This window comes from Calypte anna, chromosome 1, assembly GCF_003957555.1.
Source record: "Calypte anna isolate BGI_N300 chromosome 1, bCalAnn1_v1.p, whole genome shotgun sequence".
Classification (NCBI taxonomy): domain Eukaryota; kingdom Metazoa; phylum Chordata; class Aves; order Apodiformes; family Trochilidae; genus Calypte; species Calypte anna.
The window spans coordinates 182,238,737-182,361,915 of NC_044244.1; the positions used below are offsets into that span (position 1 = coordinate 182,238,737).

The window sequence follows — 123,179 nt, forward strand, 5'->3', positions numbered from 1 at the left end:
TTATGTCCGGGCAAATTGGAAATGACAAAACAGGCAAAAGTAAGGAACATTATTTCCCATTATTTGTCACAGTAACACAGAGGTTTTCAAGGACACAAAAGTGCCTCCCTTAGAAATAAATTGCTCAGGGAACTGTTTATTTCTAGATAAAATTTCTATTCAGTATCTTCATTTAAAAACCTTCCTGATGCAACCAGTCAGCTGACATCCCACTAAGCAGGCTTTAATGGTACCTACTCGCATGAAGCAAGTTTAGCAGAAATCAGTACTTGTGTTTATCAGTGGCTAAAAGCAGGCAGGGAAAACTGCCTTAACCAGGGAGCTACAGATCAGACATGGCTGTGGGAGTTTTGCCTTAGTAAGGCTAATCAGAGCTTGCAGAGTTACAAACAGTTATTTGAGAAAGTGCCTTGCTTGGACTATACTTCAACTACAATAACCCAAACTTTGTGTATATGGTATTTAAAAATTGTTGCCATTAAGTATTAAAGATGATAATCTGTTCCTACCACCCTGACCTGCCTGTTACTAGGTGGAACGCATGAGGACAAAACTCCTCCTCTGAAATGGCTTTCATTCTCTAAACTCTCACAATCTTTGTGGATTGTGGCATAACATCAGTTAAAAAAACCTCAAGCAAATGTTGAATAATAAAGGTGTAGGATGTGGACAAGCAGTACAGTTCAACAGAAATAGAAACTACACTGAACATGATCACACCAGAAAGCAGCACAGCTGCTAAGCAACCACACCAAGAGGATCAGCATGGGCACAGCATCTATCTTCTACTGAACACTCTTTCAAGGCATAGAAATTGCACACACACAGCACCCCAAGACAGTCCCTGGTAATCAAACATGCAAATGAAGAGCAGTAACAGGAATCCCTGCTTCACAGCCCTGGCACTGAATAATCAGCATCTGGCTGGTATAGTTTGGTTTCCCATATAAGAGATCATTGAAACAAAAATCTCAGCTACTTTCTATAGTGCTACTTAAGCATTGTGATGATGATCCCTGTTCATCAGCATTCATTAATAAAAATCATACATGGGGAACAGAATATATAAAGACACAACTGGATTTGTGGGGGATGCTTGTAGGAAGAAAGTGAATGCCAATAGATAAAAGAATTCCCAGATAAATGATATTTGAGAGCTGACACTCAGGCTCCAAGTCTGAGTTTACACACACCCCCACCCCAACCCTGCAAGTTCTTTTTGTCACAGAATTACTGTGGGTAACTCAGCCACAAAGTACTGAGGAGGTCTGAAGCTTCACAGGATTCAGATGTAGACCTGCTAGATGGGTGTCTAACACAACTGGCAAGAAAATAATGTCTTCTGAAGCAACTGATTATTAGGTAACTGGCTGTGAGGCATTTCTGCCCCCCTGCAATAATGATGGAATAAATCCCATTTTCACGAATCATTCACCACACAGAATTTTTGCCCCTTGAATGTACTTGTTCTCTCAACTTTCAGGACATCAAATGGGACAGATTAGACCCAACACTAGTCAGGGCAGCCAGGGTATATCACTATACTTCAGGGGGCTCTTCAGCTGTGCTAAAAAGCCCTGGGCTTGGGCTACTTTTGATTATCAAGTCAGTGACAGCTGTTCTGACCGTAGTGGCACTGTTTAGACATTTTTCCTACAAGTGACCCAAAATTTGTTAGTTAAACCTGGTATTAAATAGATCTAAAATACAGTGTCTTAGCTATATCAAGTGAGGTCGACTTAATTTTTTATATATAGACATGCTGATATGTATCCAGTGTTGCACCATCAGCTGTGTTTGACTTAACTTTAGAGAAAGGAATATGGATCTCTTGTTGTTACAACTAAGACTTTTGGTTTATAATATGCCAATTTGCAGCATGGTTTGATCTTTATTTACATATAGGGTCTCATAAAAAAAAGAGAAAAGAAAAAAAAATACCTTAGTTCCTTCTTAGTGACTTCCCTTCATTATGAAAAGACAAAAAGAAAGGTAAATAAAAATACAAAATCTCTTGAATTTAGAAATAAAGTAAAAACAGTTAACACTATGTTTTACTAATTCTAAGATTCAGTATTCAAGTCTGTATCTTGGATTTGATCAGTTTTCAGGATCAGCATTTGAAAACAGACAGGACATAGCAATACTCAAGCATATGCCCAACAAAAAGAAAAAACTTGCCCCCTCCCCAAAATACCAGAGAGCACAGTGCTCTCTCAAGTTATTATTCCTGGTCTCAAGTATTACCTGTATTTAGGCTGAAGAGAATCACAGAGAACTTGTTGAGCCACCTCAGTGTCCCATTCAGCAAAATACCTGCAGATATATTTAGGTTTAGGGTGAATTCTTAACAAAACACACCAACAACAACAAAAAAAAGCATCTTAAATCACACCACGCTGTCCATACACACCCTCTAAAGGTCATTATGTATGTGTCACATAACGTCAACCTACAGAAAATTAGTTGCTTATTGCTAGAGCATGTTGGCTGCTGTGCTCAAGGAAATTAGTTCAGTCTTCTTGATCTGGCAGACTCATTAAGCAGGACAAGAGTCATCAGGGGAGACTAAAAATGAAATACATGGTAGGGATTCATCTCCAATGGAAATTCAAAGCCAGAGTCAAGAGTCCAGATGCTCAACTGAGCTTTGCTAGAGAATGAGAGGCAGTGGATAATTGATGTGCTCCAATCTTTAAAAGCAGAAAATGTCTTTTTCCTCTCACAGGGAGAGGATGCTTTTACCAAATGTTGCAGAGTTATGTAACTACTTACAGTAGACAAAAGTTTTAGAGGAAATAACAAGCATTTATCAGTTCCCAAATTACCAGCCTTTGACATGACACCAACACCTGGTATGTGTGTGAGGTGAAGGAAATAGGGATGTAAACACCCTGTTTAACTTTGTGTATTGACAGAAATTGAATAAGTAGCCCAACCACCGAGGTCTGCCATAAATGGCTGCATTTCAAGTGTTTTGCCTAGGAATTCACCATGAAATTCCTAAACAAGGAAGCTCAGCAGTAACATAACCCTCCCACCTACCCACTCCTCAGGCATTTTGCTTAAGGAGATAGAGATATTGGTGAAAATACACTTTATAGTTCCTTTCTTGTGGGAAGAGAGTGATAACATACTATATCACAGTGAAACAAACAAAAAAATGGGCTTAGCAAGCAGTATTAGGGAGATGATTTAGAAATATTGAAAAGAAGGAAAAAGCTCCAAGATAAACCCTCCAAAAACTGGGCTAGCAAACAAAATTATTTCTATTTTTTATATGGAGTCTCTAATATTTTTAGAAGTTATTCCTAGACACTTGATAAAAATCCGCAAGTAACACTGCTTTTCATGACTTAAGACACAGATAAGCCCCATCGACAGTGGAATGTACTTACACCAAGTTATATAAGCCCAGGAGACCCATCCCTCTAAAGTCAGTTTTAGGATCGTCACCTTGGAAACCAATTTCACACCACTGCTTCGAAATCCGAGCTTTCAGTGGAGAACTGGGCTTCAAGCATTTCCACAGCTAGGAAGATTGCAGGTAAAAACATAATTAAACTTCCACACATTAGTAAGGCTTTTTCTTCTTTTTAAACCAAGATAATTTCTGATGCAGGATCACAGCATTGCTGTCCTAGCAGCCCAATCATAAAACCAAGTTGAATTTCTGGGGGTGAGAAGGGGCAGTGGGGGAAAATCCCCAACCAATCTTAAGTATTGCAGATGCTTCAGTCCTGTAAATCCCTTCTAACCTTATTGGCAGCTGCTGTAAAGTCTCACCAAGGACTTGTTTTGTTCATCCTTTGTGCATCAAACTTGTGTCTGCCTCCATAAGCACAGGGACAGAAATGGGCTGGAATTTGGTTATAAATCACTGAGAGGGCAGCAGGCAATCAGCCCTCAGATCCCAGAGGCTCTGCAGCAATCTTCTCTCTGGCCTCTTTTGCAAGTCTCTGGAAGGATTATAAATCAGGAGTGCTAACTTGTCTACCACAGTGCTCAAAAGCCTATTGGAGAACATTAAAAAAAAATTAAAAGAAAAAAAATCTACACAAGAATAGCATGTGCCACCTTCACATTTAACTAAAGGGAGAATCATTCATTGATCTCACATAAAAAAGAGGACAAAATGATTAAACAAGCCAGGTCCTCAGCTGGAATAAATCCACTTAACTGCGCTGGTCCAGCAACTTCAGTGCCTAAATAGCATGCTGCTAGGCACCTAAGAGCAGAGTAAAGTGACGTGTCTGACAAATACATACCTTTCCACACACTTTGTGCCATATCACATATTCACTCTTTCCAAACTGTATTAACAAATCAGGTGTTCTCCAAAACACACAAGTTGGTGAGAAGGGTCTGAAGAACTGCACTTAGACAAATCCTTCCCAAGGGAAAGAGATTCATGCAAATTTCTCATATAAAAACCCCAGAAACTGTATTCATTTCAGTAATAATGACTGCATTTAAAAGGAAGCAAGCACCTTGGGAAGGCTAAAACTTTAATGAATTCACTTCATAATGTCTGCACAAAGCATCTTTGCTATATTTCTTGTCCATCCACTGAAAGTAAATACAGTATTATTCGTTAGTTCAATCACATTAAGTTAATCTTTATCTCATTCATAAAGTGCCCTCCTGGTAAACATGAATAGATGATAGATATTAGAAACTTGAATTACCCACTGCAGAGGTCACTGAACCAACCAGCCTATTCTGCCCCAGCGTGGGTTGGAATACAAATTAAACCCTTGGACATATTTCCATTTGACAGGAGAATTTGCAAAAGCAAAATGCCAGCTGTAAACAAGTGGTAGTGCACAGGTTACACTGGAGACAGGTGGTGAAATTGGCACTTTCTTCAACATTATGTAGTTTATAGAATAAGTTGCACTGTTTAATTTCCCCTCAGACAAACACTTCCATTTCCATTCTGCTTCTGTTCTCCTGCAGTTATGTTTTTAAAGCATTTCTGTGATTCTACATTGCTACTGACAGGGTTCTCAGGAGCATCTAAGAACCAGGACCTGGCCCCAAAGGCTGAAGGGCCACAACCAGCTCCTTGGTGCTTCTCACTCATGGTCAAACCCAACTTCTTGATCTCTGGGTAGAGTAGATGTCCAGTGTATTTAGGAATGCATTTCTGAAAGCCAGAGGCCCTTATTAAACCTGCAGCCAGATACCTAGTTAGTATTTCTGGGGACCAAATTGTAGGCTGGCACCTGGATCTCCCACCTTCAAGACACAGGCTTCTTCACAGGGTAAATCTCTGCATACTTTTGGTTAAAAAATACTCTACTCCCAGAAATTTGCACTTTTGGCTGCACAGGGGTGAGAGTTGAACAAGAGGAACCCATCTGCCCCATCCTACTTGGTGGCTAGAGAACTCCTTCTGGTGTAGCTCTGGATTTTGACTTCTTCTTGGCTGCCTAGACCCCCATGTCCCAGCAAGGAGCCAATATTTAAACACAGCTCTCCTGACATCCATAAGAGTCCTTTGATCATTTGAGGATTATTTTCAAAAAAATAATTTGCATTTGTAAGTGGTTATTTAAAATGCCCTGTAGGATTTTTGGAAGTGCCTGGAATCCTAGAATGCTTGTTTGGAAGGGACCTTAAAGATCATCTCCTTCCAACCCCCCTGCATGGGCAGGGACACCTCCCACCAGACCAGGTTGCTTAAAGCCCCATCCAACCTGGCCTTGAACACCTCCAGGGAAGGAGCAGCCACCACTTCCCTGGGCAGCCTGTGCCAATGTCTCACTTGAAAGCCCAGATAATTAAGGTACCATTTCCAGAAGCTTCCACTGTAATTTGTTTAAGGCACTAACTACCCTCCAACAGCTCCATCATCATGTGCTGTGAAAATCCCAAGAAATACAGCTGAATGTGGACAGAAGCAAAGGAAGTATTCAACTTTTCAATGTTTTTGTTGAGAAGACCTCTGAAAATTATGTAAGAAGGCATTTTTCCTGTAGATGAGCTAATATGTCATGTTTCCATGTTTCTTGTCATTTCTCTGAAGCATACTGCACTAGCTATGTTCAGAAATGAGAGCAGAAGAAATATTGGACTTGCTATTAGACTGTTTTCCACCCCCTTATTTTTCTCAATTCCTTTCTAATATAAGAGCTCTCTAACTCTCCCTCTGCTTGGAGTTTCAAGGCCTTCTTCCTCAAAAATACTTTTATCTACTCCAGCACAAGGCTTTCCTGAAAGCATGAAGTATATAAAACCTAATTGGTATGGTTTCCATCACTGTGCACGTATTATCTAAAGAGTGGTTCTATTTGACTTTCATTTGAAAATGGAACCATGTATGTTACCATCTCCCAGCCCTCCATCCCTCCTGATAACAGCTGGAGGTTTGCCATTGGATTACATCACTTCAGAAATCCAAGAAATTTAGGAAAAAATCATTATTATGGTTAAGAGGGAAAAGTACCCTTCTCATCTTGAAAAAATGTGCAGTGAAGCAGGACAAATCTGTATTTCCAGTGCTCCCAGCACAGAGTTGCTATTGCAGTAAGAGCTGGGTACCCAGTGCCTTAGTCAACTTAGTCCAGCCAAGGGACATGAATTCATCAAACATGGGAATGAGCTGCTTGCTTGGAAGGAGTTACACCCAGACTACATTAACTGGTACATGATAGGGGAAGGTGACCATACCTCTTGATTTTTTTAAGTGGTTTATGAGTGAAATCACTTTGAGCAGGCATGAAAAAAGGATGCCTTACAAGTACCTCCTAAGCACCTACCTTGAGAAGCATTTCTTCATGCTGTGGATTCTCTGAATCATAGGGCTCTCTGCGCAGCTTCTCAACCTCTGCAACCAGGTTTCTGTACCCCACAATCTGCAGCAGGCATGCCTGAAGAGATACTCCCAACCTAAGGGGGGAAGGAGCAACATAATCCAACTTAATCACACATTAACTGTGAAACAGCACTGCCTACACTCATTTAATTCACCTGAGTAGTGTTCTGTCAATGAAGTGATGCTCTAACACTTAGTTATAACGGGAGAATTTACAAGAGATTCGTATTTTATTAAACAAGGCCTTGTGAAATGCAAAGTCCTATTTAGGGCCTTCCCTAGATAATAAAATCTGGGATTTAAAAAATCTTTGAACTGTGAATTTTCACACATTGAAATCTCATCATAACCATACACAGTTGCACTGAAAGCCTGCTACAAGCACATCACTGAATCTTTCCTCTCAGCCCTCAAACAATGCCTTGAGACCAGAGATGTGAACTTACAAAACAATGGGTGAGGGGAAAGGACTCAGCAAAAAAGCTAAAAATATTCATTTTGATTCCATGCCACAAAAGCTCACAGAAAAAAAGCTAAAAACTTGATGTAATATAAAGGTCTACCCGTAGGCAGCTTTTTTTTTTCCTAGTCTCATGATAAGAATTATCATAATGGCTCTTTTCATTATAATGCAGATTTCAACTTTCCTTTTAAATTTCCTGATGTATTGTTAAGAGAAACAAACAAAAAACCTAAACCAAAAACCTGCTCCAGATACGTGATTTCCAAGATTTTAATTTAAAAAGACTTGTTTAGTTTTAGGTTAAGACTTTGTAATATTAAATACAAATCATGTACAACACAACTGCCACACTCATAAGAATATTTAATTATATATGGGAATAAACCCTTAAATTTGTAATAATGTCTGAAATTATCTGAGTGCCTGGTATGAATTTGAAGATCCATTCACATATCCTCATGTTCCTCTGTGGAACAAAGGCTGCACTGATATTAAGCTGCAGAGTTTTCTCATTTATCTTGTTTGATAGATGGAAACATTTTGCTTATTTCATAATACTGCTTTATTTTCTGAGCAGAAGGATTTTCAGTGCTTAACTTTTGAGATTAATCTACAGACTCAGAGATATTACCATAAGGCTGTTTCTATTGCTGCAGTTTCATGCTATTTGTGGTTATAAGCCTTTGGAATAACCTATGCAGTGTTTTTCTTCCCTTGTTGTTTGGGTTTTTTAATATATGCCTCACTTGCTGTACCCTGCAGTTTTACAGCAAGGCTGCATTTTCAAAGCAAGCTGAAAAGCCTGGCAACACTGCCTGTGAATTGCTGTAGTGCATCACTAAACCACTGCCATGACATTTTCAACTGGGTAACTTCAGAACAGTTAAGAGCAGAACACCACAGGCAGTGGCAAAGCAAAGCAATTTTATACTATAAAAAGGAAAAAAAAAAAAGATAAATTTAAGTCCCAAGTTGCATAACACACACAAATCAAGCAGTGCTTGCACTTTATCTAAAACTAGCCAAATGCTCCATGCAATGCTATTCATGGAGGGAGGAGGGGCAGGAATTCTCTCCCCCACTCTGTTTCACTGAGCTTTTGCTCTCCTCCTTGTCCCTGCAGGACACGGGTTTGCTGCTGATGCCTCAACACCTCCTCCCTGCCACTTCGGTGCTGTCAGTCACAAGTGTCAGAGCACAGGAGAAATCTGCCTGGGCTTGCACTCCCACCTCACTCAGAGCCAAGTGCTCCATGACATGGAGACAAGTCCAAAATTCAGAGTTTTCCATGGACTGCTACTATAGTTAGTGAAGGCTGCACTGGTCACCATCTGGTTACTCAGCCTGCCTGCTCCCACCACTGAGCATACACATTGTTATCTCAGAGACATTGATAGGGGACTCCCTCTCTTCAGGTCCGTAGCATTCAGAAACAGCTCAGTGCAAACACTCCTGGGGTGCTAGTTCAGCTTTGCAAAGATGCTGCAGTAACAAAAATCACTGCACACAGATTTGCAGCAACACATACAGTTTGACACATGGTCCCTTAACCCAGATTTCACATCTCTAATCTGCACGAGAGGTCAGAGCTTCAGAACAAGACCGTTTAGATGCAGGTTTTCTTATGTTCAAGAGCAGACAAGACAATGGGTTTTCCTTAATCCCGTTTTAATAAATAGCTGACCTTGTTTTGCTGAAGTTTCCTGAGAAAAACTTAGTATAGATCAAATGGATCCCATATTCTAGTGGAAGGCATCCCTGCTCGTGTAGGCTGTTGGAGCTGTATTATCCTTAGGGTCCTTTTGAACCCAAACCATTCTGTGATTCTATAAAACTTCAGTGTAGATGCTCAAAGTTTTGTTTCAGGATGGATTTAATGTAAGGAGAAACCTAGTAGCAGTGTGTGTTTCTATGTATGTGGCAGCACCTTGAATATCCCAAGCTCTTATTTCTCACTGTTTTAAAGAGGTATTTCAGGGAATTGGAGGGGTAGGGTGTGAAATACTCTCTAAAAGTTTGAGCATGTGGGTTCTAATCCAAAACAAATAGTTTTGTGCTAAGCATATGACCATACCTGCATAAAGAAAAAAAATGTTGATTTTTATTTTGTGTGTGTATGTATATATATATATATATAATATTAGTGTCAGATCACTCAGAATGTAACCTAAGGTTCAGGGGCCTGATTCAAGCAAGCAGCAGCCATTTGTACCTCTGTACTACTTCTGGAAGACAACATTTCTTCAGAGGTCAAAGGCAATACTATGAGGAGAATTGGATGATGATCTACAGTGTCGTACAAAACACTATTTTAATTAATTCTTTGTTTTTTCTTGGAATTATTCTACCCAGTTACCCAAGACTCCAACACAATCACTGTGACTGCTGACACTGCAGTTACTGAAGTCCACAGGCTGGGCTCTGAGCTGTGCTGTTTTCTTTCATATGTCACCTTCACTAATTTTTGCCCCTGCTGATTTTTTTTTCTGATTTTCAGCTATCACTGTTCTGTGTAATACAAGAGCACCAGATCTGTGACAGCCACCTCAGATGGGCAGCATCTCAACATGCCTTACACCACCTGAACGTGTGCTCTTTCACAACCTCCTCTTTGAGGGTCATGTGGGCAGGGTCCAGTCAAATGACACCCCTGGAAAAGGTCTAGGCTTTTCAACTCCCAGAAAAATTCCACAGGGCTTCTCATCCATGAGAGTAAGGGCCTTTCTTTGCTTTGTTTCTCTTGTTTTTTCCTCCTTTAATGGTTGATTTGCCATTTTTTCAATCCCGGTGGACAGTGGACATATCCATAACAGTTGTTTCTCAAGTCAGTGAGACAACCAGTGTGCTCTGGTTGGTTGGTTTATGATCAGTGAAGCCTCATTTTAAGACTATTATTGCTACTAAAATTTACGTTTTTCCAACTAAGCTTTTGAGGTTTGTCGGTGCAGCAAAACCTTAGGATCATCTTACTTACTGATGTTGATGACTTAAAAAAAGGTAGCAATCAATTAATATATGCCCATTCTAGATTATGTACATTAATTTCAAATTTTGGTAGAGGAGTGAACCTCAGACTTATCACCTGAACGATACAACCCCCTTAACATTTCTGTAACCAGTTCCTGAGCTTGTGCCTTAAGGCAGAGGCTGAGTTTAGGTAACTACAAAAGTGTTCTCACTCTTGAAATACATGTTTGCAAATTTAATGTTTAGTTGTCCATCTCTTATCACTAACATTTTGCCACATTAAAAGAATATCAGCTATGTTGTATCATTAAAACTTTCATTTGGATGATTAAAGGCAATTTTTAAATGAAAGCAATTAAATCATTTACATCAGTTACAACAGGATAATTTCTTCCCTACTCAAAGGACTGCACACAGCCATCACTGTCACTGCCAGGACCACCTGCCTTGGTGGTATTTCATCCCCAGGGAATTGGCCTCCAAAAATCAATGTACTAAGCCTGATTCTGGAAGCAGATAGATAGTCTCAAGACTTGCCTATTACAGTTAACATGCAAGATCATTCATTTTTCCATCAGCTTTTAGACAGCATAGCTTAAGCTGGAGTTTTACACTGAGAGACAGAATTCATCTTCAAATTGTGCGTGCCACAACAGCTATAGAGAACCAGTTCTCCATGGACCCACTCACTAAAGAATCAATACTCATTTATTTTGTAAGGAAACTGAACTTACTGTGGATTTATATCTGGATTAATCCTTTTCAGCTCCATGATGTCATCTATAGTTTTCTCAATAGCATCAGGGTGGACACTTACTGAAGTCTGCAGCCGCTAAAAAGAGATTTTAAACACATATTAATTCTTATGGAAGCCATAATACAATAGAAGTTAACAGCAAATGTCACATCTGAAAGCTTCCAGATTAAAAGTCCAGAAGACCTAGCCCAATGGGTCTTCTTTCCACACCTTTCCAATCTATTCAACCCCACTGACTGGTTTCAGAGCAGTTGTCCTGTAAGAACCTGAGTCACTTTGCCAAGCCCTTGTAGTACATTCTCTGTCCACGTATCTGTAATGACTGCCAACAAAGATGATCTGTACTGAAGCCTTTGGCCAAGAAGCAGCCTCAGACCATCTACCTAATTACATTGGCCTTCATTTGACACTCCCCCTCATCCAACACACTGCAGTAACGATTTTACAGTATTTTTTTCCTCCCTTTTGCATATCATTGCACTTTGGAGAAATGCTTCTGGAAGTTCAGTTTTCAAAAATCAACATCCAAAATATTAAGAGGTTTAACTTTCCAATGCTTTTTCTCAAAGCTACACAATTGCTTAAGTGCAGGCAGCTTTTAAGTAAGATTCTGCCTGTTTGTGTTAGAAGTACATTTGGAAGCACCATGCAGAACCAGGAGCTATGTCACATTGTTTTTGCTAATGCTGAGATAAGCTTTTCAACATTAGTGATTCTCATGCCAAAGGGAACTGAGTGGCTGAATGATGCTATTAAACATATACACAAATGCTTTATGAGAATAATTTAGGTTAGCACAACCAGTGCCTCAGGGAAAGGATTAAGTAACAAAGGCTCTTCTCCATGAATGTTTTTAAAAGTAAAGCAGAGATTAAGTTGTTGGTTACCTAGGCCTTCAGCCTCTTTAATACCTATTTTCCAGTGTGTAAGTAACTGCCTCCAGGTTACAGAAACTCTAAAACAGGATGAGGAATCAAGCCAAGAAACCCCAAACTACAACACATCACCTTTGTCTCCACAATAGTCACTGATTCCATCAGTGCCACAGTGTATCTGCTCCTGGGGCATGGGACACTCTCCTTGACTTTTCAAGATCACCTGCTATTGCAAACCCAAGACCTTCAGCAAAAGATGCTTTTAATGTAAAATCATATAAAAAAGTAAAGCGATTTTTTTTGGTGTGAGCACATAGTAGACCGAATAAACCAGCTGCACAGGACACAGTAGGAAAAGTGAATGGTAGGACTTTCACTCACCTTACTTTTTGAACCTTTCAATGATGCCTCTGAAAGAGAACAATATTTGAAAGTATCGTGTCAGACAAGGTAAGTTCATATTGGATAAATTTAACCATTTATTCATAAAAATGAAAGCATACTATTTCTAGCACATGCAGAAAGGTACAAAGGCATGCAGAACTAGTATTTTGCAGTTACCTATTTTCATAGTTCTGGCAGCTCCAGGTTTGGTATTGTAACAGATCCTTTGCAATTCACACCGACCTGTTAGCTTCCTGACCACAAATTTCAGGCAGCGCCACAAACACTTGCAGTAGAAGTACAGGCATACCTGGACAAACATCCTGGCAAAAGAAGAAGCCTGAGAGTAAGAGTCTTAAGCACAGTTGTTTCAGCAAGATCACCACTCAAACAGAAGGTACTTCCTCACCTAAAATTCTCATTGCCTCAAAAGCAGGAGCAGCATTCACGCTACAAACATTTGTACCAGTAAGTGATAAATCACACTTAGTCAACAACAAAAAGAAAAACACTCACAAAACACCAGAACTGGAAGCACAGAATAAGTCAGCTCCAGAGTTCTCAAAACTATTTTTAGAAAACTCTTTGTCCCTTTAAAATAATTGCCTGTAGAGGCCCTACCAATGCTTTGAGGAAAACAGATTTCATGAGAAGGGAGAGCAGCTCACTCTGTCACCATGGCTGCTGGGGACCCACAGAGCCACTGCCCCCTGGCTGAGCTGTGCCTCTGCATCCAGCTGTTCCCAGCAGCAGCTCACATCCCATATGTGAGCCACCAGGTCCCAAGGAGTGAAGAGTGACAATTAAGGAAACCAAAACTTCCCCCTTTCAGGAAACAAGGTGTTTAAGAACCAGTCCTGAGGACTGCCTGTTCTTCCCAAGCTGAGCTTTCACTAATGCTGAGCAATTCTCAACGTACAGAGCTGGCAGTATTCCAGAAAAGGCCCTATTTGGATGCTGCATCCAGTTTTGAGCCCCAGCAATACAGGAAAGACTTCAACAAACCAGATGGACTTCAGCAGAAGAATCTGAAATGGTAGGGCTGGAGCACACACCCTGTGAGGAGAGGTTGGAAGAGCTGGGCTTGTTCAGTTTGGGGTAGAAATGGTTTCAGGGAGAGCCTACAGCAGCCCCCAGTGCCTGTGTAAGATCATGGAGGAGACAGAGTTGGGCTCTTCATAGTGGTGCAGGATAAGGCAAGGGACAGCAGTCAAAATCTGAAACAAAAGGCTCAGTCTAGATATAAGGAGAAGCTTTTTCACCATGAGGACAGTCAGGTAGGGGCACAGATTGCTCAGAGGCTGTCCAGTCTCCTTCCTCAGAGGTTTTTAAGTCCTGACTGGAAGAAGCCCTGAGCAGCCTGGTCTGACTTCAGGGCTGTGAGCAGGAGGTTGGGCCAGAGACCTCTTGATGTTGCCCCCAGATGGAGCCATCCTGTGATCCTATGAAAGGCAGAAAAAGGCTGTATACATGAGAAATACTCTATTTTTAAAAGTTTGCTAGCATTGCAGCAGCTACCAAAGCCCACATACTTCTACTACAATTACATAACACACCCCAAAACCAGATTTCATAAGCTACAACTTATTTGGATACAATTTAGTTTTCTTGTTTCTATGGGTATGAAGGCACAGATCCTTCCATGTTTTCTAACTATCAGCCCACATATGGTGCATTAGGACTTTAGTCAGAGTAGAATCCACCCAGGGTCCTGGGTTCAGAAGCCCATCTCAGGAAAGATAAATTGAAAAGACTTGAGAACAAGAACATGGCATCTTGACATGGTCCTGGACAACTGGCTTTAGGCTGCCTTGCTAGAGAAGAGGGAGGTGGACTCGAGGTCCCTTCTAATCTCAACCTCTCTGTGATTCTTTGCTTATATTATGGGTAAACACCACTAAAGCTTTGATATGTTAGATCAACATTAAACAGTTAAAAATAATCTGGCTCATTATGTTCTAAGCCTGTGTCCAATTGTATTCACCATTAGCCCATTATCTCCTCCGTATGCTGTTGATGCTTTCAAAGGACAGTTATTTATTAGGAGACTGTATTATCCTTTTCATTGGAGTGCACTGGTTATTCTGAAATACCAAATTTCAGATACTTAAATCAGTTATAACTTTATAAAAACTTGAAGAGCTCCCTCACTTCCTATAACACCCTGAAGGGCACGGTGTAGAAGGACACTCAGGGAAGGAAGACAAATTAACTCACGTCAATGTCCACATGGGAATGTAATCTGCTTTATGTTCACTTCAGTTTAATCCCCTCTGAAGAGCAGTTAAGCTAAGGGAACTAAACCCATTTTATGTCTAAATGGAGAGCATTTGCACAAGCATTTAACATGCTTTAAAAACATCCACTTTATCATCACACTTTTAGTTAATTCACTTAAACACTCCCGAATGCCTGCACAGCCAACCCCTTTGTCTTTATGCAACAAGAAGCCGCTATTTTAGATACACAGTGAAACTTAAAGAATGAGGTATTGCTTCCATGCTGGAATCAAGTTTTACACAGGCAAAAAAGTTTCATCTGCTCACACTGAAATATTTGGGTGTTGTTCCCCACAAAGGTATGCCAGGACATGCTACTGTGAGGAATTTGTACAGTTTCACAGCAGGGAATCATCTTCAGTATTAACAAGTTAAGAGGATGCCAGTTCATAATCTGCAAGCCGCCTTTAACCTCTCCATAGTCAGAAGTGTAATTCAGTTGAAGAGTTAATTTCACATAAAATCACTAACACTTTCAACTGCAAGCTTTTATTTTGGCTTGAAAAATCCACAGGCTAACACTGGGTGTTTTTGGTTTTCAGTTGACATTTTATAATCAGCCTTCACAGATTTGACTATTCCACCATCCCTGAAGTATTCAAACACAGTCTATAGCCATCCCTCAGCCTCCTCAGCACAGCCCAGCTCTGTACTCAGGCTGAAGGTCCAGAGAAATAAGTACAAGACATTAATGCCAAACTGGAAGGTGGAGTATAGTAAAAAAGAGTTCTGGGCTTTCACCAGACAATTATAGAAGTTAAACTTGCTTTCTTTTGCCCTGCTGTGTTTCCAAATGTTAGGTCTCTATTAGAGCAACTCACTACCCAGAGAGATCATTTATATGGAAAGAAGATGTTAACAGCTCATGTGAAAAGATTTCTTCGTAATGAGCAAGATAGCTCCCACAAAAATTGTATCTCCTTTCAGAAAGTTCATGCCTACACTTAATAGCCTCCAAGACTGAAACCTCAACTCATTTCTTTACTCGAAACCTTCTTACTATATTGTGTGATGTAGATCCAGGTGGAAAAAAAAAAAGTCTCTTATGGGCATTTGAATTATATGTTGCTGCCCTCAGGCTGAATGATAGATTTGCAAATCAAAGGAAAAAACTCTAAAAGGATAGAGTTGTAATATTCCACATTTACAGCCACCTTCCCAGCTGAAGTTTTGCTCTGGTTGTGGTTCCCACAAGCACTAACTGATAAAAACACATCTATTAAAATATTATCACTACAGCATGCAAAGACTACATCTGTGATTCACTAAAATATGCTTAGGAGCTACTACTAATAAAGCAGACAATCACTACTTTTGAATAGGTAGCTTATAGAAGAAAGCCTTGGTGGATACCTTCAATTTTCTACTACTCAGCCATCTCAAGTTTACAAGAGTTGAAATCTTCCATTTGCAACAAGGACGACACAAAAAGTAACACAATTTGGATTCAAGGGGTTGTTCTTTATGAAAGGGAATTCTTGCTTGCAGAAGTCCTGTAATGAGAGCACACTCGTGATTACATAAGATGAGTTTTATTTTAGCTGCTACACACTTCAGTCCATGTAAGCAAAGTGGAGACACTGGCAGCTATAAAACTATCAGCAACAGGAACCCATGTGGAAGTGTAGCATGAGCCATGTGTCTGACTACAGCACAGTGACATTACCTTCAGGTTTGTTTTAAAGTCTGATTCCAAACCTCCCCTCTATGCAATCTCTGCTGGGTTTTTTTTTTTTATTTTTCCTGCTTTGCTGGAAAGCAGCAGCTTTTTTGCTGCCTTTGTAGATTTTCTCAGCACAGAAACTAGTGTGCTTTACTAGCAGTTTGTGTAGTTGTGTACAGTGATACTTCTAATATAGAGGTAAGCTTTGAGAACAGAAGTATTGCAGAAATTAAGATGTTCCTTGGAGAGTTGCACTCTACTCTTCCTCATCCCCAGACGAGCTCCTTCTCTTCCTGTATTACATGCAGCTGTACAGACCTACAGATTTGCATTTATACATGTGAAGTGCATTACAAGAGTTCATACAAACATTATTTCTGGCAAAACAAGGACAAATCTCCATAAAAAGCTGCTGATGTGCACAGGCTCAGTCAACATTCAGCTCCTCTGCCATGGATGCAATATGAGTGGAAACACATGCAAATATCATCCCCCAAGAAGTCAGGATTACATATTCCCAGTCATTTATGACAATCTTTTGGACATCGGAAGCTGTTAGCTCCTGAGCAACACCAATACAACTCAGAATAATTCTGCCAGAAAGGGTCACAGAAAAGGTCACTAAACTAAAGTCAATACTACAAAAAATGCAATTGTTAGTTAGGTTCCAAGAAAAAACAATACAAAGTCAAAACAACAAAGCATTCTGAAATTAAGTATACCCTTGCATGTCCAGAACACGTTTATGGAATACTATTCAGGACCTAAAAGTGTCACAGAAATGTAAAGGTTTATTCTGTATAATTAGCAAACATCAGTTATGGGTTGGTACATACATTGACTTCACCTGTCCTCTTTGTTCTACTTTTAAGTCTCATATCTTCCCTGCTGTATGTCACTCTTTCAGCTCTAATTTTCTGCTAAGAACAGTGAAGAAAAGAAAAAAAAAAAAGAAAAAAAAAGGCAGTCAGTACCTCACAAGGACAAGTGAAAGCACAAGGTAGCAAGAAGCAGAGAAAACTCAGCACATTGTTTCACATTCTGATGTTGAGAAGGGAAGAAAAGTGTTTCTCAACAAAAGGTCTCACGATTTGCCTTTGAGTAGCTCAAGTGATGTGGGTCAGTGTGATGGGTACACATCATGGTCATCATGGTTATCAGAATTTACCTGTCTCTCCAATGACAGTACAACATCACATTTTCAATAAAATCTGTCTTTTTATTCAAAGATTACTGGCTCTGGCCAACATTCTCCATGACAAATGAGCAGGAACAAATTCAAGCAAATGTTTCCAAACTTATCTAACACTTCTGTGAAGCTCCTTCCTGTGTGAGATATGTTTGCTTAAACAGCAAGATGCACGTGCAATCATGTAATGCAATGTGGTATTTCCCAACAAGAAGGGAGGTAGAGATTAATTACTATACAACTTTTCTAAAGCTATTAAAGTAGAAGATGCATATTCCCTCCTCCTGGTAATTTCAGATCCTTGGTATTTTCAGAGCTAGTAATGAACTGGAAGAAATACAAGTGAAAACTTCAGCTAAATACCAATGCTAGTGGTGGGATTTTAAATTTGGAGGGGGGAAGCAAGAGAAAGCAAAACCACAACACACCCCTCCCCAAACCTTATTAGTTTAAAAGAGTGAAATAAGAGTCACTGAATCTACTTGCACATGATTTTCTTTCCTGTGTGTCCTCTTTTAAGTCCTATGGATAGAAAATACTCTTATACAACTATTTTTCCTGAGGGATGCACTCAGCTCAGAGAAGGAAGTGTTAACATGTCATTTCCTTCCTGAGAATTCTGATTCTGGCATTAGAGGTCAAGGACACACAAGTTAGCTATGGATGAGAAGCTGTCCAATTAGCTGAGTGATACTACCTGGTTAGGAGCTAATTAACTTGACTATATTTAGTTTATTTGTATAACCACAGTTTATATACAAGGCCAGATAAGTAGTAATGTACCAACAGTTTCTGCCAGAGGCAAACCTGCTATTAGCTCCTTTAAAACAAGATTTCTATTCTGTGCCTTTGCAGACTTGACAACTGAAATCCACCTTATCTCTTTTTTTGACATGAAATCAAGTCACTGTGGCAACTAAGGAAGATGTAAGAGTCACTTTTAACAGCAGCTTTCTACACTTCCCGTGCTCTACCTTTTTGCTGCCTTGATTTTCATTTTATCTAATATGACTCCAGTAAGACAGAATTTATGCTTAAAATCTCTGAGAGATTACAGATTGTTTTGCAGTAGATCAAGAGAAGGTGTCAGGTTTCTAGGATTTACTGGGAAAAAACTTAAATGTCTGCTACAGTTGGTTTTCCAAGTTGTTATTATTTCAGATATCTAAGACAAGTTATTCGAAGTGGAAGCATCACTTCCTCAAAACCCCTTGGCAAAATAAAAAAAAAGAGCACTGACAGATTAAGTACATCACTGACAAACAGTTTTACTCTTTCATAAGTAATTATTTCAGACTTTAGGAATAATTCATATCAGATCAAGCTGAGAAAGAAAAGAAGCCTAGAAGAGGTACTTTCATTTAGACATCACTTTGGATTAGAGATACAAGGATAAGGGTCGAGAACAGCACTCCCCTAAATTTAGGGGTTTAGAATTATTTCAAGTAATGTACTGTCCACTTAAAAAAAGCTTCTCCTTTCATTGGAAGCAGATGTTGAAAGCAGGTAGATGAAAAGCCAGAGATTAATCTGTTACATTAACTATCCCTCAGCCTAAATAAAATATATATTCTTGTAAATGATCTATAAGTCAAAGTACTCACTGTTTGTGTGAGCACAGACCCTTTTTTGTCTATTCAGATATGCAACAGAGTCCTGGAAAAGGCACGAATAAAGGAAGTAATCAGAAATGAGACTGCATAAGCAATCAATTCATTTTAGGATGTATTTTGAAGATTTTTAATTTTTGAAATGCTGTAGGACTTTAGTTTATTAAAAGCAGGCTTACTACACAACTTGAATCTTTTCATATCTTTCTAATTATCATCTCATTCAATGCCTAAAATTTGTGTTAGAAATATATGATGTGAATCAATTTTTAAGTTACTTTTACAATGACCATTTCACTCTCCAACTAGAGATGATTACTGCTAAAAAAGATAGGGGACTTCACAGTTATTTTACAACAGGTAAAGACTTCCTTTGAAAGTATGTCTTAAAAAGAAAAACTTCACACAAACCAAAGAAACAAACAAAAACCAAAACCACCAACCCAACAACTCATGTAGACACATGTCAAAAGGACTAAAACTAAAACATTATGCCTAAGGTCTTGAAGGGATATTACACACTTGTCTGTTCTAAATGTCAGAAGGAACAAATTCAGCACCTTCATGTAGTTTAGCCAGTGCTATCAATGCCATGAAGCAAATATTTTTTTTAATTCCTTGAATATAAGGACGTACAAGTGTTACTTTCACAAAACTGTGCAATTGCTTTGAGAGTGGAAGACCAGTCAGGCTTCCAACTTTTACCTGTTCCGTTTCCTTTTTTTGTGAGGCCCCTGAATTTCCATATATTTGTGGAACATACTGATTGTACTCTATCCTCAGCCCCTAGCCCGCTGAGCTGCTGTGTGCAGGGCTGGGCTCCCCAGTACTAGAGAGAAATGGACACTGGAGAGAGTGCCACAAAAGAGCAAGAAGGTGATTAAGCAACTGGAGCACCTGTCATTGAAGAACAGTCCAAGAGGTAGAATTCCTCTGAGCCCCTATCTATGTGATTAAATTATAGAATTATAGACTAATTTGGTTTAGTAAGGACCTTTAAAGGTCATCTAGTCCAACTCCTCTGCAATTATATCAGCTACATCAGGCTGCTCAGGGCCCCATCCAACCTGACCTTAAATGTTTCCAGGGATGGTACATCTACCACCTCTCTGGGCAACCTATTCCAGTGTTTTACACTCCTGAGTGTAAAAAATGTCTTCTTTATACCTAGACTAAGTCTACTTTCTTGTAGTTTGAAACTGTTACCACTTATTCTAGTGCAACAGTCTCCACTAAACAGTCTGTCACCATCTATTTTACAAGCTCCTTTTGCATACCAAGAGGCTGCAGTATGGTCTCCCCAGAGCTCTCTCTTCTCCAGGCTGAGCAACTCCAACTCTCTCAGCCTGTCTGGTGATCTTCAAGGCCCTCCTCTGGACCCTCTCTAACAAGTTCATGCTGCAGAGTCTCCATCTTTGGAGATGCTCAAAATGTAACTGGACACAACTGTAGCTTATCCTCCTTTGAGCAAGGGTCAGCTTGTTGGGTTTGCTGATTTCCAGAATGGTCTTTCAACCTCACTAACTTGTGCTGAAGAGTTAAATACAGTTGGCAGCTTGCTAACAGAGATGTTCCCCAGGGCTCAGTTTTGGGGCCAGTCTTGTTTAATGTCTTTATCAGTGATCTAGATGAAGGGACTGAGTGCTTCCTCAATGAATTTGCAGACAACACCAAGCTGGGTGGGAGTGTTGAAGGGTAGGAAGGGTCCCTTGTAGGAAGGCTCTGCAGAAGGGCCTGGACAAGCTATATTGATGGGCTGAGGCCAATAATATGAGGTTTAACAATGCCAAGTGCCAGGTCCTGCATTTCAGTCACAACAACCCCTGGCAATGCTACAGGCTTGGGGAAGAATAGCTTGAAAAGCTGCCCAGTGGGAAAGGACCTGAGGATGCTGGTTGACACCCTGCATCAGAAACAGTGTGGCCAGCAGGAGAAGGGAAGTGATCATGCCCTTGTTCTTGGCATTGGTGGGGCTGCACCTCAATACTGTGTTCAGTTCTGGGCCCCTCACTATAAGAAAAGCACTCAGCTGCTGGAGCATGTCCAGAGAAGAGCAACCAAGCTGGTGAAGGATCTGGAGAACAAGTCCTTTGAGGAGAGACTGAGGGAACTGGGATTGTTTAGGTTGGGGAAGAGAAGGCTGAGAGGAGACCTTAATGCTCTCTACAGCTACCTGAAAGGAGGTTGTAGGGAGTTGGGTGCTGGCTTCTCCCAAGTGAATAACGATAAGACTAGAGAAAATGGCCTGAAGTTTTCACCAGGGCAGTTTTACACTAGATATAGGAAGAATTTCTTCACTGAAAGAGAAGTCAGGCACTGGAACAGGCTGCCCAAGGAGGTAGTGGAGTCACAATCCATGGAGGTATTAAAAAAAAATAATGTGTGGATGTGGCATTTCAGGACATGCTCTAGTGGGTAAGGCATTTTTTTCTGGTTGGACAGTTGTACTCCACAAAGGTCTTTTCCAACCATGACAATTATGTGATTCTGTAACTCCAGAATCACAGAATGGTTGAAGACTAAACAGGGCATCTTAAGTGAAAAGGTGTGAGAGGAAAAAAGACAATTCAGTCTACTTTGCACTTAATACCAGCATGTCAAGAGAGACACAGCAGATGTCAAACTGATTATAAAAAGCCATGTCATTGGTCCAACAGATAGATAGTATGCACAGAAAAAAGCAGCATTCGAGTTCCTCATTACCTATACTCATACCTTTGGTATTCTGTTAGGAAGATAAACTCCAGCAACAGTCTGAAAGCCCTGATGCAGCACATGCAGACTTGCCCTTCGATAGCAGCAGCAGAGACTCCATCGTGCCTCTAGTATACAAATCTAACTCAGAGCAGAGTGGTGTCTGCCTTCAGATGAGTCTGCTCTTACAATAAGCTGGATTTGAAAGCCTCAGTTCAAAGTACTCCTTGGGTGTCCAGGTGAGCATCTGCTGTAGTTGCTGCCAGTAAATTACTATCACTACTCAGAGAGAAGAGGTTATCTTAACTTTACAGGTAAAAGTCCTGCTGCTCTCTCCATCTGTTTCATTGCAATTTCTATGTTGCAGCCAACAAGATGACTTTCAGATTGTGCAGACTTAAGTACACTCATTGCTTTTAAACACAGAGATAATCTATGCCATCAGCATCAGCTAGCCTGGTCTCTGCCCCACATCATACAACAAGGAAAACACTGTGCCCCTGAGCACTCCTTGCCTTGTACACCACATTCAACTCTGAATTTCATCTTCATAAATAGTTAAGGATGCTCCTGCTCCTGGGTGGCTGCTGCTGCTGGTAACAGGCAAACACCAGGGGACAAAATATATGGTATCTTGTTTACTTTCCACCTGATTTCCAAGCGAGAAGGCTTAATATCCTTGCCTTGTGTATCTATTTCCCTGCAGCTCTAAACTTTACTGCCTAAATCCTGAACACACAAACTGCAACCACAACACATACAACAGAGCTCACTATCCCCAGTGAGTGTTTTTCTTGGAGGATGGCCCCAGTTTACTTCTTATCTTCCCATATTTATTCTATAGTTATCAAATATTAGCAGTATAATACTCCCATTGCTTCATATCTAAAGATTAAATGTAAAATAAGAAACTCCAGATGCTTGGAAACAAACAGAATAGCTTCCCTATTTCAACAGTGTTTTCCTATTTGAGATGCTCTGCGCTTCCCCCACCCCTTAATCCAACTTTCTGTTCAGCTTTTGGAATACTGGATTTAGCATAACAAAGTCCTAGACTGTGCTGTTTAGATAAGCAGATGATCTACCTTGGCTACTTAAGAGAAGCTAACACCATCAAGATTTCCCAAATCTTTTAGGATTCACTGACTCTAGAAATACCATTTAAAGAAGCAGGAGGTAGTTTCTTCAAGACACCATTAGGAATGTAAATATTAAAACCTGCATGCTTTCTGCAACATGGAAGAAAACACCAAGGGGGGCAGGACAGACAAAGGAGAGCAGAACAAGCATTTTAAAGGGAGAGACAAACCATTTACTTCAGTCATGGAAGATAGCAGCTCAGAAGTTGTCAGCAGCTCATCTTCTCCATCAGGAAAGAACAAAATTACACAAAGCTCAAAAGATACCAGCGTCCAAACTGCAACATCCTCTGTGAGCGGGAGCCTCCCACCCCACCCACAAGATGGTTGAGTCCCATTTATGCAGGATTCATGGCCCAGATCCCACATGACACCAGCCTGTGATCATGGGCCAGGCTGCTGATCCAGTCTGTACAGAGGAAGAAGGGTAAAAATTCCAGAGGCAGGACTGTTGGGATGGAAATCATTACCAGGATCCAAGAAGGATGCTCCAGCACAGGACAGTGTAAAATTGCAAAGGAAAAAGCATCACAGGGACATTAACCAGGCTAATTGTCAACTATCCAATCACTGAACCAGTATCAGTGGAGTTTGTGGAAGACTTGAGATCATCCAGGATCCTTGTCACAGAGCTGCAGGTTTCAATCCTTTCTCTCCTGACTGGTGCCTATGAGGGTGGTGAGCACAGCAATGCTTTCCTAATGGCTCATTACATCTTCACTGTCTTTTGTGGGTCTTAGCAAAGAAATAACTGCTTTATACTTTTAACTTGTGTATGTCCTGCTTACAGAGTCCTTTTGCAGCTGGCTGAAGATACCCAAGGAAAGTGACCCAAACATTCCACAGAAATGCTGAAGCCAAGGCTAGCTTGGCAGCCAGATCACTACAGATGATCAGCCTAGAGGTAACGATGCTGATATGCACAGAGTATAAGATTCTTTGCTATAAAACAGCCTAAAAAGAGAAAAATGTAGTGACAGATGCTATATACAGAAGCATATGTTTCAGCCCTCTTGAAAAGATTTTTCCCATTCAGACAGAATATGATTTCTTTGGTTTATACACAAATTAAGTTCTTGATCTGTGCTGTTTTCTAGGAGTGCTCAATTCCTCACTGACTACAGAACAAAGACAAAAGGGGCTTTTTGCACCCACCGTTGGTGCCTCCAAGTCTCCCATACTACCCCTGGTTTATAGACAAACAACTCCCAGTTATACACAGCAGGAAGTAGTAGACATTTCAAACTGAGCACAGCTGGCTTCAAAAACTTCTGCACACCTTCACCAAGTGTCTCACCTTCTCTGCTCTTACAAGTAACACTCCAAAATCCAGACAGCAGACAAGAAAGGGAATGAAAAAAAGAAACATTTTTCAAGCGCTGTTCTACATTACTGTTCCTCTTATTTTCCTCTAACATATCAGGAGCTATTGATCTGACACATCACTACTCCAGTCCCATAAGATAGTTACCACATTCGTTGCTTCTATAAAGAACTGGAAAGGAAATTTTAAATTAAACCACTTTAATTAAATAGCAAAATTTAGGTGAACAGAAAGCTATTGAGTATAAACTAGTTTATACCTTCCATACTACTGGTATCAGCTAAAACTCTTAACTCACTGCAGCACAAAAGTAATTCTAATAATTTAACACTTTTGAAAAAAACGTAGAACAGTTACCTCAGGAAGTGCTTCATGGTGACAGTTTGGTTTGTGTTGCTGGAGCAGTAATTTATTGATCACTGGTGACCTCTTCTTTGCAGGAAATATTAGTGCTGTAGAAATAAAATAGAGATCTATTTGCCAACAAAGAAAAAGGAGTGGTACTTCAGTTTTCTAAATTACTCTTGAAACAAACATCTACAGAAATACATGGGAAGATGTTAAGAAATCTCATGTCCATAAAACCAAAATGACAAATCCAAGTTTGTTCACATACGTGATTGAGCATATACTTTGACCAGACTAAACCATCCATGCCTCTTTTCAGAAAAGCAAAAAAGTAAAAAATCTGAGTAAGACTACAGAATTAAGTGAAAAAGCTCAAAGAAAAACCTAGACAATTTCAAACACATCCTGCATTCTTTAAATCCCTGCCTAGCTTCCAGCAGCTTCCAAGTGGCAGCTTCAAGAGACAGTTGGCCTGCCCTGGAGTTAAAATTCTTCTGTTCCCCAGAATTTCCACCAGCACTTGGACACTTTGTGTACACGTAACACGTAAGCAAAGAGCTACTACTTGGTTCTGATTTAATTCACTATAGATATGCAATCAACTTTCCTGGTGACCAACTTTATTAAATGATACATCTAAGGTCTTAAATTATAGGGTCTTAAAACAGATACAGTTGAACAAGTTGTTTTACCATTAATTTTCATTATGATTAACATTTAGTTCCAGTAGAGGAGAGAAACAGCACGAATTTGTGAAGAAACATGACAAATATTACCCTGTCCACATACTGCAGGCTCTCCTCAGTCACAACTTCCTTTATTCAGATTTCTAAAACTAAGTATTCAAGTACTAGTGATAGTTGATTAACAGATGCAGACTATTCGTATTTCTGTACTTCATGTCTTATAAAAGGCAATAAACCAGCTTTCCTCGCTGACAGAAAACAGCACTGTTACATGTCTGTAGTGGGGACAGATTCAAGACTTAAAAGGAACAAGACCACAATTTCATTGTGGAGAAGAGAAGATCCTAGAGAGACCTTATAGCAAACTTCCAGTACCTAAAAGGGCCTTGAAGGAAAGATGGAGAGGTTTTACAAGGGCATGTAGCAACAGAACAAAGGGTAACAGCTTTATATCAGAAAAGGGCAGACTTAAGTTAGACAAGGCCAGGTTGGATGAAGCTTTGAGCAACCTGGTCTCGTGGGAGGTACCCCTGCCCATGCAGGGGGTTGGAACTAGGTGGCCTTCAAGGTGCCTTGCAACCCAAACCATTCTATTCTGACTTTCAAGTTCTGTACCAATAAAGACCATACACAAAGGCCTGAATGAAAGCTGCACTGTTAAGAAATCACTTAGGAGCCTGTTTTCCAATAGCAGTCCATGCAGCACGCTGAGAAGTACCTTAAGGTCTTCGAAATCTCACTTCTTTTGTCACAAAATTATAAATCTAGAGACCCTCAAATCTATTTTCTTTTGAAAGAAGATGAAACTGTATGTTTCAGTACTGATGAAATAAAAATCTTCCTACTCTATCTTGTCCTCATATTCTTTCCTTTTGTAACTTGTAAGTTTTACATTATGCTGTGGTCTACTGACAAGAACAGAACAAGCATTCAAGTTAGAAAAATACATCTATGTTGGATTACATCACATACAGCTTGCTAAAATACACCATCTCTGGACTGTGAAAGGTTTGTTCATTTATATGGTTTCTGACTGAATCATGTTGCTGTCCCCTGAATACTGCTGTAATTGGTGCTGGCTGCAGTGACACCTGCTTGCAAGGGCAGAGAGATGCTAACATCCAACTCTGGTTCATTAATGAACATAATAGGCAAGGTTCTAACATTTCCAGCTACAGCTTTTGATAGTTCTTTGATGACAGCAAGCACAGGGAACACAGGAGACAGGCAAAACCTGGAGGGAATGTAACCTGCTCCCCTTCTCCAGTTTAATAACTTGCTGTTTAAAAGATACAGTTTGTGAAAGATTCTCACAGCCGAGTCTGAGCTTTTTAGCATCAACTTGAAGAAAAGAAGCTTCACCACAATATTTGACCCATAAGGGCAGCAGTGTAAGAAACATGCCAGAAGTGCCACGAGCTGTTAAAATCACCCCCCTCTAAAAGTGTTTGTTTGCATCAGCCTCTGAGGTCAGCTGCTTCCTGATTCTGCTCAAGGTCCTTGCTGAAAATGGTGCTGCTTCTTTACTACTCCTTTACAGGGAAGAGATGTCCCCTGGCCTGGACTCCAGAACTGGCTCATCTAAGTGGGGTTTTGTAGGAGCTTTATGATACTCTGCCCTCAAGAACAATTAACAGCTACAGCCTATTGTGAATTCATTTTAAATGCTCCTTAAACATTAGAATGTTTCAAAACCTGTATTTTAAAAAGTCAAAGTTGTTGTTCATATCCTTGCCTTCAATTGAGAAAGCTAAACTCAAAGGCAGTTAGCTGGCTGCAAAGAAAAAGCATAATAAAGTGACTGAACAAACATGACAAGAGGTTAGAAGTGACAATTTTGGATCTCTATAAAAGCCCACTCTTGGAATGACAAGAGTTCTTGCTCTCTCCCTTTTCATTTTAAAAGGGGCTGGGCAGGGAAGTAGCCAGAAAGAACTTCACAGCTGAAGTTCTTATGCCTCAGAAGTCAACATCAAAGTCCTCTAGCCTGGAGAGAAACACTTCACCCTGCAGGCTTCAACAGCTACTTCCCTACAGCACAGGCTCAGCCCAGAAACAGGTTAAAAGAAAGAGTATGGCCTTGAAAACAGATTCCTTCACTGCAGCACAAAGCAATTAAGTTCTACCTGGTTCTACCAAAAAGGTTTTCAAGACCTAGAGTCAAGGCTTCCAGGCACAATCAAAAGTACAGAGTCTATGCTGCTGTTGGGCCCACAGGCTTTGTAAATGCTGACATTTGCTAAGTACAGGGACAGAAATTAACACCATGCTCTGTGATTCTCACAACAGTTCACAAATGTGGGCACACACATACACACAGCACTGAGCTGTTGACATCCAGGAGAAACTGGGAAGCCAAATTGGAAGATGAGACTTCACAGTCATCTTCAAACAAGTAGGACTGGAAGGCAGTATTCCCCTTTTCCATATCCACCTCCAGAAGTGATACCCTTAGGGATTTCACATAGGAGAAAAAAATGTCTAGATAACCAGGGTAATGCATGTTTGTAGGCTTGTTGAAAAAAAGAGCACAATTATACAATTTAATTGAAAAGTTGACAGCAGGAATGGATTCTGGGAGACTGAAGTTTCTGAAGACTCAACTTTTGAAATATCACTTTTGTCAGAAAGTGCCAGACTTGCTGCAGGACACTGAGAGCCAGCAAGGCAGCCAGTGGGGAGCAGCCTCTTGGCTGCGGAATCCACTCACCACTGAGAGCCTCAGTTTGTGCTTCTAGATGGTTACACTCACGTGAGCTTGAAGCTGTGTTTTTCTGCACAGAAAATGTTCCAAGTTGAAGTTATACACACATTTTATCACTGAAGAACCTGCAAGATACTTTCCCTCTTCTCCTTTTGTAGGCAACTTTTCATCCTTTTCTAATCTTTAGTCATGTAGCTGGAGTAAGCCTAAAGACAAGTAGGTTTAACTTTGTCAGTTATCTTCCATTAATTCCCTAGTAGTAGCTTACACCAACAACCCAGATCCACTACTGAAACCTTCTGGCCCAATGTTTAAAATTTTATCTTTGGCATGAAGAGAGACTCATCTTCCAAGGCTTTAGATAGAGGACGACAGAGCGAAGATGCAGTCTGAATATTCCAGACATGGAATATTTCTCAGCATGCAGAATTTTATCCCACACCACTTCCACAAATCAACCTCCTCCTCCCTCCCACAACACACCCATGTACCCATTCACTGCCAATTGTTTCACCCAATTCAGTTTAAACCAGACAGCAGTTTCCCCTCCTAAAGTTAGCTGCAGCTGTTCTTGGAAGAGAATCAGTATTACTACAACCATATAGAACAACAAAACTACTACAAGATCCTTCTGTAAATAGACATTAACTATTGGAATAATTTCAACTATGAGCTTTCAAGTAGCATAGCAAAACATGCACCAATAGGAAGGGTTAAAAGTTGATGGAGGATGATAGGAGTTGAGAGCAAGCCTTAAAAGTCACCTCTTCATCTGAAGCTAATGGTTTGCTTTGTCTTCAAGAAAGCTACAGATACAGCTGAGGGAAAAAGTTGTGTTATTTAATATAAATTACATATTTGCAAAGAAAAATATAAAACCAAGGTGATTTTTTCCACAATATTTGTCTTGCAAGCTATTGACTCACCTGGCATATTGCAAACATTTTTAGAAAGTTTCTATTCTAATTATAAAGAAAGAATATCTGTGCTGAAGAGACAAATCAGAACCATTAAGATGAGCAGGCTAAATATAGAACTTTGTTTATATAGAACATTACATTACAGTTCATACAAACTTTACTCCTAACGACAATAAAAGAACATCTGTTTTATTTCAAACATTAATTGCCTCAATTATCTGGAGCCCCACATTTATTTTTAATTTCATTCTTACAGTTTCAAAGTGGGTTCTTCTGAGTTGAGTGCTTCTACCACCATGATCTTGATTCTGGGCTACAGCTTCTCTTTCTAGTAGCATCCTAGGTTTCTACCTATCCCTCATTCACCTCAAAAACCTATGGATACTTATTTGTGAGGATGTCAAAGTTTTGCTACCGTATCCTTTTTTTTTTTTTTTTTCTCTAATGAGAACATTAATGCTTCTAAGTCCTGAACACCAACCTGCAATGACTAAAAGTAGAAATGGGAAGAATAGCTGATATATGTTAAAAAATGTCCCTTGAGGTTCTGCTGGATAACAAGCTGGCCACAAGCCAGCAGTATGCAAAGACAGGCAACAGCACCTGGGCTGCATGAACACAAGCAGAGCCAGAAGCAGACTGAAGGATGGGATTACCTTCCTCTACTCAGCACACTTTGGACCACATTTAGACACTGACTCATTGTGGGGCCCAGCAGTACACAAAAGATACCAATAAACGGAAGAAAGTTAAGCAGAAGATACTAAGATTATGGAGAAGAGGCTGGGGAAGATGTGCTTGTTGACAGTCCAGTACAGAGACAACTTAGGGAAACCTAACAGCACCTCCAGTGCCTATGAGGAGGTCACTGGGAAGTCCTAGATGGACTCTGCAATGCAGAGCAGGCAGGAAGGTGAAAAACAGACACCTAAACAGGAGAGCTTCAGCTTGGTAATGAGAAAAATTTTGGTAGAGATTGTCCAGAGAGATTGTGCAGTCTCCATCCTTTAAGGTTTCAAGCCCCATCTGAATTAAGCTCTGAGAAACTTGACATGAGAGCTGACACTTCTGTGACCAGGAAGTTGGGCTGCACACCCTCTGTGGTTCCTTCCAGCTTTTAACTCTCTGCTTTGCTCACAGTCACTCTTATGGGTACCCTTTATCTCAGGTAACCTGAGTTACATACATCTGACAGAGTTCCCAAGTCCTTCTTATTTTATTAGTGCCACCAACTTCACTAAAATCCACTACAATTCACAATATTTCCCATGCAACACGGTCTGTTTGAAGGTGGAACAAGTTTACTCCCTCTGCCTCATCCCTCCCCACTGCTCCCACCCAAAAGCCTGCAATACTCTATTTGACCTTAACCAAGTAGTTGTAAGGTACCTACAATTCATAAGTAAGAGTTTACAGGATGCCCTGCTGTATCAATATAACACACACACACAAAAAAACTCCAAATACAAATAAACCCCCAATGACTCTAGGCCTCCAGTTTGGTCAAGTTATAGTAATGCTCAGGAAGTACTGTTCATGACTTCTCTCACACATTATTACATGTCCCATGTAATAAAATTTTTTCCTCTCCCAATCTCCATCACATGCTGACATTTTAGGTTTCGGTATTTCACTAGAAGAGCAAGGGAAAGTCTCAACATGAAGTCATGAGAGCCCTAGGTAAAAGCTTAAGATGACAGCAGGATTGGGAGTAAAGGATCAGCAAAAAAAAAAACAACCAAAAACAAAAAACCCAAACAAAACACCACCTTCCCCCAAACCACACAGAACAGGGCTATGAAAGTCTTTAATTCTGTAGTCTTAACTCAGTGCTTCACTTCAGCCCATTACTCCCTCTATAGAATGGTAAAATAATCTCACAAATCTAAGCAGAAACAAGGAAGCATCAAAAGGGACTTGCAGTGCTCATCAGGCTTTCATGTAGGACTGCATTTGGATTCAAGAAAATTTACTTGCCAAACCTCATATGACAAGTTACCTCTAACAGTATCCAATTAACTTTACACTCTGCACTTCCTCAGAAGATTTTTGCCCAGAGGTATCACAATTTGCTGAAGATAATATTAACCCAAAACTGTGTTGCAGAAGCATCCCCATGGTTCATTGCTGGTCTCTGCTCTTCAAAATAAAAGGGCTATTTTTCTATACCTGGTTGTTTAAAGCAAACTGAATCCCTAAAAATCAAAGGATATATACATGCATAACTGTGGAAATAAATTATGTTCACCAATTTTTATTAGCTCTGTCCTAGTTCAGTGTTGAAAGATATTCAGGAAAAGACTCTATGAAGTCACTTCTGGTCACCAGTGAAGACTTTGCTGGGTACATTATATTTCTAATATGAAACATGAAGCTAGAAGGCAAAGGAAGCTTTCAACATCCCAGAGTACTGTAGGTCAGAGAGATCTTTACAGGCTTGAGAAGTGGGTCTGTGCAAACTGCATCAAGTTCAACCAGGCCAAATACAAGATCTTGCACATGGGCTGGGGCAATCCCAAACACAAATACATGCTGGACAGAAAATAGATTGAGAAAAGCCATGAAAAAAAAAGGACTTGAGGGTGTTGGTTAATGAGAAGCTTACCATGTGCACTTGCAGCCCAGAAAGCCATCTGTAGCTTGTCCCCATCAAAAGAAGCGTGGCCAGCAGGTTGAGGGAGGGGATTGTCCCCTTCTACTCTGTTCTTGTGAGACCTCACCTGGAGCACTGTGTCCACTTCTGGAGCCCTCAACACATGAAGGACATGGAGCTCTTGAAGTGAGACCAGAGGAGGGTCACAAAGGTGATAAAAGGGGTTAGAGGACCTCTCCTCTGAAGACAGGCTGAGAGAGTTGGGGTTGTTCAGCTGGAGAAGGCTCCAGAGAGACCTTAGAGCAGCCTTTCAGTACATGAAGGCTCTACAGGAAAGCTGGGGAGGGACTTTCTACACAGGTGCATAGCAATAGGATAAGGGGTAATAGTGCTACACTGCAAGAAGGTAGACTTGATAGATTTAGGTTAGTCATTAGGAAGAAATTCTTTAGTGTGAGGGTGGTGAGACACTGGCACAAGTTGCCCAGGGAAGTTGTGGATGCCCCCTCCCTGGAAGTGTTCAAGGCCAGGTTGGGTGAGGCCTTGAGCAACCTGGTCAAGTGGGAGGGGGGCTGTCCAGGGCAGGGGGGCTGGAACTTCATGATTCATGGAACTTCCAGTCCAAACAATCCAAGATTCTAAGTGGAATCAGGTGTGTAACTTCAGCAAGAATCAAAATATGCAAGCATCTGTCTATAATGCTTCCATCCTTAATAAGGTTACTTATTGAGGAAAGTGTACTTTTATCCAGAAGAGGCCTGAGAAGATGATCAGCTAAAAATGAAGTTTCATACTTTCAAGTAGCTTTTGATCCACAGTAACTTGCCATCACCCCTTCATGCATTATAGAAAAGCATAATTTCTAGCCTCATTTTAGTTCTCATGAACTTTCACTTGACCCCAAGGAGTACTCCCAGGAGAACAGCATCAACTCAGTGGGTCATGTGCCTAGGTGGTTTGCAGTGCAATGTTTTAGCAATGTTTTCAGACGCACCCTACAACAACTTGTGCTGTGGGAAGCCTGTTCTAAATAAAACATCATACTTTGTAACAATGTTCCACCAGGTTTAGAATAAATCTACCAGACTGTACCCATAAAATCCAAACACGCTGCCTCTCGGACTAATTGCTGCAGAAGCTTTATGGAAAAAAACCAAAACCCCAAATCACTATGCTCTTTTGCCTTTTCATTTTGTTTTCCACCTCATTGCCTATATGAGAGGAAGGTACAAGGTAAAGGCAAAGATGAAGTATTCACTTGCTAAAAAAACTAACTGAAGTTTTGATTTTACTTAGAGCCTGACCAATTCCCAACACACAGCAGTATATGGAGAAGAAACATTATCCTATCTATCAATCAATTAATCACAAGAAGATCTGCAGTGTCAACAGAATTATACCAGAGATACTTGCTATATTCTTTCTCCTACCTTTCCAATATTTGTTTTATTTGCTTGGAACTGGTAGAGTTAATTCAGTCATCAGATCAATACCATATCACACCAAGTATCAGTCTGAAAGCATGTAGAATTAAGGTCTTTCATATTTATTTTGTAACAAGAAAAAAAAATAGGACAAGGACACCAGATGTGTCAGGACAAGGGCTAGACAATGCTTTCAGGCTAGAGGAGCATTAAGCAACTGATTTGCTCAGGAACCTGGTGAAGGTCAGATACAATTCCTACTGATAGAACAGAATACTGTTTCATGTGGTGCTCCATTTTCCCATCACTGCATCACTTTTTCCCAACACTACAACTTTTCCACAGAGCTCTCAGACAGACATGCAAGAACAGACATGCAGGAGTAGGGTATATAAGAGTTTCTGCATATCCCTCTGTAATTTGGCAGGTGAGCTGTTCCCTAAGACAGGGTTTAAAACTAATGATGTCATCAAGCACAACCTTTGTGATACTGAGCATCCCATAGGAAGTGCCATGCACTAGCTGTTAGCTGCCTGAGGTCCTGCAGTCTGCAGAGGGACCACAATAAATGAGCAACACACTTAATCTGCAGTCAAGAGAATGAAAAATCCCACTGCAGTTTTTTGCAGGCTTCATGGCCTAGAATTTCTTCTCCTATTTGCTCCTCAGTAAGACATTCTGTGTCCCAAAAGGCAGGAAACCAGAACAGCTCCAAGTACATGACCTTGCTGGAAGTTCTCACTATGCACTTGCTGTCCAGAAATACCCATGCAGGGTAAATTGCTCTTGTTCTACCAATGTCTGGGGCAAAAAGTGGAAGAAAGAACCTATTTGCCCATAGAAATCTGAATGTTTCCCTACGCTTCTGCATTAAGTATTGCACACTCCATGCTTTGTTTTGTTTTTTGTTGAAACAGGATTAGGGCCTTCAGGAAGAAAATACATAAATAAATAAAAATCAACACTCTAAGGCCTTCTTCCCAAATTTGTTCAGATAGGACTTTGCAGTAGCAGCCACCAGTTGCCAGTTCACTCTTCATCTTGAAGATTTCCAAGATTCCTACCAAATTTTAGTTTTCATTAACAAGAAGTAGTGGAAAAAGCAAGCTAGGAGGAGTTTGGTGTCCAGGACATCCCCACCAAGGAGGAATTCTGTAACACAAACACCCCTCTAAGATGCAAAAGGAAAAGTTGATGAAGGTCTGCAAAAGGTAAAGATGGAAATAATGGTTTGAAGGTCAAGAAAATTCTTCTAGCTGGTAAGCAATATTGTTGAAGCAAACTTTCAAGCTCAGCCCAGCAACCATCTTGTGCTAAACGCTCAAGATGCTCTTTCTCAGCCAGGTGAGAAAAAAGCCAGTGGCAATGAAAAGGGTAAGGTGCCATGGATCTCTCCTTCCCTCTGCAACTTCCTGCCTGGTCCTACCAGGTGTTTGCTTTCTTTTAGGTGCCCAATATTAAGTAGAAAATGATGCTGGCAGAGATTTGACAGCAGAAGATTGGAAAGGAGATAACAATGTGGAAAGAGAAAAGAGACAAAGACCACTGGAAAATATTCCTGCAACACTGTAACTGAGAGGGTTGAAGAACAAAAAGATCCAAGAAGAATACAAACTAGGACAGGATGACTGGCACCACTGCCATAATGCACTTATTCTTAATGCAACACAAAGACTTCTTCCTTCAGCATCTGTTTCTACTTAGAACAGTGAAGCATATTCACTTGAAGTTTCATAGTTCTAGCCTTTACTTCATTAATGTAAAGTGATACTTAGGACAAACTGATAGTAACACAAGTTTCCAGAGCACTTGCAGCAGACACACCTTGAGATGGTAACCTGTATGATAAAGCAGAATGTGCAGATGCAAGTTTTCTCCAGATTTAGTGGGTTGGTTGTTTTCAGTAATTTTTGTTGTTGGTAGTGGCTGCTTGCTGCCTTTTTGAACTGAATGGTGACTGCAAACTCACCTTTCATGTTTAGATCAGTCCTGAATTGCCTGGTTTGTGTATGATGTTCACTAGATGTTCAAGATGTGCAAGAGCACATCCTTGCTCCTGCTCTCCCACTCTGCTCCCTCTCTTGAAGAAATAATCACTACCTTACAGTAAATAAGGGTGGGTTGGAAAGAACAGTCAATACAGCTAAAATAATCTGTAGTATAAAAAGATAATGCTGAAACATTTGTGTTTCCAAAGGGAAACCTCAGTCCTGAAGCTCTTGAGCACCTCATTTGCATTTAGTTAGGTAAAGACTCTAGAGATATTGTATAAAAAAAAGCCCCAACCCAAAACACTCATGCTGTAGGTGATGAGGGCAAACAAGGTTCAAAGAAGATCATGAGTGTCTCAGATCCTTGGAGATATTGTTGTGGTCTCCCACCAAATAGTTGGGGCAGATTGCATGGCCTTTTTAAACTGGTGTTCTTCCTCTGGGAGAATCATGTCTCCTCTCCCTTGATCAAATGGTTGAGCAAGAACTCCTCTTTTGCTCCTTCAGTTTATCTGTTCTCCTTGGGCTGCTTTAACAGTGACAGCATGAAGGCCTAGCAAGCCCAAATTTAACAAATCCTACATTGATCTTATGCTTCAAGAGGCACAACCCGTTTGATGGCACACATCCAAAGCAGTGCTGATATGGATGTGGCTTTGTGAAAGCACGGTGGGAAAAGGAGTAAGATTTTCTCTTAAAAATGCCTGTCAGAACTACAGTTCCCATGACCACAGGAAACTGTTTTGTACCAAGATACCAAATTCCTTTCTCCTGCATGTTTACCCAAATATGCAAATATTATCAGTACAGTAACAAATTGTTACTACACTATCTCAACACCTGAAGCATTCTGGAAGACAATGAAAGCTATGGATTTATTTTTGGGTTTAAATATATAAATAAGACTAGTAAAAAGAAAACCAAAACAACAATCCAACCAACCAAAACCAATGGCAAAACTCCTGTTTGTTATCAGTGCAATCTGGATCAGGCCACAGGAGCCCTTGCTCAATATGCTGATCCCAGCAGAATCAGTATTTTAGGGCCCTATGAAACTTAATGGTCGACAGAAGCAGGCACACAACACGGGCTTGTGTGGCAGATGGCACATATGCTATGGAATAACTTCTATGTTTATGAAATTGCTAGCCAGTTGAACAGTCCTAAAAAGAATTCTTTACAAAAACAGCCTTTCTGCCTCACATGCCTTCAGAAGTAAACCAAGAGAATAAGCAGTGAGGAAGACACACCTGTGGAGAGAGGCCAGCTCTTGTTTTCGCAGTTTTTTGTCCCTTAATCTCTCTGTCTGAGCAGGTCTCCCTGAAGAAGCAAAATAAATACCTATTGCAGGAGCTATAGCTGCACCACTGCATAGCACAGACCAACAGAAGTGGCTGTGCTGAGGGAAAAAATGGTTCAATTTCAAGCATTTGAAATTGAAACTACCTGGATAGAGGGAGAAAGTATTTCTAAACATAACAGCTTACCGTCACTGGAGTAGCTACAGCCTGGTCCTCAGGACTGAATGCCAGGTTGTGATTGGTGTGCTCTCAAAACAGACCCTCCATTTATTCTCAGGTGCTCCAACACTTGTCCACAAAGTGAGGTGAAGAACAAAAAGCAGGGACCACTGAGAAATTTGTTTCAAAACCACAACCTCCATCTCACCAAAAACATTAGTGAAGATATGTCTATTAAGACTAAAACCACCTGTGAAGTAATTCTGGGTACAATACCATTAGGGAGGGGAGCACTCACAGGTATGCAGTTTCCCATAGACAACAGCCATGAGGATGACAGCATCCTGTACCTACCAAGTCTGCTCTAGTAAGTTGCAATTTCACCTGCTCAACCTACACATTGTTTACAATTCCAGTCTCTGCATCTCCTTTATTTCTCTTCTTCAGGCTCCTCTGTACATCTGTGACAGTAGCTGGCTGAACCAGAAAGAAGTGCTCGGTCTGAGATCTGGAGACAGATTATGATATGTTAAAAACACCACGGCCAACCACCAAGTTCCACTCAGGTACTATATCTACTATAAATGCTGGAAACTATCTTGAAGCACCTTTCAGCTATAACAAGGCTGAGAAGTGTTTGCTCACATTTTGCAAGAGAGGGGAACACAGCACTCAAGAGCAAACAGCCAGAAGGCTTTGAAGCCAACAGACCTGGTATGGGGCTCTTCATTGGTTTTATGCCAAAGTAGATAAGTACTGTTCACTTGTTCTTCAAAAATGCATAGCAAAATGTTGGGAACAGTGAAACCAGTGTCTTTCACACAAGAGTCAGTAGTTGGTGGAGAGTGCCCCCAGAGCAGGACTACTGCTTTATTTTCACTGGGAGAGTTCAGGTGTTTCAAGAGAGTCTGCTTCAAGACCTGAGTCACCACAAGGCATCTGGAGAAGTCTCCAGAGGATGTCAGATACTTAAACTGGATGCAGGCCAAATTGTTAGTGTAAACATATCCATAATTTGCTTCAAGGCAAAGTCAAACAAGTCAGTTTACCACAAAAACACTTAACTTTTCCTTGAAAAGGAGGAGTGTTCATGTGGTCAGTTCCACATCCCACTGAGTGACACAGGAAGCTGCTCCCACAGCCTCTGCTGTCAGATTCCTCTTTGCCACCACCTGGCAGGAACAAGCAGCGTTTCCATCTTGGGCTTGGAAAATCCTGGGGTGCAGCACAGCTCAGCACTCAAGCTCAGTTGAGCTCATACCAAGTTACATGGATACTGAGGATTCTAGGCCCAAACCATAGGCACAGTCCTTCACTGTCATTCTCCACATCTCTTTACAACAGTCTCATTTTAATTTCTTTTTTCCTTATTTCATCTGGATTTCTTCACAGTATTCCAGCAAACCCTAACCTGAAGTTTATTCTTCTTGACTCCTTCACAATGCTTGAATTCTAGGAGGGTAACCTATTTCATGCAGTCCTTTGGCCTACATCACTGAGCAAAATATTTCAAAGAAGAGAGCAGATTTAGGTTAGCTATAAAAGGAAATTCTTCACTGTAAGGGTGAAAGTCTCCACTGTACGACACTGCCACAGGTTGTCTAGGGAAGCTGTGGATGCCCCCTCCCTTGAAGTGTTAAAAGCCAGATTAGATGGAGTTTGGAGAAACCTAGTCTAGTGGGAGGTATCCCTGGCCATGGAAGGGGAGCTGGAACTAGACATCATTTAAAGTCCCTTCCAAGACACCAAGACAAACCATTCTATGATTGTCATACAAAACAAGCTTTCCAATAAAAAAGGTTGAGCAGAGTTCATAAAAATAAAAAATAAGTCTCATGAGCCAGAGAGCATTAAATCCAACAAGATTTGATCTCCAGGCAGCCCAAACTTGCTCTTCTTGCAATTTTCTACTAACACTTCAAATGACCTCTTGGGAAAAATAAACCTTGCCTGACTCTGTATAGGACTTATGCCCTGTCTGCACAACTAAATGGAATTTTTACTAACATTGGTTACAGCTGATCACAGCTTAACTGTAAGTAGAGGTTCTCTGGACACCTTTAAAATCCAAGATTATTTAAATACTAGCAGCAGGCTGAAGCCCTACATGCATTACTAGCATTTGTGCTACAGCATTTTCCCTGCTTCCACTGCAAGCAGCAGCAAGATTCTGTTTGCACAGAAAAGATGACAAATAAAAAAACAGCCACCTAATGCAACATAACCCTGAAGTTTTCCTGCCGAAGTATAGCTCCGGCTCAAGGGACAGTAATTCCCTGGCAAGAGCAACAGAAAGATGTTTGGTCAGAGGAAATTCCTGGATTCACAAGAGTCAGCCCAGCTGATGTGGTGCTGTCCTACTCAAGCCCTTCCTAAGGAACTGAGCAAGCAAAGGATTCAGACACTTTGGCTGTGAGCTTATCCCTAGCAGATTTTTACACTATCAGAATATGTTTTGCCATACATCAATGAGTCAGCAGAAAAGGTAACAAAATATATTCTGTTACATGATTTCCCACCATTTAATGCTTTCTTGGCACTCTTTTCTGCTGGTTTTCTGTCTAGGGTGGCACATACAGCCACTTAGCTGTCACTTGATTTCACCCCTGAAAATCATAGGCTTCCTGTCACTGAGCATCTACTAGACTTGATAAGTCATTTGCTACAGCATTGTGGTTTTGCATTTGTTTAAGCTCAAATACTGCTTAAAATTATGTGCAAATTATGAAAACTGAACAAGACAAAAGATATTTCTAGTTACAGGTGTAACTTCACCTGTTTGGTTTGGAAGTGCAGTGGCCCACATTTTTAAAAAGAAAGTCAGAGAAACCCAGCCTTACCTATGAATCAGTATGTCTCTTTTGTACTTGCACTTTGCTAAAAATGCTAAACAGACCTAAGTATGCAACACCTATTGAGTTACTGCACATAGCAAACCTTTTGCTGTTCTTAGAGATGTTCTTATCAAAAGCTCACTCAAGTGATTCAGCTTCTCAAGGATCTACCAGTTCAAAATAACGTTCTTCAAAAATGCATAGCAAAATGTTGGAAACAGAGGGTGAACAGTAAGCTTGCTGTAGTGTGTAGGGATGTTACAGGACTTAAGAGATGCCATTGCCTCTACTTCATCTAAAGATAAATTAAGATAGCAAGAGGGGAGGAGGGAGAGAAGAGTGAAAACCTGGATTTAATTAAAACAGGCAAGACACAAATTTATCTCAGTTTCTAAAATGGCTCCTTTTATCCAAATGCCTTTGTCATAAAAAACATCTTGTGATCTGACTGTTGAGTTGATTGAATTGGGACAAAGGTGTTGTTCTCCACCCCCAACCACCCCCATTCTGACATACACTTTATCCACTCTCTTTTAGCCATTTTCACGGAAATGGTAAGAAAAGCAGAAACGGGGAGGACAAAGAGAAACATAAAAGACTACAGACTTCAGTCCTCGAGTTAACTCAGGAGCAAGTGTTACTTCAGTACACAATGACCACGCGCGTTGGATGGAGGGGATGCAGGGAAGAGCAGAGTTCCGTGATAAAAATAACAAAACACATATATAGATATATATATCCTCATTATCACGTCCACATGTCGTTGTCACCGAGACCCGCAGACCCGGGGGCAGCTGCTCGCCGCGGCAGCGGGGCAAGCCAGGCCGGCAGCCCCTGCCCAGGGCGCGGAGCTGCTGCGGAGCCGCAGAGACCTGCGCCTGGCTGCTGCCCAGCGCCGGCCTCCTCCAGCCGTCCCTTCGCGAATTATCAAGGATGAGGGCGTTAAACAAGCAAAAAACAAAACAAAACACCCACAAAATACATATATAAATAAGCCAAAATCCTAACAAGCAGAAACGTAAACCATTCAACGTCCCCCCCCCACCCCACATCACGTTTCCTTACGCCGCAAGATCTTCCCAGGCAGAGTCCCGCATCCCGAAGGGGCAAAACTTCGCTCCCACCACCGGGCAGAGCCGGAGGAGGGGGGGAGCAGAGCCACGGACAGCGAGGCGGTGCCCGCAGACGCCTCCCGTCGCTAAGAGACCCGCGGAGCCGCCGCCAGCCCCCCCACCCCAGCCCCGCCGCGCACTCACCGGGGCACGGAGCTGCACACCCGCCGGACCAGACCGGCCCCACTCGCCGGGCGGGTCCGGCGCCGCCGCCGCGATCTGGGTCACCCAGCGCAGCGCCCGGCGAAGGTGAGGAGGATGAGGATGATGATGATGATGAGGAGGAAGGCGGGTGGCGGTGCCGCCTACCGGCGAGCGCGGGTGGAGGCTGCGGCGGGGCCCGAGCCCTCCCCGTGAGGAGCGGTGGCTCCCTGTGCGCCGGCTGCCACTGCCTCCCCACGCAGGATGCTCTCCTCCTCTCCTCCCTTGGTGACCTTCCTCTGTCCCCAGATGGAGCTGGACTTCCGAGACCTTCCCCCCGTCCCCCCCACGATAGCCAAGGAAGGCAATGCCTGGAGGGGAGTCCCGCCACAGGGGAAGGGTTAAGGTCCTACAGAAGAGAGAGGAGCATCTCCAAGGCATGAAGGTCCTGGCTAACTAGGGTAGTATCCAGCGACTCAGCATCCTGCCTCCATATCCCATCCCACCCACTTGTCAGGGAGATCTGCGTCCTTTCTTCCCCAGCAGTATATGCTGAAGGCTTTTGATCTTCAAAGTTTAAAGTCTGCTAATCAGGATCACAGGCATGCCCATCTATTTATACAGCTCTTCCCTCCAAATGAATAATGACTGTTGTCTGAGGCATCTACAAAATCATTTAAAGTTGCCCAGTGCTTTAGCTAATGCAGATAGTCAAACAGTCCTTGTTTCTGTTCATTCTTACTGCTTTAGGGATCTATCCAGATGTGCCTTTGAAGCTGTAAGCAGGCTGTCAGGCCACATGGTCATCCTTACATTGTCCAATAGTCTTGAGTTTCAGATGTCCTTTGAAACTACTAATTAACCTCTTTTTCAAAGTGTTTTCTATGCCTTACCTGAAAATAGCTTTCTGCATGCCCATTAAAGGGACATGGTTTAATTTCTTTCAAATCGCCTTTTTCAGTCAGTTTGATCCCTTAATCAGCTGTCACATTCAAGAAGTATGATGAAAACACTCTGGTCACAAAGTTAAACATTTAATGTCTAGGAAATGTGGTTTGTATCTTATACTCCAGTAGCAGAGCAGGCTGCTACTTCATCCTTCCCCAGCTAGAGCTATGTACTCCCTCTTCCACATCTTGCCATCAGCATGCTTATGGACCTGGCTGGCAGATGCTGCAATCTGCAGAGCTGACTGAATGGTAGGAATGGCTCTCAGCAGCCTCTGCCACGGCCAAGGTCCAATACCCAAAGGACCCACTCAATGATGGGCATCAGACCGCAGCTTTGCTACCTCATCTCTTATTTGCCTCATGTTTCATACCATGAGGTAAGCTTTCAAGCTTAATTCCATGCACCACTGCAACTAGAAAACTAGTTCGTTCTCCTGCCCCGTTCTATGATGGCATTTCTAGTTTCTATGTCCCAGTGAATTTCCCTCTCCTTCCCTGCAAGCATCCTTGCTCTCAGTTCCTGAGCATGTCAGGGACTGTTCTACCACTAGGTTGCAGATCACAATGGATTAAAAGCAATATTGGGAAACTTCTAAGTGTCTTCAGGAGCAGAGTCCAGTTATGCTTCCCAAAATAAGCTTAGGAACAGAGTTTGTAAGACAATTTATTCATAATTATGCAAGATCAATCATGACCATGAAAAGCCAGATCCAAGCTAGAAATGAAGCTTCTTGTCCACAAATGTGGTGGAATATAAAACATAAGCTAGAAAAGCTCAGTGACTATAATCTGTTACTCATACAGCAAATTTAGAGGATCAGATAAATGAGTGTGGAGTTTCTAGATGGCCTCCAGCCCATCCCCTGGAGTCAAGTTAGTAGCACATAGTTAAACCATAGTCATGCAATGTCATTTCAAGCTTGACTGGATTTTTACGAGTCCCTTGTTACCAAAAATTGCAGTTTGATCTACTATGCACACAGTGTATTGGAACAGAAGATGCCCAGATTCACTGTGCCTCCTACATTCAGCATCATTGTTCTCATGGAAAGTCATGGCATGCAATTTAAGGCTACCAGGGGCCTGGATTAAAAAGCCCCTAGCTCTTCTAATTGTGAGCAGTTAGAGAACATTTTACTGTACTTTCCTTCTAACAGCATAATTATTTTTAAGTTACAGCAAATGAAAGAACCTGTGCATTGCAGCAGAAATAGAGCCTGTATTTAGGAGTGGCACTTAACAACACGTTAGAAAAATAGACACAAAACCCCACTAGTTGAGCAATGTCACACTTCTCCAGCAATAACTCATACAGCCTGCTGAGAGTAATAAAAGCCAACAAGGTCACCCACATGATTAATTTAGCATAGGAAAGAAGGTGACAGAAGCAAAAAAACCCAAACCAAAACAACAACAAAAAAACAACCCAAAAACCAACCAACCAAACCAGATAATGACATAGCTCAGATATTGGTGAAAAATCAACAGCTCAGGTCCTCATTATTTTTGGATGGAAGCACTTGTTATTGCACAATTTACTGATAAAGACAAGACTGATAAAGAGTACACCTGCTATGCCCTTGTGAATAACCTAATGTGTTTTGATATCATCCAGCACTTTTCTCAGAAGATCTGCCACCCAGGCATTATTAAATGTACCATAAGGAATTACAGTTTAGTTACTGCTTTCACAGCAGCATTTTGTTTTTCTTTTACATTTTTTTTTTATTTTGTGAAAACACAGCAGCAGAAATACTGCATAGCTACACTTGTATTATTCTACTTAAAATATTATATTCTACCTAAACTATATATTTTACCTAACAAACCTAGTACTAAAAAAAATATCTTAAAAACTGTAGTAAGGAAAGAATAATCCACCCCACTTAACCCAATTTACATAAAGAACATTCTTACCTCACTTTTCAAAACCTATCATCCAGTTTTCAAGCTGCTTAAATTTTAGTCAGCCTAAAACAGGCTACTTTCACCATAAACTAAATCCTTCTCAAGCTGTTTTCAATTCTCCTCACTTATCTTGGGCATCAGGGGACCACTTTGTCAGCTGGGCACTATCAGGGTGTGATAAACCACACCTTTATCTGGATGCTGCTCGTCCTGGGGATCAGCCAGAAAATTATTTTTTGTATTTGTTAGTGTTTCATCTTCTAGTTTCATTAACCCAAGCATGAATTAAGTGACCATAATACCTTAGACAATGCTGTTAATTAGACAACACTGTAATGAAAGCATGCTGCTAAGTATAATGACACTTGTGATATCAAAGGAACAATGATGGATTAAGTACTGCAAGACCAGCTGCCGTGTTTCGTTATTACTTTGACTGAGCTGATCAAACTTTTTTGCTTGTGGGGAAAAAGCTTTGCATTAAAAAGGCTATGCCTTTTTCCTAGTACTTTTGCCTCCTGGAACACCTGAAGTCTGATCTTAGCTATTTGCCTTCACTCACTGGGAAAGTGCATCACCTGTTCTAGCTTGAAAACCCATACATCTACATGAAACTGTAGAGGATCTTGGTGTTAGATCTCTGTATGAAATGACTAAATATTGGCATGTGATGAAATGGAGGCTTTCCAAAGGCAGTAGCAAGGAGATGACAAAAGAACACTGTAATTAGTGAGTCTGATGCTAACTACAGCTTTTGTTGAGATGCTCAGAGAAGAATGAAGCTCAGATTACTTTAGGTGTAGGGTGTCATCGGGGAAACATATGGCTGTATCTTCTGAAAGGTGTTACATCGTCTAGGTGAAAAGGACATATAATAATTCAGACAAGAGGACAACACTTGTCTGAGCACAGCTTGTCACCATTTTGCACACATGCATTTGGGGTGTAAGTTACTTGCTGAAAAAGACCATTGCAGAGAAAGAATCTGGAGCCTTGGAGGCTGCCAGTGGGAGCAGGAATCGTGTGACAGGTATGTTAGGTATTGTGAGCTCTTCAGTGAAAGGAGTCTGTAGTAAATAGATATCCAGCTAGTAGACTGTCCTATGTGTGCAGCTGGGCAGGTGCTCCCAACACAGTTTACAGTCAGCATAGCCAGAAACTTCTATATATTTTCCTGGAGCTTTATATTTTCCTTCTAATAAATAAGTAAATGAGATATGAAACATACGGAAACAGGCCCTCTTGGGAACCCATGAGAATGTAGAAACAGAGCACTAAACATCTGTAGTTTTGCTTATTAGAATTATTGCACTTTTCATCTGAGCTTTTCATCTGAGGATAGTTATATGCTAGCATGAGTCAGCATCTCTGTTTTATGTTTGATTCTGCATAACATATGTATGAGCTTCTAATGTTTACTCTCTGTAATTATGTATACCTGCACTGGGATTTACTGGGGAGGACCTGGGGTTTGTTGTTTATTCCTCCCTATTCCAAGCAGTGCTCAGGGAGTAAACATCATCCTGATTTTCTGTGATGCAGTCAGGAATTCCCCTGTTTGGCCTCCATATACATTCAATTAGGCACTGATTCCATTCCTAGGACACTGTCCTGTGTAGCTGGCAGGTGTACGGGGACTTCCTTGTACATATCCTCAGCCTGCAAATGCATGAGCTGAAGCATTGAGCTACAGAACTGTACAGAATTGTATTAAAAAGAACCATCCTGGTGGGGTAAAGAAGGATGGGGGTGACAAAATATATTTCCAATCTCTAACTTTTATGTGCTTTGATTATATTTGCTCAAGAAACCTAGTTCCCCAAAATAAAACCTGTTTTTTTGCTATGTCTGAGTATCTACTTTGCAGTCATTGTGATGCTTCAGATCTGTGTCAACATTCTACTTTGAAATATTGAACAGATGGCAATTCTTTGTGCCTGGCTCAGGACAAGTGTCAAATACTGATTAGTCCTAAGGTGATGTATTGCAGGGCTCTCATGCTCTGGTATTATAGCATGTAGAGCACTCTGTATACAACCTTTATGATATTTTCTTAAACTTCTCTCCTAGTTATTTTGTTCATTTACAGTGCAACAACTTATTTCACTTTTATTCCTTTGACTGAATAATAAAAGCCTGTACATGATGGTAACATAAGAGATGAAGTGTGTCAGGCTTACTCATATAGTCTTTAAAGAGATGACAGCTAAGTGAAGCAGCCAGTACGCTCACTTAGTAACCCATCTCCTGAAGCAATGTCCAGAAAGGACTTAATCTGTTTATTAGTTAAGAGCATTTAATATTGTAATGTTTTGATTTAAATAATTCTGTTTGATATTTCTATATAGAAAGAATAAAATAAAGTGATGTAGACATTATTTTCAAGTTCAAATGATAATGCAAACTTTTTTATCATAATAAAAGTGAGCAAATTTTAATATGAGGGTTAATACCAGATTGTGTCCTAATCTTCTTCACTAAGATGTGTACCAAACATATTATGTCCGTGTGAAAAAGATTTGAATTTCTAATAGAGAATATCTTTAAAACCAGTTTTGAACAAGGAGAAAAAAAGAAGTGATGTGGTAATGTTTAATTTATTCTTTTAATTTATCCTCTGCCATTAATAAGATCCATACCCTGGATGCATATGCTAAGTTTCATTCAAGGATTACAAAGTATTACACAAACAATGATTCATTAAGATTCACAACCCTTGGTGAGTTGGGTAAATATTTATATAAATGTCATACAGATTGGCAAAATGAGTCACAGATAAGTGATGTTTGTAAAAAAATTTCCACTAAGTTTGGTTCCATCTTTTTTTTTGGCCTACTCAGTTGAAAATGTCTGTTTTTCAGATGTGTTGTATATGTGAGCAGATCCAGAAAAGTCAATGAAAAATGGTGACCCAAGAAACTGGCCATATTTTCATGTAGAAAATTTTAACTTTCAGCTGCACAGCTATTCTTCCAAAGAAAGGGAATCTGTTGAATGAAAAACAAATAATGAGGCCTCCTGAGGTTGATGCCTAAAATGGTCTAAAAGGATAGAGTCCCAGTCTAAGGCATACATTACACTGTTCTCTCCAGTGACACCAGTGGCACCAAGGGTGTGATTTACAATGGAAATGTGCTATTTAGTTCTCTGTCTGGAAACAACACCGTGCCTTCAAAAACTAACTTTGCACTGCAAGCACTGCATCTTTAAAATTATGTTGATGGATGAGGTAGACAAATTCATTGCTCAATATCCCATGATTGCCCTCTTGATACTTTTCTGTCCTGATTAATAACTGTAAGAAATTATGGTTCCTGAGGATATGCAGGAAAGCAGACTGCCTTACTAATCTAGAAATCAGGGTGAATCCCTGTGTAGGGTGTCATTGCTTTCTGAATACCTACAAATCCTAATTGCTTGTGACAGGACTGGGCTTTGCCAGGTTAGTGTAAGATTTTGACTGTAGGGCTAGAAGAGAATAATGTAATTCAATCAGTAATTCTAAAAGCCAGTATTTCCTGTCTTGACATGGAAAACAGGCATAAAGAGCAAGAGGAGAATGTAAAGAAGAGATTATAGTTCTCAGCCTTTGTGTCAGAGACAATAGAACTATTTTGTTTCAATCTTTCTAACAATGGTACTTGCAAGGCTAAACTAAACCAAGTGGTGATAGCGTCAGTGATCTGGAGGGAGATCAGTATTATGTATGGTTCTTTCAGTACTTCATATTACTTTTCTGACACCCTGGCAAGCTTACTAGACTGGTACAAGAATATCACAGAATCACAGAATCATCCAGCTTGGAAAAGACCTCTGAGATCATCAAGTCCAACCCTTAATCCACTACCACCGTGGTTACCAGACCATGGCACTGAGTTCCACGTTCAGTCTCTTCTTAAAAACCTTCAGGGACAGAGAATTCACCATCTCAGCACATCTCCCCATGACTGCCTGAAATGCAGAGAAAGAGTCACCTAGGCAGTGAATGCAGCAGCTCCTGCTCAGCAGAGACCCAACAGAGGCTTCAGGAACTTCTTTTAAGAAATGTTTCCAGCAGTGATTTATGGATTTAATCATCTCCAAGCACAGGTTAGACAGTCCATGGACCTCTCATATTGTGTTGCAGCTTTACACCATTTTCAAACAAACCAGGCAAAGTGGACTATTGCTCCAAGCTATGCAAGTCCCCCTGTTCTAGAGAGTGAAAATGTCATCAGTATTCTTAGAGCAAAGAAATCATGGCTTTGGAAAGATTTAAAGCCCTTAATCTCCAGGATTGCTTAAGGTCAGTGAAAATTTAGAAATGAATGCTGAGAGCAAATTAATTGCCTGCAATTTATGATTTGCTTAGTGTTGGTGCATGTGGGACTTTGAAGTCTGGGGACCATTTACTCAGAGGTTCTACATGTGCAGAAAAATATGTCAGGAGACAGCATATCTGGAGCTGGGTTGAGAGCTCTTAGTGGATCTTCATGACTATTATGGTCTCTAGTAATTGGGCCTAGGGAATTTAGATCTCCTGGATTCTTCCTTAATCAAATAAATGAATTATCTCTTTGTTGATATTTGTGGGCACATGTTGCAGAATTGTCTCAAGAGCTGTAGCTTTGGATTGGCAGTACTGGTAATGAAAGGTCTTCAAACCTGCAGCATGCACATCATAATTAAAGTAATTTCTATCTTCTGTCTGGAAGTTCACAGGAAATATGTGAGAACTATCCAGGAAGAAATCAAAGATTTTCTGATTATTGAAGCCTACAGAATCTTGCTCCTAGTTTTAGCATATTAATTGTGACCCAGCAACACAGGCATCCCTGTGCAGTGTGTCTGACAAGAAAAGCTAAAGCTGTTCCTCATTGCTTACAATTCATTAATGTAATCTCATGGCACAGCAGAAGTGCTCAATATAGCTAAGCCCTGCCCAACCTTAGACCTTCACTGCCCTCTTTGGTTCCCTGGATGACAAGGTCTGCAGCTGTCCCAGCACAGAACTGAAATCTGCCTGCTCAGAAGAAGTTGAGTTATTGTGCCAAAGAAACTTGCTTCCCAGGAAATGGCACCTGATAATGATGGAAGTGAACCTGCCAATAATTATACTTGTGTGACACAAAAGGAATGTTGCCAAATCTTTTAATTTTATAATGAGATTTATCCTGCCTAATGTATTTCTTAAAGTTCCAGTACCCTAAGGTGTGAGATTTCAGGAAAATTTCAGCTTTTATTAAGGTAAAGAAAAAAAAATACTCCAAAATCTTGTGCTGGTGGAAAATAGCTTGGGGATATGAAGGAAGTGTAGCATAAAGCTTAGAAATCAGAAAACATACTGATATAACTTGACATTTTAAGTCTCTTGAGAAGTAAAGACTTTTTTTTTTGTTATTTATAAATGGAATTATTTGTTTATACTTGCTAGTATTTAAAAATTAGGATAAAACCTGCCTTCATTTTACTAACTTTCACGACTGCCATTGATTTTATCAGAGCTTAGATTTCTGATATCTCTTTCTGGTCTTATACAATTGCTAAAAAAATCTTAAAGATGTTTCTGGCTGTTTTTCTATTTTAGAAAAAAACTATGAAATCTAGCATTGAACAGCACAAATGCAGAATCAAAATGACATGCAGCAGAGTCAGCCTTGCTGTCTTCCTAAAAAATACAAGCCTTTGGCATTGCAGGGGTTTGATATGGAGAATTTCACTGTTGTAAGCAGCAGCAGTGACACATTTTGAATTTAGGTCAACAGATATTTGTCAAAGTCCTTAACAATTACATGAATGCTATCCTAAAACAATTCATCTTGTGTCTCATCATTTACTCCTCTGCAGCACTAGTGATCAGGGATTTTGAGCTGGATTTTATGCTAAGACGTTTTCTCTTGTTTTTGCAACAAACTGCTAATCTGAAACATATCTTATTTGTCATGATTCTTAAACTGCAGCTTCTTAAATCAAGAGATTTGACCCAGCAAATCTTACTACCTTCCTGCATTTTCTTTTAACTGGGTTTGGAAGTGATGGAAATCCAATGTAAACACATTAGGCTAAAGCATGGCTTGGTTTGCATTGGTATAAAAGGCAGTAAGGTTCTCTTTCTATGTACAGACCAGTAACTTCTGGTTTGTTGAAGGAAACAGAAGTGTTTACTTATTACATGAAGTGGGTGGGGAATTAGAAGAAACAGACAAATGCCTTGACTCTCCTGGGGAATGTGGAAAAGATACAATATCTAACACTATAGTGAGCATTGTAATTTGCTCCTGGGAAAAGTCAGCAGTATTTTGTTTCTCACCCATGAGTAAATGACAGCATGACATTCTGCTTTAGAGAACAAGTTTTCTGGACATCAATTTAAAAAAAAATAGAGCCAAAGCCAAGATTTTCTGATACAATTTTTTAAAATTCCTTAACGAAAGTATGAAAACTTACTTTCAAAATGAAATTTTAAACAAGCAAAAAAAAATCATAAACCATAAATACTATATATAAATATTAAGAAACAGTGGTATTTCTCCCAAAGCACTGTTATTCAGAGGTTATAGTGACACCAGATGTAAATGTATTTCTATCTCCACTTCTGTGAACTATTTTGGGAGTTAGTCAGTGACAAAGTTAGCCATATGGAGATGTATTTTTACTTGTGGTTAATACGCACTGCGATATCTGTAGGAGGAGTCTGTACCCGTGTTATCTGGCATGAGAAGGGACTGCACGGTGCTTCAGGGCTTAAATTATAAAGAGAATAACATCTCTGGTTTGACCAAAATAACCTTACGCTAATAACTCCACAAACAACCTTTAACTGTCTTCATTTTAACTAGTGGATTTTTCTATGTTAGAATGTGTTTTACAGAGGTGAAGTGTGAAGAATTTACAAAGGAAATGTTATTGCAATGTGCATCACAAATTATTGACAGAGAAATCTAAAGAAAAAAAATTCACAGTGAGTGTCTTCTTCCTCAGAAAGCAATTTTCATGATAATAAAGCAGAATAAATCTAAACTATGGCTGGTGAACATAGGGTCAGGCAGCGGCCAGAACCTTGTGGTTTGTACTCTGAGATGTATCATTTCACTAAGGCTATGTTCTACTTCTTTCCTACCAACAACACATGTGAGTGGGATAAGCCACACCTGGACAGCCATGTGGAAGAATGGAAAGCCTATACAATCAGAGCTTTGATATGAAACATGGCCACTTCACAGAACAAACCTTTGGGCAGGTATTTTCCACTTGTCAGAACAAAGTAGTAATGAATTACAAACTGATTTCAATAGCATCATCATTCCAGTAGCTTTCAGGTTTGGAGGTTTCCAGGGCTGAAGGCCTCAGAGATTTTAACAGAGACAGCAGCTATTGACATTGCCTGATTGTTCTTTCTTCCCATTCATTCAGGCTTACAAAAAGACCAGATGGTGCTAATGCTTAGTATTTGTAAAAGTTAACAAGCTCTTTGCTATACTTTTACTAGGTAGGCAGTTAATAGTCACACTTTGCATATGAGAAAAGTCAAGCAAACCATTTGTGCTATCATAATAACATCCTATCCACTGCATAGGTCAAATATGGAGAGTGATGTACTGCCACAGGCTGTGGTGGATGGACAGAAGTGGGATTATCTTTCTGAACAAATGCTACCTTCACAGGCTGGTGGATGAGCTCCATCAGCTCCACATCATTAGTGTTCTTGTACCTTCTGCACATGGAATAGCTGTATTCCTGGCACAGGGCATGCTCCATCGGAAAGAGTTTTTTCTGAGAAAGCATACCCTTACCTAATAGCATAGGTAGAGTTCTCCAGAGAGTGGATCTGGAATGAAGTTGAGGAGCTGGCCTCAGACTACAGGTTTACAGGCTCATCGGTCACCTTACATATCACCCACCTGGGAATCCCATACCTAACTGACCTTGAGAAATGTTAAATACCTATAGGAGGTTGAGGGAAGGAAAAAAAGAAAAAAAGGTCTTGGTATTTAAACAGAGAAAGAAAAAAAACCCAACCCAAATAAGTTTTTTGATCCTAAACTAGAGTAAGAAGAATATTTGTTAGATAAAGAAAAAAAAAGTAGGTAAAGCTGAACTTCAGTATTTTGGATAAAACACATGGAAACAGCTGTGCTGGTCTTGGGGCATATTATGAAGCTCAGTTGGTCTGCAATAACAAAAAAAATGAAGGGAAATGAAGATTTAAACATTTTATCTCTGCTTTAAGGAATTTCTTTCTCACACAGGGAGCAAGCAAGCTCTAGAGGCTTCCTTTCAGTGAGGTGCAGGTTGCTCAGTAGCACTGGTTTGCTAAGCAGCCTCAGTGGGGTTGCTAATGAGCTGAGGGGAAATGTGTACACACAACCATGGGGTTGGTCTTCATGCGGCCTTGGCAGCACTGGCTTGGTTTTGTCCTGCTCTGTCCCTAGGGTGGGACATGACAAATGTATGGTGATCAGCAACAGAGGCTTATCTAGCTGATGGGCTCCAGGTGAGTCCTTCAGCCTGGGGGAATATGTCTTTATTCATCTTTGTGGATGTGTCTGGTTTGGAATCCCGTGTGGCAGAGGCTCCTCCCTGAATTGCCCTCTGCTCAGCAGCAGCGCAAGGCACGGGGCTGAGGTGCAGGTTCAAACGCAGCCTTTCTGCTGCTGCAGAGTTGGAGGAAAACTTTATTTCTAGGAAGAAGGATGGCAAGGAGCTGTGTCTACGTGGAGAAGAGGCGGCAAGGGGTGGGCCCGCAGGCAAGTGATGCGGGGGATCATTTGCCTGAATAGAAACGAGGGTATGGAACAGTCACAGTATGCCCAAGTATACCCAAGGCGGGTGACTGAAGCTCACCCGCTCTCTCCCTGCCCCTCCTTACACTGCCAAGGTTCTGTCGGCCCGGTGAGCACCAGGACACTGATTTTCCCTCTATGAGGAACTGCCTGACCACATCCCTGGGACAGCCCTGCTCTATCCCAGAGCCAAGTCCATCCCTTCCCGCCCGCCCGCCCGGCAACATGGACCCACCCGCCCTGGGGTGGGCGGAGCAGGGGCGGGTCGCCGCCATGACGGCGCGGCGGAGACGCTCCCGAGCCGCCCGCCTGCTCCAACATGGCCGCCTCCATGCAGGTAACTGTGCCGCGTTACAGGCAGCCGTGTCAGCAGTGCCCGTCCCGCCCGACTCCTGGTTGGGCGAGGGAGAACAGGCGGGGCACGGCACGGCACAGATGTGGGGAGATGTCGCCATGCCCCACCGCTGTTTTCCCTCCCCGCCTTATGCTGAGGAACCGAGACAGCGGCGGCGCGGGCGCGGCCCTGGCCCTGTCAGGGTGAGGTGTCGTGAGGGGTTTAGGAGACCCAGTTAAACCCCTGCGTCTGCCTTGCAGCCTTTATACCCCACCGACTCCGTCTTCATTCAGGGGAGAACAACTTGAGCAAGTTCCTGGTGTTAGGATTATTGACGAATGGCCAAAGCCCATGCTATTGAGGGCTGTCGGTGGGAGGTTTCAGTGCTGACTGTCAGCCGGGATGGATGCAGGGAGGTACCGGCACCTTCAGGCTTATTTGCCCAGTGCTGGAACTGTTAAATCACTACACTAGGACCCTTGAGTTTAATTTTTTCTACGAGTTTTGGTGTCTCTGTGTATGCAGTTTCTGCATATATTTATGTTTACGTGTCTAGTGCACAAAGCGAAGCCAAAACCAAAATACATAGCGCGGAACTTCATAACTGAGGGTGGTGCTCCCTCTGCCGACAGCTGCGGTTCAGCTCCGCGCCAGGACTTTGCCTTTTCGGAAGTGGCTTCTGCAGCAAATACAGTTCCTACAATGTGTTAAAGCTTCCTTAAAATAACCTTTGTAGTGATTTCAGGCCAGTTGGGTGACCTGTTGTATAACCTGAGCTCGCACTGTTACAGTGTGTTTCCAGGAGTTAGTTTTTTTAAATATTCGTGAAAGGAGGTGATAACAGTAGTTAATCCACTGATGGATGCTTTTTCTTGTATGCTCATATTGGCCTTTATAAAGGGGGTGTCAGATGCTGCTAAATAGTTTTCCACTTCTGTACAGTTCAGTGTGATTCTTTAACTCAGAAATCAAGGCAGATTGTTTCTCTCTGTGCCTACAGAATTAAACATCATCTAAGGATGTATCAGACCAGGCAGAGAGTTTGTGCTTGGTTCAGACAAAGACCAAAGGAAGGTTGTGCTGTCTCAGCAATGCAACTAGTGCTGTTTGAGATGCCTTCAGGGGCTGCAGACATCTGAAAGATTTTGGCAAGCATGACACAGCACATAGGGAAGGTCTGCCATGTAGCATGCAGTAGGGCATCTCTGCCACTTTGAAATGCAGTTGTTTTGGCAGCAACACCTTGTCTGTTCCTTGATCTGTTGTTTACTTCAGAGATTACAAAAGGGTGGGAAGTAGTCTTTCAGCTTGTTTCTGTACCACTTTGCCAAATACTGGGCCATGAATTCTTAGCTTTTGTCTGGAGAATGTGGGAGTACCTGAGGACCGGACAAAACTCAGAGCTGCTTCCTCCTGAGAGGAGGTGGAGTCTTTCAGTGTGTTGAGGTATAGGTGTAATGGGAGAGGATGGAGCCTTTCAGTTTGATATCCTTCCCTTCTGTCTGGGTCTGTTCTACAGAGGCAGCCTGAAAGTGATCTGACTGGTATGGGTGATATACATAGCTTCAGTTTTAATTCTGAAACAGATTTTCCTAAGAGTAAACTCATCCTATATTTGTACTTGCTGTAACCCTACCTCACCAAATCAAAGATGACTCTCCTATACTTCCCTGTCAAGAAGTTTGAGACTGCCCCCCCTCCCCCAGAAGACAAGAACGTGCACAAAACACACCAGAAGTCTCTAATGAGTGCTCTTGCTTTGAAGGGAAATGGGAGACAGTTGCTAAGAAGTCTGTAGTAAAAAATATTTTTTCAGAAAGGAAGATTGGCTCCATAATACATGGATCTTTTCAGCATCTACGCTTTGTTTCTGAAGTCACATGAAATAATTATTTCATTAGTCTCCTCCTTTTTCTGAAGCTGTGCCCTGCTAGAGTTTTGCCACTAGTGAGATACCTTTCTCAGCCATTTTCTCTCTGTTGCAGGTTAGCATGGCTGTGCTTGAATTAGCTCTGAGTGAGAGACCCTGGAACTGGCAACAGTCTAGTGGTGGTAGGATGGATCTTGGTGCTGAATAATTTATTAAGTTTTGTTTATTTGTTTTGTCAGGCTTAGATGTAAATGTTATCTTCCTGTGGTCAGGATATGTATAAAAACTGAATAATGCAGTTGGGCTGGGAGGTTGGGTTTCAGACTATTATGGCCTTGCATGCACCATCTCAAACTTGATAGCAGGCACCTGAAACCATTTCAGGATAGAATTGTTGGAGCCTACCATGCCAATAGCTTGCTATGTTTATTTGAAATTGTTGTTGCCATTTGTTTTCTTTGACAGGTCTTATAATTAATTTGCTGCAAAATCAGGTTTGGGAGTGGAAGAGCCAGGGCAGGAAGAAGAAACAGCAAATAGTAGGAAGTGGCAAAAGACTGTCTTCTTTGGCAGCATTTATTCTGCTCGGTTTTGGAGGATAAGAATCTTATTTTCACAGGATGCTTTTGTCATTTTCATTCTATTTAGAGATTTTTTCACTTTTGGTGCATTTAATAGTTGTACATGTTGATGATGGTAATGCTGCAGTAGTCACAGGAAATACATACTTACAGCTCTCATGGAACTCTTTAATATTTAATAGCAATTTTTTTTAGCATGTTTACATTTATTTAAAATGAAATGTCATCAAATACTAGTATGAAATGTTTTTTTCTTTTACAATTTTCCTGTGGCACATCATCATATTATCATTATTGTGCCTGCAGTTTTAGGTACTGGGAAGAAGCTTCTTGCAAGGAAGAAGGTATGCAGGCAGATGGCTCACTGTTGGAGCAGTTGAAACATTTCAATAAGTAAATATACTGGTTATTGGCATGATTTTTGGTTTTTGTTTAATTTTTTTTCTTAATAAAACAGAAACAAAACCAGTTTTAAGCTGAAGAGAAGATAAGGTGGAAGAATAATTACCAGACCAATGTTAATAGAAGAATGGAAAAGGACAGACAGCTGCAGTGAGATTGTCCATCTGTACTGTTAGGAGGATTTTTGGGAAAGAAGAGAAGAAAATCCTAAAATATGGGTAAACCATTATGGTATACAGAGAGAAAAAAAGACAAAGTCTGGCCACATAATTGTTTGGGAGCTTTCTCATAGTATTAAGTGATGTCTGGACTTTTCCCTTGGGTTTGGAGGAAGTGGGAAGACAGAAGGGAGAAGAAAGCAGGCTCCGAGGGATGTAGGAAGGTACTGTATGAACTCTCTATATGTATGAACTCACTTCTGGTAGACCAGAAGGGTCAAAAGATGCAACAAAACATGGAGAAGGCCAGTGAATGAATTACCCTTTAGTAACTCATTGGTAGGTAAATGCTGTGGTGCCACTAAATTCAATAGTTAATATATGTACACAGTATTTCATTCCTTCTCCATAAGGAATGTGATTTATGTGAAGTTTGGCCCTGAGAAGTATGCTGAATGGGGACCATCTTGGGTGCTAGCTCCTTGCCATCTAAGCATTGAATACATTTTTCTACTCTCAACCCCCCCTTGATTTTTACCCAATGTCATATTCACTTGCAAGTGGCAATGAGGAAAAGGAGGCAAATGGGAACAGTTAATCTCCAGCTGAAACATTCAGTGAGACACAAGTAGCTTAGAAGCCAAGATGATAGAAGTCTCATGGTAGTTCCACATATTTTTTTTTTTCTCTTGTTCTGCTCTGAGACACTGAGGAGTAGGAAATTAGCCAAAACTACTGTGTGAAAACAGGAGGGCAGGTTAAAAACTGCAAATAGATTTAATGATACTATCAATAAAGGTATGAAGAGGAAGAGGAAAACTGGAAGATGAAATCTAGCATCATGGCAGTCTTTTATAAAAGGTTTATTTTTTTTTTAAAGAAAATATTTGCTGAGTCATTATTAAGCTCTTAATAAAAGGGAGTTTAATGACAAAGCTTCAGAGATGGGGAAAACTGTACTGTTGAATGAGGAAGAATGTACTTTGCAAACTTGTTTTTTTTCAGCACCAAATAATAAAACCTAGAATGATCTAAAGTCCTATTACTATCCTTGAACTGACATATTCCATGAGGATATGTCTCTAAGCCAGACTGAAGCATTTAATTTTTCAAGCAGGACACTTACTATGTGTTCTGACTTCTGCTTTTCAGGTTACCAGCATGGAAGTTAAAACCAGTGAAGATAATTTGAAAGTCAATAAAATGAAGAAGAAGGTATTGAGGAAACAGGTTAGAGCTCAGCATACATTGATGAGACATGAGGGCATTGAGTGCATCTCCCATGCCACAGAGGTGAGTGGTAGTTCTGATTTTGATGGCAGTATGAAAGTGATGCTTATCTTGGGTTCTGTTCTCACATACACTTTGTCTAAAATGCAGTTCTCCTCCAAAATGCACATCCTGAGACTAAGGGTTTTCTGTGCCTCTGTGATTTCAAAGCAGAACTGCACTTCTGTAGTTTAAAGTCTGTGGAGACTTCAATGGCCTAATTTTTTTTAATAATCTGAAACAGTAGTTCCTTGAGTTGGGGAGGAGAAGGAAGCATGGGAAATGTTAGCTTGTTGTAGCAGATAAACTTCTCTTTCTCTGTGTGATTACTTTTCCTTTATGGCTTTTACCTTTTGTATCTTCTTTTCCTCTGTACTTGCCTATCAAGTATAATTTGTCTCTTCTAAACTTCCTGTTAAAAATGTATCTAGCTCAGAAATCTTTTCCAAATTGTTTTCTTCACCTAAATTGATTTAGACTGTGGTTCTGAAGGAGCTGAACTGATTTAACTCAGAGCTGCTGAAAAGGGAACAAGTTTCTCTTTCCTGGCACAAAAGGGGATACAGTAGGAGAGAGTTCTACTTTATTACATGCTCAGTGAACTTTACTGTAAGCTGCTTGATTCTCTAGTGTAACAGAAAGCTACTCAAATGTTTGATTTGTAATTGTCTGCCATGGTAGGACATTATAGCAGACCAGAGGGTGATCTTGCAGACACTGGTATAGTGAAAAGTAAGTGGCAGAATCTTGCAGAGAGAAGGGGAAGAAGATAGTTTATAATTTCCCCCCATCAATTGAGGGGAGATGCTGCTGGCTTGAAACACTCTAGAACAGTACCATTTACTCTAGTCTTATTCATCTTGATCCTGCATATTCTTCCTATTCACTCATATTTCATACGATGTGGACATGCACTAAAAGGACCAAGCAATCCTGTTTGTATTGTCAGCTCTTTGGAGCAGGGACTGTGTTTTTCTAGTGTTGCTTGGAAATCAGTCTGTAATCTGGGACTTGCTCCTCTTGAAACTACCAAATTATCCATCTGATATGTTCAGAGAGTAATTTTGAGGTCCAGAAGGATCCTCCGTGATGACAGAACATTTGAATAAATGAGGAATGAAACAAAGTCATAGTACTAGTGATAAGATTGTCATAAGAATACAGAAAATGCTTTCAGGCTTTGTGCAAGACTGATTATATAGAAGTTGCTCTTTCAGGAGAACATGATCAGTAGCTGTATGTGCTGCTTTTGTGTACTTACAGTCTTTGTAGATGGAGTGCTGACAACTAGTGAAAGCACTGATTTGAGTCCTTGTATTTCCTCTACACACACCTACTCTCCATCATTAACATTCTAGGAAAAACATCAATTAATAATATGGTCACATTTGAAAATTGTGCTCAGTAGTGAACAGCCTGATGCAGTGCTAAGAAGTTACAGAGCCATCATAGTGGGTATAATCACAGCACTGCTCAGTATAGAATTTTAAAATAATCCTTCTCTTCCCTTTCAAACCTAATTTTCTGTCTTTTAGAGAAGTGAAATGCTGTAATTTTAAACAATTGAAGATTTTACTAGCTCCCTTTAAAAAACGTTGTAGAGTATTTGTAGACTTGAAGGAAAAGATTGCCTGAAAGCTTTTTGGAAAGGTATTACATGGAGTCAATCTGAGTAAATTGTTGCTGGCTGTCTGGAGTCTCCAAAGCTCAGTCAAAACTTCAAAAATATCCTCATTTAGCTGTAGAAAGGGATTTAAACTGCTTTCAGCTGCCATGATTAGACTGAACATCCAGTTATGGCATATAACTATTTAGATGTCAAAAGAGCCTGGTAATGTGTTTTCAAAAGGCCTCTGTAGTTTCAAAGTATATTTCTTGAATAACAGTCCTTTGAAAATTCCTGTTTTGTTGTTTCTTCTAATATTTGGCAAACCATTAGCAGTCCTCACAAACTGCATACTCCATTATAATTTTGGACATAAAACACTGTGAAAGCATGGAATTAAGGAATTAGGCATTGTGCATGAAGTAATCTGTTTTAACTGAGGATGGGATATAAATCCCTTTTACAAAGAAACGAGAGAAAATTTTCAGATGAGTGCTGGAGCAGAACTAGATGCTCTGTTCCTAGAGGCTGCTGGGTTTTTTGGTGAAACTGATGTGTGGGGGACATGAAGTGGGAGTGGAAATATCAATGTCTCCATGCTTGGAGAAAGTCTGTATAAAAGATGAGAAAACTTTTTTTAGAAAAAAAAATAAAATCACAGTCTTGAAAGGTTTTTCTGTTCCTTTTTTTTAGTGGTGACAGCTTTGTGTAAAAACTAATTTTAGAAACCTCCAAAATTATGTGTGCTGGTGTCACTGTTTTCCTGCAGTACACAGAATATACACATGCCAGTTCACAGTTCAAGTGCTCTTGTAATAGTAAGTACATGCATTAACTCAGGATGGAAATCTGATAGAGGTTGCAAGCCTTTCTGCCAGAGTATGTGCTGGGCTCGCAAAGGTTGCCTTAACCTTATATACTAAGCTCATTAAAATGTAAATCAGAATTATACAGGTTGGAAAAGATATCTGTGATCATGAAGCCCAGCTGTCAACCCAACATCACCATGCCCACTAGACCACGTCCTGAAGTACCATGTCTGCACATCTTTGAGCACCACTAGGGACTCCAGCACTTCCCTGAGCAGCCTGTTTCAATGCTTGGCCACTCTTTCAGTAAAAATTTTCTTCCTGATATCCAATAAAAATCTCCCCTGGCACAGCTTGAGGCCATTTCCTCTCATCCTATCACCAATTACTTGGGAGGAGAGACTAAACCCCACCTCACTACAACCTCCCTTCAGGTGGTTATAGAGAGCAATAAGGTCTCCCCTCAGCTTTCTCCTCTTCAAACTAAATAATCCCTGCTTTTATAAGCCACTCCTGATAAGACCTCTGCTCTAAACCCTTCCTTCCTTCTTGTATGGAATACATAAAACAGTACTTACAGTAGTTTTTCTTTGTAGAGATGCTCCCTTGCTAGAGTGTGGGTTTTAAATGAACTGACAGTAATAACTGATTCTCCACTTTTTTTAATTCCTTTTCAATTAGAGCTTGGTTGTTGCCAATGCTGGTCTGGGTAATGGGATGAGTAGACACCAACTTCTCAGGATAGTAGAAGAATATGGATTGGTGGAAACACTCTTAATGCCACCGAATAAACCGTATTCATTTGTGAAATATGGGACAACAGAAGCAGCCAAGAAAGCCTTTGATGCCCTCAATGGAAAAGAAATAACACTGGAAGACTTTGGCCAAAACATTGTTCTCTATATTAATTTTGTGGAAAAAGGTATCCTTCTGCTCTTCGATATATATCTATTACATACTGTTTGTCTTTGCTTTTACATCCTAGGTTGTAAATACAGCTAGAAGGACCCTTTTTACAAAGGTCTTGGTAAATAAACACAGAATGAAAGCTCATATCTGAGATTTAGGATATGAAATAATCTTTGGTCCTTGTATTTCATTGTAGGATACTCTAATTTGGACTCTTTACTTGGAGACAAAAGGACTTGTGGTAGTTTCCAGACCATGCAGTACTGTATGTGAAGGTTTTGTCATTAAGGAGCTAAACTGGGACTCAGGAGATTTTTGGACAGTTTATTGGATTTCTTGTCTGACCTTGGTGATCTTTAGCTCAGCTTCTCCAGGCTTTTTTTTTCTCCAGGCTTTTTTTTTTTAGTGGAAGCTACTTAGGACAAGAACTGTTGCTCTTTCTGTGAGCTTTTATAATGTCTGAGAAAAAGGGTTCCTGGTATTGGTCTGTACATTCCACTAGTGAATTTCTTTGTTGAGCTGTTAGAATAGCAATCGGAATGTATTCCGATTACTGATGTATTTCACTGATGTATTTCCTCCATATTTCATTACAGATTGCTTCTCTGGACAGAGAGTAATCTGGTAATTTGCTAAATCAGCAAAGCTCTAGAAAACTAAAATGAAAATGAATGACAATCCTGAAGCTGTCACAAGTGTTTTTGTATTTGCATAGTGTGTAGTGTGGAGTTTTGTTGGTTTAATGCAACAAAATTTAGAAAGTGCTTTGCATGATGCAAAATCTGGGCCTTAACTTGTTTTTTCATGCCAAAAAGGAATAATTATTTCACCAAACAAAACCCAATGAGGGCTCCTTTGTAACATTAAAATGAACATTTTTACAGCTGTTCTACATTCCATACAAATTGAATATCCTTAAAGATACAATATTATCTTTTTCCCTGCACTCTAGTTTTCTGGCAGGATGCTATTCCTACAAGCTTGCCTCCAGGCCTAATGGTCATTGAAAAGATTATTTCTCCAGAGGAAGAAAAGAGGATGTTGGAGTGTATTGACTGGATAGGAGATGAAGATACTCAAAATGGTGAGCAAAACCATAGAAATTCAAGCTTTCCATACTTTTATGCATTTTTTCCTACAGTCTCAGTTTACAAAAAGTCTACATCTTGGTAAAGGTATTGTTTGAAAACATTTTCTATTTGGTTTTGTATCTTAGAAATGGGGTCTTACCTTAAAAGTGATAAATTCCTGGGGGCAGGTGATACTGATATTCTGGTATGGATTTACTTGAATAATATCTCTATATCCGGAAAAAATGAAGTCTTATGCCAAGCACAAGAATGTTTTGTGAAGGTTACCCTTGTAATTTGGTGTCCAGTGGAGAAGGTGTGTCTTGTGCTAAAGCAAAATAAGTTGGTGAGACACATTCTGGATGCTCTTGTGCTTTCACTTGAGCTCTGTGCAGTTAAATCTCCTAATAATGGAATCGTTCTTAGAACTCAGCTCAGGGTTTCTGTGTAAATTTTCTTCCTTGGAACAGCGCAGAGGGTTATATTTATCTTAGCTAACATGTAACTTTGTGATTGGTGAAAGTGATCCTGCTGTACCTGTAGAATATAAATCATGTACAGGTTCAGAGATCAGGGCAAAGATAAAGATGATTAAACAAGGCTCAAAAATATAGAGATGTTTTTTACATTTTGCATGTACAAAAACACCATCAGTTTGACTTCAGACAGTGATGAAGGTGGTGGTTGATGAAAATACAACAATAAGGCAGAAGTGTGTGCCAGGAAGAATAAGTCACATACATTGTTTCAGCTATTGTTTTTAAAATGTTTGGGTTTAACAGGTCAGATAGAATAGAGGAGCATAGCAAGTTGCCTATACTGCTTTATGTCATCTAATCTTACTTTACACTTCTGTTTTTACAGCTCAGAAGACTTTAAAGCATAGAAGAGTAAAACATTTTGGATATGAGTTTTGCTATGATAACAACAATATTGATAAAGACAAACCTTTACCTGGTGGTGAGAACTTCTTTATTAAATCATACTTATTTGGCAGTGATGTTTGAACCATTATGTAAAGCATTTAATCATCTGAGGTATGGATGTGTGATTCTAATCAAAGGAGAGGTGAGATTATAATAAAAGGAGAGCATTCACCATATCTTAAGCACGTGCTGAACAGCACTTTTGAATGGGATCCTTTCCAAATTACTGAGTTCTTGAAGCTTCATTTCCAATCACTTGCAGCCAGGAGTTGCCGCCATTCTTTGAAGTCCAACTAAATAAGTCTTTTGGGATTGCAATTGTTATTCTTAGCTTTTGTTTCCTAAACCAATTATATGTTACAGATTACATATTCATATGTTTTGGGACTTTGATTTATCTTGGTGTATATATTTATCTTGACTAACTTGAAGCTTGCTGGATGCACACCAAAGTAAAATTTTCTTTGGACTGAAAGTAATTTTGAAAAGGTTTGAATAATTCTTATTTGGACTTGAGAGCTGTGAGTTAGAGAAAAGTGAATGAGTCATCATAAAGTATTAAATTTAAAAATAGTAAAATAGGGGAGTTAAATTCCTATAAAACTTGAAGGTGTTTAAGGTGATGCATGTGTACTGGGGTGGATGTAGCTTCCAACGAAGGATTCTGCTTACATTGTGGCTTTAACATTGGAGCTCTATAGTCATAAGAGCATTGCTACCTGAGCTGTTTACTAGTCTCACAGCTAGAATATTTTATTTGTGAGAAAAGCATAAACATTTAATTGAGGCAGAGCAATTAAAAAATTTAAATTCATGGATTAATGAAAGGACTATTACTGACATGTTTGTGGGTGTTACTTCCAACTGAATTTTATAACGAAGTCCTCAGATAAAACACCAAAGATTCAGTGAAGGACTGTAGCTTTCTTTCCTGTCTCAAAACCAATTTTTGGGGGATGATATTTAATCTAATTCAGTAACAGATTGTAGGGGTGTAAATTTTTTAGAGATCTCTCTGCACAGCTTCTGACTTTCTGTGTAGTGATTTTGCTTCTTGATGGCAATTTTTTTACTGAAGTTGGTGAAGACTTTGATTTGATTTACTTTTATTTATGTGCATAGATAGTATGGTTCGTGTTTGTAAGGAGTGGGGCTGATTCACTTCTGAATGTGGAGGAATAGTTTTTCTAATTGCAAGATGTTACAAATACATTGGACTTGCAGAAAACCCAGTTCTGATGTCTTCCAGCAGATGCAGGGTGATCTGCATATCTTAAAGATAGGCATAAGTATCTCTGAGGCTCTTTCTATGTGTGTTGTCCAGTTATTAAATTTATTTTTGACAGAAAGATTAAAAATGTAAAAAGGTATCCTGTCGTGCTCACAGTTTCTTTTCTATAATTAGGTCTTCCTGTAATTTGTGACCTGTTCTTGGAGAAATGCTTGAAGCAGGGATATATCAAACATAAACCTGATCAACTGACTGTAAATCAGTATGAACCTGGACAAGGTAAGTTTGTCTTTCAAAAGTTGTGAACTCTTCACCTTACACTGTGTTTTATCCCCTAGTAGGCAATTAAGCACCACACAGCTGCTTGCTCATTCTCCATTATTGAGATAAAGGAGAGATCTGAAGGGATAAAAGTGAGAAAAATAATGGGTTGAGGTGAAGATAGTTTAATAAATTAAGAAAAAGCCCACAAAACAAAAATAAAGAAAAAAGAAAAGTGAGTGATGCAAAACAAAAAAACCTTGAACAATTACCTATTACCAGTTGACTCCTGCCCTGCCAGTCCCTGAGTAATGGCATCCATGGTAAGCTTCACCCTTGGTTTTATTGCTGAGCACAGTCATATGGTCTGGAATATCCCTTTGGTCAGCTGACTCAGCTGTGTCTCCTCCCAAGTCCTTGTGCACTCCCTGTCATCTCCTAACAGGGAAGCATGAGGATCAGAAAGGGGCTTGATTTTATGTAAGCATGATTCAGTAATAATGGCAATACTTCTGCATTATCAACACTGTTTTCAAACAAATAGAAAATGTAGCCCCATTCAAGCTACTCAGAAAAAAATGATCCCTACCAAACCAGTACACTCGTCACTGAAAATCTGAAGAGAACAGCATCGAGCTGTGACATATTGTAGGTGCAGGATTTAAATACCAGCTTAGTGTGGCTTTTCACCAAAACTAAAGTCTTCATTCCTGAACCTGGGAACTTGTGTTTAGAAGCTCATTTTCTTGACACCACTGTTGCAGAAAATGATGGTGCATCAGAGTTCAAGACCATAGCATGGAAACTAAACATTAACAAAAAAAAATAGGAATAAATAGACGTATTTGGTTTTGTAGCCAAGTACATTTTTTCACTCCGAACTCATCTTGCTCCCTGTGTTAGGAATACAGCCTTCAGGGAAAGGCTCTTGCTGTTAGTACATACAATATAACCTTATTATATGTGATATATGGACTCTTAAATGTGACACAAGTAGTGTTGCCTTGTCTGAGGAATAAGGAATTACTCTGTTTCTGTAGTCTTTCCCAGACTGGAGACATCTGAAGAGAAATTTGCTTCTAAGCAAACCTGTAGGGAACAAATTACATGCTGAGTTTTTTGCTAAAGTCAACCATCATGGCAAAGTATCTGGCTTCTTTTATTGAGTGGATATCTCAGTTGCCTTCAGGAAGAAAGAACAACAGCTTTTCTTTCAGCATTAATGTCTGACAGCTAATACAGTGTCTGCCAAACAGGTCTGAAAAGCTGATCCTTTTTGTTTATGTATCTGGCAATTTGTTAAATTGATAGTGATGTACTTCTGCCTGGGACATCAGAAGACATTAGTTAGAGTTGTAGATTTCTATCAAGAATAGAAATATTTTCTTAGAAACAAATCCAAAGCAAAATACCCTTTATTAAGTAAATTTTTTTTTTTTATATGAAAAAGCACAGAGTGCAGTCAGAGTAATACCTTTAGAATCTGTGTTCTGAACCATATTGTCACTGGAAATTACACTTGAGATTTTAAGAAGTGCCTGTTACTTTGTGTATCTAAGCTGTATGGCCGCGTTTAAGACACATAAAGTGAATTCCTTTTTGAGGGCACTTTTTCCTTCAGGGTCTGATAATATTTAAAGTTGCACATTTATACTCTAGAGTTACCATCCACTTTTAAATAGGTGAGCACTGTGTGCTGTATATGTGGAGTGTAAACAGCAGGTAGGTAGATGAGGGTGATCTTGGTGGAATTGTCTGAATGCTGCTGCTGTTCTGTTGCACAGTGAATTGCCCTGATGCCAGTGCACATCTGAAGACAGTTTCAGTGCTTTATACAGGGGCACAAACCACAGGCATCTGTCCTTGGTTTTCACATCTTGCTCTTTTTGTCTTTAAATGTTGGCCTCATAAAACTGTCTTGCTTTCAGTTAAACTAATTGAACTCAGAATAGTTAAATCTGGAGGTAAAATCTGGCATATAAAAAGGATATGGGGCTGATTGGTGCTGTTTTTAGCTCACAAATGTGTTAGTGTCCAAAAGGAAAGTGGGAAGAACTTTTAATGAGGAAATAATGAGGAAATGATCCAACTGTTTTGGTTTGGATCCCATAGGAGTTACTCCTCTGCCTAGGCCCGGTCTGGTGTCAGGGGAAGGCGTAGTTGCAGTTCTCCCGAGCTGTTTGCTGGCCTTGCTCCTCTGCTGAGTGCAGGTCTCCACCGTGTGGTGAGATCTTGCTGTGGCATACACACTGCTGTTCCCAGCATTTGGTATTCAAATGTGTGACATGAGGTGTGGGGAATGGCAGCTTCTTTCCAATTAGCACATCTGAAAGAAGAATTTGAAAAGAAAGGAAAAAATGCCGTCCTTTTAGCAATTCCCAGCTCAACAGATGTGCTATCCTGGGGTTAGCAATGTTGTTCATAGTTCTCCTGGGAAATGCAAGGCAGAGGCAGGGTGGGTTCACCAGTTGACAATGCCTGTGTTTGTGGCAGTAGGTCCTAATTCTGAAGCTGAGACCCTTAGCACAGGCATTTGCTTAGCAGTAGAGGCAGTGTTTGGGATGACTCCTCTGTGTGATGAAATAAATTATTATGGATGAACTCAGGCCCAAGATCCCCAAATAACTTAGCAGCATAACTCAGTGCTAAGTGTTGTCTATGGGGTGAGCATAGTGATTTCAGGTGCTCTCTGCAGCGAGGAGAGTATTTGGAGTCTTCAGAGGATGTGTGAGCCTTTGAGTGCTCTGAACTCTCTTCTAGATATTTCTACTGACTACAGAGGACACTTGTGTTAGATGGGCATGTAAATCAGATAGTTGTTCTGAATTCCTTTGGAAAGCAACTCCCTCCTTGTGATAAGTTTTGTTAGTTTAACCACACATCCTAGTTTTCTATGTGGATATCTATGGAAAAAGAGCTTCCTAATAGAGATATCAGTCTGTTATTATTGTACTAACTTTCTTGTTTTTATCTTATGTAGGAATTCCTCCTCATATTGATACACATTCTGCTTTTGAGGATGAAATTATCTCTCTCAGTTTAGGAGCCGAGGTAAAAATATTTGTATGTGTTTTGATGGTGCTTTACTGAAAACTGTTGTTATTATTTTGTTCAATGCAAGTTAATTTGATTTTCCAGGGTGTTTGTTCACACTCTTCTGAGTTTAGTATCAAGCTTATAAGGTACTGTTATATGTGAATTAAATAATTAACTGCAATGAGATGTCACTGGAAGATTTACCCATGATTCCTTATTTTTGAATCTTAGCATCCAGATCTCCATCAACCTTCCTCCGTTTTCTGTTCATCTTTGAAAGGGCATCACTCCTGCTTATGCTTCTACTTCCATTTTTTCCCATGTCATCCCCTGTTCCTTCTGGTCTGCATAAACCTTACATTATTTTCATACTCAATACATTTACATAAGGCTAATGCAGATATGTTACTTTTAGAAGGTCCAGTCAGAGTCTGGACATTGCTGATGTAGAGATGGTAGAGAGACAGACTTGATCTCATGAGCTTCCAACATACACAGATGATGTTGGCAAGGAGTGGGAAGAGAAATGAAAGAAAGGTGGGGTAGCACAAAGTTGTGTAGCATATTACATGTAGGACTGAAAACAGTCTAATCATCTAGTCTCAGTACTCTAACTAGTGTATTTACTTTTACTCTGTTTGGATTAAAATTCCCATCCATGGTTTACAAATTTAGCAATACTTTTTCTGTCTAAAGGACCACTGCAGCAAATCTTTGCTTCTTGGCCTTCTCACCTTCCCACACGTTTCTCAAGATTGTATTCGACACACCTGCAGAGTGTGGTTCCAGGGCAGTTTGGGGCTTTTTGTGATGGCAGAGTTACATGTATTGCTGTGAATTCTCCTGGTAGTGGATAACTAGAAGCTTAACAAGACTGAAAACTAGTTATCACAGTGGGTAATAAAGGTTTTGATGTTTGACTCTTTCAGTTGAAAAGCTATGAATGCTGTGTGAGAATGAGCTGATCTGCTACTTGCTTGTTCTGGCAGTAGTGTGTAGGTGACACAGATGTGTTCTTCTTGAGTTGTATGTGTTTTGCCAATAGCATTCTCCATTGCCAGACAACTTTGATTATTGTTGTCAGTGTGTCTTAATGTTTAGACTGAGAGGAACATGTCTGGATATTCTGAGCACTGACATTTTTTAATTGTTAGTTTTGGGTCTGGCATTAACTTCCACAACCTTTCTTCTTACAAGCTGTGTATGTAGTGGATATGGAGCTTCTGGGACTAGGGGTGAGTCTAAGGAAGGAGAGCTTTTAAAGATAATGTGGCAATGGCATGTCTGTGTTCTTGGTAGCTTGATAAGGGTGTGTCAGTGTTGCCAGTGCTCTCAGCCTGATCATTGATGTGGTTTTCCACACTCTTAAAAGCATCCACTTGAGTAGGAATGTCTGGGATTAGTTGTGAGGGCAGTATGTGGAGTGGCAGTAGCATTCTTACTACTTTTGCTTTGGAATGTACCAGTCCTGGGGCTGCTTTGCCTTATCACAGAGACAGTGTGTTCTCCTCTGCTCAGCTGCAGTGTTGTCTTGAACAGTGCCAACACCTCTGTGCTAGGTATCTTCAGAGAAGCAGCCAGACTTGAGATGTTTCTCAATATTTCAGGCATAGGCATTAGATAAAATCTGCTAGATAGATCTCAAGTTTCAGTTCCTTTTCCTAATGGGCCATTAATGCACTTTTCAGGTGCAGAAAATGAAAGCACATGTGCAGTAAACAGTGGCCCATGAAATGCTGCGTTATTTAATGGCTTTTTTTTTTTCTGCTACTTTTACAACTTTTTCTTATATCTTTGTGTTTTTGTGAACTTAGCTCTTCATCTGATTTCAAAATATAAATATTTTTGCAGTAATCATGCAGTAATACATGAGTTGGCTCTTTTTGGAATGAAGTCCCCTACTCCATTCCCATCACAGTTTGTCATGTACAAAATTAAATAAACACTCTGATAATAAAGGATCTGAGTTTCATATAGAGCAGTAAACTTTGGAATCTATCTTTTCTTCCTGTTCTTCTCTCTGTAGTGTACCTTTTTATTTTCCCACCTGAATAAATTAGGCTATAATATAATGGAAAGCATACATAAACAAAGTAATTTCTTTTGTCCTTTCTTTATTCTCCTAACAGTAAATGCACACATTTAAATGAAAAGTGCCATAAAGAGAGAATCTTGCAGGCCAGCTGGTTCTGTGTCCTATTTCAGAAGGAAAGCAGTGTAAGCCCCAGTATCAGCCCACAGTGCCACATATCTAACTGTGCTTCGTGCCACTGACTTCTTCAATGATATCTTGCAACTTAAGTTACAGTCTTAACAGTCTTTTTCTCAGTGGCAAGTGGGTTTATCCAGTAATAAAGCCCTTTGCACTATTATTAGATGAATTGTAATTCTAACTTAATTCTGAAAGCTTGATTCATGTTGAAAAAGGAATAGTTATTGGCATTTATGTTAATTTTAAATTTTACGCATCTTGAGAAGAAAGTAAGGGCATGAATCCACACTGCATTTGTCTTGCATCAGAGAACCTACAGTAATTTCTTATGCTTGTGAGAAATGAGGTGGAGATGTAGGAATGAGATTGACTTCCCTGTCTCTGTCACATGGAACAGGGAAGTTAACAAGAGAGGTTAAACTTGGTTTGACACACAAAAATCTCAGTATTACTTTGTACTTCTGTGTAGCTTATAAAAAACAGTAAATAGTTTGAGGGCAAAGCAAGCAGTGAAACATGTGATGTGTCTTCTCCCACAATACTCCAGGATTAGTGAAGATGTTCTCTGTTTTTGACCCATTCCATTGGCATTTTCTGCGTAATGGAGACTTCCACAATGTCCTGTGAGCTTGTAATGATACTATATAAATCACCACATTTGTCCTTTCTTTATAGGAGCTGATAAAATGCAAATATTAATGAATATAATTTTCAATGTTGTCTTGTTGAATAGAGTAATTCAGAAAAAACTTCACTTCAGAAATTGTCATGGTAGGAGAAAAAGGGACAGGTGATGAAACTGGTTCAGAGTGATTTTTATTAAGCTTAATGGCAAACCATATGTCCTGTGTCCATGAATTTGAACAAAGTATTGCAAAACAGGGAACAGTACCTTTTGTTGAAAATTCTCTGTATTTAGTTGAGGTAGGTGTTATTTCCAGAGCTTCCATTTGGTGTCTCTAAAGATACGTAATTTTGCAGTATTTCATCTTAGGAGCCTGGCCAAGTTTACAGATGTCTCAAAAGAATCCTAGTTAAACCCTTTGTCAAATTTCCTTTTTCAGGTTTGCAGCAGAAACTTGAACAACATTGAGATTTCTGTTCTTCCACTTTCCCTAATTTGTCACGTTACATGCTATCATGTAAGCCTTGATTCATTAGAATTTTAGAAACACAGAGGTAGCATTTCTGTAATAAGCTACATAGTGCTAGGAGAATATCCAACCCATAAAAGAATTTTCCCTTCTTGGCTGCAGATTTTACCCCCTGTAACCCAGCTAGTGACACCCTACAGTTCCTCATCAGCTCTGCCTTGTTCTGCCCACTGCACCATGCCAGAGAATGAAGCACAGTCATAGTTTTCTTGTATGTTGTGTTGGCACCAAATCACTATTTATGTTTCTGTCTCATTTTCCTAATAGCCAGCCCTGATTGTGAAAGCCCCAGGCTTGTAATTCCCTTCTCCATAGCTTCTGCTTTTCATCCTTAAGTGCTTTACTCTGCTTGCTGTCCCTGTGCCCTGGCCTGGCAAAAGGTTGGTAAAAACACAGAGCTGCTGTGAGGCTCTGGCTGGGCCCCTGACCAAGTGTCTGGGAAAGAAAAGCTTCAGGGTTTTGAGTCACATTTCTGTCTTAAGGTTAAAAAGTGGGGCTGTGTGTGGATCATCCTTGAGCTCTGCTTCACTTCTGTTCGTCTGAACACATACTCATCTTGTCCTTAGCCTGCAGCTATTAAGTGCCTATTCTATAAAAAAAAGCTCTGATTCTCTTAAGCCTTGAAAGTAGAGCAGTGTTACAAAGAAAACTCCATTGGGCCTTTTGAAGTCTGTATGACTGATGATCATCCTAGAAGTGGTAGGATGAGGTACCCTGCTATTGCTAATCTCCTAGGCTGATAATTGACCAGTTTTTCCTGCGCTTTTGCTTCTTATATGTTGATCTATTTCTATTATGTCTTGGTTAACAAACAGAAGTCTGTAGCTGCTGTAGCAGCAGCTGTTTCTGTAATAGCTGCTCGAGAGATTTTATCAGAAGCCTTTAGAAAGTCTAGATTGTACCCAGCCTCTGGCAGTTAACACCTGTTTCATCTTCATGTGCTCACTAACAAGGTAGGCAAGCACTTTACTTTTATTAACTCTGTGGTCCCATTCTTATTTTATTTATCTTGGTTATTTTATTTATCTTGCTGACTCAGTTTAATTTACTGTTTACATTGGCATTGCTTTATTTTTCTTCTAAGGGAAGGCAGAAAGCATCTTAAATGCTTAAGCAGTTACTCTGGTAGTGGCTATACAAAAATACCAAAGTTTTCCCTTCATCTGTGCTAGCAGCATGATTGCATCAGGTGGAATAGTAGTAATAGCAATTAATATTTTAAAAGTGTTTGGATTGGCAGAAGCAGTCTCTTGACCCAAATGGAAGACATTAATTTTAATCACTGCAATGGAAGGCTGAGTTCAGAAGTTACTTTAAGTGAGTCTGATGGGATTCCTGAATCTCGATTTGTGCTTTTCAGATCTGTGAGACAGGTTTTTTTGAGCTGTACCCTTCTTAGAGTCATGGGTTTTATTAGTTCTGAAAGGTGGAAACTCAAAGGGACTGTATTTATAATTGTATATCAGATTTAGTTGGTTTGCTAAATTTAAGGTGATATTTCATTTTTGAAAACTACTGAAGAGCTCCATGTGAAAGTTGTTCTGAGCACCACAAGTTAAATGTGACAGACTTCATAAATCTGTCTCTCCTCTTTGCATTTACTGTGTACAAATATGTTGTGTGTTTCTTTCTATGTCATATAAGGTACTGAGCTTGGATCAAATACAAAACCCATCAAAATCAAGAGAACTTTCTTCTGATGTAATTGGACATCAAATAAGCCCTCTGAGATAAGGAACAAAGCCTGCAGCCCTTTATGGGAATATTTATGAATGTCTTATTGTTTGCAGTTTTTTGGCAAAAGGTGAAATTTTGGTTAACATACCATTCTGAGCTTTTATTTTTGTCCTGGATTCTCTTCTCTATTTGCATGCAGGATGCTGTTCACACATCAACTTATCCTGCTAATGTTTCCACCTGATCAGTTACATTAACCTTTGTAAGGCTCTTGAAAGCCCAGCTCTCATGTAAATTGTTCTGAGGGAACCTGTCCCGCAGTACCTAGTTACCTCCTTCCACAGCCTTGATTGTTTACAGGCTAATGCCTCTTTTAGCCAAAGGTAAGAACAGGAAGACAACCCACTGTGTACTGCTAATGCAGACAAGTATTTATTTCTCAAGTGCAGTAGGAATCTGCTAACTAGTCTTGATTTGCACTGAGGTGCTACAAGAAGAGCATTTGGACAGAATTGCCCAGAAGCATGATACTTGCCTTGTTTCTCTAGAATCTGTGTGGCAATAATTTGTTGAAAAACAAGACAGCATGGAGTTCTTACCTTCTCCCCCACCTCCTTAGCTACTTGGGAGGAATAAAATCAAAACTTAGCTATAATGGCACCTATATATTCAAGTTTTGTATATATAAATATCCCTTTTTTCTCTCCTCTTACATATTGGTGAGACGCTATAGTTTCTGGTACCTCTTTATAACATTTGTCTCTGTGGTGAGTCTCCAAGGTCTGACTGCTAAATAATGAAGGAAAACTTTGTCATATCCTTTACCAACTTGATTCTGCTTTAACAGAACCTGCTGAGGGGCCAGTACTTGTGAAACAGCTCTGCAGAGCTTTATTTCCTGTCTCCCTTTTGTTGCAATCATGCCTTCCTTCCTCTACACAGAAGAATTAAGCTTGTCATCTACTGTGCCTTTCCATAAAGCTGTTCCCCACCATACCAGGCCTAATGATCCCTGGCTAGAATCCTACACGGAGGGAGGAAGAACAATCTGTAGTTGATTGCTGTGGGATCTCTGATCTGCAGAATATGCTGTGACTTGCTGAGATATTTCTCCTGGGTATGCTAGAGTGGAAAGTTGACTGACTCCATTCTGTGTATCAGGTTTATGCTTTCTTGCACATGATCCATTATTTTCATAGAATCATTGGGTGGTTTGTGTTGGAGGGGACCCTAAAGATCATCTAGTCCACACCCTGTGCATTTACAAGGACAACTCCCACCAGACCAGGTTGCTTAAAGTCCCATCCAGCCTGGCCTTGAACACTGCCAGGGAGGGTGCATCTACTACTTCTTGGGCAACCTGTTTCACTGTTGCACTACCCTCACAGTGAAGAATTTCTTCCTAATGTCTAACCTAAATCTAACCTCTCCCAGCTTAAAACTATTACCTCTTGTCATATTGCTAAATGCTGCCTTTGTGAAAAGTCCTTCCTTGGCTCTCCTCTAGGCCCCTTCTTGTCTTCTCTAGGCTGAACGAACCTAACTCTTCTCAGCCTGTCTTCCTAGGAGAGGTTCTCCAGCCCTCTGACCATCTTTATGGCCTTCCTCTGGACTTGCTCCAACAGCTCCATGTTCTTCTTGTGTTGATGGCTCCAGAACTGGACACAGTACTTCAGGTGGGGTCTCACAAGAGTAGAGTAGAGGTGAAGAATCACCTCCCCTGACCTGCTGGCCACACTTCTTTTGATTCAGCCCAGGATGCAGTTTGCTTTCTGGTCTGCAGGCACACATTGCTAGTTCATCTTCTCCTCAACCAATACCCCAATCCTTTTCCTCAGGCCTTTTCTCAATCCATTCTCTACCCAACCTGTGTTTGTGCTTGGGACTGCAGTGACCCATGTGCAGGACCTTGCACTTAACCTTATTGAACGTTATGAAGTTTGCACAGACCCACCTCTCAAGCTTGTCAGGGTCGTTCTGAATGGCCTCCTTTCCCTCCAGCATATTGGCCACACCACACAGCTTGGTGTTGTCAGCAAACTGCTGAGGGTACACTCAGTTTTTCTGTCCGTGTCTGTGACAAAGATGTTAAACAGCACTGGCTCCAGTACCCAGCCTTACTGGTTTCCTTTTGGATGTTGAACTATTGACCACTACTCTTTCAGTGTGACCATCCAAACAATTCCTTATCCACCAAGTGGTCCACCCATTAAATACATATCTTTCCACTTTAGAAACCAAGATGCCATTCAGAACAGTGTCAAACTCTGCACAAGTCCAGGTAGATGATGTCATCTGCTCTCCCCTTGTCCACTGATGCTGTGACCCCGTCATAAGAAGCCACCAAATTTGCCAGGCATGATTTGCCCTTGCTGAAGCCATCCTGCTTGTTTCCAATCTCCCTCATGTTTTCCATGTGCCTTAACAGAGCCTTCAGAAGGATCTGTTCCATAATCTTGCCAGGCACAGAGGTGAGGCTGATTGGGCTGTGGTTCTTTTCTCCTGGTCTTCCTTTTTTCCTTGCTGAGAGGGGAGGCAGAGCCGTGGCTCCTTCTGGTTTGTAGCATTTTGCAAATTCCCAGTCAGCTAATTGCTCTTTTTAGCATCTATATTTTCTTTGAGTCATCGGTGTTGGAAAGGGATGTGGGAAGAATGTCCTCATTGTCTCCTGAACTTCTCTGGGCAGTTGCATCAACACTGTGTCTGAGGTGAATGTGGAAAGAGAGAGATAAAGGAAGTTGCCATTGGGAGGAATTTCAAAATTAAATCCACTCCATGTCACATGGGAAAAATACATAGAGATGCTGTGAAAAATGTCACATAGTTCATAATCACACCACAATCCTACTGTGAATAAAACATTTGTAGTCTGCAGTAGGGCTTACGGTTTTATGACTGTGGTCAGAGCTGCTAAATAATGAAGGAAAACTTCGTCATATCCTTTACCAACTTCATTCTGTTTTAGCAGAACCTGTTGTCTCTAGGCTATTTGCTTTTTCTGTAGTGTACTTATTTTGTATGCTGTGGCAGCATCGTTTCATTTCCAATTCTCAGACGTCTGGCTGCTACAGCTTTACTGTGACACACAAATACAGATACTGAATTTTCCTGTGGAAAAAAATGTACTCTATAAAAATGTCTTGATATGGCATGGTTATTGCTAGAGATTTCTAATTGGTTTTCCTGTGGCTGGAAATACATAGATAAATTATTTTTCAACATTTTTTTCTACTATGCACAATATTATTCTTTTTAATCTAAACTCCTCTCTTGTTCCACTTAACTCCCCCATGTTCCTTTCACTGTGATACATGAACTACTTTTCAGCAGTGGTGGGGTGAATTAATTGTTTAAATATGAAATAGCTTTTTATTCCTGTGGAAAATAACTGTAATAAATAAATATCTGTAATAAAACTGTAATAGAAGAAAACCAGCAGAGCATTTAAATTTTACATTCCAATTAATAGTTTTACAGCTGAAATTGGTTTTGAGTCACATTTTGGATTTGCAGTCTTGAAATACAGGTCAATATTTTTATAGAAACTTCTGTATTGTTAAAGTAGTTACTAATTTCTTTATTTTTAGAAATAATTTTTAATTCTGTGGGAGGTTTATCAGTGGAAGTTGTTTTAATCCTCATGTTATTTTTAGAAGATCAGTACTTGGTGCATGAAATGGAATCCTGGTGTCTGCCACAAATTAACAGCAAACAGACTGAATTCTTAGAGCATTTAAAAGTCATTATCTTTAGCTGTTGCATTTCAGCCTTACTTCAGTTCTGGAATTAAAAAAAAAAAAAAGTTAATTTCATTAGCCAGTGATGTCATCTCTATAGTCATAGGAGCCTATTTTAAGACTGTGGCAAATATCATGTAGAAATGAGAAGTAGTCAGTCAATAATAATCACAAGTAGTCTATAAGCAGAAAGAAGCTCAGCTGGGTGAGCTCCTGCTGTGGTGTATTGTCTCTTTTGGCTTTCAAGTGGACTTACAACACCAGGGGCTGTAACAAGTGGGGTTTGAAGTCTGTCAGCATTTATATTATCTTTACAAATCTCAGCTTTTTGCACATTGCAGTGTTCTGATTCTGTTTTTCTTTCCAGCTACACTGAGTTTCAGATGGAATTTCTCTATAGAGCTCTTGTTTCAGAAGGGTTGATTCTGGAAATATTGAGAAACTGGCAATTTAAAGCAGCTGAAAGCATGCTGCAGCCAGAGCTGTCAAACCTGTGCTGCTGGTACACTTGGGAGATTCTGAATCAAGGCAGGGAGAGGTGTGTGTTCTTAGCAAAGAGGAAGGTGTGTATGCAGCCTCTTGGGGCAGTGCAGGGGCCATGCAGGTGAAGCTCAGGTCTGTTTGGGCAGCAGAAGAATGGTTGGAAGGAACCAAGGCTGGTGGTGCACCTGAAAGCAGTGAAAACTGAACACTGTAAGGTGTCCTTGTTCCTCCTCTCACTGTTCCAGTGTACATCTCCCTGCAGGGTGTGTGTTCATGCAAGCCATTGTAAATTCAGGGCTCTATGCTGAGGCCTTGGTAGAGCCCTGTTGTATAACTTTTGGCTGCATAATGTGAAGACACTCTGTAAGCTAATGAAGCCAATAGAGGGAATAAGAGAAGAGATTAGATTGCTTGTGATGAAAAGCAGCAGTGTTGGAATACTGCCTATGCAACCATAAACAAGTGGTTTTCCTTTTTGATTGTTCTACCTGCTTTAAAGTAATAAGTGTATTTCAGATTTGTGATGCTTCTGTGGGACAAAACATAGCAATTGATAGAACAGTTTCCTTCAAATGATTTTAAAGAAGTCTTTCTGTGTCATGCTGTGTTTTGAATTGTACTTTATGGCAACAAGAAGATGGGGCTTCTGCAATTTTTTTTTTTTTAAGATTTATATGCTTTTGTCTGCTAAGGAATGATGTTTCTTTATGTCTTTAGGCCATTTCTGTGAATTTATGCCCAGATCTTTGTTCCTCAGTAGATTTCCCTTATACAGTAAACATAGAGGATTAAGAAATAGGCCTCATGGTAGTTTATATATAAGTAGATTAAAAAAGTGTGTGTTGTCAGCTCTTGTGAGGTATGATGCAAGAATTAGCTCAGGAAGGCACAGTCTGCATGTCTTGTATTTTGGCAATTGTTTATTATTTCAGTAGTCTCTGGGGTAGTTGTTAGGTAGAGTTGTAAGAAGGGCAGGTTGACTTTTGTTGTAAACTCATAATTTCATCCCTTTGAATTACAGAGACTCAGCACTGGACTATTTGCATGCTACTTTTTGAGTTTGTAAGGGTCAAAATGATAGTGATAGTATATCTTGAACCAAATGGCTGTTCCTGCCCTATGACTTAGAGTTAGCCTGGATTCCTGTACTACAGCATTACAAGCAGAAAACAAAGACCTGCAGAAGAGTGTGCAGTCTGATGAACAACCCCAATGTTTGCAGAGAGTAAGAAGAAGTGGTTTTCCAGTATGCAGGTTGATGAACCTGCAGCCTTTTTTACCCATGCCTTGAAATACCCTGAACCTGTAAGGACTTGACTATTACACCACAGCAGTGGCACACTAGTACAGGGTGCAAGTGTATGTACCATATGTAGGTACATACACTTGAATGTAGGTATTTCAGGTCCTTTTTCCTGGAAATGACCTACCTACTGTAGGTAGGTGTTTCTTATTCCACATTTGGCAGCATTACTCAGACAAGGCCTGTGTGGAGATTTCAGGCACAGTTCCTTACACTACTTCTGTTGTAGAAAACTTGCAATTAGAGTTAATAAGGGTTGATGACAGGATGATAAATTTGCAGGAAGGGTAGTATGGAAATAAAATTATGGGTGAAGAGAGTCCTGCTACATGTATTTGCAACCTTGATAACATGGGAATTTCTGATAATTGTGTATTTCTGCAGGTTTATATCAGTGATTAAAAAAGATGATACATTCTTTTTGAACCCTGAAGTGTTTCCTTTTCTACTTAGGTATTGAAAATCTCTTGAAATTGCAAGTTTTTAAATGTGTGAAAGGAATACAGATGTGCCAGAGCACCACACAGACATATGTGCAAATCAGAATCCTGTAAATATTGTCATAGAATGGCTTGGGTTGGAAGGGACCTTAAAAATCATTCTTGCATATAGAGTTGTACTCATTATTTACAGCTGCATCTGTGTTGTAAGGACTCTTACAGTGGTTTCTTGGTAGATATTAGATACAGCATTAAACATGTAAATCAGGATTATTTCCTTTCAGAACATAAAGTAACAGATGAAGTGCAATTCTGAGGAGATGCATTTGAGGATGCGGAGCTGCTTGTGACGTCTGGGCCTGAAATCTAGAGCAGATGGAGCTCTCTGGGGACCACTCGGATCAGGATGCATAAGAGCCCTCTTGTGCTCTTCCATTGAACTGTGCTCTGCTAGAGAGAAAGTGATAAAATCTTGGAAATTTCCTGTCCTTTGAAAAGGAAAATTGAATTATTTCACGCATTTGGGGCACATTCTACCCTACTGTAGGTGGATGCAATTTCCTGTATCATAAAATCATAGAGTGGTGTGGGTTGGAAGGGATATTAAAGATCATTTAGTTTCAGCCTTCCTGCCAAAAGCAGGGACACTTTCCACTAGACATAGAGCTCAAAGCTCCATCCAGATTGACCTGGAACAGTTCCTGGGATGGGGTATCCACAACCTCCCTGGACAATTTTTTCCAGATTCTCTCCACCTAAGGACTAAATAATTTCTTCCTAATATCTAATTTAAATCTAACCTCTTCCAGCTTAAAACAATTACCCCTTGTACTATTTCTATATACCCTTGTGAAAAGTTCCTCCCTCCCTGGCTCTCCTGTAGGCCTCTTCATGTACTGGAAGGCCACTATAAGGTCTCCCTGGAGTCTTCTCTAGGCTGAATGATCCTAACTCTTCTCAGCCTGTCTTCCTGGGAGAGGTTCTCCAGCCCTCTGATCATCTTTGTGGCCTTCCTCTGGACTTGCTCCAACAGCTCCATGTTCTTCTTGTGTTGATGGCTCCAGAACTGGACACAGTACTTCAGGTAGGGTCTCACAAGGGTGGAGTAGAGAATCCCCTCCCCTGACCTGCTGGCCACGCTTCTTTTGATTAATTCCAGGTTGCAGTTTGCTTTCTGGGCTCATGCTGATCTTCTCCTCAACCAACACTCCCAACTCCTTTTCCTCAGGCCTTTTCTCAGTCCATTCTCTGCCCAACCTGTATTTGTGCTTGGGACTGCAGTGACCCATGTGTAGGACCTTGCATTTGGCCATGTTGAACTTCATGAGGTTGGCATGGGCCCACCTCTCCAGCCAGTCATGGTCCCTCTGGATGGCCTTCCTCCAGCATATTGGCCACACCACACAGCTTGGTGTTGTCAGTTTAGTAGCACCCATAGATGGGAGAGAAGACATATGACTGAAAGAATGAAAAATATTGCAGAGAAGGTTAAGTCACTAAAAGAATTCAAATTAAGACTAACAGCATTAGCCTCTTACTTTCTGTGTTTTGAAAGAGTTTAAGCTAAGAGCTAGGGAGGCAATTTATTAAAGGATGAAAATAAAATTTTAGTAAAATTGAATAAACAAGTTTTTTCAGAAACTTGCTTGAGTTTTCATGTCTGGATTCACAAAAGGACATGAATGTGATATACTGAGGTTAGACAGCATTTTTGAAATAGGAGAAATATATACTTGTGGTGACAGGGAGAGATAACAAGTGGAAATGCATCTCTTGCCTTTTGTTGTAGGAACTGGAAGTCTTTTCACGTAAGAGTCCATTATTCAGCATTGAGTTTTAGTGCAACAAATGAACTGGGAAGTTAGAAAAGTCACAGGCTATGACCTTACATATGAAAAGAACTTCATACTTTCAGAGTTAGTAGGAAATGGCATATTTGATGGGTAGTATTTAATGGATTAGGCTTGTTGTGTTCTTCTTTTGGTCTGGCTGTTCAGTCAGGAAGATTAAACAGTAAGCCTGGATTTATACAAAGGCTTTTGAAACAAAGAACAGTCAACTTAAGAAGACATACGAGTGAAGCATAAAAATTTGTAGCAACAGGGACAGATCTTGGAGTGGGAACAACAGCAGTCAAAAGTTGGTGGGATGCTGCCAGAACCATGACCAGGATCCCAGCCTCTGCTGAGGCTGGGCAGAGCAGCCACCCCTTTGGACACTGTGAGGTGACAGCTGTGGAGGCACCTGTGGAGGCACCTGTGTGTGATCCTGGGGGGCCTTTGTCACTGGTGTGTGCGTGGGGAGCACCCACATTTCACAGGGGTGTGTGAGAGGTAGGGAAGGCCCCATTGCCAGGAGTGGGGTGAGTGCTGGTGGCTCATGTGGTCTCTGAGGGGAGGATGTGATTATGGCTGCACATTGAGGGATTAGAGCTTTGGGGGATTAGTTATGAAGGCTATTTTGTAAGCATCTAGTGCTGTGGTTTGTCTGTTTTGGTGATGCTTTTGTTCAGTGTATAGCTCACTAATTGCTTGCTATTTATATGTTAATAAATCAATAAACTACTTTTACTCTGTTTTGATTTAAACCACAGGAGTTGAGCACTTTTTCCTGTTACAGTCATACTCAAAGGTGGAGCCAAATATTTCCAGAAGGTAATGGAGTTATGGCTTTAGGATTAGTTCATATGACAAGTGTCCTCAAAAGGCAAGGCAGTGCTTGGTTCCCTTCAGCTGATGCTTCCCCTCCCTTTTTCACAATCACTTGTGCTGTCTCCTAAGAAGTATCACACTTCACTGTTTTGTGCTTGTCCTGGTTTGGGCCAGGATAGAACTAATTTTCTGTCTTGTATTTTTTCTCTCAGCTGAGTCTCTACCAAGTAGCTGCACTTGCTGAAATTAACAGCAAATTTCTCAGCCAGTGTCTGCTTCTAAGACTGATAATGCTTGATGTTTATAGTTAGAGCTGGAGAATGGTCTGCAGGACCAAGGCCACTGCTCAGTTCTGAGGAACATCTTGTGCTCCAGAGAGAGAAAGGAAGTAAAGGGGTCACACCTGCAACCCTCCTTCAGGGAGGAGAGAACAAGACAGGTGACCAAAATGGTCAACACATCCCATACACATCATACCCTGTATCATGAGGGTCAGTCCCCTTCCCTTCAGTCCTTCTTCACCTCTTTCTGCTGTTTTTGCCATCCTGGGAGGATTCCATCCGCTCATCTGTCTGTGGTCCCAATCCTTGCCTGAATCCCTGTCTTCCTGCCTCCAGCTCCCAACTGCTGCTGACCCCAGGAGCCCAGCCAGGACTTTCCCAGGGCTGTCCTGCAGCCTTGGTGGTGATGTGAGCATTACTGGGGGGAAAGAGGAGAGGAACATGGTACTATTTTTCTGTATATTTGTATATATTTAATTATTTTTCCTTTTTTATCATTACTGTTTCATTAAAGCTGTGTAGTCTAGTTTCCAACTCATAAGGCTCTCTTCCTTATTCTCTCTCCTTTTTTTATTAGGGAGGGGAGGGGGATTAATAGAGGGCATCTGTCATTCAGTTTAATTGCCAGCCCAGTGTTAAACTGTGACAGTGCTATAAAAAATTCCAGGCTGGGGTATGTTGCAACACAGTTCTCCTAAGACTTAGGTACCTTAAACTGTAAAGAATAATTATACTTCTGGGCATACTTCCAAGCAGTGTGGACCTGAGGCATTGTGGGTCATTTGGCCTCAGGGCTGGAGATTCTCTCTAATCACCTTTTGTTTAGAAATGTAGGTGTAGGGTGGCTGCATATCAGCACTGCAGTTACTCTTCAGTGGCAGTTGTCAGTAATGAGGTACAGTAGAGGAGTTAATGGCAGATCTCAACTCTTTTGCTTGATGGTGTGCTGGTTCAAACACTTCTAATAACTTGATTAGTTGGTGAATCTCAAGAGATGCATCCCTGGGTGCAAAAAACGAGGGGTGTGTATTCTAGCTGTGTCAAGACCTGCGGAGGATTGAAAGCTCCTTCTTCCTACAGGCTTTTGCTTGGAAACTGCAGCAGTTTTCTTCTTGTGCACTACCTGAATCTTGTAAACAGAGTACAGACAACAAGTAAATTTGTACCATGGAGTCAGTGGTATATGTAACAGCTCGGAGAGATACTGGTATTCTGTTCAGTGGATGCACTCTGCTCCGTGGGGTTATCAAGAAAATCATAGCAAGATGAGGCCTCAGAGAGAAAAGAATGAAATACTGTCCATATATTGAAACAATTTTTAACGTTCTTATCCCAGACCTCATTTAAGTAGAAAAAATATATAGATACTTAAAATGTCACAGAGAATTGGGGAGTTAGTAATGCATTGCATGGATGGGAAATGGAGTAAAATTTTTGAAGAAAGAAAACCTAGGGTATATATTGTCTGACTAACATCACTATAGTGCTTCAGTAGATAGCAAGAGATGGTATGCTTTGACCTAGATCTGATATGGGGGAGGCCTGTGCATGTATTGAGACTTTTTGAGGCAAACAGTACTGAAATATTTAATCATCATGATTCTCAGTGTTTTCATTTTCTAAAGTATGGCTAGAGACTATTGATATAGGTTGTAAATATCAGCATAGCTTTTAGGAGATAAATTTCCTATGCCATGTGCTATTTGGAGAATATAATCTCATTCTCTTTCCCTTTAAAATTCAGCATTTTTCTGAACTCCAAAATATGGAGTTTAGCATGTTTTTTGCAGTGAAAGGCACTGTATATTACGGATTGATTGCCTCAGTCCTGTGCAAGCCAGCAGGCTCCTGTCTCTACATAGAGCCCTACTGTGTTGTTCAGGCTCCACATGTGGGCTTTAAACCTCTCTCTTTTTCATCTGTTCTACATGTGGGAAACTGCTCTGTAGGCTGATAATGTATCTTTGCTCTCTGAAACTCAGTAAATAATGTCAGAGATTTGAGAAGCATTCCACTTTGTACTTCTTATAGCTTTAGAGTTTGTTTTCTCTAAGGTAGTCTATTAACAGCAAACAGAAATTGCAACAGAGACAAAGCTTAGAAAAACAAAGTTGTCATTCCACACTGTAGCTGTGAAATCCTTATTGAGGCTGTCCTTATTGCCCCGTTGCATTATTTCAACTCTGTCTTTGGATCATTACTTATTTGATAAACAGTCATTCACCTCTATCCTCCTGCTCCTTCACCAACTGCAGCACCACTGGACTGGGAGGTGCTGCTGAGATCTCATTTCCTGAGGAGTTAAAGAAACTTACTTTCTTCCTGTTTTCTTTTAAAATAGATTCTTTTCTATCCTTTTGTATTTTTCTGTATTTTATGCCACATGCACAATGCTTGTGGTGTGGGTGCCACTTTGCTTTGATATTTAGCCATCCTTGAAAGCTTTACTGTTTCATGGGCTTCTTTGTCATGAGCACTCTACCTTAAACAACCTAGCATCATGCCAAGATATTTAAATCCACAAGTAGGTATTATTAGCTGTTTGTTTCTTTCCAAGTTTTTTTCTGAATATATCGAGACACACTTCTACAGTACTACAAAGAAACAAAGTAAAAGTTGTGTAAGATCAGAGCATCCACTGTTTTTAATTTCTATGTAATACCTGGATGATGCGTCATGAGCTAGCTGGAAATTTGATCTTTATTGACTCTGCCAATAGAGAAAAAAGAAAATAGGTAAACCCAAAAATAGTAATTGGAAATAGCTCCTGTGGAGTAAAGCTGTCATGAAAGAGATTGATTCAGCAGTGGCACAGTTGCTTTATTGATTGTGAGTCCTTAGTAAATTAAAAAGAGGACCGAGTGCGTTAATCTTTTGTGTATGTGTGTGTGCACCAGTGACAATTTTGAATGTTCTGCCAGGATAAAGACACATATAGAAGTGTGGGAATGTTATCTACTTCAGTCAGTAATAGGCTTTTCAGAGATAAGAATAGAATTCTTCAAAAACCCTTCTGGGTTAAATGTTCTTTACTGTACTGTAGACAAAAGAATAGAAGAAATACAATTGCTTCGTTTCTTAAGCATTTGGGTGCAGTTATTCTAGATAAAGGAATGAAGCATAGCAATTGCACTAATTTTCTTCAAATGTTCACAGCGTGGTCCTTAAATTTTATTCTCTGCCTGAACTGCAATTGTAAATTGTTGTTAATAGGAAAAAGTGCAAAACTTTAATATACTCTAGCTGAGGAACTCTGTTTCATAATATAGAGTCAATTTTACATTTGGATTTTTTAGTTTTCCAGTTACTGCTTATTACTTAATGTCATTGCCCATTTGCACGTAGGTTAATCCTTTATTTATATTTTCCTCCTCAAATCATCATGGCTTGTCATAAGGATGAAATATGTTTAGAAGGAAAGCAGCCACACTGTGAGATGATAGTGCAGAAGCTTTTCCTCTACAGAAAAAGTGAGGAGCAGGGACAGAGCTGGGATCCAGTGCTGGTGGGGAGTAGATTTGCCAGATGTTACGTAGATAATCTGCTTTTCAGCAGATAGCTAGATAGCTGCATCTTTCTAGAGGCTTGCACCTAGTTGTACTTTATGGGCTTGTTTCCCTATCAGATCTGTGAAGACATTGTGTTTTTTCCTTCTTCATCCCATGCTTGTCTGAGGATACATAAAATAATTTGCTAAGTGCAAGGGAATCAGTGTACTAGCAAGTGGCTGTCATTCATCTATTTGTGTAGCTTTTGAAGTGTTTCATAATCATTAATCAGAGCTTACAGATAGGCTTTATTCCTGTTCCCTCATATCTCTCTTCCCCTTTCAGCTCCACTGCTTGTCACCCTTGTAATTTCTTGCCTTAAATTTAGATAGCTCAGCAGGAGAAGCTGTGTCACTCTGTGTGGGTGGTACTACAACATAAATAATTCTTTTCCTAAAAATGTAAATGTCCTTATAGTTTGCTTCAATGTGCACAACATTAAATAGTAAATGTTGTAGGGGGTAATTTGTAGTGCTTAAAAGTCTTGCTTATTCAGTCTCTGTCTTGCTGTTTTTTTGTGACTGATCATTGCACCGTGTCCTCTTTGTTAAAAGCATCTGTAGCAGAAGCAGAACTACTTAATTTGTTTTGTTCTGGCATGCTGTAGTAAGTCTGGTTTTTAAATTGCATACTTAGTGTGTTACAAATCAGGTGGCAACACTTCCCTGGTGCTAATTCTCCAGTGTAGCTGGAAGCTCTGACTTAATAGTTTTTGACCCCTTTTTTCTTTAGGTAAACATTCTGTAACTCATTTGGCTTGCTTAAATGGCCTGCTCCTTATTTTCCACAGCAAGAGTTTCTCTCATTTGGGAAATGTAAAAGGATAACATTCCTATTCCAAGCAGAAGCAAAATGCAGGACTGCCATCTGGGCTGTGAAATTGGAATAAAGCTGAAAGTGTTACCTCAATAGATTGGCATGGCTAGAAGCCAGGTAGCAAATAATGAAGATGGTCTAGTAGTTGGCAGGTTAGTCAGGATCTTGGGAGACTGTGTTCTTGTTGAGCTGTAAACCTCCACGAATGTGGGCAAGTTGGAAAGAATTTCTCTCTTCTACTACAGGTTATCTAAATGTTATCTACTCTGATACATAATTGTCTTGGCTCAATCTGCAGTGAATTTATAGACACTTCCAGAGGGTATAGGGTCATTCCACATCACCTAGCACTACAGTTTAGACTAGGATGACTTATTTTCTGGGGATGCTTGTCTATTTCTGCCTAGACTTCACAAAAAGGCAGTAGCTGACTGCATTAGCCCAGGCTACCTAACTTTCAGATGCCTAAATTGCAACAAATGAGTCCTCTCCTACTCTTATGTATTTGCCTTTGGTTGAGGGGTAGTAATCCTTTCGTACCTCACAGATACAGAGTTTAAATAGTGCTAACATATTATCACAAACAAAGCTATAATTGTGAAAAGACAATAAATATCTATATATTTAGTATTTTAATTATATATGCACACATATATTTTTGACCTTCTTAGTGTTTTGAAAGCAGTCCTGAAAGGGAGGGATTTTAAGGATACAGACCCTAGAGGTTTTTAGCATCCCTGGGAAATAGGTAGCTGTTTCATGGCAATATTCTGATTAACACATTGAAGAGGCAAAGCTAGGACTTGAGAATACCTGGCATGTATATGAAGCTTTGCAAGTCATGCTTATTCATGGTGGCTGGTTTTGTTTCTTTTCAGATTGTGATGGATTTCAAGCACCCTGATGGCCATACAGTGGCAATTATGCTGCCCCGATGCAGTTTATTGGTGATGGCGGGAGAGTCCAGATACCTGTGGACACATGGGTAAGTGTAAGAGTCCCTGCACTGCTGATAATTGATGACTAATATATATTGCTTGCTTGCTTTGTGAATGACATTCTGCTTTGTAAATTGCTCTGAAAGAAATCAGGTCAAATTTTATAATTATTGTACAGATTCACTCTGCTCAAATGCTTCTCAGGTTAAATTGAAAAAAGTCAGGGATTTTAGGAAGCTAATTGCCAGTCTCTGAGATGCAGTTTCCTGCTGGTGTTGTAAGTGAAGTTTTGCTTGGAAATCACTCTCACATCTTCAGTGTAAAAGTCCTCATTACTCTGAGCTGGCAAAGAATTGATTGTAGTGCAATTAGCTTCATCATTTCACTTCTCTCTTTTCAGCCCACAGCTTTTCCCATCAAATCATATATGCCAAAGAGAAGGGCTTGTTTGAAAGAGTGACTTTCCCTGCACAGAGGGCATGAGAGTGATAAAGGGAAGTATCCCTTCTGATCTTTAGAGAGACTTTAACTACTGATAGGGCTTCGTTGTACTGAGCAAGTTTGTGATCCTGGAAAGGAGATTGCTTGTAATGTCTTGAGGCTTTGTTTATTGTAGAGTATAATATATTATACATGCTTTTTAAATCATGCACTACCGGAGACACTTGAAATAGGAGAGCTGAAATTGGCAAAAAGGCTAAAACCTTGGCAAGCTCTGAGAGTGACAGTAGTGCACTTCAGGAGAATATGGAAACCCTCACATTGGGCAGAAATGCTCATGGTAAATGTTTCTTCTTTCATTTGACCCAAGCTGTCACTGGCTAGAGCAACCAGTTGGAGAGACTAATTACATTCTGTATAAATTAAACACCAAATCCTTTTATTGGCAGAACATTTTTTGTCTTAATTTACTGCTTAATTTGTATTATGAAGAAGGGTGAATATGAACTCCCCAATGGCCTTTACATAGTTCATTTTTATAGTGCTCATATAGTACCTGTATATTCCCTCATTAAATTAAATAGTTGTAAAAAGCAGCTGGTGCTTCTGATGTGCATCACTACAAAAGCCCATGGGAGTAAAGTTTTTCTTTTTGTTATACAAGACTGAACACAGATACCAGCGTTACAAGCTTCTTGTTCTGCCCTGTCAAAAAGTGTCAGTCATTTTTTGGAAAGGCTGTCTGCAGCCTCAGGGAACAGTGTGGTTTCCATGTCATTGATGTTGCTGACCCCATGGGACAGCCCCCATTTCCAGGCATAAGGCAGGAGAAGGGAAGAAGGGATGGGCCTTGCTGAGGCCTCTGGCTGTCTTCACCACCGCTTTTTCTTAGGCCCCCAGCTCTGCTCTTTCCAAGCTAGCCCTGGACAACCATATTCCCAGGAGACTGAAGGGTGCACACAGGGCACTTGCAGTACCTGCCAGCAGGCATTCAGGTTGGGGTAGCATACCTGCCTAACAAGGACTGGAATGAGACTGTTACTTAACTCAGTTGTACCTTCAAGTGATGGTTGTCTTTTGAGAACAACTGAACCACTGACATAAGTTATGTTTGACATGAAGATCCCAGATCCTTCTACTCAAGTGTAAGTTATTCCTTGTCCTAGTGCTTGTTCAACTTTACTAAAAATAGTTTTTCTGTATATTTTTAAAAGCAGTAGTTGGTCAATATGCTCAACTGGAGTAAGCTTTCTGTCTTGCTAGTGGAGCATAGTAGTGTCATCAACAAAATTAATCATTCAGTGAACAAGTGTAGTTAAGTCACTTGCATACATAACATCAGAATGTATTTAAGATCATATTTGATGCCTTTTATCTACTTTTCAAAATTCAAATTAGCAGAAGGTTCAGTTTTGGAATCATTCTGGAAATGTTTTCAATGTTGTGTATACTTAGATGCCAAGGGAATTGGAGACTTTATTTTGACTCTGTTAGCAAAGTACATGGGAAAATTTTTATGTTGTGTCCTCTCTGAAAGATAAACATAGGATTAAGAAATAAGCCCTACAGTGTCATCAAGAAGGGCAAAAGATTTTTTTGTCTCTTTCTGTCTCACAGATGAAAGTAAAATTACAGGTTTTCTGATGAGGTTCATTTGCATGTTCCTTGTGATGAAGTTCACTTTTAGTTAGGTAACCTGGCCAAACACCATTCTTGTAGCAACACTGTAGCAGTAAAACAACTTTGTGACAATCAAGAAGATGTGCAGCATTTATTTTGGCAATGGGAATCCTGTTTTTTGCCCAGCTATTATCTAGAGTTTTTGCTTGTAGTAAAGACAAAAGGAAACTATGTAGTTTGAAACTAGAATTTTGAAAAAGAATGGCTCTTTCTGGAAATATTAGCTGCTATGCTTGGCTTAGTGCTGCAAGTCCAAAAGAAAATCAAATACGTAATCTGCAAATTTGGGATTTTAAGTTCTCCTGTCCAGGGAGTATTGGGCATTCTCAGTTGATTATTTCATCGTAGTTTCATTATCTCCCATGAACAAGGCAATTCTTTATTAGATCTCTTTATTAGATCTCCTTTCTAGAGCTGCCTTTGCTAGATTTCCATTCTTTGGGTTACTTCATGTCTCCTTTTTGCAACAGCTATATGAAGCATCACTGTGCTGCCTCCTGGTTTCTAGGTTGAAGGGAGCTGCATGTTTTCGCCCTGTGACTGGATTAGAGATCAGCTTTCCTGTGGCTGAGAAGGGGACATACAGCAAAGTACAGGAATGCTGGTCAGGTATTGGAGTTGTTCTTGCATAAGTACAGGCACTCCTCAACAGCTTCGTGTGACCGGCAAAAAAAATCTAGTAGAAATCCAAGATGAGGCTGAATGCTCTGCTTTATTTAAAACATCTAAGACACATTTTGTCCCCTTTTGTCTTAACCAAGGAGTGTTAAACTCAATATGGATATCAGTTTTATACTGAGAGTTAGTGAAGTACTTTGAAGTCAGCAGCTCCAAAGGGGCTTCACTAAGAGGCCAATTCTTTAGGTTTTTTATTATTTTTTTTTCTTGAGGAAATTTCTGCATTAATCTCCTTGATAGCCAAGTTCAGGAAGTGTTTCAGTGTGAGAGCAACAGCTCTGAAGTGCTAAGCTATTTTCCTGAAGAGATTCCTTTTTGTTCCATGTGTATCTTTGTAAGCGATGGGAAGCTTGATGTGGGTGCAGCTCTTTCTCTTCTCTCATGTAGTGTTTTGCATTTTTCTTTCTCATTTTTCCCTTCTGAACTTTGAGAGAGATCCATTTGTAGAGTTATTAAAAATTCTTAGATTTGGTACTTTTTCATTCTGTAAACTTCTTCATAACATTATTCAAAACTTCTATTACCCTAAGAAAGTTCCAAAGAACTTATATATTATGAATGGTTTTGTGTTCCATTGAGACCTTTTCCAAATCCAGAAGTAGCTTAAGAAACTCTGCTCCCTATTTGCTTGATTGATAGAAAGATTTTAATCAATAAAGGTCTAGAGCAGAGTTTCTCCCTTTAGACATTTTAGTGAATCTCTAAAGTGCTATGTTCTTTGCATCTTCTATTGACAATAAATGGAAAAGCAATTCTGTGGCAAAGCAGAATTTGTTGGAGAGGACCATTTGTCACAAGAAACTTCAATCTGCTGATGCATAGTTCATCCAATTTTATGCTGTTATACCCCCTAGTCATGATTTTTAGTATTGTGTTTTATCTTTAAAAGATATTTTCTAATATTAAAAAAATTAAGTACTAAAAAAAAACCAATCAAACTTTGTGGAGGGAAAGAAAAGGAAGGGAAGTAAATGTAATTACTTTCAATTAAATAACATTTTGATAATCACCATAGCTCTATGAGTCGGCTCTTTTTTCCTCTGAAATTGCAGAAATTAATAACTGAGATGCAGCAGTACATTGAATAGCATATTGTAGTCACACTTGTCACAGTATGTGAATTGCCTTCTTACAAGGATGGATTTTTTTCTGATGTAAATTGAATCATTCTTTTTAATCTCATTTTATTTTAGGATTACACCCCGAAAATATGATGTCATTCAAGCATCTGAACTTGGGCAAAAAGTTGGAACAATCATTGCTGATGTCAGAGACCTAACGCTCAATCGAAGAGAAACAAGGACATCTTTTACATTCAGAAAAGTGAGGAGGAGCCCTTGCAACTGCAGTAAGTGTCTTGAGGTGATTTCCAAGTAAAATTTATCACCAATAATAAGCAGGTTTTTTTTTTTTTGTTTTTTTTTGTAGCCTACCTAGTTATCCCATTGGGTAGTTTTGGCAGTCCTGGTTGCCATTCCTGAATGGCTCAGGGTTAGGCATACTGTAGAGTTTGCATGGATTTCATCTGTGTCTTTGCTGAAGTTTTTCTATACAGGAAGACATTCGGCTTGCTCCAGAGCCAGGCAAGTAATGTGGAATCTTGCATTTCATCAGGAGCTCACGTGCCAGAATGCTGAAACAGAATAGAAGTAGCTACAGTTCTTCAGGTTCCTGTCAGTTTTGTTTGGTTTTTATTTGAATGGGACTGTAATTCTGTGAAAATAAGTACATTACAGAAGAAGCAGTGGTCAGATCTTTAGTGTTAGGGCCATGCAAGTGCCTTAGGACAGTACAGATGATAATAGATAGGTGATGATGAATAGATGATGAATCTAGATGAATAGATAATGATTACATGGGATTGAAGTCCATTTGTACCCTTAGAAAAAAATTTCAGAGGCTATCATGATCTTTGATATTAGAGACACTGTCTAAGTTTTGAAAACAAACCTTGTAAACACAGCAGGATGAATGATTGCTGCACACAGCCTCTAGTGCACACGAGCAGGTTGCATGCTTTAACATCATCAAACACTTCTGCAGTTTGAGCTGCATCTCAGTTTTTAAAAGGGAAAGGAGGAATGGAGCATTTTTTTAAATTTAAAATTTAATTCCTAATTTTATTTTGCTAAATAAGTTTAGCTAACAAAGAATAACCTTTAAAAATTTCACTGTTTTTTTTTTATCTGTTGCTATATCTAGTTTACCCATCTGTTTGTGACAGCCAGAAAGGACAGCAAAGGCAGATACAACCTTCATTTCCCCACAGTGAGGTGGAGGCCTTGAAGCTGGAACAAGAATATGTCCACAATGTGTATGAAGAGATTGCCACACACTTCAGCAGTACCAGGCATAGCCCATGGCCCCAGATTGTAGAGTTTCTCAGATCCCTACCAAAAGGGTCGATTGTGGCTGATGTTGGTTGTGGTAATGGGAAATATCTGGGCATCAACAAGGATTTGTACATGGTAAGTACTAGCTACTGTCATTTGTTTTCATTGGTAAAAGTGTTTATTCCATTTTGCAGTTACAGCATGTTGGAGCTTCAGTTGTGGGAAGATTGCCAAGAGCAGAAAGCTTTTTCCTAATCCAAGATCAATTACCAGTTGTGTTAGGTTTCCACATCCACTCACTGTGTGTGTTACCCTGTTCTTTTTTCAAAGCCAGTTTTGCTTTGCAGGTTGAAATGTGATCATAAAACATAGTAATGAGTGCAGTGGATTAAAAAATTTTAACAGATGCTTTAGCCTTTTGTGGTTGTTGTTGAATAAACTTATTAGAAGGGAAAATGGTTGAGCAGTTTTAATGCTTCCAACAAGTTTTTCACTTGGCTGGTGGGTAGGGAATGCAATGTACACATCCCTGAAGTCTCCATGGGCAGTACTACTTTTCATACATCCTCCTCAGTTCCCTTTGCCCTGAGGGTGTGAATGATGTCATGTTTGGCTGTCCCAGCTCTGACTCTATGGCCAGGCTCAGTAAATATGCCTACATAAAATTAGTGGGGGAGTTTCAGCTTCAGCACAGAGTTCTGGCCCTTCTCTCCCTTCCTTTTCTTTACTTTTAGACAGTTCTGACATCATTCTTGCTGATAATCTCATCACCTTTCCTGTCTCACAGTCTGTACTTTGCTCAATTTTACTTCTCTCCTTTCCTATCGGGGAGACATGAAACACATACAAATATGAACCAAGGTCTAATTTTTATTGCAAATATTTCAAAGATTTTTTTTCAAGGGTCAAGTTTCCTGTTGTTTTTACTGAAAAGAAATCCTTCTGAGAGGTGTACATTATGTTATCTGCTCTTCTCTGTTCCAGATTTGTGTGATTCTCTCATATGCTTGTACTGTGAAACACTTAGAAATCCATCAGACTTGAAAACTTCTATGTAGGGCAAAATATTCATTAATAATAATAGAAGTCAGACTTGTTTGTCTGTTACAGGAGTTTCTGTACTGCTATTTGTATTGAGCTATAAAACATAAGTTGTTATTTACAGCCCTGTGTTAGTAATAGATTTGTTTCCATTACTGTTCTTATAAGCTAGAACAAAATCAACTGATTTATGAGTAGGCATGTTTATGCCTGACTGCTGTAGCCTGAAAATAATTATTAATATTCAGTACTTTTCAGTCATTCATTTCTAACTTCTGTAAGAAAATTGAGCAAACTGAGTAAGTGAGGAGAAAAGTTTATCAGGGTACCATGAAGGTCACTTGGTCCTGGAATAAATTTGGTAGATTGTTGCTGTGTAGGTTTGTGGAAAGCTTTAAGGCAAAATATCTGCAAGATGCTGTGTTGAGAACTTGCCAGCAGCAGTTTATTTTCTGGAGCCCACAGTTAAGCAAGTAGGGAAAGAAAGATCACATAACCACTGGCAGTCAAATGAAAGCCCCTCTCGTCTCTTACTTTAGGAGTTAACCTCATTTCATATGTGTCTGCAGGAGATCCAAAGTGTGAACAGTAACAGTGAAAGGGAGGGAACTTTTAAGGACACAGATGAGGCAGTTGAAAAAAAGAATCTTGTTCAATTACCCTCCTTTGATGTTGTTTCCTACTAATGACAACTACTTCTTCTTGGTTGGAGCTATAGACTGTAGACTTTGCATTTCCTTGTTTTCATCTCCAAGCTAGCAGAGTCTCAGGAGGCTGGATGTGACTTCTTCTTCCTACTGTATTTATGTCAGCCAAAGTGTGGTTAAGGAAAATATGGTGTATATTGTATTTACAGATGTTTTAAACTTTTGACAAGTTATCTCAAAAAGACTAAGAAAACTAAGATACAGTAGTTTATACTATGGGTGTGTTGTTACACTGGTTTGGACACAAAGAAAAGTAGGACTGTGAAATTAGGAGGTTTTTAGGAGTTGGGTTGAGCACTGTCACTACAGCCATGTAGCTTGATGTGTTTTGACTCAGAAATACTGAAAATCTGAGGCTAGCATTTTCTGAAGGCAAATGATGTGCTCTGAAGGTTACTGTACACTTTTGGATAAGGCACTTTAAGTAGCAGCACTAATGGTACATCAAAGGTAAGGAAGCTCTCTTGGTGGTTTTAATCTTCAGGCACTGTCTGAAAATGTCTCCACTGTGGCCTGTGCTGTTGCATTTGCTTCCTTTTCTTTGGATGATTACACACAGCCTTACTTGAGTATGGTTGTGTGACAGTGAGATGCATGAGAGTCAAGCTATGCTCAGTGAAAATAACAGTGCTGTAATGGCTGCATTATTCTGACAAAGTGAAGGAGCAGCAATTTCATGAGAAACAGAAATTCAGCTTGAGATTGTTTGAGCAAGAGATGGTATCCAAGTCTCATGTAGCTAGGACAAAGACTGGAGAAAGGTTGAATTTACTGAATTCCAGATTACTCTTTCTTTCTCGCCTGGCTTTTTTATTGCTTGAATGAAAGCAAAAGAGAGAAGTGGTATTAGGGGTGTTTTATTTTTTGCACAGTGCCTTCCCCTCACAACCTCATTTGGGGAATTATTTTAACAGTTTATATGCTTTTAAGGACAATACTGATATTTGTTAAGCAGGGCTCTTATGTTTATGGAATGCTATGTTTCAGCCTTGCCCATCCCCCATCACCACAAGGGTTTCATTTCAGAGCCAGTTGACATCATTGCAATGTATCTCATCAATTTTTATGAGCTTTAGATCTCTCTCTGGGTTTCCAGTGTTCAGGTAGGTGTGGTGATGTGTAAATCCCCACAGAAATGTTCAGCATCCTCATGTGGCTAGGGTCTGGGTGAAAGACATTGAAGCCTTTCAGTTTTGTGGTTTTACACTTTTAATTGAACTTATAGGGTCCTGGGAAATCCAGTAACAACTAAAAATGCCATTGTGTAGGTATTTGTTTCTTTATATATCTAAAGAAATTATTCTGCTTACCAGAATACTAGTGCTAAGAAGGAAAAAAGTATGGCAATGTGGAACCCCAAATAACATGTAGTGCACATTATTTAAAGCTAATCAGTAATGTTGTTTATATTCCACATAACCTTGTGAGACACCCTTTTGCTCCACAATGTGTTACCTCTGTTTTCTGCATTAATCTCCCAAACTGGGATCTGCTGAACTGTGTAAAAGTTCGATTTTGCCAGGCTATGGGGAAGAAGGTGAAGATTTACTGCAATATTGTGCAAATTACAATACTGTGTAATGGTGAGTGGGTTTTAGTTACCCCGAGTCATGTTAATTGAGAATAGATTCATATTAGGAATGACTTAGTAGTGGGTAAAATCAGGAAGGACAAAGCTAACTTGCAGAATGTGTTTGGAGCTAATTCATTATATGTTCAGCAATCTTAGGGTGAGGCAGAGGAACCTTTTCTGCCATTTTCTCGTGTTGATTAGGAATCATTAAGGGATGGGAGCTGCTGAATAAGTAGAGTTCAGAAGGAACTGGACAACAGCAGGACAAAACCAGAATGAAAGCTGCACTTGGTTCTGATGCTGTCACTGAGAAATGAACTTCACCTGTTAGATACAGCACTTTGTTTCCACAGACACACTGACTGTACACAATGGAAAACCAAAACACTACGTGAAAGGAATGCTAAGGGCCTGACTCAGACCAACTGGAGCAAGGAGATTTGTCTGTCTTGCTGTGGCAGCGCTCATGTCTTTTTTTTCTATGCACGTGTGTGTTTGCTGGAATGTAATTTGGTTCCTTGAGGCTCTCATGCTATTAGTTATAGCTGAGGTGTTTCTCCAGGGAGCCACATAATTCCATTTGGTGACTGGATTTCAGAATTAGATGTTGTTTTCTTCATCAGTTTCTAATGTGCTGAATCAATCAGGTTTCCAGACACTTAAATGAACTAATTCTACCAAGCAGAGTTAGTTATAATGAGATAACACAGAAGAAAATACATAGTGGTAGGCAGCACTGACCCATCCTTACCTGACTTTATTTAAGCTTGCAAAAGGATTTATCTCTTGCAGTTTTGCAGCACCTTTACAAAGCAAGCTATTTATTTAATGCCTTTTGCCCCCTAATAATGTGTTCCAAACCTCTGCATTAAGTAACTTCTATAAAATCTTACTTTAGCAACTACTGGTTGAAACAGTGAATGTGCAGGGGCCTGGGAGTGCAAAGGAGCAGGATGGGATATTTGCCTGTGTTACTCTGTTCCCATGAAGCTGGTACAGAGCTGCTGCGAACTCTGACAAATCACAGTTGTTTCATTTGTTTCTCCTTCCCCTCACCCAATCTTATCTGAGTCTTTTTTGATACTTCCATTAGCTTGAAGGTTTGTGTTACCCAGTGTGCCCTAAAGAGAGGGTGCTGTATGCCAGAATGGTGACATGCTCCTTCCTCTTGCATACATTTTGTGTTTGCTGGGGTTCTAGTTGTGGAGATCCAGGCCTCCATACTAATACAGATTTCCTGGCTTAAAACAAGAGTTGGTTGCAGTTGGTATTTATCCAGGTAGAATGAAAAGCAGTGCCTGAAATCTCTACTGAAAATGTAAGTTGATTCTGAGCCTAACTACATAGGTGTCAGTGGAGCTTCTGTGAGCCATTGTCCCTATCACAAGAAACAGTGAAGAGAGAGGTTGGAAGTACCTGCCAGAAAGACAGGGAATGACTGCCTGTAGTAAAATCTGAGAAACCTGAGAAGCCAACCTTCTTTGAGGAAATACTAAGAGGTGTAAAGAAACCTGCTGAGAGGTGGACTTGCTAAGAGGTAGATTCATTTGAATATTCAGCCATGGTATTTGAGAAATATGTGAGAAATTGGGTGGTTTGAGCAAGGAATTTGATTTGGAAAGCCTTGAAAAGAAGTGTAAGAAATGACTGAGAAGACTCACAGATTATAAGAAATCACAAACTTTAAAAATATGTATGACTTGGCTCACCAAGAGATTTACTGGATTCTATTGGCTTTGGACACTGAACTAATGGTGATTCATCTATCTTTGTCCACTCTTCTAGAAGAGATGTCAGCAAGGGCAGTATCCTGTGCTGAGCATCAAAATTAGAAATATGGACTGGCAAAAATTAAAGCATTTCACTTATATTTTGAGATTTTTTTTAAAAATATATGTATTGTTTTTAAAAAATATGTTTGTATTACATGTTTAATTAGAGAGGGAAAACCAAACTTAGTCTAAATTCAAATATTTTTTGAGCTGTGTTCTGTAAATGAAGCTCCAGTACATGAAAGCTTCCGTGTGCTTCAGAATGTAGAAGTCAGTTAGTAACTGGGAATTAGTTTGGGGTCTCTGCCCCTTCCTGTAAATATTTCCTGTACTCATGAAATTCATAGCTAGGCTCTGTTTCCAGCTGTCAGCTGGCATTGCACCACTGAAGTTAGCTGCTTTTTGCTACCTTATTGTTTTCTAAGTGACTGAAACCAATGTGTTTTGTTTTATTATAAATGCATGTTTCTTGTAAGCTGGAAAATGCAGGAATGTGGTGATGATAATTCTATTAAAATACAACACAGAGATAATTCTAGTAAGGTTGCTAAATTTGTTTAACTCCAGCACCAGGCATATATGTGATGTCTCCCTGTGTTCAGCAGTTATGCATGTATCTGAAGCACCTATTATAACATTTACTTTTAAAACCATTTAAGGTTTTAGCCCTATATACTTATTTTAGAGCAGCTGTGCATTCATAGTGATCCATTGCAAGTTCTCTATTTTTATTGTGAAACTGAATCTTTTTTCTTTGGATGAAGTATGACAGTACAAATAAGCCTGACCTTGTAATTATTTGATATAATTTAGATGCAAATGAGTTCTTCACATCCTGGCAGTCGTGCCTTTGTTCTCATTCTCAGTTCATTGGATTTCATCAACACACCGTGCAATCCTTCTCAAGGTCATCTGGGGAGGGGAGAATTGAGTTCCATAACCCAGCTCATTTTTACTGTAGGCATGTGGGATCAAGCAGTTCTTTCTGGGAAAGTGGCAGTGCAAGTTGCAAGTATTCTTTCTCCTCCTTGTGCCAGCAGTGAATTTGGTCCTTTGAGTTTAAGTAAATACTGCCAGCTAATTGCATGTCTTAATTGCGAAAGTAGTCAAAGACACTGGTAATGAGGCATGGAATCTCTAACATGCAGTTTGTCAGCTAAATCCTTTCCATGGTGAGAGTAATTTAAAGACACTTCAGTTGTATTCCAGTGTGAAATGATGGGATTTATGTTTACTTCCAAGTAAACAAGACTTTCCTCTTTTTATGCATAAATAGCACTATTCACTCAGTGCTTCAGTAAATAAATGAGGAGATGAGACCAAAGAATAAATGAGAAGAAAGCAATGCTAGGATTGATCTTTTCAGGTCTGTTTAGAGCTAATTGGTGGGACAATATGGACGTTTTCATACTGTTTCTTTTGGGAATTATCTTGGCTTGTCAGGTTGGCATATTCACAACTGTTTCATTTATTCTGGACTGAAATTCAGAGACCTGACTAGAAAGCAGCTTACATGGAAGCTTTCAGGACATATGACTGGAATAGAATCCTGATTTTCTTCAAAACTGTGATGGGTAGACTGAAAATTAAAATGATTTGAACCAATAAAATGAAAAGATAAGGGGGAAAATATATTTTCATTGCAGAAAAGATTTTTTAATTTTAGTAGTAGTTGCCTCTGCTGGTTTGATTAACCAGAGCAAGTTGTTTGCTATTCTTCTTGCATCAAGGATGGTACTCTTTTTGTGCCAAACACAATAAACACTGTCAGCAGTAATAATTTAGGATTTTGACTGTTTTCTGCTATCTACTTGTTGCTGTTCATTGAAAACAAAAATAAATGTAATATTCTCATGCAAGCTAAGTTTGATGTATGACTTGGTGGCAGGGGCTCTGGTTTGAGTATTCAGTGTGCACGACTGACAGAAAATGAGGGTTGTGCATGCCTCACTCTATTTGTTCTTTCAGAATGGTCTTGGTTGGATCTATTGTTTTTACACAAGCACATGAAAAACCTTCTGGATGCTTTTTCTTGCCATCTTTGACGTGGATACTGGGCAAGGTTAAAAGCAGGGAAAAAAAAAACCACCAGATTTTATGGGGGGACCCTGAAATGGTTCCTAGGAGTCACTTTATCTGGACTGTACAGAACCGGAAGAATTATGTTGTGCTTACATTTTTGTGGATTGTGATACTGAAGGTGAAGAGGACCATATGTGAGTGTTTAGAATCATAGAATGGTTTTGGTTGGAAAGGAGATTAAAGATCACTTAGTTCCAACCTCTCTGACATTGGCAGGGATACCTCTCATTAGACCAGGTTGCTCAAAGTTCCATCCAGCCTGGCCTTCAACACCTCCAGGGAGGGGTTGCTCCACAGTTTTGCTGGACAACCTGTTTAAGTGTCTTACCACCCTCACAGTGAAGAATTTCTTCCTAATGTCTATTCTAAATCTAACCTCTTCCAGTTTAAAGCAACTACCTGTTTCTAGCAGCCTGTTTCTACAAAAGTCTCTGTAAAAGACCCTGTGAAAAGTCTCTCCCCAGCTTTCCTGTAGGCCCCTTCAGGTACTGGAAAGCCACTGTCAGTTCTCCACTTTTTTTTGCCTTCTCTTCTCCATGCTGAACAACCCCAACTCTCTCAGCCTGTCTTCCTGGGAGAGGTCTTATAGCCTTCTGATCATCTTTTTGTCTCTCCTCTGGACTTGCTCCAACAGCTCCATGGTCTTCTTATGTTGAGGTCTCCAGAACTGGACACAGCCCCAGGTGGGGTCTGATGAGAGCAGAGTAGACGGGGAGAATCACCTCCTGGCTACACTTCTCTTGATACAGCCCAGGATGCAGTTGACTTTCTGGGCTGTAAAGAGCACATTGCTTGTTCATGTCCTTCTCCTTAGGGCTGCTGTCAGTCCTTCTTATCTGAACACCCCCAACTCCTTCTCCTCAGGCCTTTTCTCAATCCATTCTCTGCCCAACCTGTGTTTGTGCTTGGGACTGCAGTGACCCATGTGCAGGACCTTGCACTTGACCTTGTTGAATATCATGAAGTTTGCACAGACCCACTTCTCAAGCATGACAGGGGCCTGGATGACCTCCTTTTCCTCCAGAATATTGACCACACCACTCAGCCTGGTGTTGTCAGCAAACTGCTGAGGGTACACTCAGTCCCACTGTCAGTGTCACAGACAAAGATGTTAAAAAGCGCTGGTCCCAAGATCAGCCCCTGGGGAATGCCACTTGTCACTGGATAGATCAACTCAAGTTAGAATTCAGACCATTTCATTACAAAAACCAGAGCACTGTGAGCAGAGCCTCCTACTCTCTGAGGTTTTGTTCATGGTAGTGAACAAGCTGCATCTGCCAGTGCATGTACAGTTGTCTTGGTGGAGAGCTGGCAGTATAGAAGTGTCCAGCAGACAGTGGGTGATGTTCAGTTGTTGGCAGATAGTTGCAAGCATCTGTTTTTTGTTTGGGTTTTTTTCTTTCATTTTGTCTATACCTGGGAGCCACACATTCCTCTTACTTAAGAGTATTTTCTCACACTTGCTCTAATTCTTATATTAAACTATAATGTGTTACCTCAGTAGGAGACTGTGATGACTGTTACTGTAAGCATCAAGTAAAAATAATTTTCAAGTCTTCTAATTATCCTCTTGAGAAAACCTTACTGAAACACTTTCTGTTATAGGTTGGCTGTGATCGCAGCAAAAACCTGGTGGATATTTGTGGAGAAAGAAATGTTGAGGCTTTTGTCTGTGATGCCCTCTCAGTGCCCATCCGCAGTGGTTCTTGTGACGCCTGCATTTCTATTGCTGTCATCCACCACTTCTCAACAGTGGTAAGTCACCCCTCCCTCCCAGGGCTCCTCTGTACTGCTGTGTTGCTTGGAGAGCAAATGTTATGAAAGAATAGCATGCTAGTTTGGGTTCATGGAAGCACAAAATCAAAGTTTTGCACTTGGTGTAATGGGTTGTTGGAGCAGAGTTAAGCACTTGTGCTGTTGCTGCTTAGATTTTCCACATTCTCCCTCTGCTTGTCAGGTGCCTTTGCTCCTGGCACTTTGATCTGGGTTTTTTTCTTTCATTTTCATCTGCTTACAATTAATGACACTGTTGATGAGGAATTGCTGCCATTCCATTCCTCCACCTTTGTGTTTATGTACTAGTTTCACACTTTTGGTTTTCCTTTGTAGGAGAGGAGACTGGCAGCTATCCGAGAACTAGTGCGGCTTCTAAGGCCTGGTGGGACAGCACTCATTTATGTCTGGGCAATGGAACAAGAATACAAAAACCAGAAGTCTAAGTATCTTAAGGATGGTGGTAAAGACAAAAAGAAGGAAATCAATACTGGCATGGCCCAGAAAACACCTTGTGATCAAATGCCTGAGAGCAGCAGCCAAGACTCAGTGTGTTCTGACAGACGTCTTAATGACTGGAAGGATGAATGCTGTGGTGCACAGCCAGTAGCAGAGCCCAGACTGCCTGTCCACACGAACCGAACCTCCTTTCACTCTCAGGATTTGCTGGTTCCCTGGCACCTGAAAGGTGGCTCTAAGAAGAAACAGGAAGGTGTTGACCGGGGATTGTTTCCAGCTGGCTCCAAGGAATCACAAAAACTCAGCCCTGTTTTCCACCGCTATTACCATGTGTTCCGTGAAGGGGAACTGGAAGAAGTGTGCACATCCTTGGATTGTGTGAGGGTTCAAAGAAGTTACTATGATCAGGGAAACTGGTGTGTGGTTCTAGAAAAGCTGTAGCCTGTGGTGTTTCCTCCACTGTATGTGGCATTTTGTTTATTTTTTACAGTGTGAAAGGTACTTTTCATGCAGACTGCAGCTGTTACCTCTTTTAAAATAGCAGAATAAAGATTGTATATTGATTAGTAACAGTAACTAGTACTGTGTGCATATGTTAACAGAATAATGGCCAAACTCATATACTGACTCTACAGAGTGCTTATTTAACTTTTGTGAATTACAGTGAAGAGGATTAAGTGGGTGAATACTGGCCATGGGAATCAGCAAGGCCAGTGTTTTGCTTTCAAAGGCAAAGGGCTGGGTTATTTTCCCTTCCCTTACACCAGTTTATGTTCGTGTAGCTGTGGTGGCCTCTCTGAAGCCCACAGTTAACTGGAATGGAGCTCTGGGCAGGAAAGGGAAAGCTTTTTGCTCTATAAAACTGTGGGTCAAGGAGAAGGGAATGAATGGCATGTGAAGCAGTTCAGCTCAAGAGTCACAACTTTGCCTGAAGTTCAGTCCTTGTCTGTTTGGGTGTATTTCAGGGGTCACAGATCTTGCTTTAGTTCAGAATTTATTGTCTTGGTCATGGTAATAATGATTTCCTTAAGGGGAACTGGAAATCCCATGGGGATATCAAACCCCTTTTTATCTTCCTTGACCCTTAAACACCCACAATTCATACTGTCACTCCCCAGATTTCTATAGCTATTTGTAGTGTTTGAGAGCTCCTCTGAGATGTGAGGCTACCCAGCTGGAACATCCTGATCAGCTCTGCTGAATGCCTGCTTTTTTCTAGCACCAGGGCTTGTAGTGTGGCGTGACAGCCAAGATACCCCTGGAAAAAAAACAGGAAAAAGAAGAAAGTGAAGGCAGTATTGATATAAGTTTTCTGTAAGGTAGTTCTGTGGTCAGGCTGTTGGGCATTGCTGATCCAAACCTAGTGATGTGAGCAGATCCTGGTGTCAGGGCAGGGAAGGCAGTTGTCCCTCCAAGCCTTGATTAAAATGAGAAAGTCCAGGGTAGATTGAGTCCAAAGAGTGAGTCAAATTGGTTGATGCCAGAGGCAGAGATGGCAATGTGATCCATGCCCTGATTGCATCACAGGACCAGGTGAACCCCTCTAATCTTAAAGCATTTACAACACAGTAAACTCCAGACAGCTGTCTTCTCCCTGCCTGTGCCCACAATGGGGCTTCCCCACATTGTCAGAGATCACAACTCCTGCAGTCAGTATGGAGGTCCCCATACACTGAAGTGTAACTCGTGAGGAATTAATCACATTTGATACTCAGTTGGACTGGTACCTGTTCCCTGGCTCTGCTTTTTCCTCCTCCTTCTTTCTCTCTTACAGTTGCTTTTGCTGCTCCCTATTTTTCTTCCTCTTCCTTTAGCCTTGAGGGGAACTTGTTCTTGCTTCTGCTCACAGCTGACATCCTCATGGGCAAAGGGTGGATCTGGGAAGGCAGGGAATGCCAGCACTGCTTGAAAGAGTCCAAAGTGCTGCTGTATCTTCACTGTGTGTGACAAATTAGCAACCAGGTCTGCAGCAGTGCTCTATGCCTTGGTGTGTTCTTGTTCTGAGTGGGGAGAGCAGAGAGATGCAGGCTCTGAGCTGGGGTGGGGTTAAGGGCTGTTCTACTTGAGGGCTCAAATGCACCAAGCAGACATAAACCCTGAACAGTTAAATGTGGACTTAATGTAATAGAGTGATCTATTTTTTTCAGGCCCTGGCTTCCTCAGAGCTCCTCCTGTTTGCCTGGCAGACACAGCATTAGGCAGTGTCTGGTGGAGCATTAAGTATTTCTGACCTGCCAAAGCTGATCAACATCAGTTCTTGACTGCTGCATAAATGAAGTCAGATTCCCTCTTTCACTTGTTCTGTGGTGGAGCTCCTGGGATGTCTAAGAGTCATTGTTTGCTGTCAACCTTCAGGTACCTTAAGTGTTCCTCATACTAGGTATTCCCTTTTAGCCAGATGCTTTTAGCTAAGTCACATCAGCGTTTCCTATCCATTTCACTTTGACCCAAAGCAGAAACTGATGTTTTACCAGTCCTAGGCAGGCTGATGGTGGTGGTTTTCAGCTGGTCCTGGTTATGAAGGGGGTTCTTGGCATGGAGAACATCACCCTGATCAACACTGAAGTGTGGGTTGAACATGGAGTAGGTAACTTGTTACCAAAGGGGGTTTTCCTGGTGTCCCCGAGGGCTTTGAGGCAGAGGCAAATCCCAGCAGTCTGTGAGCTCTTCAAAGATGTGTGACAGTTCTCCTCAAAGAACTCTGACAAGGCTTGAAAACGTTATGAAATACTTCTTTGATCCAAGTCAGGAGGTCTCCTCAGATGCAGTGCAGTAGTTTTCATAGTAATTATGGTCCCTTTTTGGCCTTATTTAAATAAAATATGTGGTTAAATGGTTATTCATTTGCAGTCTAGAAGATAAAGGGAAGGCAGAACTCCATGTGGGTATGACCTGTGCTGTGAATGCCAATGCCTCCCCTGTGTCCCAGTCATCCAAGTGTCTCAGTGCACCCAGGAGGAAGGAGGTGGCAATTCCTGCTCTGGCCCAAATCCAGCTGTTAGTTTAGTTCTGGGCATCTGCAGGCAGATGTCTGGTGGTGTGACCAGAGCTGTCTGTCTGTTTTGAGGTCACTGTCCTACTTTTTCCCAAGCTTCTGTTCCAGGGACCACCAGACCACCCCTTGTCTGCTGATGCCTTGCACTGTCCCCCCCTGACAGAACAAGTGCTTCAGAGGGTTTGCATGCTTAAAGCACATGATGTGTGCTTTACACAATGATGTGGGTTTGTGGATGATAAAAACAAAACAAAACAACCTGCAAAGCAGCAGGATCTTCTTTTAACTTGACAGAGGTGGTGCAGCAGTGACCTCAGTGAGGCTGGATGTTCCTTGAAGTGCTCAACCTAAACTGTTAAGGGAGGGGCTGAGGGCAGCAGATGGCAAGGGACAGCATCCTGACTGTGTGGATTTGCTGACTGAGAGCCCCAAAAAGCTGCATGAGGAACTACAGCTTTTCTTCAGAGAGCTGGAGGGACTGTACTTAGCAGAGTGAGCAGAAGATGAACTTATTCACTGGTCCTCAAGGCCATATGAAGTCATAGAGGAGAACACAATGGAAAGGCAATTTTCCCTGGTTTGAAACTTCTCCAACAATGTTAATATGATGGAAGAATTCTTGATAGATTTATGTCAGTCCTTGATAAAAGCATCAAAATGTACTTGAGAATCTATTTCTGGCTTAGCTTCTAAATTATCATTCTAAGAGAATATTTAGGTCTTTGAGCAATATAAGTCTCAAGTTTGCTGTTTGCCTGTAGTTTGGTTTTGGTTTGGGTTGCTTTTTTTTTCTGTTTGGCTTTTTTTTTTTTTTTTTTTTTTTTTTAAGAACTGTTTTTCTCTTTTTAGTGGAGTTTGTCAAGATCTTTGTTTTTGTGTGCACAACAATTCCTAACGTGATTTTAGTGAAATCTGTGATTAAAAGTTTGTGGCTGTCTTTTGTGAAGTTCTGCATGTGGAAAAAAGTGATTTCCATGTGCAACAAACAACAGAAAAAACTTTAAACTTTCATTTTAAGTAAATTCCTTGTTTATTGAACATGAAAATAAAGGCTGATACAGCCCAAGTACTCTCCCCCTTGGCAAGCCAGGCTTCCGCCATTGGTCTGGCTGGTTAGTCTTGGTTTTCCCATTTTATGTGAATCTGGGAGGGGTCTCATTTTGCAGCCTACACATTTCCCTTGTGTCCTGGTTTTGGCCAGGATAAAGGTGATTTTCTGTCTTGCACTTTTGCTTTCAGCTATGTCTCTTGTAAGTAGTTGCACTTGCTGAAATTAACAGCAAGTTTCTCAGTCAGTGTGTGCTTCTAGGACTGATAACACTTGATGTTTATAGTTACAGCTGGAGAATGGTCTGCAGGACCCAGGCCTCTGCTCAGTTCTGAGGAACATTTTGCCCTCTGGAAGAAGAAAAGGAGTAAAAAGGTCACACCTGAAACCCTCCTTTGGGGAGGAATGGACAAGATAGATGCCAGAATTGACCAAACAGAGTATTCCATCCCATACATGTCATACTCAGTATAAATCTGAGGGATCATGAGGGTTAGACCCCTTCCTGCTTCCCCTTCTTCACCTGTCCCTGTTTGCTTCAGCATCCTGGGAGGATTCCATCCATTCGTCTGCCTGTGGTCCTGATCCGTGCCAGCCCATATCTGTGTGTTCCTGCCTCCAGCTCCCAACTGCTGCCGACTCCAGGAGCCCAACCTGGACTTTCCCAGGGCTGCCCTGCAGCCTCGGTGGTGATGTGAGAGTTATTGGAGGAGAGAGGGGAGGAACGTTGTGTCAATTTTCCTGTATATTTGTATATATTTAGTAATTTTTCCTATTTATCATTACTGTTTCATTAAAGCTGTGTAGTTCAGTTTCCAACCCATAAGTCTCTCTCCCTTATTCCCTCTCCTTTCTTTATCAGGGAGGAGAGGTGGTTAATAGAGAGCATCTACCATTTAGTTTAGTTGCCAGGCCAGTGTTAAACCATGACACCTTGTTACTTCATTCCATAGCTCTGCAAACTCAAAAAAATGGGTTTGGTTAACTTTTCTGCCTTTTCTTCTGTAAGGTGATTAGTATTTACTATCTTTTCCCCTTATTTCTCTCCTTTGCAGTGATGCCTAGAAAATGTTGGAGCAGTGTGCTAACAGTAGCTATTCCCTGTCCCACAGCCAAGTGACTCCTTCCTCTCCTCCTCTGTATCCCATATTTTATTCTGCCTTTATTTGTACATTCTCTGAGGCATCTGTTCCTCGTGTTTGTGTAGTGTGAACACAGCTGGCTCCTTCTCTGCAGCTGTGTTTATTTCCACAGGTGTGTTCTTTCACCAGGATTGAGATGTGTCCTCACTTATGCTGCAGATTCCATCCCTCAGCTATGCTGAAAACTCTGAGATGTCAGTGTGAAGAAAAATTACATGAGATACATGATTTGTAGGAGGAAGGAGCCCCAGGCAGCTGAGAGTGCCCCAGATCAAGGTTCTTCCATGGATCCATGCAGATCTGTAGTGAGGATCCAGGTGCCAGGAGGTGCCAGTATTTGACCCCCTCATAAGCTTTTGTTCTTCCTCATCTCTCCTTATTTTTTACAAGTATATTGACTTGTTTATAGTAAGGTTTTTTAAGAAGTGACAGATGAATGACAAACCATCGAGACAAGAGCATTCACACATTCTTGTGTTAGCAAACAGCATTCCAGATTATTTCTTCTGGAAAAGCTGTTGTGTGGTAGGAAATACTGAAGCAGGATGAGAAGTTAGGAAGATAGGACAAGGAGTAATGGCTTTAAACTGGAAGAGGGTAGATTTAGGAATTAGGAAGAAATTTTTCAGTGTGAGGCTGGTGAGACACTGGCAGAGGTTGCCCAGGGAAGCTGTGGATGCCCCATCCAAGGAAGTGTTCAAGGCCAGGTTGAGCAACCTGATCAAGTGGGAGAGGTATCCTTGCCTGTGGCAGGGGGGTTGGAACTAGAATCTTTAAGGCCCCTTTCAACACAAACCATTCTATTATTCTGTCTGCAGTTCATAAGAAGCTGCCTGCAGAAGAATCAGCCTTTGATCTTGCAGACCATCAGTCTGTTCTTACCACACAAAGCAATTAATCTGTATAAGAGATGCAGATATTTAGATCAAAGTCTTTTCCAATTTCTGTGCTCAGAATTGTTCAAGAGGTACAAGAACAAATTATCTAGAGCTGAGGATAGTTTGTCTTCTATCAGACATGTTGCAGACTTGTTCAAAGGGGGACAGTATTTTAGTCTGACAAACAGCAGGATGGCATCTTTGTTTTCCTGGAATGTTTCAAAGACTGAGCTTTCATTCTGCCTGTCCAAGAGAGACAGTAAAGGAAGTGATGTGATGCTGTCAGTGGGAATCCTTTTAACATTTTGGAAAGGTGAGGTGTGGAAGGACCTACTGCTACGTGCTTGAGTTGCTTTCTTCCCTGATGTTCATTACCTTCATGAACATATGTGCCTGACAGGAACCTGTCAAGTTTAGAAAAGACAAATGCAAAGTCCAGTTCCAGGGGAAGATAAGGCTAGAGACTGACCAGCTGGGTGGCATGTCTCCAGAAAAGCAGCTGGGTTCCTGACTGACAACTAGTTGAACATGTGTCAGTCCTGGTATGCAGCCCAGAGAGTTTGTGCAATCCCTGTCCTTGGAGATTTTGAAAAATTCAGCTGGGCAAAGGCCTGAGCCACTTGGTTTGACTTTGAAATTCATTCCACTTTGAATATAGTTGCACTACCTGATGTCCTGATGTCCCTTCCAACCCAAAATTTCTGTAAGCATTTGACCACAACTAAGCTCCAAATTTTTCTTGTTATTTTCTCCCTGATCCCTGTCAGCAAACTGTTCACCCATGTGGTTCCCTCACTGCTCCCTCTGTGTCTCTATTTCCCTTGCCTCAAACTGATGCTCTTCCCGTGTCTGTGCTGCTGGCATGGCTGCACTGCCTGTTTGCTGCAGCAGGGAGGGGACAGCACAGGGAGCAGCAGAATGAGACCAAGAGCTTCCTGTACTCTTCATGGTCTGATTCCCTGTAAAGATCCTTCCCTGCTATGGGGGCAGGTGATGGCAGTCAGGCACAGGACCAGGGTTTGGAGGGTGTTGTTCTGGAGTCATAGAATAGAATGAGAAATATCATGGAGAAGTATGAGGGAAGAAGTGACACCTCTTCTGCTTCTCTCTCGCTCTTTCTCTCTTTCTGTCTTTCTCTCTTTCTGTCTTTCTCTCTCTCTTATCACCTGCTGTCACATCCCAAGCCTCTGGAACAGGTGAGCATGGGTGTCACATACTGTGAAAAGCAGTACAGCTTACTGCAATTTCATCCTGAGCCTCATCTTTACATTTCTATCATGTGGAATGATATCCAGACTTAAAAACTGTAGAAAGCTGTGGCAAATTCTAATACTGCTTACTGCTAAATCCATCCTTCTCTGAAACTAATTCACAAGGATAAAGGCAGCAACTTCTAATTTACCTGTAGCTTTCTAATTTCCTCTGGGTGTAAATACCCACGATAGCCCTTGATGCAGGGAATTTCACCCAGTACTTTCATTGAGAGCTCAGAGTCAGCTTGGATGCCACCAGACTGGATCTGTGTGACTCTGCAGTCCTCCTAGGCTGAGGAATTTGATTTGTGGTGTGCTGTAAGCAAGACCTCTGACAGCCCTAAAACTCTGCAGCTCTGAGTTTGCACAGCCAGCACATACATGAAGTGCATCAGGAAAGTGCAGGATCTCCATCAGTTGGACAATTGTCACATTGATCCTTGTGGTAAATCAGGCAGTTGGGTTTGAGACCCAGCCTGGCCACCCACAGTGTGCTGTCTGCCTGATTTAATTCCAGGAGAGGGAAACCAGGTGAAAATCTTGCAAGGAGAGAGATGACCTGTATGGCATTAAGTTAGACATCTGTGTCTCTCAAGTGCAGGGCCAAGACACCATCTGAATTTAGTCATCTTATGTTCTTTTAGCAAGAGTGACAATTTGCCATGGGCCATCAAAGTTGTGCTGCACCTCTGGTGGTGGATGGTTCAGGATCTGGTCTTCATAGTTTGTCTTTCTGAAGGAATATGTGGTAATCCAGGTAAAACTTTGCAAATCTTTCTTTTCATATTTTATTGAATTATGTGAGAAGGAAAAATACACTCCTTTTTCATGGCACCAGATCCTTTCACTGCTATTGGATGCTTTTAGAATTTAGGGAAAAGATCTCTGAAATGTTCTTTGGCAGGAAAAGGTCACATGGGTTTTTTGCTCCACAGAAACAGGCAGTCAGAACCAGCCTGCTGTGCTGGAAAAACATCCCTCTCAGTCCTTATTCCTGATCTGAGACTGAATTGTGTTCAAGGCCAGGTTGGATGGGGCTTTGAGCAACTTGATGTAGTGGAAGGTGTCCCTGCCCATGGAAGGGGCATAAAGTAGATGTCTTTGGCTGTTTCTTCCAATCCAAACCTTTCTATGATTACAAAGTTCTCATTACAACCTGATTCCTTGCTTTGCAATTCTAGTAGTCCTGCCCCATTACAGGCAAGCTGTAATGAAAGTGCTTTCCCTCTGTTTCATCCTGTTTGTTTGGGTCAGGTCTTGTCTGGGCCACCAGTTCCTGCTTCCTTTAACCAGACACAATGGTGCTGCTTCAGGGAAAGAGTAAACCCACCAGGGCAATGGTTGAGCATATGGCCAGTTAATAAAAAGAGATTAGAATCTGTATGGTGTCATGTTCCCTAAGCCCTCCATGGTCGTACCACAACAAATGAGACAATGAATAACTCTTCATTTACCTTGTCTTAATGGAGACTAAAGTAAAACCAAGCTTTCAGTGGGTATCTGTGTACATATCTTTTGAAGTGGTTAGAGAAAATATCCCTGGCAACTCTTACTAGATGTGTCTACAAGTTGCAATGCCAAAAGTTACCATCATGTCTGTATGCTGCTGACTGTACTAGATTTAGCACCTTGCAGCTCCTTGCTTCAGTGGTGCAGTGGGTCTTTATGCCTTTTCAGAGGAATTAAAAAAAAGAAATTAAATACCTTCACTATGTGCTGAGGTTAGACATGTTGTAGATCCTGTTTTAAAATTCTACAGGCTACTGCTGCTCACTTTCTTGTACTATCTCCCATTGGAGGCATATTTTTTTAAAGATGTCTTTGAACAGCAATTGGGCCAATAAGCAATGGGCAAAAGTTCTTCTATTCTGACACAGTTTTAGTTTCTGAAATGCAGTAGAGTATTGTGTTACTGCAACTTGAGGGTGAAAGAGGAAAACGGAAATAATTTTAAATCATATTACTCTTCTGCCCTTTCCCCCACCCTCCTTTGTTCTTAAAGAGCTATTTTAATCAATCTCAAGGTTGCTGCAAAGCCATGAACTATAAATGTCACTGTCTTATGGGCTGAAAAAAATGATTAAGTAATTCGCTGCAAGCAAGACTGTACTTTGCTCTTTCCCCCATCCAGCTTGGAATGCATCAGCCATGGGGTTTCATACCAGCAAACTGGGCTGTGTGACCCCAGGACCAGCTTGTTCTGCCTGCAAAGGCCCAGCTGGGAGGAGCTGGTGTGAAAGTGAGTTTTGGTAATGCAAGTGTGCAGCCTACCTGTTATGGTTTTATCCAATAACCAGGTGAGAGATACTGTTAGCCCCCCATTACCCTCCCAGGGGGAGATAAAAAAGGTAATAAAGGAGAGAGACTTTAAGGTTGAAAAAAATAGAATAGGTTTAATAAAGTAATAATAATGGTGAATTACAGACAAATATGTAAATATGGAATCCATGCTCCTCAGTTGGTAATTACTTCCCAACCAGAAAAGTCCCAAACTGGACTCAGCAGCAGAGGGAGTGCCTGAGTGCAGGGTCCCAGTGACAGTCCCCAACACCCAGTGACAGTCCCCAACAGCCTCGGAGCCACTGCTCAGGAGGCAGAGGGATGTGACTGTCTCTGGACAATGCTGTCTGGGGAGGAAACAGGACAGAGGAGCAGCAGCAGATGGAGAGACGACACAAGCAGCTCCCAATCCAGCCAGAGAGGGCGGCAGAAGAACAATTTTGTGTGGCACAGCCCGGGCTGGTCCATTCGTGTCCCCTGACCCAATCCTTCCCCCTCATCCCCCGGGGGGCAGCAGCCGGGGAGGGCCCCGGGGGGGCTCTGGTCAGTGTCCCCAGAGGCAGTGTTTATCCTGGGCTTCTCAAACGCCAGGACACTGCCCCTCTGAACTCTCCCACATCTCTGCCCTATGGCACTTGTTAGGGTAGCCAAGGATTTTCTCCGCTGCAGAAGCTCCAAGCTATTTCTACAGGTAGGTTTGGGGTCTCTCGATGCCAGAATACTTCTGTACAGCTCTGGTGGGACTCATGAGATCTCCAGCACTTACCAAAGAAAAGTTGAAGTCTTTTCACTGGTGACATGTCCTGGTTCTGTGCAGAACATGGACTAAGAGTATGGGCCCCACTGGCACATCTTCCATGTGCCTGCACAGCTGAGTGAAGAGAAATCCTGGTTCTTTTGGTCAAAAAAGAGTGGATTTCTTTTCAGCAGCTTGACTATGGTAGATGATGCAGCAGTGTCCCTCACAGATAACCTCCCTTTGGAGCCCTGGTATGTTGGAAACCATGCCCAGGTCGGGCTGTTTCCTGTATAACAAAGGAAGCTTCTGAAGGATGGGTGCCACTTGATCAGCTGTCCATGAGAAAGGTGGGGACACTGTCTGATGGGCCCTACAGAAAAAATAATTTGGAAGAGGAAGCAGCGGAGAAATTGTTTCACATGGTGTTGGTAATGAGGTTCCAGTGCTGGGAGAGTATGAAAGAGCAAATTAGTCCCTAGTAGGAGGAATACTGACTGACAAGAAGGAGGTTGAAAGTAGACAAGTGTGTTTAAAGAAGGTATCTGCAGAGGCTCCCTCAAAGTTTGATGAGCAATGGAGCTGCTGAAGTGGAAAGATCTGTTGTTTTGGTTTTTTTTTTTCTAAGCCTAATAAGCAGCATGTACTTGAAAAGCTGCAAGTCAGCAATCAGAAAGAAGCAAGCTGTCAGTCAGGGCACAAAGAGCAATGCTGTGCAAATGTTACAAGTCTCTTCTTAAGAAGAGTAAGAAGAAAAGGAGGTAAGGGACCAAAACAACGCAGATGGGGGGTATTGCAAAGTAAAAAGGCACAGGATCAAAGAGAGTATGGAAGGTACCTCTGGAGTCATATAGCTCAAAGTAGACTTAATTTCAATGTTAGAGCAAGATGCTCATGGCTTTGTCCAAGTAACTTAAACTGTCTTCCAAAGATTGTGATTCCCCAACTTCTGTGGGCATTTCTCCACTAACCTTGCTGCAGGTGAAAGAGGGTTTTTTGGCTAGTGCTGATGATGACTAAGAAACTTCTTCCATGGAGGCCTTCAGTTCCTGAAATCAGCCATGCAGCTCAGGGGAAGCATGCTCTGTTTCACTGCTATGTATCCTATGAGGTGGAAAGCCTTGGGCATTGTGCAGATGTTCTTGTTCCCTTGTCTGAAGACTAGAATGGAGTGCACTTTCCCAAATTCATACCTGAAAGCTTTATGTTCATTTCTCTTAGAAATGCTTATCTCACCCATGTGGCCATGGATCACTTGAATTCTTCTGAAGAAAGAACCATGAAAAATAGTGCCGCTTTTATTCCCCAAATATTATTTGGGACTTGCTTTGGTCTTCATTGAAATAGTCTCCCTCCCTTTACTTTCTAGACTTCTATCCTTTTGGTTTCCCTGACTTCTAATATTTATTCCTCTTTGTGCATCGGGGAATGGTGATGTCCTGTTCTTATGCCAGTACTAGGCAACCCCTTCCCTTGACAGAACCATTATAGAATATGAACCTTTTCCATTCGCTGATCCTTCCCATTCATTTAAATACAAGCACAGATGTGCTTTAGATGTACAAGTAAGCTTAAAGTGTCCAGCTTGTGACTGGCTTTTGACTTATTTCCATCTCATCCATGTTGTTACTGGATGTAATGTGCATTTCAGTCTTTAAGAGCTATAAGGGAGTGTAGGAAGTCAGAAAATTGCTTTTATTTACTAAGAGATGGAAAAGCAGAGAGACTTAAAAAACAGGTTATAGGGAAGATCTTGGTGAATAGAAACTACAACTTAATAACAACATTACAGCATAACAGCAGAGAGTGGAGACTAATGGTGATCAGTTAAATGGCATGATCCCTGTGGGAACAATTAAAGGTAAATGTCCATCACATATTAAATAAAGGTAGAAAAACAGCAATCAGTCTGAGCGATAGCAAGCTGCTGGTGTGCATACAGGATGAAGAGAACTACTGAAAACAATACAGAAAATCAGCTGTGTAGGTAAGTCTCTCCTGAGCAGAGCTCAGAGATGCTGCAGATAAAGTGAAGGGCAAGGAGCACATTTAGGGAACCATGTCCCAGAACTTAATGTCATGCAGCTGTCACTATGTATAGCAAATGTTCTGAATTATACAAAGTATTCCCCTGACATAGCTCCTCATCCGTCCAGTATTTCCCATACTATCCCAAACACATTATGAGAGATTTAAAGTGATAATGTTTTCCATACATTAGAAGGGTTTCAGCTTTACGAGTCAGTCTCAGAAGTTCAGTTCAGCTCCATTATACCTGTAAATATCACAGAAAGTTTCCATTTGCAAAAGCAAAATAGTAAAGATTTGTCGAGATATACTAAAGATTAATAGTTACCCTCTCCAGTGTGCTTTGTTTTGTGCATTCTTCTTGCTGCTACAATAAAGGATTTCTTGTCATTATCACTTTTTGTGTGTCACTATGGTTTTCTGTAATTTATTGAGGAGAAAAGGGGGAAAGACATTCCATTCATCATTGCAAATCTTTTATATGTGTTAATGCACTTTATATGAAGGGATTAAACTGACAACAGCAGCATTTGGGCCCTGATTTATTATGCAAATAGCTTGCCTTCATTAACTAATATGTGTCCTCTTGGGGCAGAATTAGAATTGCATGGCTTTGTCTAGACTTCTCTGAAAAGCCATACCTGACATGGCAAGAGGCTACAAATGAATAGTTGTCACCATTTTCCTTCTCTTGCCTGCCTCCTCACCAGATACTTGCTACAGAGATGCTTGTGGAATGCAGACATCTTGTTCCTGTGCCTCATGGTGCTCTTACCCATAGGCTGGATACAGATTCCTAGGCTGAGCCACCTCAGCTAACTTTAACAGATGTTGATGTTGATGTCTGTATCTCAGGTCAACAGCAAAACTAATGAATAGTTATCAGAGCCAAAGAGGGCCTTTATAGTGTTATTTATCTGCTGACTTTATTTTGTACAAAACATTCACTACATCTCTGGCTAGGTGGTTACAAAATTAAGACTTTTTTCTTTTGACAGATTAAAATCATGCTTCTTTGCTATCTGGCAGACACAACTCACTGTGACTAAAACCTCCAGCTGTAGGTTTTTGTGACTGACACTACATTATTTTCCTTTGGCCTCAACAATATAATCATACCACATTTATTACTGGTGAGATACCCATAACCAGTGTGCTACTGCCAGCTTCTCACTTTCACTGTCTTGTCACTCCCATTACATTCCTTCACTGATCCCCTCTGTCACATCCTGGTTTTCTATTGATTTCAAGGTCTTGGGAATGCATCATGAACCACAGTGTTAGGTGAAAGGGAAAGAAGATCGTAAGAAGTTCTGGAAAAGGGGGAAAAAACCCCAAAGGTGTATGTGATAAAATGGCCAGCAATACCACCTTTCTGCATCTAAGACTTGCAGGAGTGCTCCTGTTCTTGCCCAGCATGTCTGTATGTCTGTGCATGCAGGACCCTAGGTTGAGTTACTCCAGGCTCATCTGATCCCTGCTTTACTTCAGACCATCTCTTGTGTCCTTGTCCTTTTTTTTTTTTTTTTTTTTTTTTTTTTTGAACACTGAAAGTAACCCTTCAGTACTGGTCTCCTTGTTCTTCCTTCACAGCTGCTTTTACAGTGAGAAAAGGCCTCAAAAAGTATCTCACTTGCTTCCCAGTAAAGGTGAAGAGAGTTCTGCTGTTGGCTTTTAGTGCTCTGACACATGCACATTGCAGAAGCAGCTCTTGTGCTTTGCAGCAGGGAGGGACAACCTGCCCCTGAGAGCATCTGTCAGAGCATCTGTCAGAACATGTGTCAGAATATCTGTCGGAGCATGTGTCAGAGCATGTGTCAGAACATGTGTCAGCTCTGGGTGCTCTGTTGCTGGGCCTGCTGCTCATGTCTGCACTACCTGTACATGGTGCAAGAGGTAGATAAGACTGTGAAAGAGTTTACTGATGGTTTTGAAGTTCTGGTGAAGGTGGACCCCAGTGTTCCTAAAATAAGAGTCACTCCTACATTAGTGTTACTCCTGTCTGGGATGAAATTAGGATTAAAGAAAAGCCAAACTGTCAACAGTTGAAATAAGCAACTTGCCCTGTGGTCACCCTAGCTCACCAGGTTACCCAACATGCATGTGAGTAGCATGAATGGGGATAACTGGGCTGAATGATGTCTGAGATGTTCTGTACAGGTCATCTAAGTCCCAATTCTCTTACTCCAGTGAGTTGCACAGATTACAGTAATTTATGTCAATGCATTTGGTCACCAAAACCCTGCACTGTTGTTGCTTTTATTTAAAAAAAAAAGTTTTTCCATGTTGATGGGTTGCTGTGGTTAACAGATCATTGAGCTAACTAGGGATAAGGAGCATAAATAAAATCATGGTCTGCAAGGAAAATTAAGACCTTTGAACAAAACAATTTTTTTCATCTGTTCAACCAATGAGGTAGTTTGATTTTACAGTATCCCTGTTGCACTTCTGCACTTGCATCAAGCCACAACTGGGGCACAAATACCATAAAATTATTAGATACTTTGCAATTATTTTAAGTTATTTTAAAGGTAGCCCTGTTTAAATTGGTCTAATCTATGATTTTGTCACAATATCAAATATTGTGAGTTGACTCTCAAAACTGGACATTTTTCCTGTCAAACCATATATGGGTTTGAAGAGCCAAGCATAACACAAGGAGGAAGCTAGAGACAATCCAGTGGGATTTCTTGTCCTGTTTGTTTCTTCTTCCCCTTGCTTTCAGTATATAATATGGTCTAGGGATTTTATTTTAGGACTTCATCAAAAGCCTCCTGGGAATGGATGGAGATTTACCCCTCTCTTCTGCAGGCTGCGGATGAGGGTCTGAGGAAGGTGGCCAAGGCAGCAGGGCTGGACATGCCATGCCTGGTGTAGACTGAGGGGAGTGGAGGTGTTCCTATGTCTGAGGGCAGCAGGACATTTCTGTAGGCAGCCCCTCCAGACAGGCAGCTTTATGGAGGTACCTCTGGGGACTGACTGGACCAGGGAGAGCTCTGACATCAAGCTTCTCTTCCCCCTTAAACAGGCTCTGCCTCTGCTTTCCCATTATAGCACAGCAACCCAATGACAGCAGTAGTTTTTCCTGTGATTTTACAAAAGTGAAGGCTAGAAATTTCCAATTAACAAGCAAATAAGATGGAGAGATGTGTCACTGCAGCATTAGTAATTAAATTTCTCCTTCCAATGCATAAACACTCTGTGTTTGTTATTCTTATAATTATCATTCTAATGTCATGACAATTTTACCTTTGTTATAAAACTAATGCCCTTTTATCTAAAAAAAAAACCTTCTATCAGAATAACATCTGATTACATATGTATTTATTCTTAGCTATGTCTTTGTTACTGAAATTTAAACTAAAAACTACTGAACCAAAGCATAAAAAAGCAGAATAAATTAGTATGAAATATCTAACTTTGTAAATGATTTTGTGCTTCTTCATATGATGTCTTGTACAGAATCTAAATAAAAACTAAATAGTGGTTCTGTGGCCTAGACAGAGTTTAGAAAATATTAACATTAATGCTGAGCCACTCTGTGTCCTCAGCTAGTTCATCCTTGATGGCTTGTGCAGAGCAGAAGATGGAGAAGCAAATTTCTCATCACATTCTACTGCTCAAACACACATTAGTTTTTAATGTCAGGTTTCTCATAACCCTGGATGAGTTCAAAATATAAAATTTCAACCAAGGAACTGCTAAAGCATTCATCTCAGGAAGGCAGAATTCTTCACAGTATGCTGCAGCTCTCTTAGGCAATCATTCCAGTTGCAATTTGACAATATCTAAAGCTCTGTTAGAATAATTACACTGAATCCCACAGTGCTGCTATCAGAAGACAAATCCTGCCTTCAGTTTCCCATTTTCAAAGCTCCCCAGCTTTTCACACTGCCTTATTCTTCTAGTTAAAGATGGCAAGGGTGAGAAACAGAGAAGAGGTTGTTCCTTCCTTTTTTCCCCTTGACTCTTGCTTAGTTTCCACAAGTGATTTGCACAGTGTGTAGACTTGATACATACTTTTATTCTCTCTAAATCTAGCAAGTGAAACATGCTATTGTTGTTTTCCTTTTTCTTCCTTTCCAAATAAATCCTCTGTGTCCACCATTCTTTCTGAGGCCTTTTTTGTGTGTGCTGCTCATCTTTTCACCTTTGTTAATGTAATGCCTCATGGCCTCTAGACTCTCCCCACATCAGGCTTCCTAATACACCACTCCTGAAATAAGCCCTTGACTCACAAGGCAAGTAATGCCATGCCCAAGTCCCTTGAAAATCTTAATACTTTTTTGTTTTCTATTCAGATACTCTCCTCAGTTTTTTTGCTTCTCACTTCAGGACATTATGCAATGTTTCCCATATCTGCATTTTTTTTTTTTTACTTCCAACCATCTGCTTTTATGTCTCTTTCTCAGTCCAACACTGGCTTTAAAATTATATTTGCCATCCTGGGGAGAACTCCATGTGAAGGAATTGTATGAGATGTGAACTCCTGACCCTCAAAGAACAGGACACCTCATCATCAGGTCTGCATTCCTCTGGAGGGAGATCAGCTCACAAGCCTCAACACTGCCCAAATACTGCTTTTTGGGTGAGTCCTTCAAACCCCTCTCTCTTCCGTATCTTCAGAGGAGATGACCAAAGACCTGATTTCCACAGGGCTGAAAGGAATTACTCTTACAATTCAACATTGAAGCTTTAAGTCTATGTGATTTTTCTGAGAACAGTATTTGGTTCCTGAAAAATAGATTCTTTTTGGGCTTCTCAGCTTGGAAAATATTGACATAAAGCCCGTTAGTGAATATCCTGTCTGGAAACTAGCCTGGTGCTATTTTTTGTTTTCCATAAGAACCAGTTTCTAGCAGTTTCTAGCATGACACTTTTCTTGAAGGGGTACACCCTTCAAGAGAGCTTTTTTTCTTTGAGGAGTGCTTGCTACCTCATTTTTTCTTCTTGCTGTTCTAGTGATTTCTGCTGTGCGTACTCACTTCACATCTCACTTCCCTCACTCTGCATTCCATCTTCTGAGGAAGGATCAGAAGATGTTTTATTTAGAGTTCATCATTGCCTCTCAGCATGCCATTAGAATGAAAGGGTATATTTCAACTGCCCCAATTGTTTGGTTCCCTGTCTTCCTTAAGATTGCTTCCTCTCAAATTGCTTTGAAGTTAAATTACTGCAAAGGCACTGGAAACTAGAAGAAGAAATATTTTTTAATCTTCCAACCAGCATAGTAACTTTTTTAGTTAACAAGAAATGAGTTACACTCTCTTCCAGTGTACTCTACCCTGGCCCTTGAACTGGGATTTGCAGAAAAAGACTTAGATGGTGCATTATTAAAAGGCATCTGGTTCTGGTAGGTGGTTTGGTTTAAGACTTTCTATGACTGGCAAGAGAGGACTGTCACTTGCAGCCTTTAACACTGCATGTGGGCCTAGAGGTAGTGACATTATAATGACAGAAGCCAGAAGAAGCCTAGTGACCATGGGAAGTTCCTATCTGGCTAAGTGCATGTAGCACATCTGGTCATACCTAATATCAGATAGGGATGCAGCAATCCTGCCTCTGGCCTTGACCTGGTGACATGGTTATGCAGACCACAGGAAAATTAATTTCAGCTCTGCTTCCTCACAAATTAACACACTCTCCTTCTCATCTAGATTAATTTAAGCCTCAGACAAAGAAATGAAGTTTCTAAGGCAGTCAGAGTATCACATTTTCTGTATTCAGTTAAAATTAAATTAAAAGAGATTGAAAAGCATTCTAAGGTATTTCTAGTCCATGCCACCTCATTCAGCATTGCAAACATGTTCAGTGAAAGTGGTGATTTACCATGCCGTTCATTCAAGCTGAACCTTTCCTTACATGAATGGTTCTTGTGTCAGTGTATTTGAGGGACATTTTCTGATATAAGCTGGAGTTTTGTTTCTTGTTTTTACCAGAAAAGATTTCTAACCCTTCTTTCTGAGGCAATGCTATTAAGAATACAATAAAAAAACCCATGTTTATTTATCGCGCACTTTTCTTGGGTCCCAGACTGTATGTGGAAAGAATGTAAATTAGAAGGTGATCTGCAGTGGAACACATTTGCACTGATTTATTTTAAAGAAGCATCACTGATTGTCAGGATTTGGCTGTGTGCTTTGAGTTAGAGGAATTACTGTGCCTAATCAATCTCTTTCTGTTGATATCTCAAACGTTAAATAAACACAATTCTGCAATCTGTGACACTGCTTCTGTTCTCTCTCATTTCTGTTACAGATACCCTGGGATGTTTCTGCATGGCAGGCTGAGAGCTTGAAACCAGATCACAGAGAAACATCGAGTGCATCTTGTTTGTGAAAGGTACTGTGTATGTTCTCTCACACTCTTAAACTCCCAGGACAGAACAGACCAAGGCACATACTAAAAGAAATCTAAGGTCCTTCTACTGGAGAACAAGGTCTCTTTTCCAACTCAGTAGAGTCCAACACTGGGACATACACTTGAAGATATGCTTGTGTCTTGTTGCTTGTGTGTTTAAAGAATCACAGCAGACCACTTACAGAATGTCTGTAGTAACAGGGGCCTAGAGGGGCATTTGTGCTTGAAAATGAGGTAAGTGGCAAGACAAACTGGTAGTATTTACACTCCTTAGATGGTTTGCTGTCTAGAATAGTGACAAAGACATGGGTTTGGGATGTCACAGACATTACTCAGGCAGTATTTACAGCTATTTCTGGGTTGAGAGCTGAGACAAGAATTGGATATGGAATTACCCTTCCCTCTTAACACAATACTATAAAATAAAGAAAAATGAAAAGCAATTTCAGAAACTGTGGGGTGAAAATTGCAGAGAATTAAATTGTTCAAGTTGTTGCCAGAAGAGACTTAAAGACACTCTTTGTGGCAGTTGAATTCCCTTCACAATTATCATTTCAGTGCTGTAGTTACTTGGAGCCCTTTTCATGAAGCAAGACCTCACAGGTTTCAACAGTTCTTTTCTGTAAGTGTTTACCATTTCATTAGAGAAAAGTACACTCCCATCCCCATGTGTTTTTTAATTCTCTGTTGTAGTGAAAGGAGACTCTTCTGTGATATTCCCCACATGAAGTCTAGCAGGGAGTGCTGCAGCAGCTTTCCTTCAGTATGCAGGGGTGCTGTCCTTGTGAGTGTGCATCAGACTGAGCAACAGCACCACAGGAGGAAAGGGAAAAGAGCCTCAGTGTTTCTGCAGAATCCATGGGCTGTTGTTTCTCCATACAACATGTCTGCAACATCAGCTTAAGGTATTGCTGCTTGTGTAACTAGCAGGCTGAGAGAACTGTCTGTGGGACTAGGCTGCAGTCTGATTTATAGAACTGGCCTACCATTAAAAAGCAAATCTCACTTTAAAAACAAACCTAACTCACTGAACTTCAGTGAAGCTCTGCCTAAGATTGAGTTTTTAGTGCACTGGTCTGATGCATAAGGACTGATAAACTAAAATTCTGTGTGTTTTCATTCCTACCTCAGCCAGGTGACCTGAGTCAGTATTTATGCCTTGTTTTAGAAGTAGCTGATTGAAACTCACTGATTTGCACCTCTCTAAATTGAGCAGGCATCAGAAAAAACTTATCCATTTCTCTCAAATAATTTCTAAAAAGGTGTTACCAGTCTCAGCAAAGTAAGAATAGATCGGTGGCATAACTGCTGCATGCTCTCTGATGTCAGCTTCTGAAAGAAAAATAAAAAAGGAACGTAAAACCCCCACAAGAAATTAACTGAGTTATAATTTCACATACATAACAGCTGCCTTGCAAAGCATTTATTAGTAGTAGTCATCCCTAGAGAATTTCCAGATGAATGATTCTCATTATTAAATCATGAAGCTGTGGTGGGGAGAGGGAAAATAGATGTTTCTAAACCCCTGTCCCCTTGGTCTGCTGAAGAGATTGCTTCTTTTCCAAAACAGCTGAGTAAATTAACAAAATAAGTATCAGTCAGGGGCTGACAACAGATGATTTGCTATTGAATATGGAACAATGGGTGAATCACTCTTCGATCCACCACAGCCTCCTCATTTGTTCCCATTGCAAGCTGAGCTCTCATTTCCAAGGCAGGCTGTCAGAATCCTCAATGTCACAGGGGCTCTTTTGTTGTTGCCGGGAGTGCTCTCCTTGATGGACAGGTGAAAGTTGTCTGGTTTTTCAATTCAGGCTCTCACTGTGCAAGAAACTAATAACCCAGACATTGCTATGGCATTGATTTTTTGGGCAAGGTGTTCAATCATTTTATGGCATTGAGTTTAGACAAAGTTGCTTTAAGTTTATCCTGAGGAAACATAATGAAATTTCTATGAAACAAATACGCTTTTACCCACAACCATGTAATTCTTTTGTTTGTTTGTTTGTTTTTCTCTGCAATTTATCTAGGGATTTACATTTTTATGTCTTAGACAACTCACTGAAAGTAATTGTTACTGCTTAAGGGAACCCCTTTAGAATCAAATGTAAATGACTGCTCAGCACTACAAACAGCAACTGAAACCTGGGTGGTTTTAAAAAAGATCAGAATGAGAGTTAACTGAAACTAAAAGCATTTTTATTGGGCTGTACTCCCTCTCTGTCCCCCCCCCCCCCCCCAGCAGCCTACTGTACAGTGAGTTTCTTCAGTATAAAGACTTCAGAATGCATAAGAACCTCCAGAGGCACTGTGGAAAAAAAGCTTCCAATTCTCACAGCAGGGAAGGTTAGCAGCATGGGGATTTATCACACAGGGCAGCTGGAGAGCCACCAGCTTCTTCCGGAGAAGGTGTAAAAATATGCCATTAAATGGGAACTAATAATTCACTCCAGAAGGTCAGTACCTCCCTGTAAGAGCTAAGCAAAGATCAGTATCTCTGAAGTATTATTCTTATAAGTCTGTTTAATTTTTGCACTTGAGAATGGGTTGGCTGAACAGAGGTGACCATCTGACCATTAAAAAGTGGCATACAAAAGACTTGTTCTTTAGGCTCATTTGAGATTTCTGAGCTCCTGAGGAGCTCTCAGACAAATATCTCGAAAAAAAAAAGACTAAATTTTCATTGTTTCCTGCTTCCTCTGAGAATACCCTTTTACTGGATGAGAAGAGGAATTGAAATCAAATTATGTCATACTTTCCCAAAATGCTGACCTCAAAATTAAAGTCACCTCAGAAAATCCCAACATTAGAATTACTGCATTTAGAAAATTGGTTTCTAGTTTTTCTTGCTCTTCAGTTTTTTGGGTTCTAGAGTGCATTCACATCATGGTTTCTGTTCTAAAACCAGGAATATTGGAAGTGTGTTTTAAAACGAAATTTTACAGTACTGCCTTATGAAGGATGTGGAGAGTTACAGCTGTCAAGAATAACACCAAATGCTGCAAAACCTCACACCTTGCTTTGAGTTCTCTTCTTTGTAACTCTGCTGTAGAACACACATTCTCTTTTCCCATTGCTGTACTGGAAGAGACATTATTGCTACCCAGCTACAGCTGCCAGGCTTTCTGTTCTCATGCAGCTCTTCCAAACACTCCCTAAACTTATTCAGTTGCAACTAGCTGGGTCAGCTCATGGACTTTCAATTTGCTATTCAAATGTAATATAAATTTACTAAACCACTATGCCCAGCAAATTTGCTGAGCAAATTAGGGAGCACTCACCAGAGATGCTCTGCTGGCCACCTGGAACAAGTGGCAGCACTGGGATGGAAAGAAACCAGTTTGTCAGTAAGAAGAGCACATCTTCATCAAAGAGGCTTCCTCAGTGGGCCAAACACGCTCTTTTCTTGCATCTCCTCCTCAAGCAGTGTACTTTGCTGCATACAACTAAGGACTGAGCATTGCTGGAATGCCTTTTGTATCCATTTGCTTTGTAAACGGCTTCCCAGAGGGGGTTCATGTGCAGCTTTTTCAAACGAAGCTCTGTTCTCGTTCTTTATCTAGTGGTGATCTATAATTTTTTTTTTCTAGAGATGTTAACTTTCATAGCATAACCTGAATAAAGATGCAAATGCAATTTACACATTTAATACCACCATGGGGGTCATAATTAAATTACCATCATCACTGTGGAAACTTACTGTCCCGTGCGAATGGCTAACAAATTCCCCAAGCACTTCACTCAGACCTTCACCTGAATAATGTTTTTATTATTTGGCAAGGGTGAACCCATTTGGTTCCAGACATGCTTATCACGTTCTGACCAACGGACCCAAGGAAATACTGTCTCAGATAAATATTTGCTTCACCTGATACCTCAAGCCTGTCAAACGCTGTTGGACAACTGCAACTTGTGTGTGGTTTTTAATTCCCCCTCTGCTCCCCAGGCACACTCCGAGCATCCCCGCCCGCTGCCTCTCCGGCAGCCCCGGGCCAGCACGGGTGCCCGACCCGGCTGCCAGCGGGGCCCGGGCGCTGGGCGGGCAGCGGCACGGGGGGCACCGGGTGCTGCCTTACACCAGAGTGTGCCGGTGTCGGTCAGGCCACGTCCCCTTTGTTCACATTTCATTAATGCCGGTCCAGACGAGAAGGCCGGGGCTGCCGGGAGGTGCTTTGGGCCGGGTCAGCCGGCATGCGGGTCGGTGGAGGTCAAGCGGCGGAG

The 123,179-nt window shown here is 40.6% G+C and overlaps 2 protein-coding genes across 3 annotated transcripts in view; one reads left to right on the forward strand and one right to left on the reverse strand.

The window, feature by feature from the left end:
* The window catches only part of ELMOD1 (ELMO domain containing 1), a 17,139-nt gene extending 4,551 nt beyond the window's left edge, over positions 1 to 12,588 (reverse strand). The window contains exons 1-7 of the mRNA XM_008502351.2: positions 12,444 to 12,588; positions 12,264 to 12,292; positions 10,985 to 11,082; positions 6,765 to 6,894; positions 3,399 to 3,532; positions 2,248 to 2,316; positions 1,942 to 1,965 (exon numbers count right to left, since the gene is read on the reverse strand). Coding sequence (XP_008500573.1) covers positions 1,942 to 1,965; positions 2,248 to 2,316; positions 3,399 to 3,532; positions 6,765 to 6,894; positions 10,985 to 11,082; positions 12,264 to 12,292; positions 12,444 to 12,588 — 629 coding nt within the window. The remainder of the gene's footprint in view (positions 1 to 1,941; positions 1,966 to 2,247; positions 2,317 to 3,398; positions 3,533 to 6,764; positions 6,895 to 10,984; positions 11,083 to 12,263; positions 12,293 to 12,443) is intronic.
* A 39,706-nt stretch (positions 12,589 to 52,294) lies between these two features.
* Positions 52,295 to 100,810, forward strand: ALKBH8 (alkB homolog 8, tRNA methyltransferase). Of its 2 annotated transcripts, none has more exons than XM_030455406.1 (12): positions 52,295 to 52,334; positions 56,495 to 56,635; positions 59,708 to 59,948; positions 60,888 to 61,019; positions 61,870 to 61,965; positions 63,337 to 63,441; positions 66,404 to 66,474; positions 85,640 to 85,746; positions 89,692 to 89,846; positions 90,701 to 90,966; positions 99,612 to 99,761; positions 100,116 to 100,810. In XM_030455406.1, the coding sequence occupies exons 1-12, from the start codon at positions 52,317 to 52,319 to the stop codon at positions 100,677 to 100,679; spliced, it is 2,046 nt and encodes a 681-aa protein (XP_030311266.1). In that variant the 5' UTR covers positions 52,295 to 52,316; the 3' UTR covers positions 100,680 to 100,810. The 2 variants fall into 2 exon arrangements, with proteins under 2 accessions (XP_030311266.1, XP_030311271.1); XM_030455411.1 differs by lacking the exon at positions 52,295 to 52,334 and adding an exon at positions 52,477 to 52,534.
* The last annotated feature ends 22,369 nt before the right edge of the window (positions 100,811 to 123,179 follow it).

Excerpts from the sequence above, each read along its gene's own strand:
- ALKBH8 (XM_030455406.1), top strand. Across the intron at positions 66,475-85,639 it reads CTCTCAGTTTAGGAGCCGAG|ATTGTGATGGATTTCAAGCA; the intron begins GTAAAAATATTT and ends GTTTCTTTTCAG. Across the intron at positions 90,967-99,611 it reads TCAACAAGGATTTGTACATG|GTTGGCTGTGATCGCAGCAA; the intron begins GTAAGTACTAGC and ends TTTCTGTTATAG.